General features: G+C 40.6%; 13 protein-coding genes across 14 annotated transcripts in view; 1 reads left to right on the top strand and 12 right to left on the bottom strand.

Annotated features, from left to right (window-relative positions):
* The window catches only part of supt16h (SPT16 homolog, facilitates chromatin remodeling subunit), an 11,006-nt gene extending 10,845 nt beyond the window's left edge, over positions 1 to 161 (bottom strand). The window contains exon 1 of the mRNA XM_070929719.1: positions 26 to 161. Within this exon, the coding sequence (XP_070785820.1) occupies positions 26 to 91 (66 nt within the window). The 5' untranslated portion in view covers positions 92 to 161. The remainder of the gene's footprint in view (positions 1 to 25) is intronic.
* A 1,348-nt stretch (positions 162 to 1,509) lies between these two features.
* tox4b (TOX high mobility group box family member 4 b) lies at positions 1,510 to 9,783 on the bottom strand. Its single transcript, XM_070929751.1, has 10 exons — positions 9,676 to 9,783; positions 9,285 to 9,353; positions 7,638 to 7,688; positions 6,059 to 6,346; positions 5,699 to 5,959; positions 5,075 to 5,383; positions 4,644 to 4,724; positions 3,581 to 4,207; positions 3,298 to 3,452; positions 1,510 to 2,776 (listed from the first exon to the last, which is right to left on the bottom strand). The coding sequence occupies exons 1-10, from the start codon at positions 9,781 to 9,783 to the stop codon at positions 2,719 to 2,721; spliced, it is 2,007 nt and encodes a 668-aa protein (XP_070785852.1). The 3' UTR covers positions 1,510 to 2,718.
* A 4,320-nt stretch (positions 9,784 to 14,103) lies between these two features.
* Positions 14,104 to 36,126, bottom strand: LOC139306086 (solute carrier family 12 member 6-like). Of its 2 annotated transcripts, XM_070930046.1 has the most exons (26): positions 35,344 to 36,126; positions 29,988 to 30,082; positions 29,217 to 29,345; positions 28,186 to 28,332; positions 28,026 to 28,080; positions 25,103 to 25,233; positions 23,773 to 24,014; positions 23,560 to 23,684; positions 23,255 to 23,440; positions 22,829 to 22,993; positions 22,252 to 22,350; positions 21,854 to 21,911; positions 21,516 to 21,690; positions 20,726 to 20,844; positions 20,470 to 20,568; positions 20,255 to 20,374; positions 19,944 to 20,048; positions 19,408 to 19,576; positions 19,002 to 19,197; positions 18,684 to 18,853; positions 18,470 to 18,601; positions 17,895 to 18,002; positions 17,548 to 17,604; positions 15,773 to 16,008; positions 15,552 to 15,685; positions 14,104 to 15,196 (listed from the first exon to the last, which is right to left on the bottom strand). In XM_070930046.1, exons 1-26 carry the CDS (start codon positions 35,558 to 35,560, stop codon positions 15,105 to 15,107), a joined length of 3,561 nt encoding a protein of 1,186 aa, XP_070786147.1. In that variant the 5' UTR covers positions 35,561 to 36,126; the 3' UTR covers positions 14,104 to 15,104. The 2 variants fall into 2 exon arrangements, with proteins under 2 accessions (XP_070786147.1, XP_070786148.1); XM_070930047.1 differs by lacking the exon at positions 17,548 to 17,604.
* Positions 36,127 to 40,329: 4,203 nt separating this feature from the next.
* Positions 40,330 to 41,741, bottom strand: nop10 (NOP10 ribonucleoprotein homolog (yeast)). The gene is made up of 2 exons (XM_070930053.1): positions 41,562 to 41,741; positions 40,330 to 40,764 (listed from the first exon to the last, which is right to left on the bottom strand). Exons 1-2 carry the CDS (start codon positions 41,613 to 41,615, stop codon positions 40,624 to 40,626), a joined length of 195 nt encoding a protein of 64 aa, XP_070786154.1. The 5' UTR covers positions 41,616 to 41,741; the 3' UTR covers positions 40,330 to 40,623.
* An 8,005-nt stretch (positions 41,742 to 49,746) lies between these two features.
* On the bottom strand, positions 49,747 to 57,633 carry lpcat4 (lysophosphatidylcholine acyltransferase 4). Its single transcript, XM_070929975.1, has 13 exons — positions 57,544 to 57,633; positions 56,344 to 56,707; positions 55,447 to 55,559; positions 54,694 to 54,754; positions 54,487 to 54,545; positions 53,859 to 53,893; positions 53,123 to 53,177; positions 52,330 to 52,412; positions 51,582 to 51,707; positions 51,331 to 51,487; positions 50,832 to 50,924; positions 50,538 to 50,673; positions 49,747 to 50,251 (listed from the first exon to the last, which is right to left on the bottom strand). Exons 1-13 carry the CDS (start codon positions 57,631 to 57,633, stop codon positions 50,079 to 50,081), a joined length of 1,545 nt encoding a protein of 514 aa, XP_070786076.1. The 3' UTR covers positions 49,747 to 50,078.
* A 1,869-nt stretch (positions 57,634 to 59,502) lies between these two features.
* On the bottom strand, positions 59,503 to 62,567 carry emc4 (ER membrane protein complex subunit 4). Its single transcript, XM_070929877.1, has 6 exons — positions 62,454 to 62,567; positions 61,723 to 61,867; positions 61,335 to 61,449; positions 61,069 to 61,222; positions 60,692 to 60,852; positions 59,503 to 60,259 (listed from the first exon to the last, which is right to left on the bottom strand). Exons 2-6 carry the CDS (start codon positions 61,824 to 61,826, stop codon positions 60,224 to 60,226), a joined length of 570 nt encoding a protein of 189 aa, XP_070785978.1. The 5' UTR covers positions 61,827 to 61,867; positions 62,454 to 62,567; the 3' UTR covers positions 59,503 to 60,223.
* A 559-nt stretch (positions 62,568 to 63,126) lies between these two features.
* Positions 63,127 to 71,872, bottom strand: cyld3 (cylindromatosis (turban tumor syndrome) 3). The gene is made up of 17 exons (XM_070929575.1): positions 71,828 to 71,872; positions 71,343 to 71,569; positions 70,394 to 70,511; positions 70,024 to 70,181; positions 68,963 to 69,487; positions 68,485 to 68,590; positions 67,644 to 68,101; positions 67,232 to 67,397; positions 66,930 to 67,071; positions 66,529 to 66,645; positions 65,966 to 66,057; positions 65,813 to 65,876; positions 64,904 to 65,108; positions 64,675 to 64,783; positions 64,307 to 64,425; positions 63,940 to 64,147; positions 63,127 to 63,850 (listed from the first exon to the last, which is right to left on the bottom strand). Exons 2-17 carry the CDS (start codon positions 71,511 to 71,513, stop codon positions 63,666 to 63,668), a joined length of 2,943 nt encoding a protein of 980 aa, XP_070785676.1. The 5' UTR covers positions 71,514 to 71,569; positions 71,828 to 71,872; the 3' UTR covers positions 63,127 to 63,665.
* A 1,617-nt stretch (positions 71,873 to 73,489) lies between these two features.
* Positions 73,490 to 86,333, bottom strand: LOC139305641 (adenylate cyclase type 4-like). The gene is made up of 26 exons (XM_070929558.1): positions 85,470 to 86,333; positions 84,070 to 84,267; positions 83,782 to 83,943; positions 82,884 to 83,033; positions 82,131 to 82,285; positions 81,442 to 81,553; positions 81,199 to 81,326; positions 80,397 to 80,555; positions 80,117 to 80,276; positions 79,721 to 79,897; positions 79,552 to 79,583; positions 79,281 to 79,334; positions 78,884 to 78,947; positions 78,638 to 78,735; positions 78,280 to 78,364; positions 77,817 to 77,954; positions 77,573 to 77,650; positions 76,954 to 77,129; positions 76,906 to 76,914; positions 75,844 to 75,928; positions 75,464 to 75,622; positions 75,019 to 75,165; positions 74,778 to 74,885; positions 74,442 to 74,556; positions 73,874 to 73,998; positions 73,490 to 73,624 (listed from the first exon to the last, which is right to left on the bottom strand). The coding sequence occupies exons 1-26, from the start codon at positions 86,313 to 86,315 to the stop codon at positions 73,490 to 73,492; spliced, it is 3,855 nt and encodes a 1,284-aa protein (XP_070785659.1). The 5' UTR covers positions 86,316 to 86,333.
* Positions 86,334 to 92,521: 6,188 nt separating this feature from the next.
* On the bottom strand, positions 92,522 to 104,454 carry khnyn (KH and NYN domain containing). The gene is made up of 9 exons (XM_070929919.1): positions 104,231 to 104,454; positions 102,517 to 102,779; positions 101,041 to 101,175; positions 97,943 to 99,774; positions 97,371 to 97,501; positions 96,358 to 96,454; positions 95,425 to 95,532; positions 95,216 to 95,317; positions 92,522 to 95,029 (listed from the first exon to the last, which is right to left on the bottom strand). Exons 2-9 carry the CDS (start codon positions 102,739 to 102,741, stop codon positions 94,639 to 94,641), a joined length of 3,021 nt encoding a protein of 1,006 aa, XP_070786020.1. The 5' UTR covers positions 102,742 to 102,779; positions 104,231 to 104,454; the 3' UTR covers positions 92,522 to 94,638.
* Positions 104,455 to 108,927: 4,473 nt separating this feature from the next.
* ripk3 (receptor-interacting serine-threonine kinase 3) lies at positions 108,928 to 117,159 on the top strand. Its single transcript, XM_070930040.1, has 12 exons — positions 108,928 to 109,085; positions 109,166 to 109,334; positions 110,696 to 110,851; positions 111,258 to 111,406; positions 111,802 to 111,851; positions 112,823 to 112,984; positions 113,375 to 113,457; positions 113,575 to 113,638; positions 114,340 to 114,395; positions 115,771 to 115,816; positions 115,956 to 116,113; positions 116,400 to 117,159. The coding sequence occupies exons 1-12, from the start codon at positions 108,928 to 108,930 to the stop codon at positions 116,628 to 116,630; spliced, it is 1,482 nt and encodes a 493-aa protein (XP_070786141.1). The 3' UTR covers positions 116,631 to 117,159.
* A 2,760-nt stretch (positions 117,160 to 119,919) lies between these two features.
* Positions 119,920 to 122,350, bottom strand: LOC139305954 (cerebellin-1). Its single transcript, XM_070929905.1, has 3 exons — positions 122,048 to 122,350; positions 120,615 to 120,734; positions 119,920 to 120,117 (listed from the first exon to the last, which is right to left on the bottom strand). The coding sequence occupies exons 1-3, from the start codon at positions 122,348 to 122,350 to the stop codon at positions 119,920 to 119,922; spliced, it is 621 nt and encodes a 206-aa protein (XP_070786006.1).
* Positions 122,351 to 124,094: 1,744 nt separating this feature from the next.
* On the bottom strand, positions 124,095 to 127,858 carry LOC139305824 (E3 ubiquitin-protein ligase TRIM39-like). Its single transcript, XM_070929775.1, has 10 exons — positions 127,806 to 127,858; positions 127,404 to 127,638; positions 126,903 to 127,278; positions 126,670 to 126,765; positions 126,279 to 126,512; positions 126,041 to 126,188; positions 125,899 to 125,925; positions 125,726 to 125,790; positions 125,212 to 125,331; positions 124,095 to 124,838 (listed from the first exon to the last, which is right to left on the bottom strand). Exons 1-10 carry the CDS (start codon positions 127,819 to 127,821, stop codon positions 124,437 to 124,439), a joined length of 1,719 nt encoding a protein of 572 aa, XP_070785876.1. The 5' UTR covers positions 127,822 to 127,858; the 3' UTR covers positions 124,095 to 124,436.
* A 4,776-nt stretch (positions 127,859 to 132,634) lies between these two features.
* LOC139305680 (E3 ubiquitin-protein ligase TRIM21-like) lies at positions 132,635 to 138,579 on the bottom strand. Its single transcript, XM_070929603.1, has 9 exons — positions 138,353 to 138,579; positions 137,882 to 138,251; positions 137,570 to 137,665; positions 137,227 to 137,460; positions 136,896 to 137,043; positions 136,545 to 136,571; positions 136,101 to 136,165; positions 134,919 to 135,041; positions 132,635 to 134,147 (listed from the first exon to the last, which is right to left on the bottom strand). Exons 1-9 carry the CDS (start codon positions 138,577 to 138,579, stop codon positions 133,761 to 133,763), a joined length of 1,677 nt encoding a protein of 558 aa, XP_070785704.1. The 3' UTR covers positions 132,635 to 133,760.
* Between the last annotated feature and the right edge of the window lie 1,712 nt (positions 138,580 to 140,291).

The following is a 140,291-nucleotide window of genomic DNA, read 5'->3' as shown; positions in this document are numbered from 1 at the left end:
CATGCTTCAAATCGCCCAATTTCACCTTCCAGTTGCTGTATAATCTCTTGATCCGGCGGTAGTACGCCTCCTTGTCCAGGTTTACCGCCATGGTGAGTCCTCCGTTATAAACTCCAGCTCCCGGCTTCGCTTCTCAGCAGGCCGGAAGATGATGATGATGATGGTGATGATCAGTGTCAACTAACAATAACGCACTTTCTTTCCACGCCTGCTGAGATCCACACACCACTACGAGATGCTGCTGCTGCTGCTGCTGCTGCTCCCCTTATAATTTCACCACAGAGGCCTTTTCCACTGAGGAGTCATGTAAAAACAAACCACACAATATCCCTAATAAGCAATCACTGGATTAAAATACGCAAAATTATTAAAATATAATGTAATTTGGCTTTTCGCCACACTCACAACCAGGCATACACCAATCTGTTATAATTAAGTCCTCACCCCCCCCTCCTCCTCCTCCTCCTTTCCCTCCTCCTGTGCTTCTTTTTTTCTCTCCCTCCCCCTCCGAGTCTTCACATATCGGCTTTTATAATAAACAAACGTTATTTAAAACCATAATGGCCCCTAGCACAACCTCCTTGCTTGATCCTAACAACATGTTTTACGTAAAAGAGAAATAAAGCAAAGGTCTAAATGCTTGTTGAATTCCTGTCCTCCTTTTTTTGTTACTTTGTGATTTTATTTGATGGCTCGTGGCGCATTTTAATGTAATTTGTATTGCTGCACTGCGCAACAGCGCCACCTATCTTATGTTGACCACGCTGCTTTTTCCCGCCATGGTGGGTTTTCCCGCCATCGTCATCAAACACTTCTACTGACGTCAATCTCGCGATAAAAACTGCAGTGATGCGATCACCTGTGTGAAACTCACATTTTTCTGGCTGTCTGAAACTTTTTTGGGAATAACTTTTGTGTTTTAAACAACAGCCATATTGACGAACATCTTATATTATTTTAGTACTATTTGGCATCCTAGACAATAACATACATTTTAATTCTGTCTGATCTTAGTTAATTTCATATTCATAAATGCTAATTTACAGATAAAAAGCCAAATTGAGTTTCGGAGTTTTACAGTAAATTGACTTGATTCGTTTTTCTATTAATCCAAAGGCTGTCAGAATTTTAAAAAAAAAGAGATTAGTTTTTTGTTTAAAAAATGTTACTCACCTAGTTTAGAGTTGATTTTTCCTCTGTACATTGTATGATGTGTATCTTATTTATCTTTATTGTATGGTACAAGGAATTTGTCCTTGTTTATCTCAAAATGAATTCCTGATACTCACTGCCAAAACTGATGGCTTCTTCCATGTAAATTAGTTATCTTAAACAAATAACTCATAAACAAACACATATATATATATATATATTTGTTTTTGTTCTGAAATGAAGAAAAAAATGTATCACCTGCGAGATTAATCAAACAAATGCCACTCCAGCTGTAACTGTGAGGCCGAAAAGTGCATCACCAAATTTATATTAAAACAAAATATTTTATTTCACCATTAAAAACATTTCCAGGATATCTACAATAAACCAGACCGATCACTGCATCATTTCATCAGACTGGGGACAGTTTTTTTTTTTTTTTTTTGGAAGCAACCATCCCTTCATGTGATTATTCAACAGACCTGAAAGTAATTTAAAGTTAAATTAAACACCGTTATGTCAAAAAGTAAAGCTTTTATACTGTATTTCCTTTCCCCTTACAGTAGTGTTGTCAGAGCTGGTGTTTATTTCATTCCAATATTTTTATTTTCATCCCCAAACACCTATTTTCACCAAAAATGTTCCTCATGAAACAAAATGTGAACCACATATTAAAAACGCTCTTATGTTGCCGGGTATTTCATCAGGACAGGAGAACAGAGAATACTAGAGCAATTTTTTCCTGAATTTTAGCACCTGTTTTGAAAGTCTGAATTAAAATCCTTTGAATGATGGTAGTTCCAACAGCATTTGGCTGGTGGCAAATTCATTTCCATCTGGTCTCAAAATGGCTTCTTACAAACATTTTACCCTCTTGTACCTTTAAGACTGTTTGTGCTTTGCCCAGTTGTTGCTCGTTTGTACGCTAAATCTTTCCAATAGCCCCTGACACCTCAACGCCAAAGCACCTGCACGTTACTGATGAACAATTAAACAAAAAGCTCAGATTTCATTCACGTGAATCAATCCTCAATGTAACAGTAAAGGAAAGAGCAGACGCATATGAAGTGAAATGAATAAAAATGAACTGAATTCATCAGCAAGATCATGATTTCCTTACTGCACTTTTTTTCCTTTTCAAAACAATTAAAAACACCATAAAATGTTATTTTTCTTTTTTTATCAATCAAGTCCATATTTCAAATTCACAATAGATGATCAGTAGGGAAGTCTGGGGGCAGCAGAGCAAGTCTTTAGTTTCTTCTTCAGTATATTATTCATCCATCAGTCCTTATTGAGAGCCGTCATTCCCACCGAGTGTTCTGCTGGAGAGCCAAGGTGTCGATCACAGAAAAGTATACTGTAGTGATTTTTTAAATATATTCCTGTGACTGTCTCATCTTTCTCTTCGTGTCATCAAGTTGACATGATAAAACAAAGCATGATGTGCCAATACCTGAGCCTGTCATTCATTCATTCATTCCTCTGTTCATTTGCATTTCATGTGTTATTCTTTGTCCCTTGCTCTCTCCGTGTAGCGCTCTTCCGCCAAGATGTGTCCTTGCCCTATGTGACGGTGGTGGAGTTCTGCCCTCGGATGGCACACCAGGCCATGAACACATCTCTGTGGAGGAGAAAACATGAAAGAAAAAGATTGTTTTTACTCTATGACAGTCAAAATGTATGCAGGGTGTGACGTCCGGACAAGATGCACTTAAAATCTAGTTCTATAATAAGTATATTATATAATAAGCTCATTAGTATCCCAGTTTTGACTCTTATTCAGGATATAATGTTTCCATGGAAGATAGAGAAACCTTGTTATTCAGCTCCCTTTATGTAATTAAAACAGTATTTTGCAGGATGTCATCAGTGTCACACTTTCACTTCCATTTCAGTGTTTGGATCATTACATCGTTTATCATCATCACTTTTTGGTGAAACCTGAACAAGGTGTTTACATGCCACAGCATTACAGTTTCTATCAGAGTACCAAAACATTCCACAACAACACTTGCAACTTCAGGAACTCACTACTGTAGTGACACACAAGCTGATCACTGACAACAAACAAACAAACACAATCACTTTAAAACAACTCTAGGACCCAGATTTGTTGTGCATGTCGCTGTTTTTTGGACACACCTGCAGTGTGTGGCGACACACTCGTTGCTACAGTACTCCTTGTCCCAGTCTTTGCTCTCCACAGCGGGGTTGGTGCAGCCGGCACGCACACAAATGTTACGGCTGGAGGTGGGAGTCACGCTCAGGACGGGGGCAACGTTCACCTCGACCTCCATCTGAGAGACAAAGCAAGACAAAATACAAATACATTAAGGTGTTCATCTAACTGTCCGCTTCAGAGCTACATACAATAAATTCAATTGCTGTTTAAGCCAAACTTCCTGTGTTGCACAGTTATTCTTACCCCTTCCTCGGCCACTTCCTCTCCTCCCGTCACCACATCAGCCGTCTGTCCCAGCTCCACCGTCAGACCGGAGGACACCGACGTAGGCGTTTCACCGGATGACGTCACAATGATTGGCACGCTTGAATCCGACTGCCGTGACGATGGGACGACCTTGATCTGCAGCGGAGGCGGAGCTGTGGCGGCACCTCGTGGTTTGGCCTGCAGAGGCGGAGGGGCCTGGGCGTGCACCATCTGCTGCAGCCGAGGCGGAGGAGGGGTGCTCTGCATCTGCTGCAGCGGCGGAGGCTGGCGCGGCGAGGAGGCGGGCGTCGCCGTGACGGATACGCCGCCAGAGGGCAGCTGCGTCTGCTTGATGATGATCTTGGTGACAGTGGGGGGGTTCAGGGGGATGGCGGGGGGCGGAGGCTGGGGTTTACTGGCGCCGGTGCGGGAGCGTGTGGTAACTTGAGGCAGGTCCAGGATGATGTTGGAGGTACAGATGTTGGTGATGGTGTTCTCCTCGGGGTTGTAATGCTGTGACCTAGTGGCGCGAGCGGCTAAGGCGGCGGCAGGTGTGGCTGTGATAGCGGGAGCCACGGCTGGAGATGGGGGTGATGGGGCGGTGTCCATGACTTCAATAGGGGCCTGAAGAGACGATAAAGACGTACAAGAAGATGTTTGAACGCATTATCTGCTATTATGTAGAATATAATTACACACTTATTGATGATGTTGATTCTGTGGTTTATCACCAACCATAGCGATGCAATATGCATCCCTGATTGTTCAAAGTGGAACATCAGCAGGCACAAATACGAATTACCGGCTGTTTTTTGCTTGTGTTTAAAACAATAATAAGTTCCTCAATAAGAAAATGAGAAACTTTGAATAACTGTCGATAAATTATAGTTTTAGACTGCCAGACAATCAACTAAAAACTAATCAAATCCCAATAGTTAAGCTATTTCCAACCAATCATAATCTTTTAGGAGTGCGACCGACTACTTCAAAAGACACACTGCGTCATGACAGCTGTCAGCTTTTACAAATGGAGGATGTCTCGTCATTCACAGGCACTAACCTGAGAAAGCTGGCTGGCTCTGTACTCCGCCAGCGCCTTCAAGTAATCCTTCTTTGCCGCTTCGTTTTTCCTCTTGTAAACCTGGAAAAAAAAGGGTAAATTATGCACTGACATTAGGGTTGTGTTTAAATCTCACCACACGTTTATGAGCCCATGTCTGCTTTCATACAGCTGACACTTTTAAAAGACATCTCCACTTCTCAAATCTTATTTTGTCTAATTACAACACTCCAGCAGAATTTCACGTATAAAACAAAACAACATTGTGTCACTTTTCAGTCAGAGACACAGTAAGCTTTTGTAAAAACACATTTTAAATCTTAGCTAGATGTGAATGTTTTTCTACAACTATTCCATGTCAGAAAGACAAATTCAAGGTTTTCCATGACTGCAGGAATACTGGGAAAAGTTTCCTCCGTTTTCCCTCTTACCTGTTTCTGGTCCTCCCCCAGGCTGTCCCACATGGAGGCCACTATCTTAGAAACTTCTCCAAATGTAGCGTTGGGATTTTGTCCCTTGATAGCTGCCTGTGTGTCCCTGAAGAACAAAGCGTAGGCTGACACGGGTTTCCGGGGCTCATTGGGGCCTTTCGGCTTCCCTTCTTTCCCTACTCTTTCCTGTCCAACAGCTGGAGAGACGCTGGAGGCGGGGGCAGAGAGCGGGGAGTCGGACAGGGAAGGATCGAGGGAGATGACTCCGGGAGAGACCGCCAGGGAGACTGGAGATACAACCAGGACGCTCTGATTGGATGAGAAGACAACAATGTTAGAATACTACACGGCAATAACTTCCAGAAAATGATCTATTAAGTATTTTAATTTCTGATTTGATAGATTTGCCTTTAAAGTCACTGCAGATAGCATTTCTCGGGCAACACCTTTTTCAGCCTATATTTGTTTACATCTTGGCAAATGTACACCATGAGCAGTTCCTGTTTGCACCGTAACCAATAACTCACCTGTATAGTTCAAACTCTCGCAGATAATAGCGTGTTCATGTACGACCCCACCGATTATGGCAACAAGCTGATTATGACAATAGGTTTTGACACTCACCCTTCTAAAGTCATCCATGTCGTCATCCTGGAGCGAGCTGGTAGGCGACGCCGTGGCCGACAGAGGGTGTTCAGGTGACTGCGGGCGTTGCAATATGTTCCCGCCGCCCAAACCGAGCCCCAGCTGAGCGCTGAGCTCTGACTGGTCGATAGTGGTCAACTGGTTGGACCCCAGCAAGCCCTGGCTCATGTCACCCAGTGGGACGTCGATGGTCACCGGGGACGAGCTGCTGAACTGAGAGCCGATTGGATGACCGAGATCCTGGGGACAGAAAGAAAACAGGAGCATAAAAAGTGAGTGAATTAAACTGGTGTTTGATACCGAGACAATTTCACAGTTAAAGTGTCCTGCACTCCGCACCATTCCCAGTGACGACCCCAACAAAGCACTTCCTCCTGACTGGTTGATGACTCCCAGACTCAGGTGCTCCAGTCCCTGTGAGGGGGCGTTGACGTAAGTGGAGGCGAACGAGGGGTCGTCCCCTTCCACCACAGCGTTCCCAGGTACCACCACGCTGTCGGAGGGGCCGGTGTCCGACAGCTCCCCGAAATGGGACACCACATCTGAGACGGTGAGGGCCGAGTCTGGATCCAAAGAGATGGGAGGTATCTCGAACTCCTCATCGCCAAGGCTGGGAGTGTGGAATGTCTGGAGAGTAGACGGAGCCAGAGGAGGACGAAAGCAAAAATGGGAGAAGAAAAATGGAAAGAGAAGATGATAGTAGCAGAAGAAGAATGGGAAGAATAGCGAGGATGGAAGAGGAGAAGAGAAAACAACTTTGTGAGTAATTGGGGTGGAGAGGAGTAAACAACAATTTGGAAAGGAAGGTAAGAGAGCCACGAGAAAGTTGGGAGAGGATTACGGTTAGTAACTACAGCTTCCTTATACACAGAAGACTTCAAGATTCATTTCCTAAGATTCTAAATATTGAAATAGCTCTACAATACTCAGGAGGGATCGAGGTGAGTGTGGAGAGTTGCTTTCAGTGTTCAGGGGCCGGTGTCACAAAGCAAGATTAGAGGGTTAGCGAGCGCTCTTTGGGGTCCACCATGGTAATGCTGGAGGGAGATCACAAGTGGCTCAGTCAAGCCAGACAGCTCAAAGAGGGCAGGACTTTGTTGAACTTGCTTTGTGATACAGGCCCCTGGTCATGCACCAAAAAATAAAAAACAGCTTTAAGCTTGAAACTGTCGAAGCATGCCATCACTCACAGCTGCACAGTGTGCTGAGGGGTGAACAGCAGGCAGCAGACAGTGAGAATGCTCATGACTGCAATATTACTGAAATGTATGTGCACAAAACCGCCACTGCAGATTTAGACCAACAGTGTAAAGGTGTGTTCAGATGCAGTATATAAGTATATTCTGATGCTATAATACTTTTACTTAAGTAATAGATCTTCCACCACTGATTAAAACTAGGTATGAAGTAGTTATATTTTTAGGTATTAAGGGGATGTGACACTGATAATGTCATGCCTGTAAAATGCTCTCAAACCATATTGAGTATGCAGCTGTTACATTTCTAGCATTACTATTCCTCTAACACTGTTTTCTGATCCACTCCACTACTGAGGTGAAGTCTGCTGCTCCTTTTGGAACGTTTCAGTCTACTCTGATGACAAAACAACACTGAAAGATGTATAAATAAACTTTTATCATGCAATGATAGGTTGGTCTCAAACTCAACACCTCCATGTGCATCATGTGTCTGCAGCTGCTTCACAATAAACTCCCTTCAATCATCCCATCATTTGACACTTTGGATGAGTCAGTTTTGCAGTTTTGTCAGCTCTGTATTCTGACATGGCGTTTGTTGATTCACTCTCTGTAAAAAAAAAAGCCTGTTTCCTAAGTGACAGCAATCATTAAAAAAAAAAGGTGTCTGAATTTAAGTAGGAGGGGTGTGAAATATAAAAGTATTTATAAATAAGTCATACTCCACCAGCAGATCCAGCGAGGTTGAAGAGGTCAATGGGTTTAGTGGCACACTAAAAAATGTGAGTATGTCAGTAAGTGCACGTTGAAGTAGATTACAGGTGCCATGGGTCATATTTGTGGCATTAAAACTGTTTTTATATGTACTCATGGCACTGACATTAAATGGCTCATACATACAGTACAAAGGGTTTTATTCTCTATGACTCACACATCATATAGAATTCATGAAAGCTGGGAAAGAAAATACAGTGGTGCATGAGCCTGATTGGCCTCAGTTTGTGCCTCTAGTGTGTCACGGTGACATTCAAGCCACAGAGCGAAGCATCCATAGTTCTGAAAGATAAAATATGTGGTGATCTTTAAACACTTACCAGAATCGTCAAAGACTTTTAACCATCTGGATAAAAAGGCCGCTGCACGACAAAAAAGATTATGTACTTTCTAATCCAGGTAGCCAGAAATCACATATCTCCTTGCTTGATTTTTACAACACAAGAACAATAAATGTGTTGTACTGTATGACATTATAAAATAATGTAATGTAACATTAATATTGACAAATACATCTCAGAGTGAAACTTTTACATTTGGGTTCAGATTGTTCAAAATGAGCAAGCTATGATTTTCCCCCAGGAAGTGGCGGACGAGGTGGTGAGCCAAGCCATATAAATCCTGACTAATTGTATCTTGTGATACATTTTTTAGTTAGTAGATGAGGACTGGTTCCCAACCTGGGGCTCTGGACCGTTCAACCAGTCACAAGATAAATCTAAGGGGTCAAAAGATGAATAACAACATAATTTGTCTGTTTGACTTTTTCTTATGAATTAGTGGACAATTTTACCTCTTCAGGCCTCTATAAATTATTCAAAAAAACAATTTAAAAAGTAAGAATCAGGGGTCCCAAGTAGATATAGACTTGTTTTAAGTTACCTCAGGTCAAAAAGGTTGGGAACCAATCGCCACATTTACTAACCATAAGACCTTTAATGTGTGAAGTGGCACACAGTTAAGGTTTATGTTTCATTTCATAAAAATTTATTCATTTATTATGACATAATTTTGGAAACTGGTTAAAAATATTCAGTCGTGCAGCAGATGTATTATGTTTTCATCCAGATGGTTGGAGGCGTCTTTGAGGATTCTGGGAACATCTTCAGGGCAGTGGTGAGTGTTGTTGAACAACCTTCTGGGTTTTACCTTAAGGAAAAACAAACGTTTATGCCATGTTTATGCATCAAGACAGTTGTACAATTACAGAGTTGGTGTGGTGAGGATTAAAATACTATGCATTGACAATATAACACTATATCCATGTATCAATTTGGGTTTAATTACATTTAACAATAGACTTTGGCTGATGTGAGGGTTTGGTTTTCAGGAACATCCATATTATCAAATGCCAAGTCTGATATATTATTCTCCAGTCGTAATTACGACTTGGATTTTGACGTGACCGCTATCTAAAAAGTACTATGACTCTGATATGACATGAAAGCAGCATTGGCTCTGAGACTCCAATGTGATGCGATTCTGCATGACTGTAAGCAAAAACATAAGTCCACAGGAGGAAGCTCCATAGCAATGAACAAAAACCTGTCAAGAGAGAAATTCAATGTCATATAATTCAAGACGCGAAGGCCTACCTCTGAAGAGGAGAGGAAGGGATGGCCGGACCCAGAAATTGTCAGGTAGTTGTCACTGCCTCCAGGGAACTGAAACATTAAGGTCCACAAGTTAGGAAAAAGATAATTATTTTAAGAAGGTGTCTTGGTTTTTCTATGTTCTCCAGAAGCAGACTTCATCTTCTTCATCTATCTGACATTAAAACACACAGGGACATGGCGATCCAACAAGCAACAGTGAGGCAGAAGTTCATTGTCCAGTAAACCCACAGAAACAACAAATATATAAACAGTGAGGAGCGTTTAGTGGCAGCCTCAAGTTAGATTAAATATATGAAGCCGAGGCGGTGAAGTCACATTGTGTCCGTCTGTGGGTAAGAGACGGTTGTCTCATTCATAAAATCAGAGTCACCTTGTTGTCAGAGTCAAATCCATTGAAAGACTGCGGATCCAAGAACTCTGGATCACCGTCGTGCTGCCCGGTACCGTCCGTTAAATCCGAATAAAAATTCAGGTCCATCTTTTCAACTGGGCCTCATATGTCAAGTTAGCTATGAGGCCCCTCTTCAACTCAACAAGATCTTACGCAATTAACCGAAATAATCTGTATTTTACCTATGTTTGAAAATGTGTGGTTAAAGTCGTTTCAGGTAGCTACGAAGGGAAAACACCGAACCCAAAAATACGAGTCAATATTAGCTGAAACGTTATTTCATATGAAACCGCCAACAGTGACAGCTTTTGCACAGATGTTTGGCTAGCTCACGCGACTAAAACGGAGCATGTGTACGCCAGCAACCATGCCAAAAATAACCTGTCTGCTGGCTGGCTAGCTACCGAGGTAACGTGGCTGTTACCGGTCTATATTGCTGACTTGTCCAACCACGATTTAGCTTTAGCTGGCTTTGACGCAAGGCTGCAGTACTCCTCACTTCACGACCAGCCTGGCGACCGTTTGTCTGTTGGTCCACAAACGTATCATTCACTCAATGGCCGCAGCTAGCAGACACAGCTACCATACATTTAACGAACTGTTAAAGCTGCTCGAGAGGTCCGGGAAACGAAAATGATCGTTTCAAGGTGTCAGACAGGGAAGGAAAGCAGACCGAATCCCCGTTTCTGCTTCGTGTTGGCCCGGGCCAGGCTGATCAATGGATCCCGAGCCACGGATCGTGGATGGGATAAACGGGAAGGGGCAAGCTAAACGATGACGACGCCGGATGTCGTGCGTTACAGGTTGCAAAATAAAATCAGAAACCTAACTTAGCATTTTTTTTACTATTTAGTTGAGATGACAAAACAGCAAATTATTGAAAAACATTACAATACTACCCACAAGACGAAATTACAGGGACAGAATAGGTCATAACCATGGCCAGCTAAGAGAACCCCCTTGGCCTCCAGCCCCCACACACACCTCCCAATAAGTGTGGGTGTAACCAAACATTAGGTTTTAATCTGATTCCTGGTAACACTAATTATCGCTATCGATATCAATATCTTTTATTATTAATACAAGCTAATGTTTACGGGGGGAGCTAAATGTCATGATTTCTGAGGTGAAAGCATTACCACTGAATGAATGAACATAAAAGCATTTCGTATAACTATTCTCGAGTTTATTTTTCAGTTGTAAAATGTCTAATTTAGTACACAACAACTTTGTCACAACTCGTTTAATACCCAAATTTAAGGGACCTATATCAAAGATATCTGATTATAGACTTATGCTTAAAGAAAAATGGATATTGGGCGACATATTGTTTGAATGTTATTGGTATCTCAAAAATCAAGTTTTAGACGTAACCGCTGAGTTACATTGTAAATTGAGTGTATATTTCGGGATTTTATTTTGAAAGCGGTGACAGGAAGCTCTCGGTCACTATGTTCCTCTCGACATTAATCCAACTAACTAGATCAGTTAACTTTAATACAGTAGCTTTAAACAATACATTTCGTGTCTGACATGGAGTGTAGCAGCGAAATACACACGACTATGTTGTCGAACAGACTATTTCTACTGTTTTAACAAGTAAAATATCAGTTATTTGAGCTTTTAACGGCCGCCTATCAGCTTATTTTACCTCCGGTTCTTTCCAATGGTTCGGTCCAATACAATCCTCTAGCCAAGTGGTACATTAGTGAAATGTCTTAAGAATACATTTACAGATAAAACAATGAAACCTTCAATATCTGGGCAGATATTTAACGTCTGTATAAGTTAAGCTGTTTTGGTGCCGGGTGCTAGTTTCAACGTTACATCAGCGTAGGATTATTAAATTAACACCAGGAAATTTGATTTAAAACCCAAGTGTGTAGGATTAACCGTCTCTAAAGGGGGAAAAAAGATTAGGGTGAAGTTAAAGTAACCGATTTATTAAAGGGATAATAAATGAGACAGGCCGGGTGATCCGCTCGTAACAAGGCCATCATTGTTGTGTTTGTGACAACCAAAGATCGTGAGTTGTTGTAGATCAAATTTGAAGACAAAGGTGATTCTTTTATTATGTCAAAAGTTTCTAATACCAACTACGCTTACCTCCATGCTCACCCCCGAAATCTGATTAATGTTTAGTTTTTATCCCACTTTTGCAAGTGAACTTCGCCCAGAATTGATTTCCTCAAATATCACAACAAGGCACCGGCTTCCGGATTGTACGTACAAGTGGAAGTGACCTCACGACGCAAAATGGGACGTTGGCGTTCCAGAATAAAAGGCAGTTGATTTGGGAACGCTCTCTTTTCGCTGTATGACCATTCATATTTATGAATATAAAGTTTAGCGTTCAAGATAAGAAGAGTTAAATAAAAATAATAAGTAATTATGAAGTAATTTCTGTATTTATTAAGTTTGTTGCATTACTTAAGTGTCTGAATTTTTAAATATACTCTGTTGGAAATAAAATATACAATACAAAGTCACACAGTAGTTCAAGACTAAGACATGTGAAATTACTTTGAACAATGGACAAATTTTCATGGCTTTGTCGATGACAATATATTTGGTGGCTGCTTTTAGTTTCTGTATTTATATACCTTTGTTCCCTTGTTTTTTTATTGTTCTTTTATCGTTTTATCCTTCATATTTTTTGAAGAACTTTACATGAGTTAAGTAGAGTTATCTTAAATATTGATCCAATGATGCTGGACAAAAACTCCTCTCGACTTTATGACTAACCTCTCAAAGTGTTTCACTGTAGCGTGCAGTATGTAAAAAGTGGCTTCAAATACAATTAAGTTTGGTCTCTTTATGTAAAATTATTTATCAAAAAAGTCAAAATTATTTAAATGAATCGATAATTGTTAGTTGTATATTATAAAAAAGGCACCTCCCTATCAACAAATTAATCAAATTATTAATGATAATAAAACCTTATGAATTATAGTACTGATATCAGCCAACACAAACAGGCATACTTTGTCTTTAATGTAATAAAAGAAAAAGGTCTTGTAACTTTTCTTTCAAAATTGCTTTATTTATTCTTGTCTTTTTTTCAAGCAAAGTTTTTTTATGATTCCTTTTTATATTAATGTAATTAAAAAAAGATAAAACTTGGGACCTTTTGTTGTCTTTATGTACAAGCAAGAAAAACAATGTTTAGGAAATAACAATGAACATAAAAGAATCCCTGCACGATAACACAAAAAAAAGAAAAAGAAAAAGAACAAAGCATTAGAGTGGAATCAAACACCTCTAGTTTACAGCTCCTTACTTAAGCAACAAGCTCTCATTCACACACGCACACACACACACACACACACACACACACAAAGCAGGACGTCAGCAGGTTTAGTTTAGGAGTGTGGTGAGGTGGAGAGTGGAGAGTTTCAGAGCACAAGCTCACACTACACAGCGCAGCCAATATTCTCATTAGAAGGAATGAAAAACACCATACTGTGTCAAATACACACATGTATCATTCTCACACACACACACTTCTCTCCGAGTGACAGTGACATTTTGACAGCATGCAGTGCACTGGTCCTCTCCACAATGGTCCAATATGTCAACAATACTGTTTACTGTTTTCCAAATGTTTCCAATCTTCCCTTTGCGAGGCCTTCGCAAACAACAACCACAAAGTCTCCTCTCACTTCTTCAAACATACTCTACACTGCCATCATGTACTCTAACATGACTGTTCACATGCAGTCCAACATGGGGCCAGTTTATGGCACGGCACAGAGAAGAACTATGATAATGGTCCTTATCATTGGTTTAATTGTGGTTTTCCTGGGATCTTTGTTGTCATTACAAATCCATATATGTGGTGCATTGATTTAAGTAACCAAGCTATTCCCATCGCACAGCCGGTACCACACAACTGCAGAGCCCACGACTGCCGATTCACTGTGTTGCAGATAAAGATATGCGTCACTTGTTAATAATGTAAATCATTTATGTCATTTTATTTCATCAGATTATGGAGGAGCAGCCCATTTCCACCAAGAAAGATAAAAAGACTCGGTGGCTAAATCAAAATGATGCAATTAAATGTCATATTTAATACTCAGAATTTTGATTTAAGAATTTTGACTCATCTAAAAATTTACTTTTTATATTAAAAAAAAATCTGCCATAAGTCATAATTTTGATTTGAGTAATGAGTTTCAAATTGACTCAGTAAGTCATAATTTTGATGTACTGTCTCATAATTTTGCCCGAGTAAGTCGTCATCATGACTTCTTATCTTTTAATTTATTTTGTTAAATTAAAAGATAATTAATTTTGACTTACTTTCTCATACTTGTGACAATCAAACAATGCTGACTTTATATTTCATAAGTTTGACTTTGGAAGTCAAATTTATTAGATAAATTAAAATTAAAATCAAGGAAATAAAAATGAGCATTTTTATTTTTATCACGACCAACTTTTAATGTATCTTTTTTTACTTTTCCTGGTGAAAATGGGCCTCCATACAGAAGAGTAGATACTGAGAAGTAGCAGCAAGTTCAGACAAAGAATTAGAAAGTAATTCAATGTCACTCCACTTTGAACTTCACTGTTGATAAAACAAAAAAATGAGGTAAGAAAAGAAACCACGATGATATGCAGTTAAATGATAAACATGTTTTTCCATTCATGTGTTTAAAAATGTTACAGTTTCAAGTAAGGAGACAAAAGACACTGATTTTCCTTAAATGAACCACTGAACAGGTTTAAAACTAGAGCTTTCCCACTTCGTTTGACGCAGCGTTTTTTTTTCCAGTTTCTAAGTAGTATTGGAATAAACTTAACTGTGTCTTCAAGGAGAAAAAACAACAACAAAAAAACACTCAACTCAGACATTCGGCCTACTCTCGCAGCACTCACATCTGCTTCCAAAATACATTCTGTACAAAAAGCAACCCTGAGTTTCGTCAGTGGAACTCCATTTCTGGGACGCTTCAGTTCCCCTCGTGCTCTACATTTGATTTTTCTTCTCATTCACTGGTCCAACGCTCGAACACAACATTGGTCCCTTCTCCAGCAAACCAAACCTCCTTCAGGTGGCTGAGTTTCTCACACACACACACACACACACACACACACACACACACACACACACACACACTTGATCACTCGTTTTTTTGCTCGTTCGTGGAATTGTGTTGGCATTTCTGTAGCTTTGACATTAGTGGAATGGAAACCCTTGTCGTGACAGAGAAGTGTAAAGATGCAAGGGAAAGGGCTGAATGGTGGGTGTTGGGCGTGATGACTGACGCTGCAGCCAATGACAGTCTCTCTTTTTGGGCCCATGCCCCCAGAGCTCACAGGCCCCCCCCCCACCGTCTCCCTTCGCTTAATTTCTGCGTGATTGGTTGCCTCTTTAACGCTGGCTTCCTCTGTTTGTCCAATCAGGAGTAGATGGTGATGACTTCACTTCCTCCACCTCTGACCAACAAGACGCGCTCCAATCCTTCTGTTAGGACCTCCAGGAACTCCATGTCTGGTCAACAAGTTAAGGACTGTTTCTGCAGGTTTGTTTACACTTTGTGAGTGTATCGTTACAACATGACAATATCGTTTAAAGAGGCGGAAATGGCGCACATTTTCAGGACGAGATTCATAGTGTTGCACACAAATGTTTATATATATGTGAAAAAAGAGAGCTTGACAGGGAGGTGTGAGGTGTGTGTGAACGTCGAATCATAGGCTTTTGGAAAGTTACAGAAATTGTCGGACACAGCGCCCCCCCCCCCCCCCAAATCTGAAGTGTATAGTTCTGATGAAGCACACAGGCAGCTTAAGTATCTCATTTGGATAATTCACAAACAAAATGCAACCCTCAGTGTTAAGGATACAGTTCTCGTCTCCCTCCGTGTTCTTGGGGGGTCCCGGCATGTTGAGCAGGACTAGCCGGGCATCGTGAGATTTGTTGACGATGACCTCGTTGAGCTTGACAGCGGTGTGCATCCGCCTGACGTTGGAGTGGTCCCTGAAGGAAACAGTTAACCAGCAATTAAATTAACCACAATCAGAGACCTTATCAGAGGGAAATGTGAATGTGTTATTTTCCGCTCACGGCCTGATGCTGAGCATGTCTCTGAAGCCCTCGGGTGTGGAGCAGCCGGAGTGCGTGGCTCTGTACTGCGAGGTCTTCTCTTTGGTCCAGGTCATCTGGACTCGTCGATGATGTTCGGAGCTGCCGCCGCCGGCGCTCACCGACCTGTCTCGCTCTCCGCCGTCGGTGTCATCGTCATCGTCTGAGCCAATGCTCGTCAGCCGCAGCATGGAGTTACGGTCCTTCACCAGCTGGGCCTGGTTTGGCACAAAGACACACAAACATGTTCTTTCTCATCTCAACCTTTTTTTCTACCTTATTCAATGCCTCCCTCTTCTACACCACTGCTCTCCCTTCCCCAACTCCTCACTCCTGTCTCTCTGTCTGTCTGTCTGTCTGTCTCTCTTTCTCTTTGTACCTGTCTGTTTCCTTTGGAGGTGTTTGAGGTGTGGACTCCAGTACTCCTGTACCTGGGGGAAAGATACACCTACAGACAATACAAGGTCACCTAACTTGCTAATAGAAAACACAGGCTGCATCTACTCTAGCAGAAGCACTGGAGGATAACTACAGGGATGACACTGGTACCAAATTTCCTGAGAGGACCTGAGTCAAATGGCAACTGAAACTCGACTAAAACTACAGAAAAGAGTAGAAGAGGGCTGAAATGACAGCAGACATTTCTTTACTTTTTCAAGAAAGAAAGGCAGTTTGATAATAAAAAAAAGCCCATTTGACCCAGATCCGCTTATATTACCTTTATTATTGGACAAACTCTTAATTGAATCCTTCAGATAAAGACCCTTTTAATAACGATGATAAACGATGATTTGAAATCTCATTTAAAAGACAGTGTGAGTGTCAATATCCTATTCACTAGAAAGGTTAGGTCAACTACAGAAAAGACCCAGATGTGCATAATTTTAAATGATGCATCCCACTGAAAAAATACGTTTAACAACAGCAATGAAAATTAACCAACTGCCCAAAACATCCAGACTTATTTGTGGTCTTTTTCTGAAGGATTCTGAGGTATTCACTGATCTAAAACCAAGCGATCAAGAAAAACCTCTTTGCCTTAACAATGTGTCCAGGATGGCCTCTATGTCTAAATGTCTATATGTCAGACAGCTGATGCTTTACTACTTTGTGTAACCAGTAAACTTACATCATCAAAACTCCAGCGTACCCGCTGAGGGGACCAGCGGCAAAAGGAGACGACATGAACTTGAATAATAAAGCTGTTATCTATTCAAAGTTTCCTGAAACAAAAATAGCTTTTCGCGTGCCTCTTGGGTATAATGCACCTGGATATAAATGATATCATTGGCCAGTTTCTGTATCAAATATGGCCCTCTCATCCTGTAATATGTCCAAATATTTTACAGATACATCCTACTCTCAGAGGCGTATAAAAAGTCTTAGATTATGAGTAGACCTAGCAAACTCTATTTCTTAAAATCAGGTCACACCGGAGAAGCTTCTGATAGCAGACTTCCTCACAGCGAAATTTCTCAACGTACATAATATGACCAAAACCGGACTTTTATAGATTTTCCCTTTTGATTTTCAAGGAGATTTAACATATCATTTTTGCAATTAAATCAGAGACAGTAATGTTTCCACAAGATTTCCACAATATAGTACATCAGTGTTTCTAAATAATAGAAGAAAAGATAGTGAGCTTCTGAAGACATGGAACTTTCTTTCTATACAACTATCTTTAAACGGCCTCATCCTCTACAAGTTATAATAAAACTCACAAACTCACAGCTGGCCATAACCACTGACCTCACCTGAGACCTTGTAGCTCCACCTGCCTCTGGCCTACTGCTGCTGCTACCAGGATTTCCCTGATAAAATGATGCACGACAATCACAAACAGATCAGGCGAGTATGTCATGGCTAATCTTGCATACAACTGACGTTAATAATGACGCATAATACTGCTGACGAATCATTTAATACAACTTTTAATGCACCCATAGGGCTAGTAAACATCGAGAAGAGAATTAAAAGTTAATTGAGGTTGTTAAAATTACTGGTGGAGACAATTCAGTGATCCTTTGTTACTGTTTTGACTGTCCATATGCAAAGCTACACCCTCTCTGCACAACAATCTTGCCTTCTGATCTGAGCTTACCTCTCTTTCCCGGTCTGATTTAGACAGTCGCATCTGTCTGAGCATCTGAGACCTCTGCTCCATCATCAGGGTCCTTTCATAGGTGTATGCACTGATATCACTGTCATGCTGAGAGGAGACGAGAGAGACATATTCAGAGAAGAACAGACAAGAAAACAATAACAGATGATTATTGTTACACTAGAGTATCATTGTTCAAAGGTTAATGTGAACATATCAGAATTTGTTTTGGCTGCCTATACACATTGCATATGTGATACTTGGGTTGTTGAAATTTTACAGTGTGAAGTAAGGCTGGGTGACGTATACAGAAGTTTCGTTTTGGCAGGATGTGTAAAGTTTCTACACCTTTACAATCGAATCATTTCAACGTGCACAAAAAGGATTTTTGCTGCCAAAAAGTAAAGATGATAGCGGCTTCATTAGGTGTATTGAGTCACGTCAGTCTGGAAAACTGACATGAATAGTTACACAATACGAGCACCTGTCCCAGCTGACTGGATTGTTGTGACTCCAGGTGGCTAGCTGGCTCTGGCTGTCTAGTAGCGAATCTAACGGCGTTGTGAGAAGCGTACCATCTCAACGACCTCCACATCAGCCTCAATGCGTAGGTGATAGAGGAAGGTTGCCAGATCCTTCTTCATCTGGATGGAATTATCCTCCATCTGGGCCACTGTGAAGATTCGCATGGAACACTTACGCCACACCTGAGGAGGACAGAACAGCAATATTCTCAATGTAGAAAAGACATTCAAAAACGTATAAAAATTCAAAAAGACGTGCTCGTACTTTGTGTTGGCGCAGCAGAAAGGGCAGCAGCATGAGCATCCCCCCATCATGGACGATCCACCAGACGTCGATGTAGCCCTCTGTGCAGGGCTCACTGTTGCTGGGGAACAGAGAGATGTTTTTGGGCACCAGCAGGGCCAGGTGGGCCGCTGTGGTCACCCGCACTGTGTCTGGAGGGAAGAGAGGGGGCGCCGTTAGCCTGCTAACTCTGAAACATAAACTGAAATTATGAGATCAGGAAAAGGATTAGACCCTCTCATCTTCAAACGCTGACAGATTTTGACCGTTCAGAATTATTTTCTATCCTCTTCCACTCACTGATGAAGGTCTTCCAGGACTGCGGGTCCTCGCTTTGCCTCCAGGCATGAGGCCAGCCCATCACCACAGTGTTGGGTTTCATTCCTCCCAGGCCACTGGACTGGATCATGTGGCTGATACCTTCACGTGGCTTCTGAGCCACGATACACTGACAGAAACCCTTCACACGCTCCTTATCCATCAGGTGCTTAAGAGTCTGCAATAGTACAAATACAGGGGGAAAGGCTTAAGATTTCCTTCTATCATTTCTACTAATTCTCCAGGACTAATTTAAGAGTAACAGTATTTCCTGTATTTGTCTTCACTGATTTTAGCACTTTGTCATCTGAAGGTAACTAGATCTACAGACATGAAACACAAACTCTTCCAGAGACCACAGAAACGTTGCCAAGATAGAACTTCCCACCTGCTCAGCAGCGAGGGCCTCTCCATAGCTTTGTAGGAAGTTGCCAGAGACAACCGTGCCAACGATGGTCAGGCCCTTTCCCGCCTTCAGCTGGCTGGCAAACGTCAGCAGCCGAGGAGACTTGACGTGGGCGTCCTCGTCCAGTTTTAGTAAGACCAACACCTGGGGCCTGGAGAGGAGCGGGCGAGAAGACGGGGGAGAGAGTGTTAATGGATGTGGATTTTAAGAATCAGTAACAGCAGGTCCTCAAACACAATCTGTGAAGAACTTATTATATACATGCAAAAGGCTTTAACAGCATTATGTGAAAAATGACCACAAGTGTAGTAGTGTAGCTTTTGGAGTTCTTATATCTTTAATCTTACATGCAACAATGAATATATTGAGCAAATCTGGTTCACTATCCTCCGTTTGTTTCATTTCTTTATTAAAGTAGTCTCTGATCCGGAGATGGAACCAGTATGTTCTTGAGAGCATTTGGAAATTGTACGTGGATTCACTGAAGGTTGTGAAAAAAGCCAGCTTCAGTACTGTACCTCCAGTTTTTGGTGTGCGGTGGTCCTTCCTCCAACCTCAGGAGGGCATAACGGGCAGCACTGAGTGAGAGACCGCGGATCCCATCCCCCCACTCTTTCTCTGCTCTGGTAACACACACATGGATACATGGAATATATACTGTGACATGTACTGTGTATATTGTGACCTCCTGTAACACACACCCACAAAAACCTTCACACTGGAAACAGACACACTGATAGCTGCAAAAATACACTCCAAACACACACTTTTCTTGACCATGCTGTACATGTACATCATGTGGGGGGAATACATCTCCATGGCAACATACCCGTGGTACTCTATGTACTTGTAGATCATGCCGGCGATCACCATGGCAACAATTGCGTAGTACCAAGAGGATATGAACATGAGCGCCAGGCAGATAGTCATCCCCAAAAATGACAAGGCCCTGGACACACCAGAGGCACAGATCAGTGTTTATATGTGTACATGTGTGTGATTGAATGTGTGTGTGTGTGTGTGTGTGTGTGTGTGAGATAGTACCAGTGGTAATAGGAAAAGCGCGGCCTCCAGTTGGGCGTCCTCAGGAGGGTCTGGAGGGCACAGGCCAGGTTCACAAACAGATAACACATCAGGAAAAACCTAAATAAAAAGGAAATAAATTAAAGATACAAGTACCAATAGTGAGATAATTAGGATTGAGATACCCTCCACACACACACACACACACACACACACGCACACGCACACGCGCACGCACGCACGCACGCACACACGCACGACAGCCTGCGTGTCTCACATTGTAAGGATGGGGGCCACCAGGTCCAGAGAGGCAATGAGGATCCCGAGCTCAGCTATCAGGGCCGTGAGCAGCAGGGCCCAGGTGGGCTCCCCATTAGCCTTCCCATGGCCAAACACCTGGCAGAAACACACACACAAAATATATACAGGTATACCAAGATCAATCATACTGAAAATGAGTTAAAGAAAACGGTCTTAATCTTTTTTCACCCCTCTCACCCTGAGGTCTACCTGTTTTTAGAGTGACTCGCCTAGGTTGGGAGAATCTGGCTATAGCTCACTCTAATAAAATGCTCTGTGGCTTTCGGTTACGGGTGCCAAATCCATAAATTAAAATTTTATAGCAACATAAAAAGTGTTCACTACAAAGTCTATGGATTGTTATTTAATCAACACACTTATTTATACAGTAACTGGAAAGAGACAACAGTTTGAGCACATCAAAACAAATGCCATCGAGCTCCATTACTTCAGCATGGGCATTTATGCACTTAAGCAGACAACACATTAACATATTACACTGAACCGGAATAAATTGATCACATTCCAGGTATTTCCAGAGGAAACATACATGTTATCTAAGATTAATTCTCCTTTTAGATTTCTTACTTGTGAGAACTGATGGTAACATGGAGCTTAAACAGAGCGTTTCTTTCTTACTTTTAGTTAAAAGCAGACAGAGTTATGATCTAGTTGTGGGTTGTTACGTTAGCTAAGACAACAGTTTGTAACAATTATTATGTCAATTTTGGATCCCTGTAATCAAACTGAATATTCTCAGCTCTAACCCGCAGGAAGGGGATGATATTGTCCTTGGCAATGGCCTGTAGGAGTCGGGGAGCCCCGGTCAGTGACTGGAGGCCTGCGCCACATGTTGAGAAGAAAGAGCCAATCACAATGACCCAGGGAGTAGGCCAAGCCAGAGTCCCCACCACCAGATTCCCTTTAACAGAGTCTCCAAACCTGCAGGAGGCAAACACACATACAAGCACTTAGAGCTTTTATAGCAGTGGACAAAAATATTACAACCCTTTTTCAACACACAATCAAAATCATCTCTTTCTCTCCCACATAACAGGAAGCAACACTCATATATACGGTCAGATACAAGAGCAGATGTACTGACTTGTCTCTGAGGACCACCCCGTCGATGCAGGCTCCAAACAAAACAACGCTGCTCAGGTCTGGATGGACAGCACTCAGGAAAACAACACTCTGCAGTCAAATTAAATCACATCAAATGTTTCCTAAGTGCCTTTTAGACATAATAGTACCATAAAATGAGCATTCAATTTGGCTAAAGAGATGGTTATAAAACCATTCATAAAAAAACAGCAACAACGCAGCATTTTGCCTGAACACTTGAGCTGCAGGAGGAGGACAGCATTTGTTTAGCAGGTAGATTTTAACACAAAAATCTGGGGAACTGTTTTGTACTGTGTTGTGATTGTAAACCCATTAGATAAAATGTATGAATGGTGCTTTGGAGTGGAAATTGAATCATAATTTATCACGAAAGGATACAGACGATGGAGGTGGTGAGGATGGCAAGAATGGTTCCAACGGGGATGGAGCGCTGGGCATCTTTCAGATCCCCCGACCGGTTGGAACCAGCCATGATTCCTGAGGAAAACACGGAAATACTTTTAATTAATGGGATTATTAACATAAGCATTACTAGTAGTATAACTTAGTGGTATTGTTATTTATTATAAACAGCCTTGTGTTCAAAATGCCTGGAATATCATACTGAAAATAATCTTTTAAATATAATCTATTTGATGAAATAAAAACAATGTATCTAGTGAGTGTTGAGAGGTTGTGTTAACCAAAATAAATGAAAATTTGTGTTTGGAGAATCCATCTGTTTTGATATGTTTACAATTTCAAGTTAAATCAAACCCAAGGCACAGAGTTACTTGATCCTCAAACAGCAGCTGCACCATGAGCAAGAATCAATATCACACCTAATGTGATCCTCCTGTTAAATCAAATTAATGTATTTTCATAACAGAATGATCAAGTCTATATTTCGTGTTTCTATGTCTAAGAACCCTTTAACAAAGCTGGTTTAACAAGAAAAGGAAGAAACCATCTGTACCTGTGACAGAGGGGAAGAAGATGCCCACCAACAGTGTGAAGGAGGTGGTGATGTCAGCAAACACATAAGGCCGGTGAGTGGAAGCCGGATGTGCAACTTGAGAGGAGATGAGGGAGCCTTTCTCCACCACGTCCCCTTTGCTGAGGTAGGAGCTCCACAGGTTCTCTATGAGGAGGAGAGTCAATACACGCTCGTCAGTGAGATTATGTTGAACTAAAATTAAACGTGATTCCTCAAAAGAGGCTCTAAATATCTTTGTTCACAGTGAAGTAATTTAAATCAAGGTAATATTCCTCGTCTGACAAACAGACTTAGAAAATCACATAATTGGCTAGTCTTGTCTGCTCTCGTGTTTACTTTAAATACTATAATATGGATATACACCCTTTGCATTGAAATGCTTCACATCACACAAACACACTCTACCTGAAATGATCTCACTGGCCAGACCGGGGATCCCTTCAATCTCGGAAAAATTGTTGGAAATGAAGTAATCGTCACAGGAGGCGTTGAGTTCAGGGCCCTGGCAAAACTGCTTCCAAAGATATGTGGTCTTCTCCACCAGCACAGGAGCAAGGCTGGGGTCAAAGGTCGGGTCTACAGTGCTGTTTTCTAACGGGAGGAATACAGTGTGTCAAAAAAAAAACTGAACAAATGTGTGTGACAAGGCTACACTTCTACTACTTGTGATTCTTAATAGTAATAAATATCAATCCAACCCTGGTACCCACCATTAATAATTGTGAAGTTGGCGTCAACTCTCTCCGCTGGCTCTTTGATCTGCAGGATGGTTTTTGCACATTGGTTGTCATCAATTTCATGGCCGCTGATAGTTCTGTTTCCCAGCATGCACACGCTGCGGATGGAAGCCCATCAGTCAGTCAAAACCGCCAGAGTTAAAGGATTGGTCAGCGTTGTATTTTTTGGAAATAATCAACACTTACGGGAAACGTGGCGGTTTGAAGGCGGAGACCAGCGCTCCGATGTAGATGGAAACGATGGAGACGATGACGCAGGCCAAGAAGATGGAGGCCAGTTTGTTGACGTACTTCACGCCCACAAAGACCAGCAAGGACATTAGGAGGAGACAGATGGAGCCGTAGACCCGCATGTTGTTCAACATGGCCGCTCCTTCTCCTTCAGGGTACTTTGACTCAAAAATGGCTGCCTTAGGTGCTATGTACATCTGAGGAGGTGGGAGATGATTTTATTTGACTTGTATCTTGATCTACCAGGTATTAAATATGCCTGATGCCTAAAAACATGAATTCCCATCTGTTTATTTAATCCAAAAACAGTTTCTCAACTAATTTTCCAGACAATGTACTACATTACAAGAGGAATGTGCCGGTATACCGTTTTTAGTTCAGTATATATTACGGTGAGACATTCTGATAGTAACAAGAGAGCCAACAATTTGTAATACTGTCATAAGTGTGATTATCACTGTTTTCAGAGGGCACCGTGAACACAGCACAGCAACTCTGCAGTTCTATTGGCAGTTTTATTAGCAGTTTTATTTAGATAAACCACAAGGGAAGGCCAGACACAGCAGGACCAGGGAACCAGGCTCCTTGTCTGTCTAACTCCAGCTACTCTGGCCTCTGGACTCCAGAAAAAACATTTGACTGTGAAAGAGCCAAAATATCCTGTAATTCCAAGGCAACTACGGCATAAAGTAAATTTACCATATTTTAGCACTAATACAAGAGTCTCAGGACATTTTGATTACTCTGGGGAATACAATTTTTGTTGAGTTAGGTCTGACAGCTGTTTTTAACTAATTTTTGGGTGCGGAATCCAAAACTGATCTCAGTTTTTCTCTATCACGTCAAGTTTTTGAACTATAGGATCCCCGTTTTCTTAAAAAATATGAAAAATACTGTACTTAACAGATATGTGTGTGATAGTACTGACCTATTGGGAGCTGCACACACCTCTCACCGCACTGTCTCAATTGTGACTGCACAAACAAGTTGCCACGTAGCTGTAGATGAGTCCAATCGTAATCAGCTGGCAAGTCTTACTACAGCTAATCAGTGGAATTTTGCTTATCTGGAGGGTAAGCTGTGGAGAAAAAACTTGACGTGCTAGAAAAAAACTGATTGGAATTTTGGAATCAGCATGCCAATTTTAGTTTTAATCAGCATAAAAATCTAACTCAACAGAATTTTTTTTTTCAAATTGTTCCCCAGTGTTATTATTGTGATAATACCGTTTGATGGGATATTTCTGGATAGTAATGATGATGATGACGAGAAAGCCAAAACCCACCAGAAGGATCTCGATGGCTCCCAGGATGTACATGGCTCCAGCAAAGGTGGTGCCCAAGTAGAAACACAGGCCCACCGCCCCCCCAAACTCTGGACCCAGAGAGCGACTGATCATGAAGTAGGCGCCTCCCGCTGGAGGGGGAGGAGAGAGAAGGAGGAAGAGAGGGAGAGAGAGAAGAGAGGGGGGGGGGGCAGGTTGTACATCAGGGTTGGAAGAAGTGGAAATGGAGAGGGAGAGAGGGAAAAGTAGGGTGGGAGAAAGAGAAGAGAAGGAAGGATGGAGAAAGAGAGAAAGTCAGAGAGATGATGGACAAGAAGAAGAGATGGGACGTAAAAAGAGAGAGAGAGGGATGGATGTTAGTAACATTATGATGTTAGGATACGTGAAGAGAGAGAGAAAAGAGGACAGCTGATGAGAGAAGTCATCCTATGCTTGAAGAAATAAGCATAATGTTCTACATGACACATTGGAGGAAGAAGACAGAGCAGATCTTTGGTCAAATACTATCTGCAAATGACTGTTTTTTGCCTCACTCGAAGTACAAGCCTGGGTTGAGCTTACTGCATCCAAAGTAAAGTCTTGATTGTCATTAGGGCTGGCTGTCAGACCTCAGTACCTTTTTTTTCGTGTCCAAAGCACCAAGTGCGCCTGACCACACTCATAGTTTCATCTGAATTTCATTTAAGCAAAGTGCTGCTGTGGCTACTTGTGTTTGGACAACATTTAACATTTTAAAACTTTGGCTTTTTCTCTTATATGAAAAAAGGAGTTTTGTAGAAAAACATGTTAGGTGTCAAAAAAGTACCCGATAGTGTGACCTGCCATTTTGTTTAACTTTTTTTAATTCAGCCTGACATTGTGTTCGTATTACTCCATTTCTTGTTAGGAAGGGGGGTTATTTTGTTTTATTTAGTAGTGAGGGACATATCCATTCTGACACCAGTTTCAGCTAGAAGAATGTATTTTTACATTATTCAGAGAAATATGTCGTTTTAAGAGTTGTTAATGGAAGTCTACTTACAACAACCTGCATATTTGCGACAAGATCATTCACGCTTGTTGCCATTTTTGATTTTTTAGCTTGCTAGCTATGTAGGAAGATGACATTCTTAATGAAGCCCGCATTGTGCCGAACTTCCTGGTGCACAAGACATTGCTCTACGCAACTGGTACTCCAAGTGAGCTCAAAAAGAACAGCGAGCATAATTTGCTGATACGATTTGAACCAGTTATAAAACAGAGCACATGGGGGAATCATCATCAGTAAGAGAAACTACAAATTCACTACTGACTGAAAGCTCAGAATTCAGTGTTTGGTTTCCAAAATGCAACCCTCTACCAAAAAGCACACACATATTTCCTTAGACAAACACAACGAAATTAATGGTAATAAAAAATGGGTATATGAATGTGATGTTGTAGGTTTAAACATATGTAATAAGTACACTGAATGAATGAACTGCCACTGGGAAGTTCTTGAGCGAGGCAAACATGCTACAAAAACAGTCTCTGAAAGCTTTCTTCAGACATCGCACTGAATCAAAAAACTTTATATAGTGCTGTGCTGTATTTGGGAAGCCAAACACTTTTGATTACTCCTTCACATTAACCTCAGTGAACTACATACATACAGTATTAACTACCATCTGAGACTAGATGGTGAGAAAAGCATGAGAGCTTGAAGCTGTTCAGGTGAGAAAAAGACAGCATGGAATGAAATGTCTGATGCCAAACAAGACATGTTAGATTAATTATCTATGTTACCGAGGGTTTTCATTCTACATTCAATTATCGAAATGTCACATGCTAGTGGAAATATCACACTACTTTGACATTTGGGATATTCGCCTAGAGGCGTTCCAGTGAAAAGGTAAAGTCAATGGCGGATAAATATCCTGGGTTTTTAATGTGTGTACAGACAGACAGGGAGAGGTAGACAGAGGGAGAGACAGGACAAACAGAAATAACATTCATTAGAAAAACACATGTACTTTCTCCGTGCCGCCATAGCTGGAAGATGAGCAGGAAAACTAAGAGGAAGCAACCTGCAAAATTCATGTGAACGTCTACAGAAGTCAAACTCAAAATGGTCGCCATAAAAATCATGATTACCATGATTCAACTAGCTGTGTGAGAGTCAGATAGTAGCTGATGAGTGGCTTTATTATCAAGATGTTGGCTACATTCGCATGTCCTCACCTCTGTTTTCTAGTTGTATTTTACTGCAATATCCCTGTTGATCCATCAGGTTGGCTGAACCTCATTTACAGTAAAGCACATGATTAGACAAAGTGTAGTTATAATGACTAAAGGCCTATTCGGACTGGATTTATATCTCAAGGGGAAGTGGGGTGATTTTAACATTACCTGCAGTGGTCAGTAATTTCAATCCCGTTCAGAGAGCACCACAATTATCGATTATAATATATATATAATTTTGGTCCGTACAAAATTAAAAGATAATGATAAATGCCGGCACAAAATCTTTTAAAGATAAGTATGATCCACGACCAAAAAAAGAACTCATGATGACATGAAGTAAAGAGAAGCACCCTCATCTTGGCATCTTTAAAAGAGCAAATGCTTGATATGTTTACTTGATAGTAAACCTAATGGTTAAAATAATAATGCATTCATTTGTCAGTCGACTATCAATTAATTTTCAAATCCTTTGCTTCCACTGAATTACCTCTCGCAATAAAAAGATGAAACCTTTGCTTTTTGGCGCACACTTGTAGCCAAAACTCCTTCAGGTTGTAACACTGGTGGTGTCTATTACAGCTGATGTATGAAGGGTCACAAAGCTGTCAGAAGTTTAAGGCGAGGTTTAGGTTAAGTGTAAGAGATTACCACAGCACACCAGTACCATTTGATCCACTGTATGGAAAGGATGAAAGGGAAGGAGTGAAAGGTGGAGGCATACCTGGCACAACTCCATTAGTGGCGATTGCACTCATCGATATTGCAGTCAACATTGTCTGCAGAGAGGCAGAAAGACAAACCGATTTCAGTACATTTAGAATGTTTTCATTTTTGTCTCAGCATTGCCATCTGGTAACACAGCTGGACACTAAAATACTCACACAGCAACAGCATACGAAGACAATACAGAGGCTCTGCAGCACCCCAGCCGATCCCACCACCCAGGTCAACCGCAGGAACAGGATGACGCCGAAGATGTTCTGGAGGCAAGGCAGGTAAACACCCATAAACGTCCCCATCTGTGGCGACTGGAAGGTAGACACAGCAGAAGGATGGAACAAAAATCAAGTTTGATTGATTATCAGCAACAACAAAAAAAGAGCAACTCCAAAGTCCTTCAAATAAAACATGTGAACATGTCTTTTAAAATACTTTTTTTCAATTTAGCTAAGCTACTCCGCAATCTTTCCACACACCCCCTGGAAACTGCAGAAGTACCCCCTGGGGTGCACGTACCCCTGGTTGGGAATCACTGCACTACACCACCCTGGTGTACCAGACTTATGTTAATGCTTTTACTGCACATGCAGTGTGGCCAGAAGGGAAGATTAAAAATGTTTCGGGTTTAACTTCCCCGGCCGTCTGTTGGCAAATGTGTCCAATCCTGCAAACACGCAATCAGAACAGGGTGGAAATAGTAAATGACTCTGAACCACCACAACACGACTGTCTTATCTAGTCCAGCCAGCTCCTTATCAGCAAGGAATGTAGTGCAGACCAGGGCCACATCCTACTGTACTTTCACTTTCAGACGCTGAGTCAAGAGGGCAACAGAGGAAGACATCACTTGTCTAGGATTGTGCACTGGTAACCATATAAAAAACTGTGATCATTTCAACTTTGTACCTGTTATGCCACCATTACCTCCAAGTACCCATAATCATCATCATGGTGATGACTGCTGTAATATAAGAACACTGAACAGCAAGACAAAGTACATTTGAAATCATGTACTATGAATGGGTGCTATCATGGGTCCTACAGTTCATTTAACCAGGTATGAATTCTTGGGAGTTGGATTGGCAAAGATTCTTATAATGTGTTTTACTGTGTTTTTACTGCACACCAAAATCCCCTTATGGGTTGAAATGTCTATTATCAGTTAAAAAAGGGGAGACAGAGTCCGATATACCTTGCTGGCTTTCTTCTTTTCGCCGATGTTCTCGGCCTCCTCATGTTCCTTGGCCCCCTGCGTCAGGTTGGTGTAGTTGGCCAGGCGATTGAGCAGAGAAGACACCTTCGGCCGAGTGTCCATCTCCTCCTGCGGTAGGAAAAAAAGAGAGGAGGTAAGACAAGGAAGAGAGGCGGGGTGTAGGGAGATTTTGTAGGGAGAAATAGGGTGGAAAGAGATCAAGAATAGAGGTTGACAGGAAGCAAAGAAAAGCAGAGGGGAGGGGAGGAATGAAATAGCCAGGGGATATATAAGAAGAATTAGAGAGGAATACAAGAAAGAAGAGAACAGAGGTAACATAGAAGGGAGAATAAGTGGAATAAAGAGGAAGAAAAAGAGGAAAGAAGGGAAGAAAAGCACAGAGGAAGGCAACAGATAAGATGTAAGAACAGGAAATTGAGAGAAAGAGGCGTTGAATGACTTGTTGAAGTGGGAGACAGAAGACAGAGCTGTTTCCAGGGAACTTCAAAATCTATAAAAAAACTGAAATTATCTGCACCCACCAGCCAACTGCTGGTTTATTTTTGGCTCTAGTTTGGCAGATAAACAGCCACCAAGGTTCTGTTTTTATCCATGTACTGTACAATTACACATTTTAAGGAAAGCAGCGCATATGGCCACATGAACAAGTGTTTTCTACCTTTGTTACAAACCAAAGTTTACAGAACATTTATAACATGATTATAATGTGCTTTCATAGGATAACAGCTCTGCTTATTGTGCGTTCCGAACCTCAAATAAGGCCAAGTTTCTGTCGTAGAAGTCATCGTCGTCCACCCCATGAGTGTTGTTGATGTACACACTGGAGATTTTGGAATTGCCATCACCTAGACACAAATAATTATGAATACAAGGAAAAGAGGACAACATCTTTAAAGGATAAGTTCACAATGTTTCAAGTCTGTCTTAAAACAATAGTCAGGTACCCATATGAACATGAAACAGATTTTGTGATCCATTCTTAATGCACTCTCTATGTTAGTGATATAAAATTCCTTCTTTTTTACCCTGGACAGTGTGTCCATGTTGAGCTGCAGTGGAGGGATACTAACAAAAATATAATATATTTTGGCATACTTCATCATTCCTGTGTTTTTGTTTGATTGTAATCATCAATCAAATAATCCCATAATTCAGTCTCTCTGTAAAGTACGTTTGTTGTTCTTAAATGCGCTCTATAAATAAACCAACTTGACACTTTCTCCCCCACATATATACACACTCACACTCACACACACACACACACACAGTTTGATGCAACGGCCACCATGTCGCGAGTTCAGTTCCGCCTCAGTCAGCACAGACCACTGCATCAGCAGCACCTGAGTCAGCAACATCACTTCCCTCCCTGCTCCACTACAGTCACGCTAACGGCAGCAAAGGGCCATACGCAGCGTCACATTTAACCGAAGGACACTTAAACATGACATCAGGCCCACATCAGGCATGGGTCATTTTGAAATGATATGTGAATAAATACCTACATAAAAACAAGGCATTCTGTTTGTTTAGGCTGGCACAACAATATTGTAATCTTGTGTTGCATCACTATCCTGCCTTTCTAAAGTATTTCTAATCTATTAAAAGTAAATAATATCCTGCCATCACGTGGTGATGCAGCAGACACAATGCTAATTATTTCTTTTATTTAAAGAAACACTTTCCTGTCTGGATTTCACCTTACTGAGGGGCTAGTTGTTACTGCACCAGTGATTCCCAACATGGGGGTCGTGATGAATATGTGGGGTCACTAGATGATTAAAGGGGTGAGAAAGGAAGTTACACAAAATTACATTTACTTTTTGTAATTGTTGGGTTTTTGATCTTGGGAAATACTGGATACTTTCACCTTTTCAGGGCTGTAAAAAATGGTTGACCTGCTCCATAACTTGTGATGAGGAACTAAACTTTTCCTTATGCATTTTAAGGGGTCACAAGCACAAAAAGGGGGGGAACCTCTGCTTTACACTATAACCATGAATGAGTGCAGACAAAAGTCTAGACCGAAAGCTGCATGAAACAATAGCTGGTGAATCCCCAAATTTTCACCATCTCATCAGAAAACGACATTTTTAGAACAGAACATCGGCTAGTTACAAACTGAGAAAAAGTAAAGAAAACACACCAGCATTTGGCTGGTGGGTGGCAACTTCCCATCCTGTTCGCAGTCCTTCATTTGGCCAAAGACAGCGAGTGTGAAAGTGACTCCACACCAGCGAAAACAACTTGCCTGTTAATATTCAGTGGCTGAAGAATGCTGGCGTGGTAACAGAAAGATTAACCAACAAGCTAATCAGGCCTATCGCTCATTTGTTGGATGAGTCTTTACAACACATCTACCCTTTGTCAACACATGCCCTATTGATGCTTAATTATAATTATAATAATTACAGCGTTCTTTGCAGGTGAATGCACACACATTTCAGTGCAACAAGCACACACACACACGATCCCCCTGAGGGATGTACTTTAAAGCAAGTTCGACATAGCCAGGCTTTATTTGTGTTAGCTGGCTCAACAAAACCTAAAACCCCAATCACAGATAAACCCAGGTTTTTTATATCAGGTTCTGTGCACATTCCCATAAAAAGGGGGCGTTTGACAAGTCATTTGAGTGTTCTTCAAGGAAATGGATGGGTCGCATGCTGCCTACTTCAGTCAAGAGGAACAGGTTGTTATAATGGAGAGCTATGAAGAATATAAAAAAGTTATTCAAGTTATCAGCAACACTGATGCTACAAATAAGGCAAGAGGGGAATGATGGCAGATTATAGCGTAAACTCGTAAGTTAATATATTTATTTTACCACTCAAAGCACTCTCAATGCCTCCCTCGTCTCTGTAATACCAGCAGTGTAAAACTTCAGGACCAAGCCTAAAATCTTAAGTATGCATTTTTATGCATCAGCAACTGAATACATGTAACTGCACCGCTTCGTCCAGTGGCATTACTAATGTACAGCTCAACAGGTTTGCGTACATAATATATGTGTGTATATAATGTAGCTGAGAATCTATAGATCTCTCACAGAGAATATCGTCAGAAAAATAATTAGTGAGAGGCTGGCGCTTTTTACAGCCAATTTAAATCCAAAACTCTGAATATAACCTCCTCTGGAGCAGGTTAGGTGTGCAGCAGAAGTTACCATGGCGATCTAGCCAGGTTAAAAGAGAGGCTTTAAACTCAACATACCTCGCTAACCAATTAGTCTCTCTTTGCTGTACACTCCTCTGGTATGTTGAACCTGCTGATCAGGACAGTCAGGAGTCAGAACGTCAACACTTTGCCACTTCCCAGACTGTCTCCACTCAGTCTGTCTGACTGGCCTGATGGTGATAACACAGACTTCTTCACCACACCACACAATACAATCGTGACAGCGCTTTCTCTGTTTCTGGAGTGCTGATGTACCGACATCTGTGCTAATTTAGATGATTTGATGTAGAGCTGTTAAGAATTAGTTGGTCGGACAAAACAAGACATATGGAGACATACCTTGGGCTTTGCGACATCATGATTTCTCACTCTTTTCTGACATTTCATAGGCCAAACTATTTATAGATGAAAACAATCTTTAGTTGCAGCTCTAGTCTCGAAAATACTCCGGATCCAGCTTCTCAAATGTAAATATGTTTTGTTTTTTTTAGTCTTCCAGACGTCACTTTGTTCTTTTGGGAAGTTGAGATAAACATTTCTCAAATTACATTCTTTCAACCAAACGATTATTTGATTGATTTGACAACAGATTGATTGATAAAGAAGATCATCATTTGTTGCAGTCCTAATTTGATAAAACACAATGCATGACTGTAAAAAAAACCTTTGAGTTTTTACTGCAGAACAAAATAACCGTCTTGTCATGTCATGTAAATACCTAAACTGCAGCATTCACACTCATCTTAACGCAGCTGTCTATTTGTGTGTGTGTTCCCCAAGAGAAGTCCTCCACCTGAGATTACCACAGTATGATGCCTTTGTGTGTGTGAGCAACCAATGAAGCAGAAAGCTACTGGAGCGAGGTGTGTGTGTGTGTGTGTGGACTGCACACACGAACATCAAATTCAATAGCTAACTTTATTGGTGTCAAAAATAATGGATCACAGAGCATTTGACCTTTCTGAAAATAACTCTTCATTCCCTCCTGCCTCCTTTCAGCATCTTGACTCATTCACTTCAACAACAGCATTTTTCTTGTCAGCATGCTGGTTTTTCTGTTTCAGCTGAGACGAAAGCTGCGTGGTTGTGTCTCCTGCAGTCTCCCTCTTTGTTTCTCTGCATAAACAACCGCAGCAATCACGCAGCCTGATCGAAACTCAATCGGATTAACCGGCTCGATTTCTATTTATGGAAGCTTATTAAACAACGTGGGGCATCCTTACTACTATGCAACCGCTTAAGTGGATCAGCATAGCTAATACAGTTACATCTCTCCACAGTTCTAACCCCCTTGTTGAGCCTGTGAATTAGTGCAGCTATTCTTAAAACACTTTTGGAAAGTGAATTACTGCACTCCCCATGACAACTGCACAGTCACAGCAGTCAGAAGAAAACAATTTTCCGTATTCCTCCATTTACTCATGATTTCATGTGAAAATGGACTTACTAGCTGTACATCTGTAGAACCAAGTCCACGTGAAAAGGTTTCTGCTGTCAGCTACCATTAAGTAAAGAACTGAATCACTGTATCTACTCTGTATGTGGGCTGATAACAGTAGTGGGGGAAGTGAAACCTACACTATGATCACAATAGGCTTACATTACAGTCCTCTTACTGTTGTAACCGTCTGCTCAGCGCAATTAGTTGAACTGTTGCTCCTTTTGCTGTGCACCCCCTTAGGGAGCACCTTAGAGTCAGGTGTTTGCTCAAAAAAAACAAATGGAAAGCTTTGTGAACCAGAGAGCCATAAAACACATTTCAAAACACATTGTTTAACTTGAGACATGCATGAGGATACCTCTAAAAGTAGCACTTCTCTTTTTACTTTCCATAAAACCGACATTTTGGACATACAGCTGTCTGAAACCTTCCAGCGTCAGTTTGAAGTGAATTGGCTTGAGCGCCTAGACTATCTTTTATACAAAACAAATAAGCATAAAGGCATGATATACTTGACTGATCAGAAATCCATGAGCCACTAAGCCAGTGCACTGTGATAGTGTGCTGCCTGTATTTGAACAAAGCATAACTAACTGATTTTACAGCGAATGTGAGCACATTTTTGTGAATTTCACTACTAATGGAGTGGCACTGTGTATGTGTGTCTAGAGTGTGTTTAAACTGACATGGACATGGACATGTAAGGGAGTTAAAGCTCCGTGAGACAAAGAGGCTAATGTCTGAAATTCAGGAAAACCCTAAAGTCATGTGAGATAATGTCAGGAAATTGCATGCTATGCTCATGTTCACCTCTGTGATATTTTATATCAAAAGATGTCCAAGAACCTTAGACTTTGTTTATTCTACCATGACCCCTCTAGGTCAAAGACAAAATCGAAACAACCCATTTTCACTGATATTTACTGTTATGATACAACTTAAACAATATCCTGTTTTTGGGCAGTAATCAAAATAAAAATTTTACAGCAATGGGAACCTCTGACTGACAAGAGACCCAGAAAAACAGATCCAACAACATATTCTTGTTGCTACTTTGGGGACATCTTTCCCAACTGCTGCTGCAGTTGAATGGAAATCAATTGGCTATATGGCACTCAAAACGCTGCCAATCTGTAAAACTGAATCCAAATGTTAAGACAGGTTCAACTGTTCAGGAAGGTGGGACGCTACATGCTTTTTTCTAAGCCAATGTGTCATGATGGAGGAGTGGCTGGCTGACATGTCTCAAACATATGGATTAAACTATGGATTCACTGTCTGTAGCAATCTAAGCAGTGGGATTAGATATAACAGGGTGGCAGGTTGTTACGCAGACTGGGTGTGTGATCTGCTTTATATTTCTGCATGCAAGACGCACTTCAGTTAGTCCTCCTCCTTTATGGAGGCACATTTTAAACATGTAAAATCTCACAAAGTGTACCTCAAAACTACAGTGACAACACAGTACGTCTGTGTGGTTGTGCTCTTCACCTTGCTCCACACTGCTGTGTTCCGGCGTGTCGGACCCTCCTGCTCCTCCCGTCCCGCCTCCCGACACCTCGCTGAGAGGGTCACTTCGATTGACGCTCTCCCTGGAGCCGAAGCGCACACGGGCACCGGAACGGGAGCTGATGTCAGGCGACGTGTCGGACAGTCCCGGGAGGTCCTCCGCCTTGGTGGGCGTCACCGTAAAGCGCACTGATGCCATGGCAACTCACTTGGAAAAAGTAGAAGGGGAGTGGAGGGGTGTTGTGTGGGATGCAGGAGGAGAGAGATGGGGTTGGGGAAGGGTCACGGACTAGTTAGCGGGACTGCGCTGAACTGAGCTGAGCTAGGCTAGGCTAGGCTATCTCCCAGGTGATGCTGAGGTAACGGCGGCCTCTACAATTTGTTCTTTTGCTGTTCTCCATTGAAGCAAAGTGGTTGGCTGCCACCAGGCATGTGAAAGAAAGTCTACAACAGGCCTCTTTCTGTGCCTACGAGTGTCAATAATCTTTCTGATTCTGTTTGAAATGTAGTAGATTTATAACAGATAGACATCGACGTTCAAATTCCTTTATTATAAATGTGTGATTGTGTAGTGTACACGTTTCAAGCAATTATCAGAGATGATAGGTACGCATACACAAAGAGATGAGGGTGTTTCCTCTGGTAATTTCAAGCTAAATCTTTCCCTTCTTCCCATCAAACTGCACTGAAATTGTGTTTCTGCACTTTGTACAGTATCTTTTCTACTTGCAGTATGTCTTGATTCCTTTGGATGAGGACTATGGCTCAGGATGGCAATCACATAGCGTGTTAAATTCGTCTCTCTCTCTCTCTCTCTCTCTCAGCCCTTTCTCAAGAAAACACAACTGAAATTTGTCTGACGTGCACTTTGGAGATAAAAACGTCCCTCTACTGACCCATCAGTGGTCACAGCAAGGGCGGGGGATGCCATGGTGGAAAGGTCATCAGTGCAGTAAGGGAGAGGATCGGAAGGAAATGATTGAGATAGAAAGAAAAACAAAATAAAGCAGAAATTAGTTTACACTATAAAAATTGGCCTAAAAATACACAGTATCTTAAAATGTAAGTAGGCTACATACATGATGACTTAAAATTGGGAAATGCGGCACTAATCTTCATATATGCCTTTGTGTAATGTGTTTACTTGTAAAGATCAGTTGACACAATTTTACAATGCTTGCTCTGTAGTACCATTAAATAAATTCATTCACAGTAGAAAATAGAAAAAGGAGCACAGTAAGTCCAGTTTTTGGGTAAAGGTCTCTCTAGGTCTACCCCTGTGCTCTAAAATCAACAGGCTTCAATATGACTTTCTACACGGTAAAAGGTCACTAAAAAGTGACAACAATATTACACCTAGATTCATTTCATTCATTTGTTGACCAAATAATCAGAATCAGAATCAGAAATACTTCATTGATCCCCGGGGGGAAATTATACAATATATTCAAAGCTAAACTAACTCTTTCTAATTTCTTGACAGAGGTATTATATCTACTCAGCAACATGGCATCTCTCTAAATGAAGGAGGTGAAAACAATAACCAGTATGGACCACACTGTTGGCCCGTGTGCCTTGCAGGTGCAAAGTCAAGTATGCAATTTACCCCTTCCTCTTGGGAAAAAAGTGACATGACCGGTGGATATGGCTGAATTGTTGTTTTAGCCCAGTTCATAATTTAATTATTAAAGGAGAGCGGTTCCAACCGGTTGTGCCAGTTGCTGCTGGCTGTTTTCTCTCACTCTGCATGCAGAGACACGGCACATTTCCCTGTTTTATAATGCTGTCTGCCTCACACGCTTAGTCTGTCCACATTCAGAAATGGACAGGGGAGAGACAGCAAAGATAAAGATAAAGAGAGCCATGATACTCGTCTTTCTTGTTCGACCAGAAAGGCGTCTCCCTGGGAAGAGGGGGTGAGTTTATTCTCACAAAACTTCCAGATCCGTTTGGTCGACTCAGTGGGGGGAGCTGAGGCCTATCCCAGTATGCACAGAGTAAAAAGCCTGGGAAACACCCTGGAGAGGTTATTAGTCTAGACAAACACAATCTCACTAACAAGCAATATGGACACTCCAATACAACTCAATGGTACGCATTTGGCCTGAGCAAGGAAACCAGAGGAATTGGTAATATGAGGAGAAAAATCAACCCAGGATTGATCACCCAAACATCTGCTTCATTTTCACACAAATGTAGTAATATATCTTGGAACAGTTTACCATAGTATGTTATCAATACACTGGCACAGATATCCCAATAAGCCCTCTTATGAAACAGAAGCAAGGGTGTTTCCTTTTTTTACTGCAGACATTTGCTCCCTTTCTCTTGTTACTTATGCGCTATAATTACAGCAGATTTGATAAACAGAAAACCTTATGTTTCCACTTTTGGTCCAAGCGGTAATATCAGAGCATTACAAGATGCAGAACATTTTGTTCTGCTCTCTAGTAGTTCAGCTTTTTTTTGTTGCCTTTTTTGAGCTGTTATTTTACCATCTTTGAAGATTGTTTTTCTGTTCAGTTACACATATATTTTTATTAATAATTATTTTTTGATTTCTCAGTGAATCTGCTTAGTATGATGTGCTGCTCTAATTCTCCGCCCTAAATGGTTAGGTGTTCAGTTCCCCAAATACCTTGAATAAATACCCCTGGATGATGTAAAATCGATATGAAATGTTATATTATGTTAATGTTATGAAACTGATATCACCTGGGACTTTTGGGAATATCTTCATGTTGTTCAAATACTATACTTTCCATTTCTTAAAGGCTGTATTAATGATGCAGGTACCATCATTTCCTGAATTCCATTAAAGTTTTGTCTGACTTTAAAGATCAGTAAATGGCTGTAACGTTACCTGCTTGGCTGTCATTTCACATTAAGTTAACAGTAACACATTTTCAGCATAGGCCTCAGAGGGAAATCGCCAATCTAAAATACCGCATCAAAGTACCAGGAGTAATACCCAAAATATTGTTGCAATTATTATAAATAACTAAGTATTAAGTAAAAAAAATAAGGAAGTATAATGTTACTCTGCTCTCTTACCCAGCTGTCAGTCTCAGTCGAAGGGACTCGTTAAATATGATCCAGAGGCAAGCTTATAGCCAAACACGCCTTTATCAATTAGGATAAACAACGTCTAATTAGTCCCAACCAGCAACTTAAGGAAAGCCCAGTTGAGGGTGATGCTCGCTTGCTAACCGCCACTCAGTTGCCATTCTAAGCCAATTAAGCTAGCTATAATAATTCTGGCTTGAACCGGTCAGTAAACACCCCCCGATATTAATACACAGTCAAGTGCTGGCGTTATAATAAAATTATGAACAGTATGTAGTTTCGACCTATCCTTAGACAGCATTCTCATGACAAAAGGAATGCGGCATTTACGTGAAGCTGCAGTTTCAGGGTTCAAATACACGCATTTGAAACCGGCTAAAATCAGAAACCCGCGCAGTTGATTTGGGATAAACTGGAGGAGTAATTAGCCTGTTATTGACAAAGTTGCGGTTCTCGTTTAAATTAAGCGGCATGTGATGAAGGGCAGCACGTCAAGTACCGAGCCATCACTTGGATAGCTATAGGCACACGGGGGATGTATCGGGTGAGGTGGTCGCTGGCGGTTCACTATAGTCGGTGCAGCTAGCCGAAGCTAACATTAGCCGGAGGCTAGCCATGCCGCTGTTTAACTCCGCGTACCTCCAGCAATTTCACTTACAGCGACAAATGTCCGCAGAAAATCTCAAGCCCCACATATTGGTCATATAAAGCGCATACCTGGCTCAAATTCCCTTCACCAAGCGCGTCCACCATATGGCTGTTTTCAGTTACATCTGGGACGAGTTGGCTCCTCTCCCAGGTTTTCTCGGCACTTTTTTTGTCCAACGGACCCAACAAAAAACATGCGAGGGCGTCTGGCTAGTCCTACTTCCCTTGCCGTAGTTCCAACGGCTTGCGCATGCGTGATGACGAACAAGCGGTCGACGCTGACCGGGAAGTGTAGTGAAGATCACACAATGATTAGCTCTGTTACAACAGGTTTTAAATGCCACCTAAATACATACATTTATCAAATACATTGGAAATAGTTTTTATAATGGTGATATAAATACCAATTTCAATAGAAATATGAAGTTAAAGCGAATGAGTGGTACAAAATCGGGTGTCACCAAACCATTACTGTACTTTATTACAATTTTGAGGTACTTGTACTTTACTTAAGTATATCCATTTTATGCTACGTTATAGTTATACTCCCCGACATTTAAGAGGAAAGTATCAAAGTTTTTTACTCCTCTACATTTACCTGACAGCTGTAGTAACTAGTACCTTTTCAGATTATAATGTTGCATAAATAAATGTATGATACACTTTGTTGCATCAGTATTAACAATCAAATAATATGCTATATCCTAATATGTGAGTCACTGTGGCTGTTATTTTGCAGTAGAACTTTTACTTTTGATACTTTAAGTATATCTTGTAATACTTCTGTAGTTTTGCTTTAGTCAGAAATGCAGAACTTACATCCTTACATTCTTGTATTGGTACGTTTACTTTAGTAAAGGTTTGAGTGCTTATTCCATCATGTAGTCACAACCACAGAACCTAGTCAAGTATACATGTACATAAGGGTATATGCCGTACAGTGTATGTGTGTTTTAGTTTGAGATACAAAGTGTTTCCTTTTGGAGGTTCTTCAGCAACACTGGTTTACAAGATTATACGTTTGTTTCAGTTTGACAGTTTACAGTTCTGGTGTTTTGATGATGGTCTAACACACCACTGGTAGATCTCCAATAGGTGTTCATTTGGGTTGAGATCTGGTGACTATGAAGGCCATAGCATGAGATTCACACTATTCTCAAACTCATTAAACCATTAATTGACACATCACGCTCTTTATCTGGCATTTGTTCTGTTTCTCCACTCATTTTATACACACAAAGAGACAACTGACTACAAACCACCAACCCAACATTTATTCAGCATGAAAACAAAATTCTACCATTAACCTAAAATGAATGTCAAAAAATGATGGTATATAAAAAGTAGATCCTTATCAAAGATATCCAACACATGAACAGTCCCCTAAATTCGGGCCAGGAGCTTTGGGTGAAACTGAGGACAAGTCCTGGCTACATAAATTGGTGTCCTGAATGTTTTTTGCTTTACAGTCCACTCTTCGCCTTCATTCCTCCATTTCTTTGTCTGGTATCCATCCATCCATCTCTCAGCTCCTTCTCGACGGCTCTCTCACAGAACAGGTCTGGGCTGCTGGGTCAGCAGAAGGCCAAAGCGTTTCTTCAACATCACACGGTGTCGGGAGAACTTGTCGTCTGGGGAAAAGCGGGCCGGGTGGGCCGAGCTGGTGGGCTGCCCATCAGGACGAACCTTCTGTTGGTGACAAAGATGAAGCAAAACAGCTCAGTTGATCCCAGTGCTGCGAGACACTAATAAAATAAAAAAGGCATTTTTCGAGAATAATAGATCACAACATCTGCTGAGGTTCATATACATGTCAACATTCCCAAATTTGATTGATCATTCTGCAACAAATAACCGCTTTGAGGTGTTAATTTAAGTACAAAAGGGTAAATAATTCATCATTTTAAAAATAACTGAGTGAATGTTTCAGTGTATGTACTGTTTGTATATTATAGGGCTAACAATTATATTCACTTGCATTTAATTAATCAGTAATTTTCTTGATATACTGATTAATAGTTTAGTCTACAGAAGAGAATAACAACAGACGCCTGTCACAAAATCCCAATGTGAACTCTTCAAATAGTTTGTTTTGGTCCAGACAAACAAAAAGTCTGAAGCCCAAAGATATTTAATTTAAAATCATATGAAACACAGAAAAAAACAGAAACAGAAAATGTTTTTGCATTTTTGCCTCATAATTGACTTAAATGATTAACCATTGTGTTTGTGTTTGATTTTAACAAGCTTTATTTAACAGGTTTAATATGAAACATACTAATCATTTTGTTTCAGGCCCATAGCCTCTAGCTAATTTTAAAATACCGTTTATCAACGTTTATTTAAAACATAAAGTTTAAGCTTTATTTCGTCAAATAAGCCGTAGCATATTTAGACTAAAGTGAATCTACTTTAATAAAGACGTAAAGTGTATTTACACAGAATAATGTTAGATAAGACGAATGTAAACACAACGTTAACGTTACCTTCAGAGTGTAGACTCTGTCTCCGTCCTCGTTTACGTAAAACTGCAGAAACATCTCGACCAAAACTTCTTGTGAAGCTTCAAAATATACCGAAGAGGTTGTTTTTATGTTTTATATATTAATAAACCGCAAAGGTTTCAGGTTGCACGGTCTTTCTCTTCTGGACTCCACGTGCGAACTTTCTCCTCACTCGGAGAGTAGAGCGGATATCCGGTTTAGAACTCGGGGCGCACAGCATCCTGGGAAATGTTGTTTTCTTACATAACACATCGTCCCAAAGTCTTCGAGGTGAATTTCCAAATTGTATATAAGGAAATTGAAATGCCTTTGAGCCTTTATGGTTCGTTCTTGATCTTGGAAACACCTTCTTCACCTAAGATCCACTTTCAGTCAGCGGATGTAGTTTCCTAGTTCAGTTGACATGAAGATGGTCAGTTGTCATTAGGTGTGTGATGTATAGTTTTTTTTTTTTATAAACAATGTAAATATAAATTAATATAATAACAGTAAGTAAGACGTGTATTAAATAAAATAAAATATTGATTCACTTTCATTATTCCAACATTTTGTGCTACTTCATGAAAAAACATATTCCAACACAATTGTTTCACATTTCTGGCCTAATCTATGATCCAAACAAGAGTTTACTGAACAGATACGTGTGAATGCAATGTTGGTTGTTTTATTGTGCAGCTGCAAATTTGAATATTTGACTCAGTGAACAAACTGTAAAATGTAGCAGCCGCACTGTAAAGAATAAAAATATATAAAACAATAGTACATTTTAATTTATGAGACTTGATGAAGTTTGGAATGTTTACATGCACAGATCTTTCAGTCGGAAGAAAACAAATCAAGTTTATTTTTGAAACATCAAAATGGCAGGTGCAAACTGATCATATTGGTTGAAGACTAACTAATCACCTCCGACAAGGTAGGCCCCCTGAGAACTATTTGATCGACCTACAATGTGTATTATTTGCCATTTGCATTGTTTGCACTGATAGTTAAAACAATATTTGACAGAACTACAGAGATTTCATTTAGCATTGAAGGTTTACAGACATGTTGATAAAGGTGTTAATACTGAACCCACATGACTGAATCAGGACCAAAGGTTTATGATTTTACATAGGAGAGTTACGTTTTAACATGTTGGGAACAGGCAACTAGCTTACATGAGTCTATTGTGTTTTAATAGCTCATGCAGTGTGAATGCTCTGTAAAGTTGTCGCTTAATGGAAGTAATTCATTCAGTTATTAATTTAAAAATGTGTTAATCAAGAAAAATGGGAAATAGTGTATAAATCAGGAACAAAATGAGCCTGATTATTCCAGGATCTAACAATAAAAATCAGCATCTGTGATTTCACCACAGTGGTATGTGTGCTGTTATATACTGCTATATAGTGTGCGAGCAGATACACTGAATTCCATTCATTAAATGATGTAACATCAGGCTACAATACATGAAAGTTTATTCTTGACCCAGTAGTTTGACAAAACAATCCCAACTACCCAGTCTACTCGCTAGCTTTTTTTCTTGAGTTATCGCACAGTTTTCATCATCCCATTGAGTTATGTTGTCATGGAGACGCATCTGTTGAAATGCAAGCTCTCATCCGTGGATGCAATCACAACAGCTACTGAGCTAGTCAAATGCACAATTTATCATACCACACATTCTAGGAACAAATTGATTTTTTATGTATAAAGAGGCATTTTAACTGTAACTTTAACTTTTTAATCTGTAGTTTTATTATTGTTTTATTTGGAACTGCAATGCAGAGTCCATTAAAGTATATTCTGCACTCTTTTGCTCTATTTATTTAAGTGGCAGAGTCATTAAAAGCTGTAGCATTTCCTGCAGTTGTGGTTTGGCAGGTCCTTCGGGTTGATGGATTTTCATATATATTTTGTCTCTGTTTTCTTCAGTATGCTCTTAGGCAGTTCAAAGAAAACCTTTGTTTTTTTCTGCCCTGCAGCATATTGAATTAGAGAGAAGAAAAAAACTCAAGGCAGATGGGAACGTATCATGAAATACTCAGAAATACTGCCAGACCTGTGAAGACATTTTAACTTAAGTGAGTAACTGCTTGTGTTTGTGGCATCTTTGCTGTTGGAAATGGTCAAATTGACTGACCGCCCTTTTATTCTCCCTTTCCACTGACAGTTGCAAGCAACAGAGACAAAAGATGGATCCTGCATCGTTTTCTTTGCCTGAGATCATCCTCAATGACAGAGGAGATTGCACTCAGTCAGGATCCCTGTCCTTTTCTGATTTGAGATCTCCCATAGCTGCAGAAATGCTCTGGAGCAACGCTAATTCTGATCAAAGAATGGACACACAGTCTTGGACACAAAGGGACTTCAACCAGCAAGCTGTGCAACATCTGATCCCAAGCTGGACTGGCCCCATCCAACCCTGGATACAGGCTCAGGACAGTCCCTCTCCACTTAACCTCCAGACTTTATCACCAGGTGCCGAGTTCCATTCTGGATTGACACCATTTTTACCAGAGCTCGTATTTACTTCCTGTTCTCCTCAAGATTCCTGCTGGCTAAATATGAGCCCCGTCGCCTCCATGCCGAACTCCAGCTTAGGTTTTAGTCCCTGTGTGTTGACTCCTTTCAGCAGCCCAACAGAGTTCTGGTACAGCACGTGTTCACCTCCTCATTCTTGCCTCCTCCTGCCGGAAGTTCGTCCCAGCTGGTGCTTGTGTCCGCAGACAGTGCCCGTCCATCAGCCCTGCAGTCCAGACCTGTAAGGCATATACAGCAGATAACATAACATCAGATTTATAAACACTGGAGGTTTCATAATTGAACCCTGCTTGTGATACTGTATCTGACTTCAGGGTCTTGAGAAGAGCAGCTCAGCAGGTCAGCGAGCACTTAAATGTAACGTCTGCAGCGTCAGGGAAAGAACAGAATGAAGAGCAGGCCAAGTCAGAAGGTCAGAGGTCAAGGATTTATATAAATATAACGGCCGGTCCACCGCTTTGGTCCAGACTGAAATATCTCAACAACTACTCGATTGATTGCCACGAAATTGTGTCCGTTGTCACAATTCAAACATCGTTGAGTTATTAGCAGTGAATGATTTACCCTCTAAACTTCTCAGATGGGTTCATTTGAACAGTTTGAACTTCTTTCCGCTCCCATTAATCATGTCACGACCCCTCAGCTTTATCTTGAGGCCCTTTGGAGGGGGGCCACCTCTAGGTTAGGGACCACTGGAACTACCTAACTGCCTATAAAGTCAGTGTATATAAACTCCACCTCGACCACCTACACCAGTAAAATGGTACTTATGATGCATTCATATTAACAATCTAATGATAATACATAACTTGTAGGGGGCATTTTACTGCAAAAATAGTACTTTTACTTTTGATACTTTAAGTACATTTAGCTGATAATACTTTTGTACTTTTACTTAAGTAAGTTTACTTGTAATGGATGCGAGTACTTCTACTACTCACTCTTACTCACTAAGACTCTTAGTCTTGTTTACTATAAAGTAGAGAAACATCTACTTTTCACCCAAAATCCGAATCAAAGTTCAACTCATATTTTAGTCCATATTCTCTCTTTCATCACAGAAGAACAGCAGGAAAATGATACACCTGACAAGGAGAGACAACAAGCAAACAACACAGACAATGAAACAACAAAATCCGAGGTTTCTCCTGGAACTCTGTCCCCTTTGGACGAAGACTCTCTGGCAGAACACGCCTTTGAGGAATACATGGTGATCATGGACTCCCTCAGTCCCAAGGTCCCCCATTTTATGTTATAATATAAAATCTATAAAATCTTAACAACTACACATGCATACAAGGATTTCACACCACAATAATGAAAAAACAATGTGCGTAGGGGCAGGTATGATAGATTATTACATCTTTTATCTACTGAATGTTTTCATAGAACCCTGTAATAATTCAAATTACTTCATTGTGTGACAGAATTTGCACCATCAACACTTAAATCTTCTGCTGTCTCTGACTCAGATCCAAGAGGGCGTGGAGGCCAAAGACAATGAGAATGAGGTAGAAAACGGCTCATTTCTGAAGTATCTGGACGAACTGTGCAGCGATGAGGACTTTGTCAGAACGGTAAGTTATCAGTGGCATTAATATAATATGTAAGAGTTTGGAGCTAAGCACCGAGCGCTGCATGAAAGTATTATCCCATCATTACCTTTATTGCAGTTCTAAGATTCATTCACTAATTTTCATCTTTTATACTAAATTAAGGAAAAGGTTTTATTGTCTCTTGTCTCAATTTGTGCTCATCTCTTCGTCTCAGGTGGAGTCAGCACTGAATATAGAGCTCCTGGATTCCCTCCTGTCTTCAGACGCAGAGCCCATTGACCTTCTTGCACTGGAGAAACAAGAGCAAGAGGTAACATGATAACACGTACTGTAAATGTTGTGTTTTGTTGCCTTGTGAGCAGGAGGTTGATTGGGATTAGAAGAGGGAGCCAATTTCAGTTTTTTTTTGTTTTTTTGTCGTTGACTTTGCAGGTGACGCTGCAGGATCAGCGACCTTCTGCCGACGTCGACATCGATCCTGTAATAGACGGCACATCTCTGGTGTGTCGCCAAGTACTCGTGTCATTATTTCCCTTTTAATCGTGCACAATGTAAAGGGTTAAAAGTAAATAACCCCCTCTTTGTTTTACTGTGTTGCTAAAATACTGATGAACATGATTTTCATTTTATTAATCCCTACTGACGATCAGGCATTTATCAGACAGGGAGGGTCCAACAAGGAAAGACACTATCGAGTTGCATTATGGGAAATGTAGGATACAATGGCTCACTAGAGAATAAAAGTCAGGATATCTTGACCTAGGCTGCTTCGAATTAGACGATTCTTTTTTAGATCAGTGCCTCACAAGTCCCCCAAAATGTATGGAAGCACAATACTATATCACTGTGGTACCTCTTTAATTTCTTTCTTTCATCTCATGCCAGGTGGGGTCAACACTGAATGTAGAATCCCTGGATTCCCTGCTTTCTTCAGATCCAGAGTCCATTGACCTTCATCCACAAAGGGAACTTCAAAAGGTAAAAAATAACGATGAATAATAGCTTTGTGGCATAATGTAAGATTTCAAATGTAAAATCATAATATTTCAAGACAAAAATAGAGAAAAAGGGTTGCTTGGAGAACAAAATGTCGTATGGTATGCTTGCATTAGGTTGATTGGACTGCATGTGCATTTCCTGACAGCCCATATTGTATTAAAAGCTAAAACTTAGGCAGTCTAATAAAACAGTCCTGCAAAAAGTCCTACCTGTTGTATTAGACTGCATTAGTTTTTTTATTAGGTATACTTCATAAACTGGCAATTGAAAAAGGCCAATTAGGTCATCTTTTATTTGCACGTTTTTGTTTTCCTCTTGGTCAACAGACTTTGGAGGTGATCCTCGGTGAAACTGCACCACTCCAAAGAGCTCAGTCACCCATTTTGGATCCTCCAGGCTCACAGTGGGACACAAATCCAAACCACAATGGACAAAATGCATGTCTGAGTATGAGGGATATAGGATCAAAGGAAGTTTGTACTGCCTGTTCTCCCCGCCTCCCTTCACTCCTTCTAGAGGACCCACAGCCAACTGATTCCACACCAAATCACCATAACCCTGTTGATACCATGTCTCCTCTTTATGGCGATTGCTCCCTTTTCATGGACTACAGTTTTAATTCATCTCAGCAGTTGCTTGCCAGTGTCTCCGGAGACAGCAGTCTTACTTCTGATTTGGAGGCAACAGACAAAGAGGCATTGATAGAGGAACCTGCAGCCATATTTCCCATAGCGGACGTATCGGAAGAAGCCTCAATGTCCCTCTCGGACCTTACAGACACACAGTCAGCTCAGACATCCCAAAAGCTTCAGGAAGGACTTCTACCTGGGGATCCTCCCGCCTCAGAGTCCCTCGCAACCTCCAGTGTTTCAGTGTCCAAAGAAGACTCTCATACCATTGTTGTCAAGAATCCTGCACCCAGTTTCAGAGCTGATTTGTTGACTGTCAGCCCACCACAGTCAGCCGGCCCTCCAGCGCAGAAAACACTTCCTCACCCACTGCCTCCATCACCAGAGGCTCAGATAAGGGAGCCTGAGGAACAACATAGCCCCGAAAGCATAAACCCTAAATCCTCTTGTCTTGAGGACTACGCAATTCCTGTGCCAGCTAATTCGTCTTTCGTGGCAGATTCCCCTGCAGAGTCTTGTGATACTCCAGTTGATGGCAATTTATCAGACTCTGTGCCTGAAAAACAGCCAAAAGGATTACAAGTTTCTGAAGAGTTAGCATCCTCTGGTGTTTCCTCTGAACTCAGGGCAGGAGAGTGGGGTGAAACGGAGAGAGAATGTCAGAAAAATCTGGGAAAAAGTGTGGGAACAACAGTGACACAAAAGGAAGCCATAAAAGCAAGAGGGAGGACTAAAAACGCCTTTGAAAGGAAGGGGGATGATAAAGAGACTGAGACCAAACTCAAGGGAACGACAAACACCAGACGCAGTCAGAGGCTCTCAGGTCTGAGACTGAGTGGTGAATTCACCACAGAGAGAGCAGAGGAGAAGAATCCAAGTGAAAAGAGCATTAAGAAAACATCAAAATCCACCCCAGAGAGTGACAGGGTAATTTATAAAAACCAGAAGAGACGGCCCTCAGGAGGAAGGCAATTATCTAAAAGAGAGGAGAGTCATTTTGAAGAGCAGAGCCAAGCAACAGAAAGAGCAAATACAGCCGAGTTATTTTCAGAGATGAGAGAGAAGGAACAACAGCTTGCAGGGGAGAGGCAGAAACTCAAGGTGGAGGGAGAGGAACAGTGTGAGGCCAATCACCCCGAGAGCACTGAAATTGGGGCAGAAAATGCTCTTTTAACAAAAGCAAAACAAGAAGAGAAAGAGCAGTTGACTCCTCTTCCTGTTGCTGGAGCTAGAGGGAAAATCAAACACTCAGAGACGGAGAGAAGCGAGATGAAGTCCTCACCTAAGAGAGAAATGCAGGACGAAGGAGATATGAAGGAGAATAAAACTGAACCACAGACTCTGCCGGTTTCAAGTCCAATGAAAAGAAGGGGAGGCCGGAGTGATGGAGAGGAAAGCAGGGAGAGGGCTAACAACGCTAATTCAACAGGACACAAGACCAACAAAGACAAGGTTTCTGGAATCTGCAGTCCTGTCTCTTTACCCAAATCTTCTCTGGAGAACCCAGGAGTTCAGACAGATACTCTCTCAACAAAAGACTCAGTAGAGGAGCCACCAGGGGAAGGACCACTGGATGAGAGACATGAGTCACCTACTGTGAAAACCTGTGAAAAAATCCCAAATCTAACCCCCGCTCTGTGTCCAGAGACGCGACAACAAAGCAAAACAGTTGCATTAAGTGCCGAAACTGACTTTTACAGCTTAAGGTCAGGAATTCATAAGCCGAAGGTGTCAGTAAGGGCATTAAACAGGACAGGGATTCAAGAGAAGGAGGCGACACATCACCCGCTTGACCCCAAACCAAATCCAGACCAGACAGAGGATGTGAAAGGTGAAGATGAAAGAATAAATATAGAAGAGGCAGAACACCTAAGCCTCTTGTTGAGTCCGATGAAACGACATCGGCATGAACGTGGGGCTTCTGAAGAGAGGGAGACGAGGGTGAATGAGACGGACAAAGTGAGGACTGAAACAGAAATGATCAGCTCAAGTCCGATGAAAAGAGGAAGGTGGATGAGGAGAGTGGAGGTAAAAACAGAGAGAGAACAGCAGCAAGAGTTCACAGCGCCATCTGGCTGTAAACCCTCAATAAGAAGTAATACAAAGGCTAAGAATGAAAAGATTTCAGATTTAGCAGCTGGACGAGACAGTTTTAAAAAGGTGCAAAAAGCATTGAAACCAGATCGAGTCGCAAGGGAACTCACATCCCATGTTTTCCTTATAACAGACAAACACGTTTTGTACAAAACTAACAGACCCAAACGACAGCTAAGGAGAAAGGAAAGTCTGTAGATAAGTACAGAAATGTGATGGTGGGAAAAACCACACAGCAAAACCTCCTTAAAAGAATTCACAGTTTAATTAATTATTAAATAGAAACAATATTCACACAAACATGTAAGTCTTTTACATAAAATAAACTTTGTTTTACAGAGTGTTTAGTTTCTTTTTGCACACACCATTGTCCCGTGTAAAAAACATTCAATATACAAAACGAGGGAATTAGATAAATAAGACAGACACACACACACACACACACACACACCTCAGATAGTTAGCATGGTTGACTGTAATAAAATGTTACAGTAATATAGATTTAAAAATACATCCACACACACACACACACACACACACACACACACACACACACACACAAACACAGGCACCAAACGTAAAAAAATACAATCCTTTGTCTGCGATCATTCTGGTTCAATTTGTCTCGTTGCTGCACTCAAGGATGTATATCACAAAGTTGACTGAACGTCTTGTAAAAAAAAAAAAAAAATTTTTCATTCAAACTTTTTGTTGTAGTGGAGGGACCCGTTGCTGTTGTGCATGTTTCCGTTGTTGTTCACAGCCTTCCCATTGGCCAGTGGGGTAGAGCCCGCCTCCTCGGGCTGCATGTACTCGTTCACCAGTCTCTGATAGGTCGGGTGAGTCGTCAGCACTCTCAGCAGACACTCTGGAGATGTGAAGAGGGTTTGGATGTGTTATGACACTAAATTATCACCCAGTGAAAGTCAAAGTAACTAAATCACCTTCTCTCTCACAGCCTCAACCTCAAAATCAAACAAAAGTATGATGGAGGCTGGTGCATCACCTGTCCAGTACAACACAGCAGATACTCGGTGGATATTTTGTGCCCAAATACACAAAATAACTAAACAAGAGGCTTTTGAGCGGCCAGTTATCCCACTAGTATTAAACAGTTAGTTATGCTGCTAAACTCCTTAGTTAGAGACACTCACCTTCAGTAAGCGGGCCTTGACTGGACGCGTGAGTGTAAAGCTCAGCAATGTGGTGCTGCGGGAAACCCAGCAGCGCCCCCATGAGGCCTGACAACTCCTCTGCACTCAGACTGCCTCTGCCCTCTCTGTCAAACAGCTGGAAAACAAAGACGATGCATTTTAGAAAAGCGAGTAAGAGGGGTCTATGACAAAATGATGCGACATGTTGGATCCTCTGCGTGTTCACGGTCAGGGTATTCTTAATCTGGGATCTGAAACAAATGAAACAAATGCTATCGAGAAAACAGGACTTACAGTGAAAGCAGTGTGAATTAGTGAGTTGAAGCTGACAAATCCTGACAGAGCAGCAACACTCAAATAGATCTGTCTCAGGTCCACAGTTTCATCCTGTGAAAAAAACAAAACAAAAAAAAACAAAGTATTAAATGTTTTTGGACAGTTTTACTTTTTGTGTTTTTTCCCCCCTCATCTGTTCCTTGATAACAGAACAAGCAGAAATTGGTATCAAACTGATTTGCTAATTAATAAATTACTAACAAAAAATATGCAGAAGGCCACTTCGTCCACGCAATCCTATGGCTCGCTTTCTTTGCAAATTCTCACTCTTATATAAACCTATTCCTTAAAAAGGCAAGTTTTACATTTCATTATAGATAATCTTAATCTAACAAGACGACAATGGAGTAACCTCAATCAAACAAAAGACATTTAGCACTTTGCTGCAGTGGTTAGTTAAAAACACACATGCAAACATGTGTGAAGCTCAAGCAGTTAATCTTAAAACTGCCTCTACCTTGGAGTAGAGGCCACAGATGGCGACGGCTGTCTGTTTATCCGTCAGGCCGAGAATAGAGGCGAGCTCCTCTGGACTGGCCTTTGACCCCTGAGCTCCTGACTGACACCTGTCAATCATTCTCTCCAGTGCCGCTTCCACTTCAGGCGCTCCGAGACTGAGAGAGAGAGAGAGACGGAGATGGTGAGAAAAAAGAAGAGTATGTCCTGACTGAGGTCAGGAGCCAAACAAGAGCACAGATCTTCTCTTACCCGTTTCTGTGCAACAGTGAGAGCGTTTTCTTGGCAGGCGACTCCAGCGGGAGAGAGAGACCACCCAGTTTATTGACAGGAACTCTGCCATCCATCACATAATCTGTAGCTGGGATTTCGAGGGCCCTGAAGCACAGCAGAAGAGTGCATTACAAGCGACATCACGCCCAACATGGAGCCTCTACTGTATGTTGGTTAGTTAAATAGGAGGCTATTATTTATTACTTTAGTCCTGTCTTAACACCAAGTGCTAAAATTTGAAAGCTTTTAAACCTCGTACTTCAATTCCTGTGCACAGGAGACAAACTTGTAGTTTTGTCAGTGTGAAATGAACAAAACACAAAAAAGGAAAAAAGCAACAAAGTTTACTTTGTTTGAAGAAAATAAGCCATGCACGTCACTTAAGTGTACAAAATAAACTGTGATTAATACCAGAACAGCACCACTGCTCCTCAGTGCACATCAAAACAAACAGAGACACAGCATGGGAGGAATGTCCAGGAATCTGAGTTTAATTGCTCTTGTATGGTTTCTATTTCATTTCCATTCTTATTTCACACAATTCCAATAATTTATATTTCACTTTTCTCCATTTGTCTGTACTCATTTCTGTCCTTGTGCTGCTGCAACACCTGCATTTGCCCTCTGGGGATCAACAAAGGTTTCTCTTATCTCATCATAAAATATTACTGATTGTACCCGACATAGTGACATAAATCATGAAACAACTGCATATTATTCTACTTACTTGGCCATGAGTTTCTGAACATTGTCTGCGTACAGGTTGGGGTCATTCTTCTCCTCCTGAGAAGGACTGTAAACTGGCAGGAACTGCAGCACAACAGGAGACATTTTAGTCACGGCAGCAGGTAAAAAGGTGGAACAGGGTGCAGTTTTGAATTTCAAGAGGTTTTCACAACAGAGACAAAAGCAAAACACACCATGGATCTTAAATGGTAAATGGTAAATGATCTCACTTATATAGCCCCTTTCAACCTTCACGGTTCCCAAAGCACTTTACAGCTAAGTCTCATTCACCCATTCACTCACACATTCACACACCGATGGCGACCGAGCTGCCATGCAAGGTGCTGGTCTCCATCGAGAGCAGCTTAGGGTTCAGTGTCTTGCTCAAGGACACTTCGACATGACGGGGGCAGCCGGGGATCGAAACCCCCAACCCGCTCTAACCAGCTTTACCTCCCGTGCGCCCACCATGCCGCCCATTTTAATATTCACAACAAAAATGTAAAAGTGGCTGAACAGTACTGGTCTCTCCTGTTTGACCACACACACCCCTGGTGATGAATGTGATCAGTGTGCTGCTTTGTTGCACCTGTCACTACGCCCAACAGTGATGTCAGAGCGTACTGAACACACCCTGAGTACACTTCTACATCACTGCAGGTCAAACATCTTCAGCTGGTGTTTAATTACTCAAAGACACATCATCATCATTATTATTATTATTATTATTATTATTATTATTATTATTGTGATGAGTTAATCTGTGAGTTGAATGATCTGGTGAACTGTCTTACCTCAACAGTCACGTTGGTGTAAAACTGTGAAGTTGTGTGCCACAGCGCCTCAAACCTAAGAGACAAAGTGCCAAGATTACATTTAATGTAGAAAAATCAATACAGGCGTTGTGTGTAACTGCTACCCCTGAGAAAAAAAGTTCCCAACATTTTAAAAACATTTTTAGAATGATAATCCTCAAGAACAATGTATGCTGGCAGCTAGGGATCCCACTAATGATGATGTTCATTCACTTATTGTTAATCCTTTGTGTATTCTTGAAATTAGCAATAACAATTCAATTTATTTTTTGGCTTTTCTTCAGCCTTAACTTGGCTGAAATTATTAGTTGGTTGTACAGCAACATGTTTTTCATAGATTTGTATTTGGATGAAGTTTGAGTCTATGCTGATGGCCATGGGGAGTAAAGCCAGTCATGCCAACTGCAGCGATATGCAGTAAAACTACACTAAATGCATGCACATCGACTGGCAAAGAAAAGTAACAAATAATAGCCCCCTTTTAAAAAAACTGCCAACGTGACGCTATAATGCAGGGCAGGAAGGTAGAAAAATGTTCCTATCAGCAGCAAATAAAAATGTGTATAATGTTGAATCAATGAGTATATTCAGTCCTGGAAGTTGTTAAAACAATTTTCCAAGCTCCATTGTAACCAAAACGTCACGAGAAATGAACCAAACACTGTTAACCGTTAACCAGATAGTTCGACTGGAGATGACAGATGGAGGAACTCACCAGGCTGTTCCTTTGTATGTCCAGCGAACAGTATCCTGAGGAAGAGTCATATTAAAAAACTGTAATCTAACAGTAAATAATCTGTCCACAGTAACAGACTAGGTGGAGAGTTTTTTATAGCATGTGTAATTCTAGTCCCTCTCCCCTGTTACACTTTCCCCTATTACACACCCTGACAGGAAACACTATGCAAACACACTGGCCTCGACAAACATTACAGTATGTTCATAAACATAACTACAGCCTGATAAAATGCAGGATGGTGCGGTGTACACACTGATCTGTGGACAGATAAGTGACGAGGAAGACATGGCAGATACAAATGAGTAACAGCTGTGTGTCAAAACAGAACAAAGTGTCCCCTGTATGTGCACAGTTATGCTGCCAGTGCAGGTTGGTCAACTTTTAAAAAGCAGGACACTTTGACAGAGAAGAGTCCCCTTAATTATTAATATAACAATAAAACCGTTTTAATTTTGTCTGGTATAGTTGAACCCTTTTAAAGTAAAGTTACCAAATCTTACTCTTTAACAGGACTGATTGCAGCTGTACGTGTCACATCTGTCATGTTTATCTTTCACCAGATGTTGTTACAAAACAGCAGCTCAACCTGCTCAACTTCACTCACCAGCTTGTTGGGGTAACGCAACAGAACAGGTTGGACCGGGACTCCGGCAAGGAAAGCACCTGTTCACAGCGAGATGGAGGAAAAAAAAGACAAAACAATCAGCTGCTACGCCCTCTCATGCCACTCATTCCTATGTGGTATGTACAAACTGCGGCAAACTGGTATGTGCCGAGCCAGACGTCAAGGAGACTCACTGCCCATACCCACCAGGTTTGAATTTGATGAGGGTGGTGCCATTAGTCGTGGTTCCCTCAGGAAACATCAGCATCTAGCCAAGAATTAAGAAATGGGATTTAGGAGTTGAGACATGCGGCTGCAGCTCTGTGCACTCAGTAGAAGGCTATTTCTTTGATTCAGGCCTTTAATGTGTTCGTCAGAAAGCCTGTATATTCACAGACAGTGGATCTTGAGGCCAGTCTGGCTTCTGTGCTACTGTGTTACTTCTGTGTTACGTACACACGGACTGGTTTCAATATAGCTAAAATGCTCTGCACCTTCTGTTCACCCTCGTTAAAACGTGCGTAAGGCCTGACCTGACGTTACTTTTGCTATTTTTGTTGTTCCCCTCTTCAATCTAGCAGGTTTAAGTTCCAATCCCAAAGACTTTATCTAATCTTGACCAGTTTTGCTTATGCCGAAGCCGACATCTCTGACGCCACCACTAGCACAGAAAACTAGTTGGTTAATCCAGGCAAGTCATTTCTTTCTTAGTCATCTTTTCATTGTTTCTATGAGGTTTGCACTGTTATTGTTGTTTCTGTGACTACCAACATAACCCTTGTTGCAAAGCGTGATTGGTTAGTTTGGAAGTAACTGCCACTTCTGTAAACAAGACTGCAGTCAAGATGGGAGTAGATAAGTTATCGGTCTTTTCACTTGAATAAATGGAAAGTGCAGCAGATTATCTCTTGTCAACAGAAGTCTTAAGAGCGTTGAGTGACTGATCATAACACATCTCACCTGAGGCCAGTAGCCATTGGAGGTCAGCCTCTCTGTGACTTGTGCGACTGCGTTTTTCCTCGACTCTGGATCCTTTCTGCTCACAATCACAGACTGGTTGAACTCTAGCAGAGCTGAAAATCACACAAGAACAAAAATCAGAACCAGAACCAAGGGACGAGTCCAGAGTAAGACGGCCAAGAAAACAAGACAGGAAGTGCCAAAGCAGGCAGAGCAGATTAGAAGCCAAAGGAGTGAGTCACTTGTTTATCTTTGGACTTCCTTGCATATACAAAAAACAAATTTAGTGAAACATCATGTCATCCAGGCACTCTGAAAGTTGTACAGTTACAAACATGACTGCCGTGAACAAATGAGTAAATCCTGCTTGATTGGAGCTGGCAGCACTAAATGTTTGAAAGGGTGAACCATTTCCTCCCATTTCTCACTCGCCAAAGTAAAAAGTTTTACACTTTCCTCGGCCTGCCTTCGATCATGTGATACTGAGGCACAGGTTTGACCTTCAGGGGCCATCACTCTTTTTACAAAAAATGCAGGTGAACAGCTTCTTGCAATTAATCATTTAGTCTATAAAATGTGATTAATGAGCCCATGGTGATGCCTTCATATTGCACATTATGTCCAACTGACATTCAAAACCCCCAAAATATTCAATTTACAGTGATACAAAACAGAAAAACGGCAAATACTCACATTGGAGAAGCCGTAACAAGCCAAAGTTTTGTATTATTGCTTCATAAATTACATAAATAATCATGATCTGCTAAATTGTTGTTGATTCGTTTTCTGCCAATCGACTAATCATGTCAGCTCTGGTTAGAAAATCCAACTGCAGTTTTAGAAGCTGTGAAAGAGAATGATTTCCTGTTTCTGATTATCTGAATCATAGCCCCTCACCTCCTATGACCGGCAGGCTGGTGTTCTCCGACCGCGACACCACCGTTGCCAGCTGGGTCGGACACAGAACCAGCATGTCCAGAAAGCTGCTGTGAGGCGCTACCACCAGCACCGGCGCCTCCCTCAGGTCCGCCCTGCGACCTTTGACCTTCACCCTCAGGAAGCCCATGGAGAAGAAGACAGCTCGGCTCAGCCACAGGATGATCGAGTGGAGGAGCCAGAGCCGCCAGCCCTTGATGGGCCGAGAGCGTTCCTCCTCAGACAGGCCGGCCAACCGTAGCCGGGCCAGAGGCCACATGATGAGGAAAAATAGAGCCGCCACGGTGACGCGTAGAGGGACGAGGATGCTGCCCAGGATGATGCCCTATGGGTATCAGAAGAAAGAAAGAGGTACATTTAAAACATCATTTAGGTCAGCAGAGGTAAACACCTTGTATAATCACAAGCATGGCCGATGTCAAAACTCTGACACGTTGTTTTGAAGTTGGACTTTCTGCAAAAGGTTTATGGTGACTTTGGATGTACACTAATTTCATTATCACCTTTAAAAACAAAATAAATTATTGAATATGTTTGGCTTTACAAGCATCAAGACTTTTTCCTGGTGTGCTGAAACACAGTTCACTGCATTGGCCATCAGTCTGAGTGGTTTTAGATGCATACATTGCTTTCTATCAGTGAGGGGAAGAATATTCTCATCAACATCATGATATTAATTTCAGCCATGTTGCCCAGCCCTAATGTGCCTGTCATGGAGTTATGTAACTCTGTGGTATGTTGCCTTGCCATGTCGGAAACTTTTATGACTCCTCTGTTTTGCTTAGGCACCACAGTCAGAAAGAGAGCTGTGAAAGAGTCTTTGTTCCCTTATGGGATGGCCCTGGAGTATTAAAAGCTCATATGAAAAAAAAAACATGGCAAAGGAATGGGAGCTTTTTTAGCTTAAACAGATATCCAACACTTAAATTAAAGTCAAGCACAGTATGAGTTGAGCTCTTGCCAGTCGAATTAATACCTGATTAGTTTCAGGTGGCAGCTTTTTTTAGGGGGGGGGGGGGGGGGCTAACAAGTCATCTCTAAACACAGCTTGTTTGACTTCTGTCGCTATTAAAATGAAAGCGTTTGTGAATCCGTGTATATATATATATATATATATATATATATATACACAAATACTGAGACTGTTAATGTGGACGTTACCCTGATCCTCTGCGCGCTGGTCAGCTTCACCTCGTGAATGAACGGATGTGGATACTCGTGCGTTGCCGAGCGACGGTGGCACTTCTCCATGGCGACGAGGCAAATACTATACTTATACTATACAAATAATAATATTATTTACACTTCCTTGTCGGTTGAAAAAAAAAAACTTTAAAAAAAAAAAAATGTGGGCAAAATAAGTTGTTCTTGTGTGCTGACAGTTCGCCGCTTCTTTGAAAAACCGTTAGTGTCTCGCGCAGTCAGATTTGAAAATAGGACGTTAGCTAAAACCACCGGTTGAGAAGAACTCCGGCCAGAAAACCCAGCAGACGACGATAACGAGCTAAAAACAAACTTCTCTGGTCTCTATCTTACACATGGCGGACACACACTCATACACGCATCATTTCTTTCTTGTACGCTCTCTCTCCTCACCTGTCCCGCCCCTTCTCTCCGGCAGCCCGGCCTACCACCACCACTCCGGGGTGGGTCAGGCAGGTCGAACCGGTCCCTGAAACTGAACCATCCCAAGACTTTTTTTGGGGGAAAAAAATCAATCAAGATGTTAAATGACAAAAATAGATGTACCCATGGTAAGTCAATTTTATTTTTAAATTATTTTTACGCACAAAGTCAAACATTGACATTTTTTCCCCTCTGTTTTTTCTTTTCTAGGTTTAAACCATGCACAGGCATGTAGGTATTCAAATATATAAAACTATGTTTTGTAATAGGAAGTGAGAGTGTTGCAGTCAATCACAAAACACCTGTGGTGCAGGCAAAATAACTGACATAAACCTTTATAACACCGATTAAATAAATATGCACCAAGAGCAGCTAAAGCTTCATAAGATTATAGATGGGTTAGATATAGAAAGGGTTACCCTTTCAATAGGGACATTTTTGGGCGTCTTTAGGTTTTTACCAGGTAACCCAGGTTGGATATTAAATATTGGACATGGATATGCAAAATACAGATGAAATCACCTTTTTTTGTTTGAGATGTTGGTCAATCAAACTGTGTAAATGCTCACATTGCATACCTATTCATCCCTGGCTCTAACAAAAGCTCTGCAAGCTTTCTGCTACTGGCCTCTCAAGTTTTCCCTCCGCCCTACCTGACTGCTTTTGTTCTGCCTCCAGGGTGTTGCTGCTGATACCAATACTAAACTCCTTCTGTGAAGTACCCAACACACCCACAAAAATGATTGAATGATTGAATGATTAAAAGCAGAAGCAAGAGAAAGAAGGAAAAGAAGATATCTTAACAGCTTTTTCTGATTGAACAGAATTCTCATAGCAATGTTTCCTACTACTCATGGGTTAGTAGGTGGTATAGTAATAACTAAATGGACCCTGGTTTGGCAACAGGGGCATCATTTTGCTACTGTAGGACTTTTCTGTATCGATGTCCTAACCTAATAAGCCTAATTGTCTTTTTTTCTCAAGAAAATATGGATAGAATACCAAAAAAAATTAATTGATCCATTGAATTCCATACTTTCATGATTAAGGTGAAATAACATATCTAGAGCAAATTCATATTTTTCCATGATTGATCCATCACTGAATAGTCTGTATTGTAGACTGATCACTGATTATGTTTCAGAGGATTTACAAATACAAATGGGAGGATCAGTATTTACTTTAAAGAAAGATGTTTTCTCTGTGAAACACAGATGTGATACAGTATGTCTACACCAAAGATGATTCAGTTTCGACAAGTTATTTGGGTTCCACTTCTCCACGCCCAGTTTTAACAAAAACAAGCTGCCTGTGACTATTAACATAACAAATATAACAAAAGCACACAAGAAACAGGCCTCTGTCAGACTTTTCTGAGTGTTACATGATTTTCTTACATACACAAGTTGACATTTGAGATTTATGACAAGCTTCTCTGTAGAAGAAACAATCACAAATCAAAATTCCCAGAGCAAGATTCAATCTTTTTTCATCAAATGCATTTATTGACACAGTTGCAAACATTTTAATTGAGCCAATAAGGATTTTTTTCATAGAACATTTTCATAAAGCAAATCAGTATAAATTAAACAGACCTATAAATTAGATTAGGTTCGTAAATGTTGCTGGCTAGCATGCTGAAATCATGTTGAAAAAATAAAGTGTTTCACTACAAACTGAGAAACAAAAAGGAAACGAAGAGTGGAAAGAAGAAGAAAACTCTACTCTACTGTAATACAACCTCATAAGACTCCTTTCCTGATAAAATTAAAAATCCTTTACAGACTGTTACCTCCATTTTTAGTTGAGTTATAGATAGATAAAGTTCTGTTTTAATGATGTCGCCTCCGTCCTCCGGGCTATAATTCTGTATTGTGTAAAATAACCTCTTAAATAACCTCCTATTGTATCAGAAAGAAAAATACAGTAGTTCAGCAATAGTCAACATGATGATCTGCTGGCTTTTAAATCTTTATTAAAATAATCATGAAGCAGAGCAGCAGGCAGAAGTAATGTAACGTTAATGTTTCTGTCAAAAAAGGCAAACAAAATGTGTGTGTGTGTGTAGAAACCTGCGCCGCACATCCTGCTGCTGATTTAACAAACGTCTTGCCTGTAGTAACTGCAGCAGCCAGGCTGTGTAGCGCAGGGGGAGAATGTATAGTATATAACCTCTGTAAATATTTGAATCTGGTATGTGCACACTCTGTCCTCTTCACAACACCATCCCTCCACCCATGATCTCCATCCTCTGTTGAGAAGAAAACAAAAAAGGTTAAATGAGTTTTTGTTTGGTCGTTTTTTTTAGTGCTGCAGAAGAGTCCTGTGTCTACTTTCTATAGTTTGCCCACAGTTTGACAGTATGACGTACAGATGTAATTACAAAATGGGCGTATTCTGCCCTCTGCTGGCCTAAAAGGGAGCTAACAGCACATGAGATATTGCCAGGATTTATGAGGATCAGAGACCAGAGATGAGTCAGAACCAAAGTTTAATTCATTTTGAGGAACCAGATCAAAATTAAAGAACCAACAAAGTTGCTTTTAGGGCCCAGCAGTGAAGTGAGACAGTCAGACAATCAGACAGTCTGCAACTCTTTAAAAAAAGATCAACTGGTAGCAAAGGAGACCACAAATGCCATTTTTAGAGCCGTTTAGTAAAAAACTAAATCTTCTATGTTTACCTTAGGCGGTTCTATGAAAGCAAGCCAATCAGACGAGTGTGTCGGGAGCAGTCCCATCGACTGACACTTGTAGATGGCCAACGCCGAGCCCAGGAGGTTACCAACCAGGTAGACGAGGCCCTGAAGCCACTGCTGACTGGAGCTCTCCAGCAGCTTGAAGGCTGAGATGCAAGAGGACAAAAGGAATGAATGAAAGGCCAGAAAACTTTGACGCGGATAACATTTGACACTTTTGACACAGTCTGTGATCCAGACAAGGGAAAAAAAACACAGGGTGAAATACAGATTAGGATTTCCAAGTACAGTTTTAGCAAGATTAGGTGTTAAAAATAATGACTAACTCACTTTCCACTTATAAACAATGTGAATATACTCACTGGCAGACATGGACATGAGTGCCTGTATGGGCCTCCAGGCCATCATGCAGACCATCATGATGGGGAAGATGGAGATAGTGTTGCCTGACATGTACATGATGAACAGGTTCATGGGGATCTGCTTTAGGGGCCCGAGAGCCACGTCCCAGCAGCGCTGTACGACAAAGGTACATACTCCATTAATGTATATATTTCTGTCCAACATTTTATCTTCTCTCACAAAAAGATACGTTTCGAAAAACAAGAAAGTTCTCCTCCCTGCTTACCTTCTCCACCAGGTTCTTGTCTGTCTCCTGGATGCTGGTGTCGGGGACGGGCTTCTCAGAGTAGCCGATGGGATAAACGACGTCTCCCTGACCGCCCTGCCGGTCACCACGACTCCTGCAGCACAGAGGCAACACAAAAAGTTTAGTTTATTCCCCATGATCAATGATGACTCTTCCATATGCTTCGCCCTTTTAAAATATGGAGGAGAGCTGCCTGTGAAATGTGGATGTTATGAGTGGTGGTATGCACTTAGACCACCAGACCTAGGGGTGGGGGGGGTCTCCCACAGCTTCAAGTGGCTCTTTAAATTTCCAGCTTAACAGATTTTCATTTTCTACTATATGATGGATTGTTTCAAGTGTTTCCATGTTCTCTGTTTCGGTTTACCTGGTGTTACCCAAGCTCAGCTCCAGAGCCCACTTCATCCTCCTGGCCCCGCTGCCTCCTCTCGTCGACAGAGCTCCTCCTCCTTGTCCCCCTGGAGACGCCATGGCAACCGGCTGCACTGCTGGACCTCAGAGACAGAAAGTACCTACAGAGATAAAAACAACAGAAATCAGTCCTTTCCTTTTTGTTCAGCTCTCTAACAGCGTCCATGTAGTAGTCTCTGAGTATAAACAGCCAATCAACCATCAAAATATAACAGGACACAAAAACCAAACAATTTCATCCATTATAACCTAATTTGTATCGACTTCACGAGATAATATTCGTGTATGTCTTCCAATAAATATGATCTGATAATGTAGTAAAATGTTTTCAGCCATGTTTAACAGTTTCCCCTTCTTTAACGCTATCTGTGCGAATCTCGCCCCGTTAAACGCCATGAAGACCCAGAGGGAGGCTGTTGAAGACAATGGTTATTGATTACTAAAAACGACGCTTTGATTGCAGCAACGACCGACATCGAACAGTTTCTCCCGTACAAGTAAAAACAATGCCAGAACAATTCAAACAGAAAACCTGATCATTTACACGACCCAACACGACGCAAAGCAGGATGTTACTGTCACTTGACGTCGCTGTTCTCCATAGATATATATACTGTTTTTAAGCAGTTCAAACATAACGTTATATCTAAATAAAGCCAACAAGCCGACATTTAACATTCATCTTACCTTATAGGAACATCCAAACGACTGCTACCGGGTTTCTTTATCGTTATTTTTGGATGAAATGAGCGAAAATTAGCTTGCTGCGCCGAGAAACAAGTCGACCCTTCGTCGCGTCGCCCGCTGGTTACGAGGCCCTTAATGATGACGTAGTCACGCTGCCGTCACGGCCGCCCTCTAGTGCCACTTCAGGAGAACTACATCAATTCCCCTCAAATCCATTCACTTTATAAACAAACACAAAAACATAAATAAAGACTAAAAACAAGGCAATCCATCAACTGTTTCAGCAAGACGTGTAGTTTTCTATGTTCTATTTGATTTATTTGTTATTTCTATTTATATATGTATTTGTTACAAACAGGAAGCCAAACTTTTCCGAGCTGATTATCTATGTAAATTAAATGAAATTAATCTTATTTTTTCCTTTACTATGTTGGTCCCCCTATCGTATTTATAACTTGCATACACAAGGTGTCTTGTTTGTTGCTTGCTATATCTGTTTTAATAAAGTTTATTGTGAAAGAAAGGGAGAAAGACTATCACATTAATATCACACTTAATGGGTACATTTCACACATTTTCTTTCTCCTAATGTAACTATACTTAAAATGAATTTATTATTTAATTCTAGATTTCAATAAAAAAAGAGAAAATAACACACAAATACAAACGGGAAGAATATCAAAGCATTTATTGTGTGCAGCTGTATTATATTAAACAACAAAAGTTTAAACATCTGTGTGCAGTCTTTACATTCAGTTCAAGGCAATGATATTATATATGTATATATACACACACACACATACTGACATGTAAATGAAGCAGTGCAAATTCAATTGTAAAGTGTACATGTGTTACACGTTACAGGCACAGTGGTTGTGTACAGTGTGTGAGCTTTATTAAGGCATACGTAAACTCAGGTGAACTAATTTACCACTGAGTTCATGAGTGTACAAAGCTCTTAAACCACCACTAAACTCCAGGCTGTTTCTTCATTAGGCGCATTAGACGATGTGGGTCATACTGCTGTTCTGTAGATGTAGTTCCTCAAACACATCTTCAACATCTCTGTACTGCAATTTTTTGTTATTATCGGGACAACATACATGCAGATTTCATACTTTCGTGCTTGTTTTTGATCTGAGAGTTAGATAAGACTGAGAACCTGAGGACAGTATATGTTTGTATCAACTGTACAGCGTCTTCACGTACACGTCATTTGTATAGGCTGAGCTCAGGGCTGTGATACAGACACATGTAGGAGTCACAGAGCAGGCGGCGGGCGGGCTCCCATAAGGAGGTGGGGTCAACCCTGCTCAGCTCCTCCTCTGACAGGCTGAGGTAGCGGCCCACCTCGGGACACGCCTTCACCTGGGGGATGTTGAAGCCGTTCTCACCGCCTGGGTGAGAGCACAGGGAGATGTGGGAGCGCTTTAGTATGTTGTAATAATACATTTAATAACGTGTTTTGATCCTTGTAATCTCTCACCTTCCCGGTCTGCCATGCTGTCAAAAAACAGCCAGTCGGTGGGGAGGGGCCCGTGCTTCACGAAGCTCACGTAATGGCTGGTCTCGATGCACGTCACGGCAAAGAGAGACATTCGCTGGCGGGCGCAGTGCAGGGGGCCGGCCCACGGCCCCCCCGGGATGGCAACCTTCAAAGGGAGGTGGGACGACCGCTTCCTGTGACAGTGGACCTGATGATCGATGGAAAAGATGGACAGATGTAAAGCAGACGTAGATACAGAAGAGACAATGAGGGTCAGAGTACTTTACATTAGGTGTATGCTTGTTTATCATTATCATATCATATTCATTTAAACATGTAATCACTGTCCAAAGTAAGAAGTGGCTACCTGTGTGTTGCAGGTCTGGCAGTACTGTTTGAGACGACCGGGAGTGATGTCTGGGTCTTCATAACACTGGAGACACTCCCACTCAGCTACAGCCTGACAGATACTGCACTGTCTCAGAGCTGGAAGGACGAACAGAGACAAAAACTACACGTTACACCGGGTACAGTGGAACACAAAGCGAAGTGAATGTAGCTAGATATTACGTGCACATCAGTAAATCTTAAATAAACTAAAACATACATGTGATAGATATACAACTAAATCAGATCTGGATTCAACTAAAACTAGACTTTAAAGTACACAAAACCAAACCAGAAACAAGCTGAAACCCTGCTAAAATGTAGATTGTGCTTGAAAATTGTCCTTACTGTTGTCCAGCAGGTCAGTGATGTCCAGGCTGAGGGAGGGCAAGATGGCGTCAAACATTTTGAAGTCCTTTCCAAACCTGGGCATGAGCAGTAAGAGGCAGGAGGGAGCCTGGTGGAGTGAACAATACATATGATCTGATCGTTAAAATGTAGTCCTTTCTTTTAACAACATGCTGAGTTTTGCTCCAAAATGACTCTGACATGAAATCTTGGAATTTGTCTCTGTTACCTCGACAAACTTGAGTCTGGCGTGGAGGAAGGAGGACTCCAGCAGCGCCTGGACGCTGGCGACCCTCATCCGAGTGGGCGAGGGTGAGGTGAGAGGGATGGGGGAGCCAACTGGGGAGAGGGGTGAGGGCGAAGAGGCCGAGGAAGGAAGGGTAGGCGGGAAGAGCTGGTAGAGGTGACACTCCTGAGGCTGCTGAGTCATCGATCTGAAAGAGAGGACAGGAGGAAAAAAAGAGAGAAAATGAGGAGTTGGTACTCACCTTAAATCAGCTGAGTCACACCTAGCTCATTTCCAGTCCATGCGACTTTTCACTTGTGCGAACTTAAACAAGTAAAGAACTAAAATACAAGCAGGTAAACGTTCCTGCGGGTGAGATCTCGGCCTAAATACCTTCTCACATCAGATTGCGGGAAATAGCTGAGTTGAGGTGAAGTGAGTTCACCTTCCAGCCAGTGTGAGAGCCTTTTCAACCTCCATTATATCAAAGAAAACAACCAGCCTGTGCGATAGTGAAACAGGGTGTGTGTGTGTGTGTGACTGGATGCAGATAAGAGTGACACACAGTGCGTTATGCTGCCGACTGGCTTATACAGAAGCCCTGAGAGGCAAGTAAGAAAGAAAAAAACAATTCTGGTGATCTATTTTCTAAGTCTGATTGTTTTCTCTCCTGCGTTTATGACTGAAGACTTCCAGTGTTTGTTGTTATAATGTACGTAAAGTGCACCACTAACCCATGTTAGAACTACAAGCATTCATATTCTCTTCCGGGTGAGTTTTTATTTCTCCATGGACTCTAACCACAAGGTACATACTGTATATTGGATCACCAGAACATTTTTTCTCACTTGCCTCTCAGGGCTTCCGTAGGTTTATTTAGGGCATTTAAAAAAAAAGTTACAGTGTCGTTACCTGATCTTGAGGAGCGGCTCGACTCGGAGGAGCTGGAAAAGCTTGTTGAGGAACTCTTCAGGATCTGACGGACAGAACAACAGCAGCATGACAGCATTCTTCAGTCTGATCACACACAAACACTGCAGCTGCAGGGCGCTGATGCACTCGTACCTTTCTCCTGGTTGGTGAAGCCTGTGTTGCTATTAGCAGCCTCCAACAGTCGTCTCAAGGCCATGGTCTTACTGGCGCACACGTAGCCATACCTGGTAAAACACACCAGTACACAAATACTTCAGCAGTGCCTTGTAAAATTAAACAGAATCACACAGCGTGTTGAGTTAAATGACCCTCATCATTTGCCTTTTGTTATGGTTGTGACATTTATACCATCACCACCATATAATCAGCAGCAGTAGTGCTAACAGAGCAATCTTAGTAGCAGAAGTAGCAGTATTAGTAGCAGTGGTGGAATGTACTTTTACTCAAGTACTAGTACAAATTCAAAGTACAGATTACAACTTTTCATAGCCTTCCAGTCCACTGAAAACATTTAAATTTGGTGATTTTGAATTTGCATGTTTCTGACTGAAGGATTAAGTGTTAAGTGAGAAAATTAGTAATTACTAGTGGTAGTAAAAAATATACTAGTATACAAATCCCTGCCTGTAAGTATCCTGGCCACAATCTGATATGAAGGATGTGTAGACCCAACACACACACACACATTTACACACCTTCGCAGGGGGTTGACTATCTCACAGCGCAGCAGGTCCTGAGCCTGACTGGAGTCGGTTTCAGGGTCAGAGGGCCAAAACAACACCCAGTCTGCTGAACTGCAGCAGGAGAACAGACTGCAGAGAGACAGTGGACATGGCAGAGGGAATAAAATACAGTAAGTAGCCATACTTGTATTTGTTATGGATGAATTCAGCATCATTTACAGCCAAACAGGTTGACTAACTGACATGTTTTACCAGATTACTACAATGTGTATATCATATGTGTTTAAAGATTTGACACACATCCTCATTATTTACAAATCTGTATTTATGACATCTTATGTCGATATATTTAATATATAGCAAAAATATTTCTACCCTTTAACCCTTTCTGTTACTAGAGCCTCAGATTTTACCTGAAAAGCGTAGCGTCCAGGTAGCAGGAGTTCAGGTGACCCTGGATGCCTCTTTTCCAGCCCTGGTAGAGCTCACTGGCTTCATCCCCGTCCACAGGAGGAGTATGCTCCTCCACTCGCTCGCTGCCCCACTCCGCAAAGGCTGGGAGCCACGGGGGACACAGGAGACAGTGTTACATATCAAAACTGTACAGTTATGATCGTGTACACACTCACATGGCACACAAATATCATCTACTGGCCCTAAAGTCTCGGTTTTTCACAATCATTTCTTCTTCAGACACTATGGCAACCTTTACTACCTATAGAGTTGCATCGCTCCACTTGATTGACAGGTGTCTCAGGGGCGGGAAACCTGGAGTCCCGTCTACAGTTGCGAAGCTTGACAAACAGCCCCTTGTTGGCCGGGCAGCGAAAGTGCCGTTCACCGAGGTAACTGCCGTCTGTTCCTGCAGACAGCTCCTGGTCCTGACACACACAGTGGGCTTATTTTTTTTTTTTATCAGCGTAACACAATATTTTGCAGTACAGCAACTTTACTTTAGCTTACTGTTGATATCAGAGGAAACCTCTGTTGTGTTTAAACACATTAATAATGTAAACAAACTTATAACATTTGGATAATGGATTGTACCTTAAAGTAAGACTATAAAACTAATATAAAAACAGTTTTAGTATCCAACAACTTAATGAAAACTGAAACTGTCCTCTTACCAGCTCAATTCCGGCCACTGTCTCTGTAATCCCACTGATCCGTCCAATCCAGCGAATAACCCCAAAAAGCGGCGGGTCATTCACTTCGACCATCGACCCCACCTCCAGCTCGCCCTCCGGTCCTGCCTCTTCGTTCTCCTCTGCGGCTTCAAAGACGTCTGGCGACTTCAGCGGCGAAGGAGGGCCGTGTTCGCTGTTGGTGTGCTGCAGCTGGTCGGTGGCGGTCGGTGATGTGGGGCTGCAGGGTTTGGGAGGTGGGAGAGGGGGAGGAGGCACGGGCTTGTGGGTGGGTTTTGGTGGCGGCAGCGGGGGAGGATTAAGTGCTTGTTTGCCGGGGGGCATCAAGGCGACCTTGGGAGCAGAGGGGGGTGGTGACGTAGGGCCCGGTTTAGTGATGGGGGGCGGCACGGGCTTCAGGATGGATTTGGGAGGAAGGTTGTGACGGTGGGATTTCGGTTCTGGGGACGTAGAAATGGAACAAGAGTTAGGTGTTCCCTCATGTGTTTGCACATAAAATAGCTTCCTGCATATGAGGCTCAGGTGTACACATTATTCTGTTTCCATGTAGCCCTCAGAGAATATGTTGTTACATCACTAAATATATATTTTTATAGGCCACAATAAGACCACTGCCCCTTTACAGGACCAGTTTTTATCGTTATTTTTTGGTCTTAAAGTGTCACAGTAAATTGTTCTTTCAACTATTCCAGCTTGATCCTAAAGTTAATAAACAGCCATGTATTCTGTCAAAGTATCCCTGGAAACAACTGAACTCTTACCTGCTCCCTGATTATAAACGGCTCTGAGTGTCCGAGGCCATGTTGTGTAACAGTTATCATACCTGAGGAAACCTTGTTGACTGGCAGAAGCAGTCCATAGTGGGGGGCAGGAACGTGGCAGAGCATCTCTCCTTTATAAAGCCCGTCCCAGTTACCAACAGGAGCGTCCTGTAATGTAGAGCACAGTCAAACACAAAGCTGCAGACAGAACTGGGGATTAGAGAAAACTGTTCTAATAACCACATATCAGTGAAAATGAATTGAAAAATGAAAAGCTGACTAGTTTAAGTGCAACGTGCAATTTGCTAAATACAAGCAAAGCTTTACTACATTAAGACAATATATTTTCATCACTCAGAAAATGAAGCAGAAGTTTGAGGACTATCATCAACATCCTGCTTTATTTGTTAGCCTGGAATTTATTTGCCTTTATTAGAGTCGACTGTAGGCAGACGCCAGGAAATGATGGGAGACAGAGAAAAACAATTTGTAATCAGACTCTTCATATAATCACAGTTTTATCTCCTGTGTCGTACTGACCGGCAGGACTCCGACGTACATCCCTGACGAGGACCGGCCAGGCAGCAGACCACAGAAGCGCACCTCCCCCCGATAGACACTGTCCTCCAGGGGGAAACACACCCGCTGGCCAATATGGAACGGTGGAGGTGAGGCCGGGCCTCGGACCTGGTTTTGAGCTGTGATGGGCGCCGACTCCGCTGTTCGAGGGAGGATGCCAAAAGCTTGCGGCTGAGGAGGGCTGCCGGGACGATGCTGGTGGAAACTAATGTGACGACCGTGCTGCTGCTGCTGCTGCTGCTGCTGATGATGACTTGGGCGATCGTTGTTGCTATGGTGCCCGTTGCTGGGGTGATTATTGTTGCCATTACTGCGGTGGTGGTCTCGCTCGCGGGCTCGCTCGTGTGCGTCGGAGCCATTGCTGCGAGACCACTGGCGGAGCCTGATGTGGCTGACCGGGAGGAAGAGGGCGCAGGCGTCGGGGCAGGTGAAGAGCCGGTGGCCTTTAAAGGAGCCGTTGCTCACTCCTTTACCTGCTGCTGAACCCTGTAGAGGAGACGGACAGACAAAAAGACAGAACAAGGTATTTACAGGTAAACTGTCTGTGTCAAGCATGATGGGATTTAGTGCTCTTTTCCTGCACATTTTCTATGTAGGTTTACATGTTTTCATTTGCTGTGGTGGCATTAAGTCCGGTTTTTGTTATATTAAAGTCAAACTTCATTTTTGACACTAATATGCACATTCTCTAAATAACTCTCTATATCATTGTTAGTGACAGAGTCCGCCATTTCTGTGCTGGATTTAAATGGCCTAACTTCACGGGACACGAGGCACGCATGTAATCCAGCGTTACTGTATTTTACTTCACTGATATGAGCCTCACTGTTTAATTTATTGTTATTAAAACAACATTAGTTTGTTTGGCTGCACTGTAAACAAATACACCAGTTACTCTTGTGTTGCATTTCTGACAAAGTAGCTGCTAGGGATTGTAAATTTAATGTCAATAGTGTCATTAGGTTCAATCCTCAAACCTATGTGTGATGCTAAAATGTTTTCTATCCTCCACTCAACTTCACCTTCAGCTGCACTCCAAAATACACAGCGCTGCTCCCTCTGGTCAGCGGCCCGATGTATTTAAGCTCTGCCTCTGCCAGCTCGTCCGGCTGGCCTATCTGGACCCACAGCGGAGCATCGACAGGCAAAGAAGCAAACTGCTGCAGCTTCCCGGGATTGTCTGAAAAACACAAAACAATACAACTATGAAGACCTTACTACAGAGGGATGGAGTGAAGACAAAAAATGTGATCTGGCTTTTACTTCCCATTTTCCACTTCAGAAACCTCCTTCTACTAACACAGACATGTTCATGTACACTTTACTGCTGCAACCACTACTGATGCTACAATCTGTAACACTACTTCTGCTAACTAACGATTAATGTAGTACTTAGAAGTTTTAGGCGGGCCTCCGGATCAGATACAGGCTCCAACAGGCCGCTGAGGTCAGTCGGGACTTCATGCAGGAACTTCCTCTCTAGTTTTAACATGATGCCATTGTCCAACACCTGCGGGAAAACAGGAGGTAGAGAGGAAGACAAAAATGTGGGAGAGAGGAGGAAATAAATTAAGGTACACACACCACAGAGTGCCACACTCAGAGGGACTAAGATTAGTTGTAAGTATGTCCACCATTTGAAAATGGAGCCTAACGAATAGAGCAGCTAAGCCATGTACAAATATAATTAAAAGTGATTAAAATAAATTGGAGCTGCAGCGAATGAAAGTGGCCGGTAAGATCATTGTTAAACTGCTCAAATCTGTCTTAAATTTTACAAAAGAGAGTACCAAAGGCCATCAAACTGTTTTCATTTTAAATGTATCTTCATCTAAAGGTAGACAAACATTTGTTATAAAAGGAAAGACGCTCATTATTCTTCACAGAACAATCTGAACAAAAAAAATAAAATATATATCTATATATGTATATACGTACACACATACATAGCATCTTAACAAAATAAATAAATACAAACAAAAATAAACAAGAAATTACATAACTTATACAATAATTGTGAATTTAATATATAACCCCCCCCCCCTCCCAAAAAAATAAAAAATATTGTTGAGCCTGGTGGGTTTAAGCATTTGTATTCACATATTCTTATTAGATTATTTTCAGTATCAAGGGTCCAAGGTGACGTATTTAAATTAATAATCTTATTCAAAAATAATAATATATTCGATTTACAGTAATATATCATTGGTAAAACTTTCACACTGTCTCCCCTTCTCCTTGCATTATATAGAAAGCTCTGGTCTCTTTAGCCAGGTATCAAAATGTCCTGAATGGTAGATCTGATCATGTAAATCTAATTTAATTTAATATGTGTTAATACTTTGACCCAAAGGCAGTCGCCTCTGCTCTTGCCCGAATCTTGCTCCAGGCAGATGAACCCCCGCTGCAGCCGAATGGTACCGTCCAGCTGGTCCTGGACCTTCAGGTCGGTCGAGATCAAGAACATTTTTTGGGGGCGGCGCTTCCTGTTTAGCTCATGGGCTCCTGACATCTTATGCGTGTCTTTTTATGTAGCTGGTTCACAAAGGAATTAAACCTTTCATTTTCCTGTAAAATTAAGAAATATAATTATTTACAAACAAACGTCAAGAGGGCCGAAGTGTGTCGGTCCACCTCAAGTGACGATAACGACAGGTAACGACAGTTTAGTAACGTTCATATTTTAACTTTCCTCATGCACGTTCAAACAGAATTTCATTCGTGAAAACCGTTTAAACAGCACAAGCTACATTTCAGTCACACTCTCGACTAACAAACCACCGTGACAGCTTTGCTAACAATTGTAGGCGTTTATCAAACACTCACCAACTTCATCAACTCCGACCGTGAACATTTCCCGTCACATTTAAATGGGCTTCGCTTCAATAACAAACGACACAGCGAAGCAGGAAGCAGTGACACCAGCGGGAGCCAATAGCAAGTGAGAAAAGTTTAGCAGGGAAGTAGTTTTAGCCAATCAGAGCGCATGCGGGCGTTACCGGGACTGAGGGAAATTCCACAGTTCTCGCTAGGCAAGGTACATTTTGTATGCACGTAGGAAGCTGGTACACAAACACATCAGTGGTTGAATTTTATTATTTTATAAATAGAATAGAAAAATATTGACCTTTACTGAACATACTCAAGCTCTTTTTTTTTTCCATTCACACTTCACATCATGACTCAGAAATATACACTAAGTAGTCAATCAACATTGGATTGTAATGCAGAACTCCCTTTAAAAATACAACACATTAGAAAGTGCAATGTCAAATGTGCATTATCTGACTTTTCATGGCACAACACATCATAATGCCTGGGTGCAGATGTGTTAAAGCATCAAGTGTCAGTTTTGGGCAGAAGTGGATCATTTTAATTCTACATGGCTGCAGTAAGATGAGTGATAAGACCATTGACCAGTGATTCCTCTCTTTTCTGGTTTGTGACAATGTCCACTTGTACATGTTTTTGGGGTGAGAGAACTTTGAACTGTGAGTGAGTTTGCCTTCCCAGGTTTTCTTCATTGGACTTAATAGGTAAAACTATCCATGATTTCAAAATAAAAGCATAGATTAGGGAGAGACAACAACACATTTTATACAGTACAAATCTTGTGTTTTTTCCTCTTTCCTATGGTGTAAATAATTTCGTCACCCCCCTCAGATTTATCTTGTCACCCATTGGAGGTTGGGAACCAGTGGAAAAGACCAATCAGTGTCATAGAACTGTTTCAAGTTCACAACTTGTCTGCCCCATTTTTCCTACTTTTAAAGACACAGCATGTTCTGTACTAACATATATCTTAACTTAAAATAAAATCCTGTAAACGGCAGATAAATATCCTTCATAAAACAACAGTAATCTGGGACATCTAACATGGCTACCTCTGGTTTTAATCAAATATAAACATTGTTTTGTGAGTGGGCAGTACATGTGATTCAGCCATGTTAAGTGTACCAAAAACAGCATAATTTAGATTATATGTTTTCAGAATATTACAGTGAAAAGTGTGTGATGGGGACTTAGCCCACCTAATGTAGTTTCACAGGATAACCCAGATACAGTACAGATACAGTGAGCAACATGGTTTGCCATTAAATAGTCCATGAGTATAAAGCTCTCTGCTTTCAGTTGCCAGTTGTAGTCTTCATTTAACCAGTCAGGATTTTATTTAATGTCTCATCCGAAAGACAAAGGCAGCTCCTTCGTAGACGTAAGTTAACAGGTGATACCCTGTATTGCTACACCTCTGTGTAGCAATACACCTCTGTTTCAGCATTGAGTCAGTGCAGATGTTCGTGATGATGCCTGGGCAAACATACAGTACTATTTTCACTGGCTGTGTTTACCTCTATGGGCAACCAGAATGACTCATGTCGTGTCAGGTTAGTTCACAAGACCGGCCCATCTTGTACACCTGGTTCATTAAGACAAACACTAACAAGCATTCGGAGCTAATGTTTGGGCCAAGGTCTGATCATGTGCAGGTCAGAACTGAGGAGACGATTGGTCCGTGTTAATAAAGTAGGTGGTGAGTTCCCCTTTGCCCTTGACGTTGACGACTCCTCTGAGAGTGACGCTGTACCCCACGCTCTCGACCATCTGGGACGTCTCCTCCGTCACCTGGGAGCAGAATGAACAGAGAGAATGTGTGAGGTTTTTCTGTCATGAGTTATCCATCCATTAATACACCCGTTTCATGACATGTACAGGGTATATGCAAGGGGGGGGGGTTAGGGACGGTGGTGTAGCACAGAAATTTGCGAGACCTGCTGTCTGCGGATAAACAATAGATGTCTAGCTTCCTTAACTGAGACAGGAGGTAGGATGTTCCACCATATAAGCCACCTCTACCCTTCTTATGACTCTGACCTGTATCTTGTCCAACACTCCTGTGCTGTCCATCCTGCTGGCCACGTTAACAGAGTTCCCCCAGATATCATACTGAGGTTTATGAGCTCCAATCACTCCTGCAATCACTGGACCGTGGTTTATTCCTGCAAGTAAACGACAGAGAAGGATAATCAAATGTTCATAAAGATACATTTCTCTCTCTCTTTTTAATTTACATTCTTGCATGCGCCATAAAATATGAGATATTTGATACTGAAAATACTTGTGTGATTTCTTTGCCACTTGCCATTTGTCTTTCTTTTATCTCAAATTTGAAAATAGATTTGTTTGTACAATTCAAACACTGACATTGTGCGCAGGAATCTGCAGCATGTACAAATTATATAACTGTTTGAACAAGAAAATACTGAGTCAGTATTGAATGGATCCAGTGTATGAAATATTATGAGTTTATTATTATTATTTTGTTAAACACCATCAGTCAATCAAAGTAGTTTAAAATTGGGAGATTGAGATTTGGGCACAAAGAAACAAGGCTTTTTGTATTATTCACCATCCTATCAGTGTTAATCTAGAACAGACTCACCGATCCTGAGTTTGAAGCTGTTAAAAGAGTGTGTGTTGATGAGCTCCAGTTTGCCCATCAGAGCGATGGCAAACTCCACCATGGAGCGCACATGACTGTAGGACATCTCAACTTTCTGTAGGGGGAGCCAGACATCATGTTAGTGTAGGGCAGGGTGTCCTAACTAGAGTAATGGACAAGCATTTGCTTTTAAAATATCTTGTAAATTCCTTTTAAAAATGGATGACAACACTTTGCTTTATGAGAGACTACATTCCAAGGACTATCTTGCAAAATTAGGATAAAAATTAGTAAAGAAATTTGTAGATGGAGTGAACAAATGTAAACTAAGCAAACCTTTCTTTCATCCCCTGCAGGCGAGAGTGTCAGCCCCGCAGCAGCCATGTACGTACTGCCGATAGTCTTAATCTTCTCCACTGAACAGAATTTGGGCTTAGAGAGAAGCTGCATGAGAGAGTCACAACAAGGAGGAAGAGAAAGGAAGGAGTTAGAGACACAGAAAGTTAGAGACACACAAAATATTCCAACCTGGTGATGCTGACACCGACAATATATAATAGTATCTTCTTCCTCGTACCTCATCAAAGTCTGATATGATCTCATTGAGGAAGCGCAAACACTCCAGACCGTCCCTGTTGGCGCTGCTCTCACTGTAAAACTCTTTGAACTGAGGCACTGAGGCGAACATCACACACACACAGTCATATGACTGACTGTAGAGGTCCTGAAACACAGTAAAAATAAAGGACTTAATTCCAAGATAATATGCATGCTGCTAATTCTGCAGCCAGAAGTGAACAGAGTCAAACCTGTTCAGCTACTTTTTGTACACAAATGTCCTAAAAATGTGTCATTTGTTTCTATACGGTGGATATCTACTTTTGGATTAAATCCTTTCAAATAGGTTTAATGGTAATGATAGAAAATGATATGTGAAAGCAGACTGGCAGGCTAACCAGGGCATAAAATTGACAGAAAAAAAGGATGTGGATGGGTAATAAATATCTATTTGTTTTCTTTACCTGGTTGCGAATAGTTTTGCCCATGAAGAAAGAGGCGACATGGAGCGGCAGCACGTTCTGAAGGAGGAGCTTGTTGACGTTCTCCATGGTCTCCATCTCCTCTCTCTCCGTCTGGAAACAACGCTCCAACAGGAAATCTACACGGCAACCCAGCTCGTCCTGAGAGAGAGACAGTACAAATATGTATGAACACATCTTAGTTAATTTGTTTCAATGTGAGAAAAAAATACTATTTGCACACGTGCAACAAGACAGCATGAACACACTCACTCCCCCACACATAATGAGACAACACACACACACACACACACACACTCCCCTTTCCTTCTTTAAATGACAGAACAGACATACTGTATAAACATTTGTAAAGACACACATACCTGTCTGGCCAGTATGAGGCATACAATGTAAAAGATGACCAGCCAAACCCCGGACATGATCTGAGGGTCCTTCAGCACTCCTGGCCTGTAGAAAAACACATGCACATTCACATATTTAAAGCCGTCACTCTTTTTCCTTCCATTACATAATCCCTCAGACAAGAGTGTCTTGTATCTCACAGTCAATGGGGCCTGTACCCCCCGGCAGGCATCTTGCTATAGAAAGCTCTTGAATAAATTATGCTGATCTGAAACTCCAGATAAGCAGTCACAATCTGGACTCTGAGTGGCAGACAAAAGGCAAGAAATTTAACACCTTGGCTGAGCAAGACAGTGTAATGACTACAGATAGCGGTGTATGAATGTGGACGAGTGGAAAGTGAACTTTAGCAGGATTACTGAGTCTTTGTGGACAGCTAGCAAGCTTGAACACTTATACATATTCACACCTGCACACTTTCATGCATCTTATTTGTAACAGTTTGTCTATTAACACAATATGACACGGAGAGAATATTTCATACTGTACTTAAACAACTTAACAAGAGTAGTAACAAGCTGTTAAGTCATACTAACTTTAAACTTTGCTTTTTTTTAACTGATCGATTTGCTTTTATGTTGATGTTTTGTTGCTCTTGTGTTTGTCACTGTCCTGCCTGTTTGATATTTATGTCTTTATTGTGAAGTACTTGTAACTTTTGTCTTTGCATACTGGCCACATCACATGGTCATCACAATTTCTAAGAATCCAAGTTGATGCCTTAAAATTGCCTGCCACGTTTGAAAGACTGTGCAAAACCCAAAGATATTCAGTGTAAATACATTAAATAAAACGTTTGAAAGTTTTCTGTAGTTTGACTCACTGATTAATTGACTAATCATTTCACCACTAGAAAGCTGCTCATTGCTGTTTAGAAGGCAATCAAGTTTTTCTTTGTGTCAATATCCAAAAAAAATCCAAAAACCCTTTATTTAGGCAACAAAAGCAAATCAACATCACCAAAAATCAAAGCTACATTGCTGCTGCTCCATTTAAAATAATGTTAAGGCACATAAAGCTACCTTGAACCCCTGGTGTTTAAATGTAATTTCACTTGCAGGGTCACTCACTTAGTGTCGTTGTAAAGCAGGTCGACGAGGCAGTAGGACCTCGGGGCGTAAACATGGAGGAAGAGGGCCAGGTAAACCACCACAGCCAGGGTGAGCAGTAGTGTCTTCACAGACAAGCATGTCCTGACGAACACAATCACTCCCAGCATGGCCAGCAGGCAGCAGTACAGGTAGTACTGGATGTTTGAAGAATGAGGTGGGTGGGAGGAGAAAAAATGTGGGATATGACAGTAAGTTAGGTGTGATGTTCAAGGCTTGTCCTGAAGTTCTCAAGAGCTAATAAAGAATCAATAATGAACTTCTCTTGGGGGTTTTAAACCACCTTATTGAAGATAGAGAAAACTTTAGGATACATTTCTCCTTTATAAATGAAGAAAGGATTAGATTAATGGCAGAAGAGGCTCAAATATTCTGCTAATGGCCACCTACAGTCATTCAAAACAATATGGGGACGCTATTTATTTGTTGAGAAGAGTTGCATTGGAAAAGGCAAAATTAAATTCAAGTGTTGGTTGGGTTTATCAGCAAAGTTATACTTACCCTTAGGAATTATAAGTCATATGACAAAGAAGAAACATGCATAAATAACATGGTGAAATGTTTATTTGGAGGTACTTACAGGCACAGTGTAGAGTTTGAGACCCTCCAGTTCTGTCCTGTTGGTAATTGACGTGCAGTTGTTTCCTGGGAGGAAGAACTGAAAGAACAGCAACATGGTGAAAAACAAAACAAAAGACAAAAAGAAAAAGCACAACAGAAAATAATTTATTGATGGAACAACAAATATATCTATAATGACAGGAAATAGAAAAAGAAAGCCAAAAATTGTGACAAAATAACTGGGAGGCTGAAGAGGAACTCACAAAGTTGAGGATGGCCATAAGCAGGGTGATGAGCACGCAGACAGTGACCACAAACAGTCGCAGCGCCGCCCTGGTGGAGACGCCACGCGACAGCCCTGATATCCACTGAACACTCAACGGCATCTTGGAACGCCACTTCTGAAAACAAACATACATTCAAACATTTAACACAGAAACGCTGAGGGTCATTGCAATCACACAAAGTGGACAGGAAGATAATACATGAAACAATCTAAAAACGTACATGTGCCTGAACATACTAAGCCATCTCCAAACAAGTAAGTTGTTGTATGTAATGACATCTTTTGTTTACATAAGCAGAGGAATGTATTTCTTTCACCTCATCTACACTGAACCTTATATACTGTTGATCACTTGTTGGTATGAAACTCTGTACTTCATACCAATACAATACCAATACTGCTAAGTGTTATTACAAACATACCGCCAAGTGTTCATTTACCTCCAAGTATCCAGTGAAAGCGATGGACAGAAAGAGCACCATCACAGGGAAGGTGGCACCGTAGGACACAGCCATCTCAAAGTTACTGGGAGGAGAAAACAAATAATTTACGCTGTTTATCTCTCATTTAAGACTGAGCAAATAAAGATGCATGTATGTGAGCTGGTGAGCAAGAGAGAGCAAGCCTGAAATAACCAATTAATTAGTGAGAGAGGATGTTATTGCAGTACACTGGGGTTTCCCAGGTAAAATAAGGAAAAGCTAAATTTGACTTTGATTTAATTCAGAACATAACAAGTTTGAACTTGTGAAACTAAAGTGGGGTTGCATGTGTGAGTGCGACTGAAGAGCTACTCACTTCTTAGAGACAAGCATCTGGACGGCGAAAACAGTAATGAAGATCAAAGCTATGCAGCTCATTGACTGGTGTAAACCCTCTACCTCTGAAAGGCGGAACTGGAACACAAACACACAGATGTATTAGTAAAAATATTTGATTTGCAAAAACACACAGGCACAGACATACTGTACATCATGCTTGTTTCTGCTCTTTCATGCATGACCCTATTTACTTCCCTTAAGTTAGACCAGAGAATGAAGCTACCTGTTTCTCCAGGCTCAGGTCATTGAACAGCAGAGTCAAACAGTTGAGCTTCCTTGCTCTCCTCCTTAATGAAAAATGAAAATACAAATAAAGTGAGGGATGGACAAGAAGAAATCAATGGAAATATCTATTTTACAAATATCATTATGGTCTAATATTTCACAACACACATTCAATGTTAACTAGCCTCGGTTTAATTGTTGCTTAAAAGGCCGATCATCTTTTAAGGAGAGACATATTTGAGAAATCCGATCAATCATTAAGTTGGTATTATTATTTCTTTGTCACGTCTTGTCTTTTATGTTATGTTTATGCATATGTCTCATGGCTTTGTACCAACTAACACAGAAGCAGCAGAGTAAAAAAAAAAACTATTTACGACTTGATGAAATCTTACCCGGCAGTATCAATCGGGTCCAGTGATCCCCGAACACCATTATCCACAACCAAACTGGGACAAAACAAGAACACATTAGAAACAGCTTTAACCAAATATACTGCACAATATACAACATACAATATACTGTATGCCTGATTCAACTAGTGGGTTTTAGGAAAGTCTTTCCTCCAGAACCTCATTCTCATTCATTCTTATTCTACTAAAGTTAATAATGTTGGTTTATTTTACATATTTTTCTCATGTGCTTTTAATATATCCGTGAACTTACCAGGAGGGGTTGTTCTGGCATGGTGGTCTTTCCTGAGGCGAACACAAACACACAAATTGTCAACAAGGAAACAATATGATTTGTATAATTTCTGTATTTAAGTATTTTTACTCAGCTCAATATGTAGGCGAAACTAAGCAGCAAGGGGGGCAGCAGCGTAAATACATACTGCCGACAGCTGTAACTGGTTCATGACAGCATTGGTGGGGATGATTGGCTTCTTGGAGGGCGTGGCATCAGGGTTACTTAGGTCTGCGAAGGGGTGGATGGTCCGCCAGTGCCGCATGTACTGAGACATCCGGACCGACGCCCGCTGCCTGGTCTCTCCTGACGCAAGAGTGTTTGCCTGAAATTAAGATGGAGATTACTTTATTTTACTTTATTTTTTTCGCCCAGGAATTTGTTTTCCTGAACATCCCTTCCTGAAGCTGAGAGTACCATCACAGCAATGTAGAGATCAGTGCCTGCGTCCCCTTATACACATATAGTCTATGTCAGGAACTCGCATACCTAGATTACCTAACCTGAAACTTAATGTGTCACATACAAACATGTGTACACCTACCGATTTATGTCTCCTGGAAATGCTGTCCGGCTTATGGGGATCAAGCACCAGGTAGGTTTTTCTTCCTTTCAGAAGAGGATCCCGACTCCCCCCGTCCGCATCCTCCACTTGATACGCTCCATTCAAGTGCTGCAGTGTCTCCTCTGTGATGTGGACTCGCCTATTAATAAAAAATAGGTATCTATCATTACCCACCTTGTTGCCTTATCAGCCTCATCTCTATCATCTACACCAACTCAGAATTTCCACCAACTATGAACAGATTTTAAGATTTTCTCACCCAGGAAGACCTCCAGACTCCATGTGGTTGGCTAACGTAACATCATGTGACCAAACGTCGTACTGCCACTTCTGCAAGCCAATCACACCACAGAGGACGTTGCCAGTGTGAACACCCACCCGCATGCTGACCTCAACCCCCGTTGCCTCTCGTAGTTTACTACAGGGAGACAAAAGTATTAGTAAAATCACAATAACAGTGTGTTGCAAAAATATTCTTTCTTCTGACACTCTTTGTTGGGCTATCAAGTTATTTGAAAATAACTTTTATTCTATATTTTCAGGCTGCGTTGTACTCATAGCATAGCAAAACAAACAATATGTTAATGTATGAATGTAAAACAAGTTAAAATCTCTCTTTTCATTTTGGAACGACTGTTCAAAGTTATTGTAATCATCTTCATCACATTGTATTTCACATATATTTAAATAAATCCGATTTAAACACTGAGCACCAACATTAAATGCAACAAAAAGCCAAGAAAACCAAATATTTCTGCATTTGATCTACACGGTGCAAACACAACAAGATCTCACTGAAAATGTGCAGTTTGAGAATATTAAGGTCAATTTATATATTATGGTGCTTCCACACTCTGTAATAGTGTGCTTTGAGCTATAATATGTTATGTGATTTCAGTTGTAGAGGGATGAGTAGTGAAACAAGTACCATGAGTACATTAACATCAGATACAAATAGAGATCACTGAATAACTTTTATTCCTGAGGCTGGAAAAACAGAAATCAGGTGGGATCAAATAACGTTGGGAAAAAGAACTTTAGATACATTCAGATAAACTGACCTGATGGCAGTGCACATGTCCAGCCCCATCTGAACACAGTTTCTGGCGTGGGACGGAATGGGGTCAGGAAGACCAGATACACAATAGTAGCAGTCACCGAGGATCTTAATGCGAAGACACCCATTCCTCTACAGATAGTGAGAGAGAGTCATAAACAGATTAGTTAGTTCATAATCAACACAAAACTGTCCTTTGTGAAGAAATTAAAGTTTTATTTTGGGCTGGTTGGGCTGGTATTTTCACCTTGGCGATGTCATCAAATCTGCCAAAAAGCTTGTTAAGCACAGCAACCAGCTCTTCTGGTGTGCAAGTACTCGCCAGCTTTGTGAAGCCCACAATGTCTGCATACAGGATGCTACACAAACCCACAAAGATAGACACAAATATTAGGCATGTATTCGTTTCATATCGATTTTAGTGACTCAGCGCGACAGAATAAATACAGTAAATATAACAAAAATATACATATTTCTCTGATTTATCAGCAGCACAATTACAGTTTAGAGTTCGACAGTCTGCCAAAGCATTATAAGAGATGTAGTTCCAAAACTTAGAACACAGATAAACTTTATAAAGAATTATTTCTTTCTTTACACACTCAAGTACACAACTTTATGCCACTATTAGTGTAGTTTAGTTGTGTATTTATGTGATAAAATCATCATTAGTAAGTATTATTAAAGCTGGTCAAAAGTAGGTCCATGTTTCTTTGCTTTTTAAACTTGCAAAAAACCTACTTATACCACTTCAGGCCTTAAATATGAATGCAAATTTAATCTCCAAGTCACTATTATTAAAAGCAACTAGGTGTGTTGTAAGAAGCACATGGGTATGAGATGCAAGAAACTCAAGTAAGTTATGGTTCAGCTGTTACGTTCTGGAAAGCTAACATACTCAACATCACCTTAACAATGTAACAGTATGATCATCACCTGACGTCTTTGTGCTGCCGTATATAGAGGCTGTGAAAGTTGTGGAAGTTGGATTCATTCTCCTCATCACTCTTGGGCTTGGAAAACCTCTTTATCACCTCCGTCTTCAGCTCCATGGCGATGTACCGTGGCAACACCGACAGGAGGAGCTGCTCCTGTTGCCAAGGACACAGAGAGGACGGGGGTAAAAATGTGTGCGGAGAAGGTGGGTAATGAGTTTTGAAACCCTGTACACTGGATCATTGGATTTCTGTTTTACAGAGGTGGCAATCTGTTCACAATGGCCGTAAAAGAAATAGGCGGCCATCAAAAGCCTCTTTGAAGCGATGCCATGTTTACTAAGTGGATCACGTTTCATCTATTTGTTTACTTGCTGTCAATAGCGTCCATTTGGGCTTGCCTATTCTATTGCTGCTGGGCTTCAGACAAGTGAATGATTAATCTATTGACCTAATAGCCAGAAAAGCATACAGTAACCAAACCCAGACTGTCCAGGTAAAGAGCCTTTTAATGAGAGCGATTACACATAACGATTTTAAATACAGAGTAACTGAAACAAGCTGCACTGAAGAGTTTTTATATGTGAAGTGACCTGGACTGCAATAAACTAAGACAAGCAGAGCAAATAAGGGCTGAGTCAAATGAATTTGTGCTAAACTGAGCGGTCATCTTCTCTTTAGCTGAAGTAAAGGAAATAATTCAGAATTTCAATTAAAGCTATACTGTCTAATAAGTTGAAGCCAGTGTTTTAACCTGCTGATATTTTCTTATTTCCTTCTGGGAGCGTATGGCGCTGAAGTCTTCTCTCTTCTGATTGGATATCCTTAGATCTTGCTCCGTCATCCACAGATGGAAAATCCCGATGCAGTTCACACACACAAACAGCACCGCATTCGCGACCAGCTGAGAAGGAAGTCAGAAGAGAGGAAAGGAGATTATTGATACTTTATTAATTGTCCTCTTGTATTGCCAGCACAACAAGTGCAAAGTAGCTGAACCACTATAATGTGTCAATCAATCAGTGACCGAGAGATACAAAACTGATATTTATTAATATGGACATTATTACTTTGAAATTGTGTTCATTATTGTGTGTACCGTTCTTTACTGTAAGACAAACAACTGTCCTGCGAGAGCAGGTTTAGGACTTGTCCAACAAAGAGTGATGCAGATCATTTGCATTTTTTCCAGTGTAACAGTAAACCCGGCAAGTCACAAACCACAAAAATACTATTGTGGCACATGCAAAAGGTGCACGTGTCTTTAGATGGGCAGATCATTTGCAAAGTTTTGCCCTAATTTACATTCGAAGCTGTATTATGTGCAGCTCTTTGTCTTTCACCAACCTACTACACTGCGCACTAGCATGGACAAAGTTAAGATTCTAAATTATGGGAAATCTATCTAATATATTGCGTTAATTAGTGAGCTTCAGAGGTTCTCATAAGCAGATTTGTTTGTACTGTTTGTTAAGCAGAGCTAGGCTAGCTGTTTCATCCCCTTTCCAGTCTTTATGCCAAGCTAAGCTATCCCACTCATGACTCTAGATTTATATTAAGCTTACAGACGTGACGACGACAAAGTGAATAAGCAAATTTCACAAAATGTCAAACTATTCTCTCAAATCTGTTCGAACACAGTAAATCTTTACCTGCACAACCAGGTCTGGTGTCTCTGGGTTTGTGACAGGGACGTAGACGCTGATGATGATGATGTGCGAAACGCTGGTCCCTATCCCAACCATGAGGGCCCAGGCCAGAGAGAGAGGCAGCACTGTGTACACACTCAGAGAGAGGAAGAGGAAAAACGCTACCTGATAAAGTAAGAGAGAGAGTGCAGGATAAGAAGAAGAAAGAAACATGTGAAGAAAGGGGCAGAGACGTCAACAACAGTGAAAAAATAAAACCCATCATTTCTTTCTCTTTTGCTTCCTTCTCACCTGTTCCCACGTAGTGACAGGTCCTCCAGTGAAGATGAAGACTATGGCAGTGATGTACAGCGTCCCCCAGACGAAGAGGGCCAGGGCTCCTCCACAGCGCCTCACCGTGGCCAGCCAGGGCAGGCATACGAGCAGGATGGCACTCAGACAGAGAACCACACACAGCACCGACAGAGCACCTACGTGGACATTGATGTTCTGTGCAGACATTGAAAATTGCAAATTAGTTAATTAAAGACAGTTTAACAAAGCAACATCTTAAAGTTAAACCTGCAAAAGGTCAATTTAAAGGCAACCACTGCATAGATGCTGCGTGGTAATCAGTGTTAAAAAGCTTTTCACCTAAAAGAAATTTCATTACCAGACACAGAGGAATGATGTTAATATTCATTTGCAAAGACATACCTTGCATTGTCCTATTTTGACTCAGCTGTTTACTATATCCAAAAAGCACCTGTCTGCTCTACAACAAGGACCAAAATTAAAATGCCTTTATTCATCATACATGAAAGCCACGCTGAGCTTTAAACAGCTGGTGCAATGTTTTTAATCAGCTCCTGCCATGTGAAGTAAAGGTATTTTCATTTTTGCAATGGGACAACATGATGTGCGTTTCTTTTTTCTTTTTTTAACACTGTTGTTGCTGATGTCTACATGCATAGCAGTGTGTTCAACAGGTTAGTTTGGGTCACACATACTTTCCACTGATCCATGAAATCCATAAAATGAATGCGCTGAATAATTACATAAATTCAAACACAGTGAATATTTGCACAAAATACTGTTCATATAGTTTTCTTAACTTACATATGGGCGGGACTATTGTTTTCAGAATTGATTAATCTCTGATCTTAGAGCTGAGGTTCTCCAGTGTGAGCACATATCAAAGTAATCTTTTTAGTTTTGGTCAGATAAAACAAGACATTTGAAGACGTAATCTTGGGCTTCTGGATGTTGTGATGGGCATGAATTGATAATGAAAACAATCATTAGTTGCAGCCTTAATCTCTCCTTTTTTTTAAATTAACGGATTATTCATTTAATCTTTAAACTGTCACAAATTCAGAGCCCAAGGTGACATCTTCAAATTACTTCGACCAACAGTCCAAACCCCCAAATATTGGATTTACTATAATAAATGAGAAAAGCAGCAAATCCTCACATTTGAGAAGCTGGAACCAATGAATGTTTTGGGACCTTTACTTGATATATAACTTAACAATTAATTAATTATTTGTCAACCAGACACGTGGCAGGTTGTTAAGTAAATGTAAAGTTTAAAAGTTTTTGTGTGTACATACGTAGCATACCACCTAATACACACACACACACACACACACACACACACACACACACACACACACACACACACACACACACACTGTCTCTCCATGTCTCACCCTTCCTGTGGTGGGAATGAGGACGATGAGAGCCACACAGAAGGCCAAAGACAGCACTAGTCCTGACAGCATGGCCGGAGTCTCCTCCACACACTGCAGAAAAGCCCTGTGGAACGCCTGATAGCAGCAACACATCCCCTCTTTCACACTCCGCCTGGAATGGGTGCTTCGCCCGTCCTCGTCTCTGTCCTCCTCGTCCCACCTGACATCGATGCTGTCCCTTGTTTGGTAGGATGAGACGTCAGGGAATGCGGGCGAACTGCCACTGAATGAGTTTTCTGCTTGTGGTATAACAATCAAGTCTTTGGTTTTTGAACTGTCTCTCTCATCGTCTGGACTATTTTTGGTGTTTTTGTTAGAATGAGAAGAGTCTAAACTGGGTTCAGAGAAATTGACAGGAGAGATTGAGCTCGTCTTTTCAAAGGAGCTACTATTGAGCTCAGATAACGAACTGTAGCCGTTCGTTTGCGATGAGGTACTGTTGTCAGTTTGTAGCCTATCAGAGGATGACTTGACGGAGACATCGTGATCATCCGTAGCCTGCGGGGTCACATCTGTTACCTTCAACAAAGAATTGGCCTTGAGAGGTTCAGGGGCATGCACTGTTTTTGCCACACCCACCTCTACAGAAACCTGGGATTCACCGAGTCCTGATTGCAAAATGTTAACGTCACTGCTTTGTGTAGATGGTTTTATGCCGTCTGTTGTTCGGCTGAAGTCGTCAAGCTCCAGGATATTGCCCTTCCCATCAGTGGAGACCACCATAATGGCTGGCACTTTAGTCACCTCTGATGCTTCTTCTTCAGGCCTCCCCTTTTCCTGAAAACTTTGTGACTCGTCAGGCATTGTGACCTGTGTGAGTGTGAGGGATCTCACGTCTTTCGACTTCACTTTGCTTTTTCTGGCTGTCTGTCTCTCTGTCCACTTGTCTATGTGATAAACACACACTAGAATAGTGTTTACTTCTTTATCTTTTTCCTTGTCATGTGTTGTTTATGTCTGTGCAGCAGAGGGAACTTCCACCTATGTCTGTGAGTCAGATTAAATTAATAAGAAATCTGGAAATTTGGAGACTGTTCCAGCGAATCCAGCTCCCCTGTTTTGAATACTCTCCTACGGCTATCCTCTTAAGATATCATCAGAATAGATTATGATGATGACAATGGTGACACACGTTCTGAGGTTACATAGATCAGTTAAGGTCCCAAAGATCGCTGATAAGGAATTTTAAACCATAGCATAATCTCCTTTGAAGAGTGCTGATCCATCCTTGATGGAAGAAGAGTCTCTCTGCCAAGAAAAGATGAACAATTAACACAATTATCATAGAGCAAAGAATAAACAAAGCCAAACATGTATTTTTCACTGTGAAACAGTTTTTCAGCTGAGAGACTGTGCTTGTGTCTGTGCCACAAGCAATAATCAGAGCAAGGAAGTCATACCTGTGCATAGTTTTAATGCCATTTTAATGACAGACTTATTCTAGTCATTTCCCCATTATGCAAAAAACTTGTTAGTCTAGCTACAGGCTCTTCCCCCAGTGACACACACGTACACGCTATTCAGGTGCGTAAAGGAATGACATGTCAGCGACGCACCCAGTGTACATTAAAAACATTTTTTCCAGTCACCACCTACACTCAGTGGTTTACTCTGATTCGCTTTCCTCTTTTACTTCTTCTTCCCTGTCATCTGACAAAAACACAACTGTCTGACTGTACCCTATCAGTGTGCACAATATCATGACTACCTTCCTCATACCCAGTCTGCTCCAATGTCACCATTCACTCCAGGATTAAAAAACTCTCTTTAATCTGTCTCTTCTGCTACAGGTACACATCTGATTTAATAGCAAAGTCATGGAGGGATTAAACAGTAATTCATCTGATTCATCCGTTCACCTTGATTGACCTGCCCAGTGTAGCAGATCAACTTATGCTGTGCCCTTTTACATAAAATGACAACCTTTCTTTTGTACACTTTTAAAAAGGTACTGTGTGTCTTTTTCAGGCCAACACACTTCTGTGACACTATGTGGTAATGACAGTACATTTATTGTTCTTACTTGTGTGAACTACTGTTCCACTGGTGTCCTTTTTCCCTGTCTGCTGGTTTCACTCCTCTTATCCGTTCTGCTTGTCTATAATGCTCTTTGCAAAAAGAAGAGGGGTTTTCCAAAAACTAACACAGACCTCTGTAGTTCAAAATCAAACCAGGAACATAGGCTTTCTATTTTGTTTTTATTGAATATTACTTGAATGGTCCTCTTTTTTCAGTGTTTCCAAATTAAGATCAAGGTGGACCAAGTAAAATTGACTTTTCAATCACTTGATACTGCAAAAACAAAATACAGAAAACTACAGACATAGGCTAAAATCTCCTATCCAACCTTAACCGGCTGAAACTTAACCAACTTTTTTTCAACATGTTCTCAAACAATCCATAGCTTTTTCAATGGAAATAAGTGAAAAATGGCCATCACAACTTCCCAGAGCCTGAGAAGAAGTCCTCCAATAGCTTTTTTTGTTGTTTGAAAGTTATCATGCAAGACAACATTGATAAGTTTGAAAGGTAAACAAAATATGTTCTCACCAATGGGGGAAAGTGAATGACCGTGTTAACAAACCTATCTTTTAAATCTTACTTAATCTTAAATTGTATCTGTAGCAGGTGTAACGTTAACGTTAAGCCATGATGAAAATCACTTTATTTAACTAAACAATACAGCTTAAAGTCATTTTTTGTCCAGTTAAGGTATCGTTTATTGCTAACTATGTTAGCAATCCTATAAGGTTAGCTACCAAACAGTTAACGTTAGCTTACGTTAACAGTTATCTTATGATATCAATATAAACGGTTCAGAAACTTATTTAACGTTAACATTATTAAAATAGTTCAAGGGTTAAATTAACGGTGTGACACTGGCTTTGGACGTAACATAACAGCTGAAGCACGAAAAGTAAAGGAAGCTAATGCTTGTAAAGATAATTATATTCTTACCTCATTGTTTATTAACGTCTCTCTCTCTCTCAACTTACACGGACGATAAGGTTAATTTCCCGCAGCGTCTTTACAGCTCAACTTCCTCCGTCATCCTTTTACTGTTGACAAAGAGCACTCACAGAGACTTTCAACCTTTTAAAAGCGGGTAAAAAGTCGAAATTGTCCCTCTCAAATGATATTTTCTTTCCAGAGACAGACGTTGGAAAAGCCTGCGTCTGCTTCTGCTCACGAGCGAGTGTGTGAAGTTCGAGCTCGAGGCAGGTGAGCGCGGGGGCGTGCGCACGCGAGCACGAGCGCTCTGGTCCAGCTATGCAAATAGGATGATGAGGTAAACAGAGAGGCAGGGGGATGGAGAGGAAGGAAAGGTCAAAGGTCAGACTGCAGGTGTGTTAAACGACAGGGCTAGATGCTGTCAGCCTTTACTGGCACTACGGTTTAATAAAAAGACGTGTTGTTAAAGCCTGTATAAATCAGTTGCCACTTTATTAGGTGCACCTAGCTAGAGCTAATGCAACAGCCCTGCAATAAATCATCCCTTAATGAAAATTATAATGTTCAGTTTTTATTTTATTTGTTACTGATTCAACTTGAGACTGGAAATCTGTATCTACTGTATCTACTTCACCTGTTCATATACTACCTCACTATGTATTCTTAAATGTTTAAGTGCAATGCATATATATAGTCATACACTTCAGTGCAACACATACATACATACATATACATTGTTATTGTATATATTTTTTTACCTCATTGTTCACTTAAATACTGTAAATGTGTATATTTTTATTTTCTATTTCTTATTTTCATATTTTGTACATACTTTTAGTTCTAAATTATGTTACTTTCTACTCTTGAATGGGAGCACCGGTACTGTACAATTTCCCCCCGGGGATCAATAAAGTATTTCTGATTCTGATTCTGATTTATGATCATTTTGGAGGCTGTAGTTTGTGGTGCTGGTTTATGAATTGTATCATGTTAAGTAGAGAGGTGTTTCTTTTCTTTATTAATTGAATATCAATGTGGAACAGTACAAGTAAACATGTTCTTACATTTCTCCTGTTAAGCTGACACACGACCCAGACATGCATACAACTTAAACCTGTACACACAGACACATATTAAGCCACAAATGACAATGACCAAAAAGGTTGTATATGAAAGTTACAAATAAATACGTAGAAAAAAAGAAATTGTATTAGTAAAATGCTTATAGTTAGGAGCAGACACAGGTTTCTCACAAAAGGATACAAAAGGGCCAAAACATATAAAATAGTGAGATGGCCATGTTTGCATTTGTCACAGACAGGATCATAGCTAGTTTTCTTTTGAAATATGAACACGATGTAGTACTTTCATAGAGGGGTGTTTCTAATAGTGTCTACCCCATTTATAACTATGGGTGGACTAAATTAAACACCTTTCATCATAGTGCAGTACAGTTAAACGGCTTCCAAATTGATGACGAAAGCATTAAATTGCTTTAGTTTTAGCAAATGAACCTAATGCACTGGCAACTGCATACACATACAATGAATAAATATCAATATATAACACATGAGATGAAAACAACAACTCACTGGTATCACTTAAAGTGAGAAGTCGTAAGTTGTATTACAGCATTTGACAATAGAGAAACAAAACAATTTACAATAGGGAAAACATGTCTTGCTTTATGACAAATATATAATAATATATTCTCTTGTTAGTTCTGCCACATGAGCAGTTTCACCAGAGAGAGTTTGAATAAGCTCATATTTTGCACATTCTATAATCAAAACAAAGGGGCATAACTGTAAAAGAGCATGTACTCTAGGCTTCACCAACCTACCCTGTATAAATAGTTTCAGAAATTGAAGACACTGTCTTTATTTCCCTCTCCTCTGTGGGCCCCTTTGCCTTATTTGTTTTTTCAAATCAAACATGTTTATTGGCGTCGTAATATTTCCCTATATTGCCAAACAAGCAATCTTGGAACCCACTGGCTATCGTCTGACAACGCTGCAGATATCTGTTTGTAGAGATTACCAAACAAGCAACTTTACAACATCAGCAAACACACACACACGCTCATACTGTTGTGACGATGGTGCAACTGCAGGTTTTAGTGCCAGATGAAAGCCGTATATGGTGAACCTTGAATGCATTGTGACGGTATTGACAAGTCAATGGTGTATTTGAGCTAGATTTATGCTAAGATAGCTGTGATTTGTCTAGACAGTTTGCAAATGTATTAATCTGGTGTTACAAAGACAGAACAGACCTAAAGCCACCACTCACTGTATCTCACTTTAATTTTAACTCCTGCAGAGATGACTCAGACGTCACTGGGCGTGCAGAATATTATGTGCCGGGCAAGTCCATTCAGCAGATTCTCTCTGTCTTGCACAGGATGTTCCCAAAATAGATGTGCTGTCTATTTTCACTATTGTTTGCAACTCACCTAACCGGTTTAATATCTATTCTCGGAAAGAGGCCACTTTATCCTCCTCTGTGAAGTCCAAAAAAGAAACATCGTCGTCCTACATTAAGGCTTAACCTCTATTTCTATTTTCCTGTGTAAACACAAACATATGTACTGTGTAATGATTTTTTCAAATGCTCTGGACAAACAAAACAAAACAAAAAGTCACAATAGCAAGAGGAAGCGGAAGAAGGCGAAGCAGACAGAAAAGCATGCTGGAAGAAAATGAAACAAACATTTGTTTTGCTTTGCTACATTTTGCTTCTGTATCTGTATCTCCCTTTTCTTTCTCAGCCACTTTGTAGAAAACATCTCCAGACTACCTGTACTGTCATCTTATTCGAGTTGTTCACCAAGTGTTTCTGATGGCAAGGAATACAAGAGGCTCTCTGACTTAGTATACTGCAGACTTCAATCTGAAATCAAGCTTTCCAATAAATTGCAAGAGATGCAAAGAGATAATGAGTTCAATTATTGAATCCTGTTGTTCATTTGCTCAATAACATAGTTCCAGGTCATATCATTCTGCTCTGAAACATACTAATAAACTCAGAAAGGCTGAGATTTAAGATTTAAGAGGACATACAAATTGCTACACTTAAGTATTTGCATTTGCAGTGGTTATTTCTGTATGTGTGAAGGGGGAACATCATCATCACCAACAAGCTTTTACAGATTCAGTTTTAACACATAGTCTTATAAAAACTGAGGCAACATTGATAAAAACTCAAATCACTGCAGAGAGGTTTGAGGATGAAAGTGTGGCAAAAGAGAAAACTGTTAGGAAAAGGCAGAAACAGGTGGTGAAGTGGGACCTCTGGTGGAAATTGTCATGAACAGCAGCTTATTCTACTACTAAATTAGTTGTTAACTTGCCTGCTCACACGAGACACATGACCAGGTCAAAAATGTGGACTGAAACTAAAGTTGAACAGACAAAGCAGACAATTTTGACTTGTCAAACAGAGATGGAACTGATGTTATTAATTGCTGCACTGCATTGCAATAATTTGTGATCAAGTATGAGCTTTGGCTCATAGATCAAATAAGATGGACTATTACTTTACTAGAAATCCACCAAAACCACGTCCAGCTCGAACCTGCTGAGCCTGCTTGTCTTATGCTATAGTATTATATATTTCAACATTTCAACTTGATTACTCGTCTTGTAGCATACATTATTCCCAGTAAGCATTATTTCAGTACGCAGGTCAAAAAGTCGTCCAGGCAAACAGACCTAAATGTTGAAGTTTTTTTAATCTAGATTGCATATAAAACAAAATGTAGCCATGTATTTGTCTTTTGAACTCAGTAATCACCAGATTAATGCTTAAAGAGTGGTTGATAACGCCTAAAAACTCACACCATAGTATTGTTCCCACCATTACACTGTTTTAGTTCCCCCAACTCTGATGATGATTGATTTATGAATAAGAAGGTTTAGTCTTGTACTTCCAAGTTTTTAGATTTGAGATGATATTAATCTGCTGATTCCAGTACAGAGAAAACTGAAACAAGTAATACAGAGATAATTTAACAGACACAGAGGACCATGGAAACACATCAAAGACAAACAAGTAACTTATTTTCATCTTTTGAAACAAGAAATATTTTAATACAGAAACACGGGCAGAATTCAGCATCGATGTCTTAACACGTACATATATAAACAATACAAAGAAGTTTATTCTATATCACAACAAAAATTGTTTTTGACTGGCCGGATTGAGGATCTGATCTTCAGTCAGAGACATATCATCCTTTTGTTTGGTCTCCCCTCATGAAGCGCAGTTTCATTATCCACGCACACTCTGTATGATCTTACACTCAAAGCTGCAGTCATGACAACATTCGACCGGGTTAAAATAAGTTAAAAATATGTGTGCAGAGAATATTGTAAGGATTGGTTTAGTATTATTCTAGCATGGCAAAATGACATCCACTCCCACAGCTGGTGGTGCTAATGTACAAAAATCTTACGCAAACCATCTCATACAACTATCCACAACTACACCCATGTGCCTCTCACACCTTCATCTCTGCAATAGTTTTTTTAAACAGGTAGCTATAAAAATTAGTTTAAGTTTAGCAGGTTACAATAAATATAGAATAACAGAAAAAACAGATTTTTTTATACTGCTCTAACAAGGATTTTTCTAGTGATAGTGACCCTCTCCTAAAAGATGGCACAGATAATTGTCTTCTCAACTCTAGTTGCTCTGAGGAGGATGTTTGATAGGCGTCATTATGCTTTGGTCGTGTCTTGAATCATGTAAAATGACACGGGACTAAGAGTCTGCAGCCATGTTAGCGGCTCTGTAAACCTGTACTTTAGCTAAATGCAAAACACCATGACAATGCTAGCATGTTGATGTTTAACAGGTAATGTTTACCATACAGCTGAGGCTGATGAGAATGTCCTGAGTTTTGCTGGCATTTGATCATAGATCGTATTGGAGATAGATAGCATTGGACAAAATGAAACTTTGACCTGGCGCTAGAGGAAAAATCAGCAAAATATTTAAGACAAAACCACAAATGTCAACTTCATGATGGTGCTAGAGGAAAAGTCAGGGGATCATCAAAGTCATTAGGATTCATCCTTTGGGGACCATGAATATCTTTACAAAATGTCATGGCAATCCATCTAATAATTGTTGATATCGAAAGCCCCGACATTGTCATGTTGCTAGCATGGCTAAAAACCTGATGTGTTATCTTCTCTACAGTACTACTGTACTCCCTCATGTAGGACATTTTCCTTTATTTAAAGATTGAAGAGAAATTCCTACAGAGGTAAGTATCCTTAATCCATTGGTTGTAAGTGAAAAATAAGGTGGATTATTAACATGATTTCACGGTATGTCATTCCAACACGGATGGCAGCTCTTTGAATCGCTTTCCACCTGTCCTTTCTAGCCTGTTTTAATTTCCAATCTGGTCTCTTCACCTGAACATAGGATGCTAAGAGAGAAAAGAAAAGACAGGGATGCAGGCAGAGAGGATGGAGGTGAGGTCGATGGGGGAGGATGAGTCGAGGCCACTGAAGCATAAGTAGGAGTCGGGGTTGCTTTGGATCAGGGGAAGTGTATAAAATAGCTGCTGCTACTGGAAAGTTTGACAAAGCTGGTCTGGTTCCAGTTTCCAACAACAGAATTTACTGTTTCATGTTTAGTAAAGTGAAAACTAGTCCAACCCTGCTTTATAGGTCTAAAATCAATTTTTCCTAACAAATTACAAAAAGGGCAGAGCTAACCAGGTTAGCGTCATTAGTTGCTCTGCTGAGTCAGCTCACATTTACCCTTTATACATTTATATTAAAGGATGCACAGAACAGTGATAGGTCACATTTCGTATCTATGGGTAAAGCTATGGGTCTAAGCTATTTTATTATTTAAAACATTTTTTTTTTACAATTATTAGACAGTGTAGAGAAACAGCAAACATGGGAGGGAATATGAGACAAAGAACCTATTTTCAATCATCATAGTTAAAACATATGTGTGTTGGACTGTCAACAGAAAGTTCCACTGCTCATCTGATAATTTGGTCGTTTTTGTAAAATCCTTGCTAATGCAGATCAGAGTTTAGCCAGTGTGATTTGTTGTAGTTGCTTTGGTCTAAATCACTTAAACCAGGGCAAAATTCAGTGCAAGATACGTCTGAATTTACCCAAAAACATCAAGACTTAGAAGATGTCTAGTCCTTCTGCTGCTCCAAGATCAGATCAGACAGCACGTTGATGTCCGTCTCTGCCGAGTGGCACTGCAGCACCAGCGCCACCATGTTGTCCTGACCCACAAAAACCTGACAGAGCTGCTCTCTTAGGTTGGCTGTTTCCTCTTGACTCCTGTCTACACTGAACACCAGTCCAGGACCCGAAGCTCCAAGCTGCCTGTGCTGGTGTCCCGCGTCCCATCCCTTCACATGTCCTCTCCCTTTGCCCCGGCTCCCTCCACGTGCTGCGTCCAGAGCTCCACCCAGTGTTCGGTCGCGGAAGTTCAGGACCTCCGTTTGGGAGCGTGGAGTTTTGGAGGAGGGAAACGTGGTGGCTACACCGGCAAAGGAGTGGTTTCCTGGGTCAGGAGTCCTGATTCAAACAACATAACATTATATGGAGTTATATTCTTAGACTATCCTAAATGTCAAACTACACCAAAATCATTTCCTTCACCTGTTTAAGTTTCTGAGCTACCCTGCAGAAAAGGCATCCTGATTTAAAATATGCAAATACACAAGCCTTGTAATTACACATGAAGGCAAAGTAAGAGTGTACCTGTGCTCTGAGCGCAGGAAGTCATCCAGGTGAGGCCCTCCTCTGCCCAGAGGGTCGTCCGGCACCATGAAGTGATCCCCGACAAGCGTGTACTGAAGAATTCTGAGGAGGAAACGCGATCACAACACTGTAATTAGAAGACTGGATGATAACATAATCCTGATTCAACTTATAGGAAGGCTGTCGAAGCTGTAACATTTGAGTGATACCTCTTTTTGATGATGTCCCTCCATACAGGAGACTCATCTGAAAGGTCTCTCAGGTTGTCGTTAGTTACGATAACTCCGTCTGTCTTCTGTGCAAGCTGCAGCATGAATCTGTGGAAACAGGGGAAAAAAGGAATGAAAGATTTCAAAGCAACCTGGAAAAGAACTTATATTCTTATATAATATTCTGGTATTTGGCGCCCCCGCACGTTTATGAATAATGATCAATCACTGATTCTAAGCAGGTTTTGAGTACATAGTGTGTGTAAAAATGACTAAATGAAGTATACTCAAAGCAGACACTAAACACAGTTGATTTTTGAGTGTTCTGTTGATGCACACTATTCTCCCACAATGCAATGCACAAAGGAAATGGAGGAGCTGCTCACAGCTGCAAAAGAAATCTTGATGAACTTTCCAAAACCGACATCTGACGTCACACTTACTGTATTATTTTCTGTTAGTATAAAATGGTTGAATATGTTGATATTTTTGTGTACTAACAGCTAAACAGTGCATTACATGAATGTCGATTAGTATGTATAGAATTAGGATGTAGTACAGCTATACTGTATGGTAGACTGCATCCAATTTTCACATTTTTACAAAGAAATTATGCTGTCAGAATGATCTGAAATATGCTACTAAAGGTAGCATATATTCATTTTCAGCAACATCCTGTCTCACATTCACCACTGCAGACAGTTGTCGTCTTTTGAGCATTTCACAGCCTCACTGGAGCAGTATGCTCAACGGCACACAGGGAGGTGAGAGTGTTTCTCATTCACTTTCACACAGATTTTACCAGCCAGTGAGTGAAACCAGTAACTTTCTATTTATACACTTGTTTCTCTGATCTCAAGGCCTCCGCCGCCAGCTGCAATAACAACACAGATGCTTTTTTTAAGCAGCAGTACAATGACAGAGTCTGTCTACCTGTCGTCGTACGAGCTGATCCTCTTGCCCTGGACCTCTCTGGAGGGGGTGTAGGAGACCAGGCCCAGCTTCTGCAGCTCACCTAGATAGTGCTGCTCTGAGAGGCAAGAACAAACAACACTATGTTTAGTCTGCACTAAAGGGAAAAACACACGCCCACACACTCATATGTTCGCCCAATTCTGGTGTGTTTTCCCCCTTTCATGTGACTCAGAATCAAATATAAGCAGCAGACATGCATAGAAGCACAGAGGCCTTTGTCATTTTAAAACCACACGATGCATCAGACAACTGAGATACCAAGAACTATACTGGAAACAGTTTTTCTTGGCCTTCAAAATGTTTTACAAAATTCTAGAGGAGAAATAAAGTTGGAGTTAAATTAGATATATAAGATATTATGGATTAAAGAGGACTACATTTTTTTTCCAATGACAGGCCATAATGTAATACTGTAATGTTTCAGCTCTTCTCTTTCTCATATACTTTACATTACATGTGTATTACAGTATCTAAATTACACCTCAGGATGCTCAGGGGTAATGTAAATGCACCATTCCATGTAGTAAATGGGATAAAACACGCACATAAATAGATATAACATGCAAATGTGTATTTGTGTGTTTCAGAGCTGAAAAGATTAGTTGATTAATCAATTAGTCGATTAGCTGATCTACAGAGAATTAATAACAGTTTAAGCCATTTTTTAAGCAAAAATGCCGGAGTCCCTTGCTCCTTCTTCTCTAATGTAAGCATTTGCTGTTTTCTTTGTCTTATCTGATTGTAAATTGATCATTTTGGGGTTTGGACAGATGATCAGACAACCAGAAAGTCATGACAGTCAAGACAAAGAAGACATCAACTTGGGCTTTAGGAAATTTCTGACATTTTATAAACTAAACTGCTTCCTGTAATCAAGAAAATAATCAGGACATCGTTAAAATGTACACACACTGCAAACTATTGTGATATTTTTAAAAATAGAGATATTAAGTTTAAAATACTCGTGCTACCTTTGATCTTGGGGTCGCTCTTCTGTCTCCACTGTGGCAGGAGGGCGCTGATGTGACGATGGCCTCGGTCCCAAAAGTGCTGGACGGCCAGAGCGATTCCTCGACAGGAGAAGAAATGACCCAACCCGTGACTGTGGAAAACATGGAGGAGTATATATGTAGAGTTTGATAACAAATCTGACGTCAACCAAGATGGAACCTACTTTTACAAAATCATGGTGAAAGATATCCTGTTACGGACCTTAGTTTGTAAGAGTTAAACACTGAATCTTTGAAACTAAACAGTTACTCCCTTTGTTCATTACCCTACTGTACAGAAGTGTGGCTTTTTATTTGTCCAGGGGCACAACAGTAAAGACCATTACTGACAGTACGGACCACACTGCATGACAATAACTGGACATGCAGTGCAAAAATACCAGCAATGAGTGCCTAGTAGTAAAGATGTTGTAAGGTTGATAACAACTTTAAATATTTTAAATTGACCCCTATCAAGTGGGCTGACCTTTATTGCTGGTTGGAAATGAACTCTGTACTATAACATCATCAGTATCCAGAGTATCTATTCCCACCTCATGGCCACGTTGCTCCCATCAATGATGATCGTCCTCAGTTTCGGGTGTCCAGGCTTGTCAGTTAGCTGGAGGTCAAAGGGCGTCTGTAGGCCTTCCAGGAAACGCTGCTCCCTTGTCACTACCACTGAAGAAGCACCCATGAAGCCTCGTCTTTCCCTCACTCTGGTGGGGGACGAGTCGTTCCCTGTGAAGATGGGGGGTTTAGGGGTTTGGAGTGTTTGTTTTAAGGAGTTAGAGGACTGCTTTGGGTTTAAGATGTCTTGGGTTGGATGATTTTGTTTTGAGGTGGATGAATCAGGCCAGTGGGTGGTTTGGCCATACTGTTTGTTGGATTGGAAATCAGTGTATGGATGATCTGAGGATGAGGAGTAAGTAGGCATGGGTGGCCCTTTGACTTCAGGAAGGACGATTTGGTGTGGAGTTTGTGGCTTGGAAGGCTGATGTCGCTTTGGCTGTGAGGCGTATTGACTCATGGGAGGCTGCTGTGGCTTATTAATCCAAGTAAACAAATCTGGCTCTGCAACAGGTACAGTTAGGTTTGGCACTTCTACCCATCCTCTATCTTCAGACTCTCTCTCTTCTGCAGGTATGAAAAGCTCAATTTCCCCTCTTGCTTCGTCCTCCGCTGGTCCAACTTTTAGTCCCTCTTTCTCCAGCACCACGTCATCCATCTCTCTCGGTCCCTCCCTAAAGGCATCCGTCTCTTTGATCCCCTCTCTCTGCAGCTCCAGAAGCAACTGGTGAGTGGAGTGTTCAGGCAACATGTTATAGACTTTGGTTACTTTCTGCTCCATGTACCCGCAGCTGGCTGCAGCTTTCTTCACCACTCCCAAGACAAAGTCTTCCTCGTGTCCTTCCTCCTTTTCCTCGGCACTACCCTCTCCCTCAAAGTGCTTTGTTGCTCCTTCCCCCTCTCCCTCACAAACGTCTCCCACCTCTCCATTACTACTTACCAACTTATCTCCTCCAGCTGCTATTTCTTCGGCTTCTCTGTGCTCAGTCTCGCAAGGTCGGTTCCTCGCGCTTTGATTTAAGGCAATACTGTCTTGATTTTTCTGGTCTGGATGCTGAATTGTCTGCTCCCGGTCACTTCGATCCTGCTCCTGTTGAACCAAGTCCAGTATCTGCGAGGCCTCTTTCGGTCCTGTTCGGGCAAGAACTCGTTTCACAACGTCCTCCGTGTACCCCATGGCTGTGAAGAACTTCAAAAGAAGAAACTCCTTGTTTCCCACTGACAACTGCAGGTGCTGTTCCTCCTCCTCCCCTGGTCCCTCTTTCACCTTGATACCTAACGTTGCCACTGGCCCCAGCTGCTCCTCCTCTCCCACCTCCTGTGGATAATGTATGAGTCTTTCCTCAGCACCCTCTGCCCTCCCTCGGGCACCTGCAGACGTAGAGAAAGACTTGGCGAAGGAGTCCTTGGCTGCAGAGTCTTTCCCCGAACCTGCAGTCATCCCTTCAACCCACCGATCAGTAGTGCTGTCCCATCTACCATCCAAATCCCCATGTGATCTTACCCCGGCATTTCCATCAGTCAGTGCCGGGATGGGACTTGATCCAAGCCCAGCTTCCTCCACCAAATCCAGCAGGATTTCCTTCACTGACCCCGGAAGCACCAGAAGATCCAGGATGTGCCTGTCCTCCCATTTCTCCACCAGAATTTTGAAGGCCCGGCGTGAATCCAGAGACTCGCCAAAGCCTCTGTCCCCAGTCTCAGGGCGTCTGGACTGTGTACCCTCGTACCTCTCCACCAGGTCTATAATAATGGAGTAGGCTCGCACCACTGGCTCTTCAAGACCTGATATAAGCAGGAATCCTGTAGAGCCAACCTGGTTTGGTGAGAGGAAAACAGAATGACATTAATCTTAGTCCTTTTAATGACAGAAAAATAAAAATGTAGGTGGATGTTCAGACCGAAAACAATCCTTTAAATGAGTAGCAGCGTTAATGCTTCAGGTACCGGGGAGACATGAAATACAATAGCACAATAATAGTCCAGTATGAGTATGAGCAACCTGCTTGGCTGCTTTGACAGACTGGGGGGCCGCAATATATCACGCAGGGCTAAAGTCGGTCTGAACATGGCCTAAGAAGTAAAAGTGCTTGTTGGACCTCCCCTATAATTATATTTTATACCATCCATGAAAACTATCCAACAACATGACTAATTATACAGTTTGTCCTATACAGGGATGAAGACACATTAATAAGGGATCTGTAGCAACAGGTAGAAACTAATAGGGAAAAAGAAAGTTGTCAAAAGTAATAAAATTTCCATGAGTCGTACATTTGCCTTCTAATAAACTGAAAAATTTCCAGTGACAACACCACAGTGGTACATTAAGAGGCAGTTGTTACTTTATAAGGGGTATGACACATTTATCACTGATGACATAATAATGATATTGACTAATAATGTAATTTCTTGTAAGAATAACAAGAATGCAATTGCAAGATATCACGTCATTAGTCAATATCATTATTGCATCATCAGTCTAAAATGGCACACTACGCATAAAACTACCAAGCCGCTTGTGCTGGTGGGGGATTTGTACAATGACGGAAGTGAGTGATAATTCATCCGACTTCTGCATATACAAGAGAATACGTCATGGGAGTGATGTGAGGGGTTAGAAATGATCATCTAGGCTCATATCAAGGTTCACAGTTCATGCCTTTTTAGTTTAGTTACTTTTCAACCCCTTTAGAACAACATGTGGGAGAGTTGAAGGGGGGGGGGGGGGCACAATTTGCGTCACAACACAAAATACTCCTTCTTTGAGTCATAACTGAACATAGACAGGCTAAATATAATTTTAGATTCAGTGTGATGTACACTTTCAGAGGAAACCATTATCTCTGATGTCCATCACGAATAAACAAATCCGTAAATCGGTTTAATAAAGACGCTCCTTGTAACTCCAGAATTTGCCCGAGAATCATCACGTTTTAAAAATGTCCTCAATATCAAAGTAATCCAGTGATACCTGTCTGTACATCCATTGGGTACACTGCAAACAGGAACTGCAGGCAGCTAATTTGGCATGCTTTTTGATGGTGCCAATTTGCCAAAATGTCCAGAATGCAACACTCACCACTATGTGTGCTGAGGTGATTCTTATCAGGCAGTCCATGAACAGCCCTCTGGCTCCACTGAAGACACAGTGAAGAACCCCGGGATAGGAAACCTCCTGCTGCTCCTCTTGGTTCGCAACTCCTTTCACAAATAACTACAAGACAGAAATATTTTGTGTCATTATTATATTATATTGCTGTAGTAGTGGTGAAAATGCTTGTAGTAGTACAAAAAATCTAAATATTACATGTCCATTTTTGGGTTAGAAAATCACCCAAGTTCATCATATATGATCAATTTGAGCTTGACAGTTCATTCTTGGCTGACTACCGTTTATGTATGATGTACAAAGGCTACGATGCAACAAGGTTACAAGGTTTATATCCAGATTTCAGTAGCTTTACAGGTGCACAGTTTTTCCAAATCTGTCGTAAAACAATAGTCAGGTACAATATGAACGTTGGGAACAGGTTTTGCCACATACTGTTGTTCATACTGACACTTATAAGATCCCTTCCATGCAAAAATGTACTGAAAAGTTCATCTGTAGCTAATATGAGGCTCATTAATAAGATCAAGTGAATATCTTCCAAAGTTACAGTCTATTTAGTCCCTCTTATTGTTCCTTTCCCGTCACTGCAGCTCAACAAAGAAACACAGTCCACGGAAACACAAAGAGGGAATTTTCTGCTAAAAACACGGTAACTTTGGGAGACAGAAACTTGATTTGACTAACTCAGACTGCTGAAGCCTCATATAACTTCAAATAAACTTATATTTTTGCACAAAACAAGGGCTGTGGATTTTGTCCCACTTCATTTAAGTTGAAATTGCATGAGGAAGGGATGCTTTAATCGCCACTATGAACAGGATGAATGAAGCAAAACCTGTTTCAGTGTTCATTTGGGCATCAGACTAGGCACCCATCTTCTTAACCGATCTACCATCCACTATTTATTATTTTCTTCTGTTTTGTTTGTTAATTCATATTTAGGGATCTTGATGTTTAGATAGAGAAAATACATTAAAATAAAATATATTAAGATCAAGTTATGTCTCTGAGCAAAGTACAAGAAATAGACCTACGCATGGCTCCTTGTACATGTACCTGACAGTCAAGTGATTACTAGTCTTTATTGTTTTCTTTTACGAGGACACGTGTCGCTCAGCAGAGCTACTGCACTACTGTAGTGACCAGACAAGCTGCACTTCAGCTTTAAGTCACCTATCTGCTTAATAGCACATTTCATTCTGGGCTGTCAGTCTGAGAGCATGTGTCAGCAGGTTGACCACATATTTAGACCGAAACTAATCAACATTTTAAAAACCCTCGATGAGTCATTGCCCAGGAACACAGCCCTTTATCTAAGCGCACTGTAGACTAACATAACCAGTAATGACATTAACAATGTGTAGCACCTCTTCAAATGTGGGGTTACAAACTGGTTCACAATCAGGACTAATGTGCTATGAAACAATAAAAACAATTCCTTACTTTGGCAGCTTTCACATTGTTGCTCTGCCCTAGTAGTTTCAGCCATATCTGCCCGTTGTTGCCGTGAGACGACTCATCCACCCCGATCCCAAACGTCACCCCGAATATCCGCTCCACGGTGCTGCGCAGGGAGGCCAGGGATTCCCGCAGCTTCCCAGCACACGCAAACTCATCCTCCACCTCCGTTTCTCCTCCTCCTCCTCCATCACTTCTCTCACCGTCCATTCCCTTGTTTTTAAATCGGTGTCACAGAGTTGAACATACTGCAAAAAAACACATTTCACATAACAACAAATGTTTAAAAATACAACTAAAATATATCACTGCTGGCATTTTGATCACCATTGTACTCTCAAGTATTGGTTTGAAGTATATTGGAGATATATAAGGGACGTTTTGGATGACAACGGCCAGCCATAATTTTCTTAAACTGGATGAAATAATGTCACATGACCAAGCTGTTTTAATGCTGTGATGATGATGCATTCTCATCACTTCAGCTTCAAACATTATCTGAATATTGAAACATCTGGTTCATATCAATGTATAAGACGTATAAGACAAACGTTAGGAGATAAAATCAACTACCAGTCCCAAGGAGCACCGGTATGAGAAAACATCCAATCACTCAGCTTATAAGTCTGTTGCAGGTTGAGTTTAGTAAAACTTAATAAATACATTTAGCAGTTTTGTGTTGTTGATGGATATGACACGTCCCTACAGTCCTATTCAGCCTGCATTTACTGCACAAACAGTATTTTTGGAGGGAACTGTATTCTGTGTACTTTCAATATGATATTACTACAGTAGAGTCGACACTCCTCAGATCTACTGCCTATATACTTTCAAATCTGGACTGTACAACTGCACTCTCTGGGAATGATTCATCTCCTGTAACTTCCCTGTTTTATTGTGAAATATGGGATAATTTTACCTCTTTATTTAAATGTGAGAAATTTAGTTTTTTGGTTTATATGTAATTTTATGTTATATCTTCATTGTTTACTGTATAACATGTAAGTGCAAACACACTATATGGGTTAGGGTTAGGGTTATATGTAATTTATTTGAAGATGGACCCCAGGAGGAGTAGTTGTTGCCTGGCAACAACAAACGGTTACCCTAGTATACAATGAACCACTGGTTTAATCTCTAACAGTGCATTATATTTCATACATTTAACACGTTTTTTAATGTAAAATCTTAATCTGTAAAGTAACTATGTGTGCCAAATGAATGTAACAGTGCAGAAGTATAAAGTGGCATAAAATGGAAATATTCCAGTGCAGTAAAAGTCCCGCTCCGCCTCTTTGCACCTGATGTGCATTCCTTTGCAAACCCAAACATGTAAACAAGCCTGCAGTGTTTGTCTCTCCGCTTGTAACCTATTATTAAAATACTGACATATTATTTGCAAAGATTCACATCACACTCTCTGCTCCTGCAGCTCCCCACGCGGTCAGTTAAATGTGTAATAAGACGCAGTTTCAAAGCGAGCAGAAAGATATTACCTGCATGTTAAATCGGCTGTGGCGCACTGACAGATAATCTGGCAACAGTCTGAGTGTTATGAAACACTTATCTTAATGTGAACACACTTGTTTTTAGCAAAGACAGAGCGGGAAACAGATCATCAGATCTTGATTGAACAGAAAAAGAGACAAATCTGAGTGAAATTATGAAAAATATCTTCTTTCTGCGTCGTTTTTCTTACGTGAGGTCGATCGCTCTGCGCCGTCAAAGTTTCGTTTCCCGCAGGCTGCGACGGGGAGGCAGTGCAGCTCGCTCCGGTCTTCCGCAATCATAAAACAACAACATGCATCGGTCCAAAGTTCAACACACGTCGTAATGTCGCAAAATGACCGAAAATGTGGTGGCAACAACAGCCGGCCGCGGTGCTGCTGGGGCGGACGGGCGGATGAGGAAGTGTGCGCTGTATCTAGACATCATCTCACCACCGGTGGAAACCCCGAAGACAAAACCGAAACTAAACGAAAAACACACACACAGTTTATCTGAGAGGCAGGGCGGGTACTTCTGGCTGGGTATGGCGGTCACGGAGTCGCTGTAAAACCTTTATAATAAACCTAATAATATTCTTGTATACACTTCATGCACTCAACACTGTGTCTGTGGACTCTTTTATCATGTTGAACTGCATCTTCACGTCCTAATGTCCCTTTAATTTTGCTTTTTTGGGGATTAAATCGCATTTTTTAAACATAAATTATTATTATAGCACATAATTAACCTGACAAAGTGATCAAAGTGTACATTTACAGCGTTTATTTTTTAATATATTTAATAAAATGTTATGTTGGCTTGTGTCAGGGTCACACAGGAGGTAAAGGGGATTTCCACTGACGTCAGAAGGGGTTTTTCTATCTTTTTTTTTTTTTAACTCCTTGTTGACAAGGACAGGCAGACTTTATAGAGAGAGGCTGGAGGCTGTTTGATATCCTAGTCCAGGAGACATACATTTTTTTCAAAATAACACTTTTATCCGTTCACAAAGTGGTTTCAAAAGCTCCATCCCTGCAGGGACAAAAGGAGTCTGTGTCAGAGACAGGAAGAGAAATGTCACCTCCTACACTACATCCTGTGTTTGTTGGGGGTAAACTGTAACATCTCATGGATAAATTAAATATTATATGTCATTTAAAGGATACGTCTGGCAATATTCTGTATTTTCCTTAATGTGAACAAACCCAAAATGGGTATCCAAAGCCTGATATATATCATCGAGGTCCATTGGTGGACAAAAACTATTTTAAAAACACATAAATGGGCAACACCATTATGAACATGCCAGGGTGTATTCATCCGCGGCTGAAGATAGCCCACAGATTCACTGATTATTCCTGTTTGAGTAACGTGTATTATAAACGGCAGTGTCCAGCTGTTTTAGGACATTCTTTAGCCTTTTTATGAAAATTAAACTATACATTTGTGACCTGTTTTTAAAGATTTACGTCTATGGGAGCAAAGTGATTTGGGGCCGAGTGCCACAGACAAAGTAGGAAAGTGAGAAAATACTGAAACACATTGTTGACTTTAGTTTGTAGGTTTGGTTGACAATAACATAAATGTAGATTACACCAGCCATATCCATTGGAGAGGTTCTTATTTATGTAAGGTTAATAACTGTGTGTTTGTATGTGAATGTTTAAAAGAGTATTCCACTCATTTAGCATTGCACAGAAGTCATTCCAGCACACACACCCTCTGGTCTCTTATCATGTGACTGTAAATAAAAAACACTCTACTCCAGGGATTACACTAGGTTTCAAGTCTGTATATGACACTACATTTGCTTTCTAATCTTGAATGGGAGCACCGGTACTGTACAATTTCCCCCCGGGGATCAATAAAGTATTTCTGATTCTGATTCTGATTCTGATAACAGTGACTTGTAAGAGATTTACACTTTTGGGAGTAGTGGGCCTCAAATCAGGCCTTTCTCACACTCGTTCCAGCGACCCATTTTGTCTCAGAAACCAAATCTACACTGGCATACTACCCTGCCCCACCCATGTTTGCTGTATGTCAGTTAGTTTGTGATAATTTTCTAATTAAACAAGAATGTTTTACTGAAAAAAAAGGTATTAAAACTGGATTTTGACATAAGACATGGCCTCAAGATGAGCTTAAAATGCAGGCCCACTGCGCTACAAAGCTCATAATGTTCAGTTTTGGAAGTTTCCAGAAAATGTTTATTACTGAGGTCATAGTTAAAGGTGGTGTTGTATTCGACTGTATTATATTAAGAGGTGTTTCTATGGTTCTCATGTACGTAAACAGTGAGGACACCTCTCAATAAATGCTAACTGCAATGCTAAAATAAATAAATAAATTAAGAAACACTGAACATTATGGCATCATGAAAGCAGACTTCATGGCCGAACAGTATTGGATTGCATTAGGTAATCCTGGCTATGTGTTAGTCAGTGATTTTATGTAAACAGCCCATTTACTGTAAGTCATTTTGCAGACTGCGCCCTCTGTTGGAAATATTTAAAATAGCCTTTAAAGATCCTTTTTGGTGCAAACATTAGTATCATTCTAAATGAAAACCTTGTGCTTGTGAAGTTGTTTTAAAAGAAACAACACTTAGCTGGGTGTCATGGTGGCGTAGCGGTTCAAGACGAGTATCTTGTAACCACAACTTCCCTGGTTTGAATCCAGCAGGGGAGCTTTGTAGCATATCATCCTGTCTTTCTCTTTTTAAAAATTTAAAAATAACAAAAAATTGGCCATAGAAGAACTTTTCCTCACTCCAACCCCAAATAGAGCTTCTATACATGTTATTATGAGATTTATCATAAATTGGAGGTATTTAAAGTGCTAAAACTCAACTAACTTGTGTTACAACTACACTCAAGCTCCCCTAAATTGAGAAAAGGATTTATTTAAAAAGGTCTATTAAAAAACTCAAATTAAATCATCTCACCATAAAACAAAACAAAACAAAATACTCATATATAAGAATACATTCACATAAGCAGCTGTTGATTCTGACGAGGAATGGGGATCACTGAAAAAAAAAATCCTGTAAATCATGAACCACACACACTTGCCTGTTTGCTGAGCAGCCCAGAAGCAGAAGTAAAATAGAGATTTATGGGATGCACAGTTTCACTTCTGCTTTCGCTATAGGCGGAACTAGAGCTGCTGCTGCTGCCAGTAGAAAGTCACTGAATGAGCAGGAGGGTTTTTACACTCTTTTACCTTCGTCTGTACGGTCGAATGATGAGGAAGAAGAGTATATCCCTGAGGGTGAGTGGTTTCCCCATTTTGAAAAATCACCTTGCCATTCTTATTAGTGTTTTAAGTGTCTGTGGTATTGAGCTTAAGTGGTTTCTACCTTCATAAAGACTTATTGTGTTTAGGCAATGTTAATCTGTTGTGTTAAGCTCATAGGTTCAACTACAGTATATTTAGACATTATTTTTTTAAACTTTAAAACTGAAATGGAAAGAGTCTTCAGGGGGTGGAGAAAATAGCAGGTAGCCTGTACCTTTATACTGCAATACAATACAACAACACAACGTATTAAAGAATTGAATCAACACAATCTCAAGAAAAAGTGAACGTTATAAGCTTCATAGAAGTACTAATAATGGCAGGACTGTTGTATTTTTGCATTTCAGAGGTGTTCTTATTGTTTTGTCCACCCCCTGGCACCCTGGCCTTACATAAAATGCGGTTTCCCGTAGCGTGTGTAGGTGCTTGTAAAGCGTATGTGCCACTGTGTGACATATGAAACCACGGCCCACTTTAAGAAATTGGACTCCAGCTCCTCAGAAGACACTTTTGTACTTTTCTTTGATGAGTAAAGAGCCAGAAAAGGAAAGAAAATATATAATATTTATCACCCTGTCAGACCCTGCTACTACTAACTGTGGTTCATTTTGATTTACTTTCTGATTGACCAGATAGAAAGAGCTACAGCGTGACGTCAAGGAGGGGGGGATGAGTTGATGAGATTTAAACTTTTAGTTGAAGCGAAAAGGAAAAGATCACCAAATGTGAGTATTTCTTGTTTTTCTTTGTTTCATGAATGAAATGTCTTCGGGTTTTAGACCGTAGGTCACAAAACAAGCAATTTGAAGACTTCAGAAGAGGCTCAGGAAAATTTTGATGGGCATTTTCACCACTTTCTGTCATTTTATAAAGCAAACAATTGATTTATTGAAAGAAATAACCAATAGATTTCAAGTTCATACAAGTACGGTACCATAGACTGTACAGTACACTGCGATTCAAAGCAGATTCTAGATAGGATTTGATATTATTACTAGTTCAGGAATAAAAGCATATGTATTATGACTGTAGCTAAAAGAACTCTGTTTTTATTTTTATTGTTTTTGTTTTATTCATCTTCAATTATATTTTCTGTAGATTTGTGTCCCCTTAACTGCTTAAATGTTTCAAATGCCAGGATATAACTGTGGGGTGAGAAATAATAAATCCCTTTATTATATTTGAATCGAAAGCCTATATATCTATCAAAGCTAAAATCATAATAACATGTCGTTCATGGTGACAAACCCAAAGAGCTCTATGGAGCTTTTTAGCGTCTTTTAACTCATTGTTTTGGCTTTATGACTGGTTTGGTTCACTCTCACTGCTCTTATTAGTGTCGTTCAGGAAGCAGCTTTTTCCAGCAAGAAAACTAGCGACTAGCTGGTGAATATAGCGAGTTTATGTTTGTTGTTTAAAACAATGAAATTTAAAGATGTTTAGTCTGAAAAGAAAAAATGGACCTCTAAGTTGCCTCCCTGTGTGAGCAGTCAATCAACAGAATGAAAACAGTAACGGACGTTTAGCTAAAACATATTCTTATAATTCTTTGGAAACAAACTCTTCAAGGGTTTAATTATCATGAATAATTTCCTCCTCCAGTGAACTATGGCACTGTCCAGCTGTCCAGCTCCAATGTTTATTGCAGACTCCTGCCTGGAGGGCTGGAAGGTGATTGGCTCCGGGGGTTTTGGACAAATCTACAAAGCCAGGCATCGTCAGTGGTGCTGCGATGTGGCCATTAAACTCCTTCATTATGACGATGGGTGAGTACTTACAAAGAGTTTCTGTTTACTGCAATTAAAAGAGGTTGTGAATTACTCATAATGAAAACAAACACTCACAGGACCAGTAAATCTTTGCTGCGTGAGATCGACATGATGCGTCAAGGAAACAGCCCGTATGTTATTCAGGTCCTCGGGGTCTTCAAGGGTCGGCTGCCCTCCTCTGGCCCGTCAACACAGCTCGGCCTGGTCATGGAGGTCATGGAGAGAGGATCACTTGCCTCCCTGCAGGTAACCAGCCGTAGAAGAAGTACCTTTAACTTAAGTAAAAGTAGCAATAACACTACTATTATCAGCAAAATGTACTTAAAGTATCAAAAGTAAATGTACTCGTTGGGCAGAGTACATGTAGCCCTTTTGAGATATTGTTATATGTATCATATAATTGGAATATTATTACTGATACATTGACACATAAGCAGTATTTTAATATGATAGCTGTTTGCAGTGGAGCTACTTTTTTTTACTACATTATACACTGTTGGGTAGTTTAATCTATGACAATGTATCATACTATAAACTGATGATGTGTTCATCATGTGGTTTGTATGTAAAATCATAATCTGAAAAATAACTAGTAACTATAGTTTAACAAATGGGAAATACTTCAAAATTATACTTAAGTAAACTTGAGTAAATGTACTTACCTACCTCTTTTATTCTTACCTAATTCTATATTCAAACTTCAACTATACAACTAAAACTACAAAACTATGATATTGTGTTGTAATTCTCGGACTAAGCTTTACCATGCAATATACTAACAATACTGTTCCTTTATTTCCATGTCTTCTGCATGGAACATCAACTGGTGAGGATGCTGACTTTCTTTTAGCTTTAGCCTCAGTCTTTTAGCGTGATAGCATGCATGTAGCCATCAAGTGCATGCATGAGACGCTTCACAGGCTTCTTGTTTTAAACGAGAATCAGCTGTAAACATTAAAAAGTAAGCTGGAGATCGGAGTTTTCAACCAGCTCGCAGAGTTTTAGTGTTAGCATTAGCTATACGCTAGCTAGCTACAGCAATAGTTTCAGCAGACAAAATCCACGGCTGCTGGCTAGAAATGAGAAGCTGCTTTGTTTAGTTCTGTGTGAAATGGAGGACCATTAGTTTAAAAAGAATTGCTATGAATTTCAAGTTGTAAATCTGCAACTGTTTTCACTCAAATCTGACCTCCATAGCATTAGCTTAGACAGGCATAGCAACAGTAACTAAGGGGGGCTGGGCTTAGCTGTCATAAACAAAATACCTGAAAGCTAATGTAATTTCCATCAGCTGTACTTTGAGTGTAGTGCCAATTTTTAAATGTTAGCATGCTAATACACTAATGGTGGACATGGTAAATATTATACCTCGTAAACATCAGCATGTTAGCTGCTGTCACTGTGAGCATGTTAGCATGCTGATGTTAGCATTTAGCTCACAGCATTGAGTCAGGAGTAGTAAATTAACATAAATCATTAACAATATTGTAACCTTGTAACCTATGTCAACCTTTTCCTGATATCTTCCTTATATATATATTGTAGAAGGAGTATGTAGTTAGCCACTATTTGTAGATCTGTAACTATGGAAACACTTTCTCTATCAGGACACCTTATGTGGAGCTCCACCCTGGCCGCTGGTCTTCAGACTGGCTCACCAAGTGGCTCTGGGTGTAAACTTCCTCCACAGTCTGTCCCCTGCCGTGCTCCACCTGGACCTGAAGCCCAGCAATGTGCTGCTGGACTCCTATCTCAATGCCAAAGTGAGTCCCAGGTTTCAGGGAAGGCCAGGCCTCCTCCTGCTGCACCTTAACTTTATGCTGTTATATTAGTTTCCATTCTGCATGGTATACAATAGTAATAGTCAACTGAGACTAAACAGAGGCTGAAAGTCATGTAAACCCTAAAGACATGCTAAAGACATGATTTCCCCCCTAAATGTAACTTGATAATAAGCAGAAATGACTTGATATTAAGGTAGTGAAAGGATTTTGCTGTTTTACAAGAGCCAAACTCCAGGCCTTAATATGTAAGCATGAGGCACACAGGATCATCCCACTAAGAGGAAGCATTAATAAGAGAAGAAAACTGATGTTAAACTGATCTTTGCCTAGATGTTAACTCCTCCTTTCTATGTTAATTTTCTTCTCCATTACCCCTCTTCTCCAGCTTACAGATTTTGGCCTTGCCCGGTTTTACCACAGCGTCACAAGGCCTTCCAAGAAGGACAGCGAAGACGAAGGCGGGACGATCAGCTACATGCCACCGGAGGCGTTTGACATATCGTACAGCCCCACACGAGCCTCTGATGTCTACAGGTACAACATCACTGAACCAGCACTTTGAAAATGATTTACTTCCTAGGGAAAGTAGGCAGCTTTACTTTCTTTACTTCCTTAAAGGGAAAATATGAATAGGTTGCAGTAGCAATGATAATAATAAGTAAGAGTATGAGTAATTTGAGTACAATTAAAGTTTTCATCAGGGCAAAAGCATTTACTGTAATCGAGCAAACTTCCAGGTAACCATGTGACTTCCTCATCCGACAAGCTGCACCCAACTGCTTAACACCACGTCAAATATTCTGGCGCTGACTTTGTTGATGTCCTCATTCTCAAGAGTCAATTTATAGATGAAAACAGACGCTAGCCAAGAACCAGGGTGTGATTGCCAAGATATAATTAGCAAACTAATTAGCATGTCTCTCTTTCAGTTATGGCATACTCTTATGGTCCATTGTGACAGGGAAACAACCATATCCAAGTAAGTGACTATTGTGTCATTTTGTCCCCTTCCCCTTTGCCTTTTCACACTGCCTTTCTTAGCCTCTCTCTCACTATCTATGCTCTTGTTTTTTCTTATTTGAGTGACAGTCTTGTGTTGTTCTTGGTTCAAGAATGGCAGGAATTCATTTGTGTGTGAACACACCTACTGTATGTTTTCTTGGCTCTGAACTGCAGAGTAATGTGTCTGCGCAAGTGACCTGCGGCTTGTAAACAACCGAAGGCACTGGTGGAATGTAATTTAGTACATTTACTCAAGTACTGTACTTAAGTATGAGGTACTTTACTCATGCCACTTTCAAGAGAGAGATATTGTACTTTTTACTTTAGTTCCTTTACATATTAAGCTAGTGGTAGGATCACATTCTACTCAGCTGGCTGGCTTTATATCTGAATTATTTCATTGTTTGCCATTTTTGGGGGCAGTGCAACAACAACATTGACTTATTTTTACCTTATAAAGTAAAGGCAAATGTGTTAGCAAAGAGAGCAACGTTATCATTCATTTGGAGTTGTGTTTATGTCCACCTGATGAATGAAAGTCTGATATTCACCTCCTCTCCTGAGAAGAATATCTGGGTCTTTTGCTGCTAAATGTTCCACTATGTTTGCTAGCTAGTTGCTAACTTTGTCTGTCTGCTGTTTGGTGCTGGGCAAGTATGGTACAATGGTTTTATTGAAGTTTTTTCGCTGAAAACAGCTGCCTGCTGCTTGAAATGGGGTCGATGAGGCGGTGAGACAGAACCAAAACAGTAGGATTTTGGGGTGTAAAATCAAAACTATTGGTGAAAGATGCTAAAATGCTCCTTTAAGCTAAGTATGAAGAAATGTCTCGATGTAAGCATCATCACCTTATATTAATTTATTTCCGGGTTCATTTTCAACAGGACACAGAGTCTCCCTAACCCCAAAGCCACTCTGATGGCCTTTTTAATCCTTCCTCCACTGTAGATGCAATGTCGAGCATTGTGCGGTTTCGCATCCCGCAGGGAGACCGTCCATCGCTGGACGAGATCAGGTGCCAGGCTGCAGGGCGTACAGGGTTGACAGGACTGATGGAGCTCATGGAGCAATGCTGGAAGCAAAGACCAAACGAAAGGCCGTCCTCCCTTGGTGAGAATTGCCGCCCTCATGATGAATTGTAATAACTTCAGTCATGCATCCAGCTCGTACAGCCTCACAGAACCACTAGCATGGCTGTAACCATTAGATCAAAAAAATGACTGAGATTTTGAAGAAAATGAAAACAACTAAAGAAACTGACAGCGAATAATTCAAAATTTGGTTTCTCCTGATATGTTAAAACTTAGCCTAATAATCAGACTTGATTGCCATTTTGTTCACTGATTTTTTCACTATTTGAATCTCAGAGATATGGACGGCAATCCCGAGGTCTGAAACCAGTCAAGCTAGAACTCTTAATTGACTCTTAAAATTCTGCTTTTAATAGTTTGTGATGCCTGGCCCTAATGCTACATCTTTACTTTACAATGTTGTTCGCAGAGTGTACAACTATGACGGAGGAACTGTATAAAATGCACAAACATACAATTGTTGATGCTGTCCATGAAGTGCTGAAGAAACTGGTGAGAAACAAATCGTGCTGAGATGCTGTAAAATTTTGACATGACGCAGCAAATCACTATTTTTTATAAATGTACGTCGCTGCGCCACTACGTTACTCTTTCTCTTCCTCTTTCCAGGACCAAAATGAAGAAGAAAGAATAATAGAGCAAGTAGAGACGCTTCATATCACTCAGGCACCAGGTCTGTTTTTATATTAATCCCCCCCACCCCACACTTTTAAATATGATTTTTCACGACTTCAATATTTGCTTTCTTGCCCGAGAGTTAAATGAAAAGGTAGATATTACTCTTATGTCTGTACGCTAACTCTGAGGCTACAGCCAGCAGCCGGTTAGCTTAGCTTAGCAGAAAAACTGGAAACAGGGGAAACAACTAGCCTGGCTCCGTCCACAGGCAATAAAATCTGCCTGCCTCTAAAACACCTCTAAATCTTACAACAATTGCTTTAAAGGAATAGTTTGTGATTCTCCGAAATATGCTTATTCGCTTTCTTTCTTTCTTGTTAGTTGAGATCTGTTTGTTCAATATGAAGCCAAAACTGGGACACACAGCATAAAGACTGGAAACCATTAGCCTGGCTCTGTCCAAAGTAAAAAAAATCCCCCATACCGTTACCCTTTAAGCTCACTAATTAACACGTTATATCTTCCTTGTTTAATCAAGCTAGCTGTTACCCCCTGTTTACACTCTTTATGCTAAGCTAAGCTAATCACTTGCTGTCTATAGTTTCATATTTAACTGACAAGAGTGGTATCAATTTTCTAATCTAACTCTCGGCAATAAAGCGAATAAGCATATTTCCTCCAACTGTGCTCTATGAAAAAGATCCTCCGGTCTGAAAACACCTATTGACATTGTTTTATTTGGTCTTTTTTTTGTAGCGAGTGAGGCAGCGAACATTTGTGATAATGTGCCAACAGGGGGCCCACCAATTCAGGTGACATTCACTTTTTGTCTTCAACACTTTAACTTCATCATTCAGTCCCTTTCTAGCACTGTGTTGATGAAATTGTTACTCTTTTAACCCACAAACTTCACGTGACTCACAATGTGGTCTGCTTGTTTTCGTTGACACAAATTGGTCAATGCTGTGGTGTTTCTGCACTGCACGTGTTTTTTTGCTGCTGTGGGGAAATATATGCATCACTTCCTGCTGCCCCAGGGGAATTTTCACAGGAAAGAGTGTTGAACACAACAAATGCAAAAGCCTCGATGAAGCACATAAAGTTTGGATCAAGGTTGGGCAATCTGTGGTAGAATGTAAATATGAATAAAATCAAAATTATGAGTTTCATGACATATTAATTCAGGTATTTTTATTTCAAATAATACACATTTCTCATATTGGAAAAATCACATTATTTACTTTACAAAATTCACTGTTTCACTGCCCTGACACATAGTTCGACATTTTGGGAAACACTCGTCTTCATTTTCTTGCTGAGAGTTAGATGAGAAGAATGATACCACACTCATTTCTGTATGCTGAATATGTAGCTGTAGCCAGCAGCCAATTAGCTTAGCTTAGAATAAAGACGAGAAATGGGCGGAAACAGCTAGCCTGTCTCTGTCCAAAGGCAAAACAAAATCTGGCTACCAGCATCTCTAAAGCTCACTAAATAACATGTTATGTCTCGTTTATTTAATCTGTACAAAAACTTAAGTGTAAAAACAACAATTTGTAGTTTTACAGGAGGTTATGTCCCAAACTCTTCTTGGCCACAACCAGTTGCCAAAAAATAGTCTGATACATAACCTCCCGTAAAAAGGTGAATTATATTGATTGAATGAAATACAACATTAATTATATTAATTATTGAGCTTTGGAGGTGCTGGTAGGCTGATTTTGTTTACTTTGGACAGAACCAGGCTAGCTCTTTACCCATTTTCAGCCTTTATGCTAAGCTAAATTAGCTGGCTTCTGGCAATAGCTTCATACTTATATACGTACAGACATGTGAGTGGTATCAATCTTCTCATCTAACTCTCAGCTAGAAAGCGTATTTCCCAAATTTCCCATATTAGAAAGTGTTTTTCCAAAATGTCGTGTGAATCATTGCTTTCACAAGTTTTGAGGTTTCTCCTTTTTTGCCTTCGCCTTTTCTATTCTTCCTCCACAAGCAGGCTGACAACACAAAAGCAAAGCCAAGTAAAACTTTATAGTGGCAGTAGAAGTTTTTTTTTTATCAGACATATGGTTCAATTTTGAGCATATAAGTAGAAAGTTTAAAAATATTTTATGTGTATGTGCAAACTGGCAATTAGCTCTTTATGGCGTCTTACAGTGCCAGTTTTACTTTCTTGTGTTGCAGGAAATGGCTGGTGGTTGGACTGCAAATCAGACAGCAAGAGACAAAGGTAAAAAGGAAGTTGGTGTTGTAGCTGTTTAGAAACCACTTAAGTAGGAGGGAAACTTTAGGTCGTTTTAGGTCACAAATCAGACAAACAAATCATCTATCATGGCTGAATGTTTTCAGATAAATGTGCTCCCTTTCAGATCTGCTTTCACCTCGACCTACAAGTGAGTGTAATGTTGACCTGAGCCGCTCATCGACAGACTATAACGTGAAAGTGTCTTCTGTTCACCCCATTCAATCGTCACCGCCGTCTCCTTCGACTGAGAGGTCACCTAAAGGCAGAGCGGCAACGCACATGGTGGGTTTGTAACTTCACATCACTGCATTAAAGATTTGTTACACAATGCAGGAAATCTAGAACTCCATATATAGCATTAAAATACAGTATATTTCCTTTACTAAATGGTATTTATTTAATAGAGGTAGGGTTTTTTTCCTCAAAATGTATTGAGAGATTTTTGGATATAAAGTCTTCATTTGTAGCATATTTACTATACATTTTCCCCCTCAATGGAATTCATTGTTATTAAAAAAAACTGTAACTTGCTGCTGTTTTTCTTCTCTTTTAATTTTTGTATCTGCAGCGTCAGTTTTCCAGCCCTGAGACTTTCCCCTGCTATCCTCAGCCTACTCCACCAAGAGTCCACATCCACCTCAGCAATGTGACTGGATTTCAGCACGGCGACAACAACACCATGCACATCTACACCACAGACTCTTTAGATAGGAAACGGCACCCAACAGCACCACCTAGCTTCGACCTCCCGCTGCCTCATTCAGGAAGCAGGAGGGACAAGGAAGGGGGAGTTGGCTGAGTTCACGTTGAGTTCTCTAATTTTATTTTACAGTTCTCTATGCTTGGTTTTATCCTGTCTTGCACAACAAGAAGGTCCTGTTTTGTAAGAGAAACTCCCTGTATAAAGGCGTAGCTGCATTTTTTAAAAAATCTTTTCTGTTTTTGCTTTTGCAGGATTCAGGTATTGTTGCAGTAGCATGCAGGCTTTTAAAGTGTCTTTATTTATTTTGCTTCTTTTGTTAGAAAAATTTAAACCAATGAGCGAAACCTCACACCTCCCTTTTGCCCTGTCAGCAGTATAAATATGAGCCAAGTCTGGTCATATGGTTTTGCTTTTCCACCAACTGCGGTCAACAAATACCCACAGTCGCAGAGCCAGCTCACATCAGGTGCCAAAAATGGCCTTAACAACAGATTGACTATTAATCAAAACGGGTGGATATATGGTCTTTATAGTTTTTATTGTTTGTTTTAGCCTAAAAGCCAGGTGCACATATGAAGAGTGACAACTAGAAACTCCTTTAAACTTAATAAACATTTTCCAAATACCCGAGTCTCCACCCATTTGGTGTGTCATGAAGGTTGAAACAAACATGAAAAATAATTTGCAGGTATTATTTTTGATCCAGGTAGAAATATTGAATTGGATCATCAAATTATACTGTGTGTGTGTATATATATATATATGTTTTTGGAAAGTTCATCAAGAAAATGTTCAGACCCAAAGAACGTCCTTCTACATTTTTATATACCTTTTTAATGTCTTTTTTTAAATGTACATAAATTTTCTAAAAAAAAAAAACCCATTTTGCTGAATTTTAACAGAAGTCTGTATAAAATTATGCACAAGAGACAAGAGATCCAGTTGATGTAATGGTGCTGACATAAAAAGTTGGCATCTTGAATACTTCACTCAGTTCAAGCATGATGTAGCTTCAATGAAGTGTTGGAACGAGCATAGGAAGGAATATTTATGTGATACTGTTTTGCATTGTCTCTTTATCTCAACAGAAATGTCTTGCGTTATTCTATATTTTTGTTATTGTCAACAAATCCCAGAAAAAGACCAAAACTTCTCTCAGGCCGAAGCCCGTTGGTGCCTACTGGTCATTTTTAGCAAATGTCACTCAAACTGGAGTAGATTGTGCATTTGTTGGGGACTATTTTCAGCGGCGGATTAACACATTCGGTGCTGGCATTGACTCAAAGTAAACTACAGTGTACAACAATGGAGCTCTATGGTACAGAGGAATAATATTTATCAGATCCACAAATAATACTTGTTATTAGAGTCAATTCATTGTTGGTTTCGCCTTTAAAATCATTTGTTGACTATAAGAAAAATATAAAGAAATAATCCAGATTTATCCTTTACTTCAGAAGGTACTTAAGTAGAAATATACAGTGAAGGAAACATTAAGAGATTGTATTAGTTAAAAAGGACAGTTTACTAAGATTCAGGACTCTTAATAAATTCTATGTTTGTACTCAAATTTGGTGGGTGTTGTATTTATGTGTTAAACCTTTTATGTTTTGTGGTCTAGTTGGAACTTCAAAATCTCATTTCAAACACCAAAATCAGGGTTCCTCGTCAACTCCTGCAGCGGGAGTTTAAACTTTCCTCGGATTGTCTTTTGATGAGCGTCTGTGGGTGGCACTCCTGTTCCAGCTATGCCGTCTTTTATCATGAGTACCCAGCTGCAGACAAAATGGCACCTGTGTTTATAATAAAGTTTGACAACATTGAAGAAAAGCCAACAATGATATACTCAGACCAACTTCTGCTGCCGAGATCATGTGATTTCCTGTCAACAGCAGAGATGCCTCTTGCGGAGGTCTGCCATTTTGTCTGCAGGTCCCACTCTCTTTTATTAACATGTACTCATGTCTTCTATTTATTCCAAACAAATCACTTCTGTTGCTGCTGAAAATGTATAAATTATTACTTCCAGTTCACCAGGAAACGTTTTCCGCACAACAAAACATATCTGTTTTTAAGAAAAATGTAGTTAATGTATTGTTTTATACCTAAAAGAAAATCACAGACTATGACGTCACTTCACTTACACGGCTGTTAAAAATGCTTTTATGTGTGTTAACTATTTTCTATGATAAGTTTTGGTGTTTATCTGGTTTTGGAACCAAAGTCTTCACATTGTTTTGTACTCCAGACACGAGTCTCCAAAGTGCTAACACAGGCCTCTGCTGTGCATCGGGGCGTTGAGACTAATCGGTTGTGACGGTCCAGTGTGAACTCGGCAGGCTTCTGGCACCGGATCCCTACCTTCACTGCCAATCCTCCATCTGCCACCGGATCCACCGCAGAGAGACGCACCGTCGCTGTGTGTCACCGGGACCACAAACTCACACAAGGATATCTATAGTTTTTACAATAAAGCTGCAATTTTGATGCTTAAATTATACTTTCACATGATGCTGGTACCGTACTGTATGAAATAGAAGTGTCAGTAGTGGAGTGTGGATATGTGGTCAAAATCTGTAAGCCCTCCTTACCTCCTTGGGGCACACAGCAGGGATGCACATTATTTTCAGAACAACCGTCTGTCTGCATCAAGTGATTTATAGAGCGCATGTAAAGTTTAGTAGAGGTGATTTGGAGGCCGTACAGTAACAGTGTCAGCATTAACCAAGGTAAGCATGTCCTTGTCAGATAGATAAATGTGCAAGCCTGTGAGAGAACTGAACTAAGTTAATGAACGAACAGCAACTGCTAATAGCTAATTCAGCATACTTATAATGGAGCCAATTTGCCAAAGTGTAAACAAATATAGTCAGTATATTCCCTTTGCTAACGTCACAATATCTTCATCTTCAAGTACATGTCTCTTGTCTTCATCAGGGACCCCTGACCACTAACTGAACAGATAGATTATGTAAGAGGCAGATAATGAACACAATAATTTTCTTTATTGACACAAAGATTTGCTACTCACTTTCATGCATTAAAAGAAAAATCACAAACCTCTGACAGGCTGACATCTGGTGTATGCGAGCATGGACGACACATTACAGTAGTAACAATGAGCCATAAAAGTGCAATGGAGATGGAAATTACATTCAGGATTATTTGGTGCAGAGTGGATTCACCCATCCATGTGATACATAGGAAGCTGCATCAAAGCAGTTTGATGTCATAGTAAACTTCAGCGAGGAATTCAGTGTGTATCCATTGATGCTTCCTCCTTTCTGTCAAATAACACAAAACAATCTTTATTTTATACCCTGCCCTCCCCTCCATGCCCTTGACTATGACAAGAACATGATCTCCCATCGTACCTCAACCTATTCTACAAGGGGAACACCAGAAACCCGGAGAAAGTGGAGTACTTCCACCCTCCCATCAGGTTCCCCCTCTCCAGTTTCAGGTAAGCCTTGTCCCCTCTCTCCATCATCACCAGCCCGGCATTAGTGGCAGCTTCCCTGGTCACGTCCTGATCACCTGCGAAAGCTGAAATCACCGGCCAGCCGTTGAGAACCAAACTCACCTGGGGAAGGTGGGTGAGAAGATAGAGCAGAAGACATTCGTAGCTTGATAACCAGGTATATATTAGTTTAGTAAGGTGATACACTTACTGTAGTACTGTAGTAGTAAAACTAACATGTTATATCACATTTGTTTAATCCATACAAAAAAAGCCCTTTAAAAACAACAATTTGCTGTTTTAGGGGGGGGTGCTTGGCAACTGCTCAGAGCCAAGAAATATCCATCTTTTTTAAGGATCAAACAAACTTAAACATTTAATTAGTGAGCTTTAGGTGGATTTTGTAACTTTTGGACCAGGCTGTTTGCCCCTGTTTATAGTCTTTATGCTAAGCTATGCTAAGCTAGCCATCTGTAGCTTAATATTTAGCAAAATGTCGAGCCATTCCTTTAAATAGACTAAAACTAAACTTTCTAAAAAAAGCTTTGCTTGGATTTTGTTCTTCAATATTTCAGCAAGAAAGCAAATGAGCGTATTTTACTTTAAGCTGTTGTCCTTACTTGTATTGTCTGCCGGTTGTAAACTTTGACAACATGAAAGCTGAAGCTGTAGACTCCTTTTCTAGGGGCCACGAAGATACTCCTCGCTGGATCAAAATGGCTGCCAACGTTTACTAGAATCTAAGAAGAAAAGGAGATGAAGAGAGAGAATAAATAGTTCAACCAGGCACAGAGCCAAGCGACGAATGGTATATTCAATTCTTGTAATTTTGGGATGTTTTTTGTTGAGCCACGATGTTTGTTTATAAAAAGTTTCATCATTCAGCGCTAAATCCTTGCTGCTTTTTCATGATAGTTAGGTCTGCTCAGCATCCTGCCAGGAGAGCAAGAAAGGGAGGATATGAAGGTGTTCTGGCAGAACATTTGATATAATATACTGTACAGTACACCAACTGCAGGACCAAACCACATCATTCATTTTTATTTGTTTTCTTTCACAGCTCCTGATTAATTACTCTACATCACCCCTCAGAATTGTGCAATACTTTCCTGCCTAAACACTAATCAAGGTGACGTGTGCAGCACAGTGTCTGTGAACTGGTTTACGATAGCTTCCAGGATGTGACACACTGACTCAGATACTGGTAATGACTCAGATCATAATGTTTGTTAATGATGTTACCTGGAGTAATACAGTGTACAGTGTATCAATGACAGTTGGGAAGTTAAAACTGTGATTTTCAATGGGAATCAATCCTGTTTGGTGAGACGAGTGGCAGAGTCGGTTGATCAGTTGGTGCACCATTTGGCTTTAAATGGAAGTTTCTCAACAACCACTGGATGGATTGCCATGAATTTTTCTGCAGACATTCGTGGTTCCCAGACGACAAATCCTAATGACTAAGAAGGTTCTCTGACATTTCCTCTGGCGCCGTCATCAGATCAAAATTCTACTTTGACCAATACTGTGGTTTGTAACTAAATACCTGCAAAAAACTAATGACATTTCCTGAAGTTTGTGTTTACTGTTGATTAGTTGGCATGCTAACATGCCAAACAAGTATTACTCTTGCTAAACATCAGCATATTAACATAGTCAGGTTTTGGAATGAGATGTTCAACAATCACATGAGCGAGTACTGTTACATACAAGATTAGATATAAACAGACTTACAGAAATTAACCCAAAGCTTAAAGAGTCCCCATTAAGCAAAAAAATTACGAGCCGAACCAATCAGCTTCAAAGATTTCAGTGATGACATGACTCCCTCTTTCTGTTTAACTATGCATATCAAATATAAAATGTAGCACCATTTTGCTAATTTCTTCAGAAAACAACTTCCGTATTTTCAATCAAACAGTGGCCATTTTGAAGAGCGGTAAAACGCCACTTGGACACCGGATGGACTGGTAAATCTCTTAATTTTTGCTTCTTACATGGTTGTGCGACCAATTTGGGCGTTTCTACACACATAAACCCCACTGAAACCCACCTGGTCAAAGTAGATGGTCATGGTGCGGTTGCTCATCTCCGAGGGTTCATGGTTGGTGTTACGGATGGCTGAAAACGCCACCCGACCGGTTCCTGACCTCACCGACATACCCAGGGCGTTACCCGATGGCTCCGCAGAGGGGGTGGAGTCGCACACCACCAGACACTTTCCCTCCAACACGATTGGCTCTGTGTCATTCTGACAACTGACCTCTGAGGGCCCCCAGTGGACCAGAAGCAGCAGTCCAACAAAGACTGAGCGGGGAGCAAGATAGGGCGAAGAGGGAGGAGATGAACAGGGCATAGTTCCAAATCTTTGTGGCTTTGTTGGTGCGTTTACTCCCAGTACAGTGACAGTATGGCCACCACAAATCTTCAGCGAGACTGTGTCTTCTTTACACTTCAGTTTAGCGACAGGATCATAGTTTCACTGGGAAAGATGGAGATGGAGTCTTTCTGGAAAGGACTATTAGTTGGCACCAAGATGGCGGCTTCCCATAACAGCAGACAGGAAGTCCTGTATGGACAGTATCGGTGGAGGTTATCCAGTTCCTCACACCACAGCGATAATGGCCATCAGCCAGCTGGGCACTGACACACAAATCCAAAGTGGTTTGGAGGCTTCAGGCCTGTTTGAAGCAGTCACAGGACACAATTTTACACATGAGACTTTTGCAGAAAACGTACATATTTTCATAAATGAAAACAATGACATGACTGACGCTTGGGTACTTTAAGACGCTTTTCTATTGTGGTGTTGTGTTAATTATTTCAGAGAATTGTTGAGGAAGGTTTGATTGGAAAAGGCATTCAGACAATGCTTAATTGACTTGGTTGAAGATTGCAAACAATGGGTCGTCAGTGCTGTAACTTTAAATGCAATCAAAAGCTGAAGTGTTCAATGGCGAGAGGAAAACGATTATGTTGAAGAAGAAAATGAGTAGAAAAAGTGATGAGGTAACGTTTTGGCCAGGATGAGTGCAGCATGAGTAATGCCAGCTAGACTCAGGAGGGGGTGGGGGTGGGGGGGCAGCGGACTATCGCACTCCCACCACCGAGAGGCCATCTGTGGGTAAACATTTTCTTCTCCCCTTGCACCTTTCCAATTGAATCCCTATTTCTGTACTTGCATTCCTTTACACAAACAAACACATATAAAAACATGCTATAAATACAGATGTGTAGCCACCATCATTCCCACAGCAGCTGACTCTTCATGCACTGCAGGAAAAGCATTAAATAAATGCTAAAACATATTTTTAAAGAACATTTCTTACATTAAAACTAGAGAAGTTTAGTAGAAATCATTGAGGAAATTAGTAAGATGACTCCCTACAGTTAGTGCCTTAACAACACACCCAACAATAAGAAGCAAAAGCATTTTCACCAAAAACAACCCTTGCAACATGCATAAAGAAATTATGTTTTGTTCCAAAATATTACCGGAAAAACACCCACCTCTTACTTTGATCGTTGGCTCTGTGGCGACGTACAGAAACCAGCTTTCTTCAGTGAAGTTGGAGCATCCCAAGAGCCCGGTTCCCTGTTACCTTTAGCTTTATGTTGCCTCTCTTTTCCCCTCCCTCTCTCTCTTTTTAACTACCTCTCTGTTCCAGGGAACCCCTGTGTTCAACCAGACGTTTAATCACATCACGAGCATCGCGCTCCGTCTGTTCTCGTGGCTCCTCGACCCCCTGCTGCCCCCGTTTCACCTCCCTCCTCCTCCTCATCTCATTTACCTCAGATATCACACAACGAATGGCAGAACTGAAAGGATCAATGTGGTAAACAATTTCAGTTATTCAGTTAGGTGTCTCAGGTTTGGAAAACAAAACTCTGCATATGCAAAGGATTGATTAATCTTGGTTATAAGATTTTGGAATACATAATTACACCCACATTTGTGTTGTCAATACTTAGAAATTATGTTTATATGAGGAAACGTTTTTAATGAATGTATTTGCAAAGTTGCAAAATGTTCACTGACAACGTGTTTGATTTGTTTTCCCAACAAAATCAGCTCACAATACAAAATGACACAATTTTTATATTTCAAAACATGGCTTTTATTAACAGTTTCACAATTTGCATCTCAAGTTATACATTTAGCCCATTTTAGGCTTTTCACAGTGCAAGGTTTTCTATATATACACGAGTGTGGTATCATTTTGTAAAGATTCATAATTTATAATACAACAGTTACAATTTGAGAAAACAATTCATGTTGTCAGCAATGCTGTGTCATTGAAAACTGAAATAACTCGTGAATTTCAGCCTGTTGCAGGCCAGCGTTGATCAAATACTTCAACAGTACAATAAATGTGTAACAAAATGGGTTAAAAAACTAAAATAAAATATCTGTTTTCAACGTCCTCCTTTCTTATGACACATCACACATCTGACTCGATGGTTATGTCCCGTCCCTCCCTGACCCTTCCCTCAAGAGGACAGATGATCAACGGGGCGGCGTTCTTCCCATTGTCTTGAACACAGGGGTTAAAGTACGGGTAGAGAGGCTCAGAGAAATGACATCCGCTGTAAGTGTAAATGTGAGTCTTTGCTTCTGCGTCGTAGAAGGACACCAACCCTTCCTCATAGTCCAGGAAGATGCCCACTTTCTGGGGGGTTTCCTGGAGGTTGAGGGTGACGGAGGGGCTGGCGCAGGCGCTGAGATTGCCACCTTTTCGCCGGCAGATCGCCCAGTAACCGCTGTCAGGACGCACCGTGATGGCCCCCTTCCTGTTGATGGACTCCCTGGCCACGCCAAGATCCCAGTCTGTTTTATCTCCAACCTGAAACACAACGTACAAAACACAGAGTCAGACACACAAAACACAGCCAGCTCAGACACGCATGCGTCCTTCAAATGAGGTGCTTTCCCGTAATAAAATTACGTTTGTGATTCAGTTATCGGTCGATTGTGTTTGAATTTACTACATGTAGAACTTGTGTTGTTGATTGAAAATGAGAGACCGTGTCTCTTGTGTTATTTTTAGGTTTTTAGTATCATGTTAAATAAAGGTGAAAAATACAGCAAAGAGCTTGAAATTAGCACAAAAACCGGTGTAAACTTTGGACTCTGATTATTTTAGTGTGTGCTTTTGTGGAGCCTAACTTAAGTATGCTGCAAGCTTTTAGTGTGTTTTCTTGTTTTTGAGCTCCTACCTGAATGACCCAGTAGCGTCTTCCAGATGTGAAGCTTTGTTTCCCCAAAACGCAGACGCAGGAGTCAAAGCGCTGAGGACTGTCTGTTAGCGGGGACTTCTTCTGGCTGCTGAGGCTCACCTGTGGATCAATGAAATCATCGTTATCCTCACGATCTTTATATTATTTGTCTGATTAGCAAGTGGTAGTTGTAATTGTCATTGCCACCAGCTAATAAACTTATCATTTTCACAATCAAAGCATTTTTAGCTTCATTTTTAGCCCAGAAGAAGCAGGAACCTTCGACCTTGCTGTAGCCTACTCCATCACTATGGCTGGTCCCCCCTTCAGCTCTGGCTAACCAATCATTGCTGGTTGATAGGTTTAATCAGCATTATGTGAACTAGTTTGGGCTTGAATGTTTGTCATATATAAGTCCTGCACTCCAGCTTTAAATGCGAGAAGCCCAAACTATTCTGAAGAACTATTGGTTTCCTAGGGAGACTGGGCTCTTGACCACACAGTCAGACAATACCTTCTTTCTGTCTGGAGACAGGACCAGCCAGCCTGAAGCAGTCTCAGGATCCAGAGTGACATCGACTGCAGAAACAAAGAAGAAAAACAGTGAGTTGCGTCATAAAAAAGGGTACTAATCAAGGTTAAACTATGTTATTGAAATGAGCAATGGATGTATGATTGTCAACATACCTGCGTACTGATCCATCTTGCTTGCTTCTGCAAAAAAAGGAGAAGAAAAAGGTTATTTTTATGCATTGATTTTGACAATAATCTCTTGAGTCTTTGGTCATTTTGTGCAGAGGATACATCATTTCTGCAAAAGATGACTGACCCTCTGCAGACAGTTTGTTCCCAAAATCCTGGCAGATGTCCACCAGCTTAGAGATGGCTGTCCTCACTGCCCCTATGCAGTTATCTGAGTGCACCGCCACCTCAGACCACTCTTTAGTGGATGGGAGTTGACTTAGAGACGGGAAACTCTAAAATAGGGAAGATACATGGGCTTTTCTCGTAAGTCTTGAAATGTTGACGCAGCACAGAAATATTGAAATGCAGTTCAGCCATCTAACCTGTAGGAGGTGAAGAGGGTGCTGAGTGAGCTCCAGGTGCTGCAGCTCGCTGCTCCTCGTCTGCAGGTCGTTGATTTCCTGCTCCAGCTCCACGAGCAGCTCCTCGGCTCTCCTCTCGGCCTTTTCCTGCCTCTCCTCGAGCTCCTCGACCAGCCCGGCCTGTTGTCTCTTAATGGCGTTTATCAGCAGGGTGCAGACCTGAGAGCTGCTCTGTATCTCTCTCTCTGTGATTTTCTGTCCATTGAAACAGAATCAGAATCAGAATCAGACATACTTTATTGATCCCAGGGGGGAAATTAGACAACTGACAATAGAAGATGTAAATTTACAGATGCAAACAGAGCAGTTAACTCTTTTTCAACATGCATCCACGCAATAATGCCAGACTTACTTTGCTCAGATCCACTGAGTTTTTTATCTGCTCCATTTTTCTCAGTCTGGCGTGGATCATCTGTTGAATGTCGGTCTTTGTCTCCCTCAAATAGATCTGCAAATGTTCAAAAAAAGTATAACATTTTGAGTATAATGCAGAAAAAAAGCAAGAGCTGAGAGAAAAGATTGAATGGCTACAAAATACAGATTCTACAAATTCATTTCAGGATGACAAAATAAACTTCTCTTCACCTTAACCCTCTTGCTCTCCTTCTCCATGGGGACGGTCACATGGTGCTTGTGGTGCCTCTCTGTGCATCTCACACATACAGGCGTCTGGTCTTTCTTGCAGAACATCGTCAGCGGCATGTTGTGTTTTCTGCAGAGGTGGCTGGCGGGGAAGGTGGCCGGATCTGTCAGCCGGTGTCTCTGCAGGGCTGGATCCCTCAGGTGTGGTGCGAGGTGGAGCTCACAGTAAGACGCCTGGCACACCAGGCACGACTTGACCGACTCTGACTTGTGTCCGGGGCAGATGTCACAGGGGACTTCGTCAGCCTCGAAAATTTGGTTTGGGGAATGTTTGGCGACGTCGACTTCCTCCTCTTCTGTTGTTGTCGGCGGCAGATACCTTTTGATTTGAAGTAAATTCCGTTAAATCTCAGTTCAATTAAATATTTTGCTTTTTCTTTTAATGTGATTTGCAATCATCTGAAAGAATCAGAATGCTTCAAAAAAAAAAGATTAAAAATACACCTTTTAAAGATTTCAATGATTTCAGCAAATCCTCTGTTGATCCTGAGCTCTGGACGTTGTTTGAATGTCTCTTTGCACAGAGGACACTCCGACTTGTCCTTCGTGTCCCAGAAGCTGACGATGCAGTCCAGGCAAAAGTTGTGTCCACACGGGATGGAGACCGGGTCGGTGTAGACGTCCAGACAGATGCAGCACCTGAACTGCACCTCAGTGGGCACGGAGGCCATGTTTCTATCTGGAAAAACAGGGAAACAGATGTGTGATTTCCAGTCATGCTCGTGCCATAAAGCCTGTTTTAGTTTGTCATTTATTCTAATTATTAATACCAATAATGTAATGAATTTCTAAGTCAAATTGTAAATACATGTTTGTTGCAGTAGTATAGTATCAAAACCCTCTTACCTGTTTGGGTTGTCATGTTGAGTGTCCTGCTTATCCTCGTCAGATGGAGCACATAATGCAGATGCAGCATGCAGGAGGTTTATATACTCCTCACCGTCACTCCTTGTCTACAGCGGTATTAGTCACTCTGTCTGTTTACCGTTTAGCTCCTCCCCGCAGGGTTTAGATGCATTTTCCCACATTGCTCGTTAAGTCTGGTATTTCTGGTTTTGGCTGCGTTATGTGAAGAGGCCGCACAGTCGAGCTCAGCTGGAGCGACGTTGAAGCGATGGAGGGGTTGGGCCTCAGCTGCAGACCGAGCTGTAATGGGAAAGTTTACAAGTTGGTCATTTGTACTGCAACACACTCTGACATTATTTCCTGCTGTGTGGATGATCGAACAACAGCCAAAACATGACCATTTAGTTGATCAGGATAATAAAGGTGTGTGTGTGTGTGTGTGTGTGTGTGTGTGTGTGTGTGTGTGTAAAATTAATTGTAGAAAACCACCTGAGATAATAATCATGTGCAAAGTAAAAACATGTGATTCAGGCAAAGTTTGGGCAGAGATATGTGAATAAATTAATGAATTACATTTTTATCATTGTGTCAAACACACACACACACACACTCACACACACACACACCACTTTTTGGGACTTACATTCATTTCCTGGAGACTTACTTTAACTTAAATCAGCCTTTTCCCAATTGGGGATATGGCTTTTGTCCCCAGTTGGACAAGCCGTCCCCACGTAATTGGTATGTTGTCTGAAATGTGTCCCCGTAAGAGCAACACATTTACAAAACAGAAACCTGTACTGTCACTTGGATTGACAATACCAACTGTCACGTCTCAAAGCACATCATATTCACTATTGTGCAATTTGATCCTGGTGCTTGTGACACAGTAATGTTTGAACAGAACGTTCTCATAGCAAAATTAAGATCTACAGTACAATTTGTACTACTACGGCGAGAAAAAAGTATTTTATTACATTAGATACATGTTATTTTCACGACATATTTATATTTCTCATGTAAATGTATGTCTAGAAGTTAATGTAATTAAGATTATGCTAATTTTGTTTTGTCTTTTCTCCTTTCTATCTTAACAGTCTTGATCTGATTGATAGTCGTGATCGTGCACATGTACACACCTGCCCAAAGTAAGTAAAGCACTCAAACCGCATAGTACAAATAGATTATGAATCATCCACACACACATACACGCACACAGGCACACACACGGACACATACACGATCAGAAAATGACTCACAGTGCGTCCAACTGAATCTTTATTGTAATATTTATACTTATACTCAAATTAATCAAATGATTTATAATCTGCAAAATAACTAGAAACTATTTCTGTCAAATAAATGTAACAGAGTAAAAAGTACGATATTTGCCTCTGAAGTGGAAAGTAGAATAAAATTGAATACCCAATTTATGTACAAGTACCTCAAAATTGTACTTAAGTAGGCTACAACACTTCAGTAACACTTAAGCACTTAAGGAAATGTATTTAGTCACTTCCCATCACCAAACATCATATTTTAAAGTAGGTAAGTTTTGCAAAAGAAATCAAAAACAAGTACAATATTATTGTACTAATATCCAAGTGAAGTAAAAGTACCTTAAAATTCTTCTTAAGTCCAGTACTTAAGTAAATATACTTTATACTTTATACACTTTTCACCTCTGGATGTCATTTTTAAGTCAATAAATAATTGAAAAACACATTAAGGTTGTTAAAGAACACAACCGATTTATTAAAAGTGTTGTGATCTGATCCAAATACTGACGGAATATTTTCTTCTCTCAGTTTTCCGGCAAGAAAAACGTGAGTGATCCGGCACGTGCCAGTGGCCAAACCAGGAAACAGTAGGAGTCTTTTTTTCAACCAGCTGTCACGCCAACAGGTTAAAATGAACTCTGATTCAACATGCCGGAAGTCACTTCACCATATTCTTTATTTAGATGGTGATCTAAGCTGTTGTGCTGTTTCCCGGTAATAATCCCTAATTAACTGTTGGTTTACCACTAAGATAAAAAACTTTCCCCTTTTTAAAACAAGTTGGTCACGTGTTGTTAGACTGAAGAGGAGAAACAACAAGAACAAAATCAAATGAAGCAGCTCGTTAGCCTTATATCGACATTGTATCTGCTTAAACGGCTGTCCCAACTGGCTTTATAGTCACTGAAATTTGGCCCGCTATTATTATGTTATATAACAACATGTTTAAGCAGGCTATAGGCTGCTCTCAAAGTACTTACAACAATGCCACTACTGTGCTCATGTACATGTACTTAGATATGAGAATCCGTTTTCAATGTCACATTTTATTATTTCTACAATATTGTCATAGTAAGAATGTTCTGCTCCAGTTTATTGATTACTGATTATCATTTACAAATATATGACTTCCTTAAGTGTAAACTATAAAGAAAATGAAGGGGTCAGTTGTGTGGCAGCATGTGCGGCCTTCACGCTTGGACTTCAAATTGTCAGAGCTGAATTTAAGCCACTTCTAAAGGATCTGTAGAATAGGACTTTTTGTTTTAGTGTCAGTTGTCTTAGTCTGTTAATGTTGTTGTTATTATGCTGCCCTCTTGGCCTGGTCTCTCGTTGAGTCCTGCAGTGTTAAGACCCTTGAACATCCAGGAAATAACAGAATGTAAAATGACTGATATGACTCTATCTTACTGATGTCAAAAGCTTATTAAATGCTGATGACGAAAACGGTTGTCACTCAGAAAAGAAAAGATGTAAAATTCATCTTCTTTGCTTCCAGGAAAACTACACTTGACACTGAGCAGAAGCTTGTTTTTATGTTGGAGCAGTTGATAACAGAGAGCGGATTTGGTGATTTGGGAGAAAGGTACTTAGTTTTAGACATTTGTTGATTCAACTGTACGATCATTTTGGAGGCTGCAGCTTGTGGTGCTGTTGTACTGTATTGTGTTATTTTGACGGGTGTTTCTATTATTTTGTCCAACTAATCTACATCAACAACAGTAGGCTAAATGACAGAAACGCCTCTATGCATAACGCGATACAGTTCAACAGCACCACAACGACTGGGACAAAAAACAGGAAACATATACTAAATAATAAACTAATTCATTTACAACAAAATAATCAAAAGAAATACAAACAAATAGGTGGGAGGAATCTGTGAAGTCAGTATTGGAGAGAGTGGACGAGTAGAAATGTGCTGCATGGATGTTGGAAAGCCACAGCACAGAGGTGTGTATGGTTTGGCGTATATGAATGGGACACACCCCATGTTGCTGATTAGACTCCGACAGGTCTGCAGCCCTGGAGACAACATCATACTTAAGTGCAGTACCTGAGTAAAGGTACTTTCCACCACTGACATATATGTAACCTCATGGTTCAAGCCTGTAAATGTGGCGTTACATTATTTGACATTTTACATTATATGCATCTCGGTTCAAGCCTGCATACACACACACACACACACACACACACAGACTGCACTGAAACCTAAATAGTCCTGTTTGCCAACACACACAAACACACACGCCTGTAAAACAAACACTGGTATTTTCATTTGATAAAGATTAAGATTGTTTTGAATTAATGTCCAAGCAGCGAGATGGCTTTTGTAAGAGCAACACATTTACAAACCAGAAACCTGTACTGTCACCTGCACTGACAGCACCAACTGTCGCGTCTCAAAGCACATCACATTCACTATTGTGCAATTTGATCCTGGTGCTTGTGACACAGTAATGAACAGAACACTCTCACAGCTATATTAGGATCTACAGTACAGTTTGTCTTCAACCAGCATCAAAACTATGTGCACTATTGAAGTGAGGGAAAAGGTTTTTATTACATTAGATACATGTTTATGTTCACTACATGGTCATATTTCATATAGTTTCACATAGTTTGTCAAATCTAATTCAAAAACATAATTTAGTTTTGTATCTCTATACTTATGCTGTACATAAGGAAACCCAGAAACAACCCCTTTCTAGGATTTCAAAAGATCTGGGGCTAAGCCAAAGCCTGGCAGACCATTGCAAATGTATTACACTGGTGTGGCAGACCTCAGTATCCCACAATCTGCTGTTGATAATGGAGCAGACAGGTGATCCTTGTCAGCCTTGGTATTGGCATTTAAAGGGTCGTCAGACACTGGTAAAAAACATAACCTCACCCATCAGTGGACCAATGAAACAGTCCCTGCAGGATGATTATGATGAACTGACAGAACCTGGATTACCTGCGGAACAACTGTGAAACAAAAAAAGTCCAAATGAAAGCAACAAGCATGTTTTTCCAACTCTTTAGCTGTCACAGAAGAATTTGAAATGAACCCTGACATGCTTCTCAAGGTGTTGACAAGAGCTGCTTTGTCTACACAAGTTCAGAATTCATTAGTGTGTGTTGATGCTGCACAACCGGTTCCTGACCTCACCTACATACACATGAACTAAAGGCTCAGCCACAACAACTGTGGGACTTTCCCTTTAAATGACTCATGTATTCATCAAACACACACGCCACCTGGTGGGTGTTTTGACTCAAAGCAGCTTCAGTTCAGTCGTGCCGGCCACAGATGAAACAGAGACGCGTCACTGTGAAACGAGTTTACGCAGCTCATCTCTGCTTCATTTTATTCTTAAAGCTGCTATGTTTATGTTTTTAAAATGTCGGACTTTAGCGACTCCTAGTGGTTTGTGAAGTTTTACAAATAAAAACTATGACGTTAGAGTAATTCAATAGATGCTTTAGTCTCATAACAATTCTAAATGAATTAAAAGTTGAGAAACATTTTATTTGTTTTTATTATTATTTCTTGAGTGCAAAAGTATATATAGTCTTTTGTACATTGAAAGCTTACAGCTTCAGAAAAATCAGTACCTGATAATCATAAATGCCCAAAATAGACCCACATTTTATACAAATATCTGAGAAAACTTCTGTAAAAACAATTTAAAATTAAGACGATTGCCAATTAGCAGCATTAGTTGGCTGTAAATGAGGTATGGTAATCAATAACGACATGTAAAACAAGTGACAGCCGACGACTAACAGCGTCAAAAGAAGCCAAATGGTCAAAGAGATAAACAACATAATAACAGTATCAGCAGTTATAAACATGGCTTATATTAATGTATTTCTTTTCAGGACTGGAGCATTAGAATATACAACCAATACAATCCTTACAGCGCCCACTTGTGCTCCCAACTGTCTCTACAGCAACACAAGCAACTTAAAGTATCAAGTAAAATATACTTAAAGCATCAAAAGCAAAAGTATTCATTGTGCGCTAAAATGTGTATGTTGCATTAAAGCTGTCAATGTAGTGGAATAAAAAGTACAATATTTGCCTCTAAGAAGTAGTGGAGTAGAAGTATACAGTTGCATAAAATGGAAATACTCAAGTAAAAAACATGTACCTTGAATTTGTAAGTACAGTACTTGAGTTAAAGTACTTTTCAGTAAGCCAGATGAAACTAACCTCAACAACTCTGTAGGTGACTGAGGCTAAATGTCTGGGACTTCTCACCTGCAGATTGAAACTGTAGAAGCCTTTTGTTCATGTTTTCCTTTTTGCAGTGTTTCTTTATGCCACATATGCATTCTCAAACAGGTGAATGTGTTTCTAAACTTGTTTGTCTTTTCTATATATGTGTGCTTGTGCTTTCCGAAGTTCCCCACCACTGTAGCAGGCAGTAAAATTTGGGGTTTTTAAAACAAGACCAGGTGCTAGAACAAACATCAGGAAGTGTCTCTTTAAAAGGACGGCCTTCATGACTGCCAGCAATGAGCAGATTGGTGGAGATGTGGATGGGGTCTCAGCAGGAGGGCAGTGTATAAAAACACTGTCTGTATAGGCTGTATACACCAGTACGTGATGTGCACTCAATTTAAACTTTCTCTTAACAGATAAGGAAATGCCGTTGAAACAAGTGTGCCCCGAGTCTCCCGTTCATAACAACGCAATCTCTTCAGTGAACCCAACCTCAACAGGACAGATAATCAACGGGGCGGTGTTCTTCCCGTTGTCATGAAGACAGGGGTTTAAGTACGGATATAGAGGCTCAGTGAAGTTACATCCGCTGTAAGAATAAATGTGAGTCTTTGCTTCTGAGTCGTAGAAAGACACCAACCCTTCCTCATAGTCCAGGAAGATGCCCACTTTCTGTGGGGTTTCCTGGAGGTTTAGGGTGACGGAGGGGCCAGCGGCGGCACTGAGACTGCCACCCTTACGCCGGCAGATCGCCCAGTAACCGCTGTCAGGACGCACCGTGATGGCCCCCTTCCTGTTGATGGACTCCCTGGCCACGCCAAGATCCCAGTCTGTTTTATCTCCAACCTGAAACACAACATACAGAATTGAGAATTAGAAAAACAAGCAAATGAATGATGACGAGCCCACACAAGACATGATGTTGGTGGTCTGTCATCGGATCGGAACAGCTCAGCATCCTTATAGCCACAAGGGGGTGTGAAGAGTCATTTAGTCACATCAACAGCACATAAAGCAGATCTGCAAATGTGATCCACTAGCCACTTTGATATACAGCAAATCCATCAATCACAAGGAAACAAAATCCATGATTCTTCATTGTAACCTTTAATGATTCATTATTGGTTGCTGTTAGATGATAAAAGAGTAGTATATTTAACATTATGTACTACCTCCTTCCAAGCTAATTCAATATTGTCTCCATTTTGTGCCTTATTTATGATGCTGTATATTTTCAAGTGGATTATGCATGTAACCACAAAAAAGAAGCAGATACGAGTTTGATTCTCATCCTGTAGGTGTATTGCACGTTTTTAATCCAGTTTGGATGCTGCTGATTTTTCTCCTCAAGTAGCTTCCAACTAAGACAATTTTCTACACTTCTATTCTGTGTCTGCCATCCTGTCGCTTTACTGAAGCCACATCCAACTTACAGTGAGTAAAACTTTCAAATCTAAGAATCCTTGTTAACGGTTGTGCCATTATATAAAATAGGAAAACATTTTATCTTGACTTATAAAATAAAGTTTGTAAGATTTCAACAGTGCATGTAAGCACAGCACAAGAGAGTAAATAGTGCTTGAGGTTCAAAGTGTAATTGGAGGTCTCATTTCCAACCTGAACCACCCAGTAGTGTCTTCCAGAGGTGAATCTTTGTTTCCCCAGGACAGAGACGCAGGAGTCAAACCTGCGGGGGTCGTCAGGGGGAGACGGTTTCCTCTGCTGGCTGCCGAGGCTCACCTGTGGATCATCGTCATTGTCAACAACTACTGGCATTCTGGGGTCAGGGTTTGTTTGTGTTGAGTTATAGCTATGGTCTATGTTGTCCTCTTCTGGGTGTGTTTATTGGTTTGGTCAGCTGGTATATTTCTCTATTTTCAAGCTGTGTAGCCGATCATTCAAGTAATTATTTGCATAGTACTGAAACTTCTCCAGTTCAGAGTTGGTATGAGGAACTTTTAAAGCAAAGCTATCTTGTGATCTGGTGTCACGATTATTGGCTCTAAACAGGTTAGATAGCATGGTCTCATAAATGCAGACACAAGTATGCTGATGCCTTCTAGATGCCAGAGATGATGACCACCCAACTTTTTCATATAACTGCACTATTGTAGTCAATGTCCAGTGGTTTAAGGGTAGTAGCATACAGGATAGCTCCATAATCCAAAATAGATAGTATTTTTCTTGGCTTTAAAGGAGAAACTAGCTCTGTTCTTAAGAATTTTAACTTATATCTTAACTTAAGAAATGTAACTTTTAAGGAAGATGTTCAATGTGAGTTTTGGAGGACAATCTGCTGTCTAACCAAATTCTTAAGTAATTATACTGTTGATGTTACGAGCATGTTCGCAAACATCAATAGTTTATGCTCTTATGAAATTCGCACATTTTGTCTTGAGTTTAAAATAAGCTTTAAATCCCAACGGAGGTTGGGAGAACATTGAAAGCAGACTGTAACCTGTAGAAGGCCTGGTTTGCAGTGTTGACAGCAAACAAGATGGTGTCATCAGCATAAAAATGGATATTACAGTGCTAATTTACGTACAGAGGAAATAGAGGTGGGCCAAATATTGATCCTTGGGGGACACTTTTATCAACCAGTTGGGGACTTGATTTGAAACCTTTGAACTCTACCAGGGAGATATGATTTGAACCGAATCATCAAAACCCACTGACAGCAGCTTATTTACCAAAATGCATGAACACATTCAACACATTCACCACACAGCACTATCTTGAAGAACTGTTTGTCACACGCAAGTTTGTCTCATATTTCAGTCAGTGATCACACTGTCACACCTTTTTTCCATCTGGGGACAGAATCAGCCAGCCTGCAGCAGTCACCGGATCCAGAGTCACATCCACTGCAGAGGAAAAGGAAATTTATATTGAGAAGTGTAATATTTACATAATTTAGTTAAGTTCTACTTTTGCACATCCCCTGGTCAATATGGCTCTTTATTTTGTTATATTTTACACATTTTTTATCATGTTTTTTCATATTTTATTGTCAATTTTAAATATTTATGCTTCTTTGCATGTAGTACTTGGTTTTTATCTTTTTTAAAAATAAGAAATAAATTCTCTTTCTATGTTTATGTATGTTAAAACCTACTCTGCAATAAACCTGATTCTGATTCTCTGTCCAGGAAATATCAAGACCAAATTGCTTAATAGATGATGACAAAAGTTTCACTTTTAGGTGAATTATTTACACTGTTAAGTTCATATCCATACACATACCTGCATATTGATTCGTCTTGCTCACTTCTACAAAATAAAAGAAAAAGAAATGTTTGAAGTCAGTTTTGTGAAGACAAAATGAAACAACTGTCTCAAAGGAACATTTGGCAAATGGCCGTTGAGCAGTAAAACTTAATGGGGCTGTTTGACCTTTATAAAAGGCTGTATGTGCTGTTGAATTATTGAGTTATTGTGTTGTCTTGTGTGACAATTGATTTTGTGTCATACAAATAGTAAAATATGATCACTGTCATATTTAACAAACAAAGAGCTTTTTGGAGGCACAACTCCTACACAAGTTTATTACCTGTGTATCCTGACAACAACAATATCGCTACAGAAGTTACTGACCTTCTGCATTCAGTTTCTTTTCAAGTTCATGACAGACGTCCACCAATTTGGAGAAAGCTCTCCTCACTGTCCCTATGTAATTGTCTGAGTCGACTCTGACCTCAGACCAGTCTCTGGTGGACAGGGGAGCACTCACAGAGGGGAAACTCTACAGTAAAACAGGACAACAGTGACACACATTGCTTGTGAGTGCAAAACAAGATTCTGTCTTATCAGGGATTGTGATTGTACTTATCTAAGACATTTAGCATAATGTATCTTTGGTATAAATAATCTGGTGTGGTTGAAAACATGAATAGAGAGCATTTTCATGTGTGCCGGACTTTCCAACCTGTATGAGATGAAGAGGGTCGTCTGGGTACTCCAGGTACTGCAGCTCACTGAGTCTGATCTGCAGGTCATTGATTTCCTGCTCGAGCTCTTTGAGAAACTCCTCCGCTTTTCTCTCAGCTGCTTTGTACTTCTGCTCAATCTCCTCGATGAGCAAAGCTTGGTTTCTCTCAATGACGCTTATTACCATGGTGACGACCTGAACACTTGTCTGTATCTCCCTTTCTTTATTTTTCTGCAGATGTGCATAAATCAGTATTAACTCATATTGAGTTAGTTGCGCAAATTGAGCCACAAATTGTGAATCCAGTTATAAATCCAGGACATTAAAATACAACACTTACCTTGCTCAACTCCATTGAAACCCTGATATCCTCAGTTTTTCTGATCTTGGTCTGGACCATCTGTTGAATCTCTGCTTTGGTCTTCGTCATCTGAGTCTGTAAAGGTTGAAGGTGAACACAAATACATAATCAGGAACACTGTATTGCAACAGGCAGAAAATATACATTATACTGGCAGACTCTGCAGCATAAAACTACACTGGTATTGTAGAATTAACATAAAGTTAAACTGCATGAAACATGCATTATTATGAAATCTCAGGCTAAAAGATAGAAGTAGATCATTAGATAAAATAAACCTCTTTTCCTTACTTTGATCCTGTTGCTCTCTCTCTCAATGGGGACAATATCATGGTATTTGTGGTCCCTCTCTGTGCATTTCATACAAACAGGTTTCTTTTCGTTGTTGCAAAACCTCTCCAGGATCATGCTGTGTTTTCTGCAGAGGTGACTGGTGGTGAATGTGGCTGGATCTGTCAGCCTGTGCTTCGTCATCACTTGATCATTGAGATGAGGCGTCAGGTGAATTTCACAGTAAGACTCCCGGCAGACGAGGCACGACTTAACCGCTGTTGCCTTGTTTCCATGGCAGATGTCACAGGGAACATCAGACTTAGAAGGTTGTCTTGGGAAATGTCTCTTTGGTGGAGCTGGCTTGTATGTGGGCTTGCCCCTCAGAGACCTTTTTTTTTTTTTTTAAATACAGAGCTGGTTAATTTAAGTCAAATGTGAAAAAAAGACATGCCTAAAATAGTATATTGAAAAATTGTAACATCAACAGACCCTTCAAATTTCTCAGTGATGTCTCTTAAGCCTACGTTGATCCTGAGTTCTGGACGTTTCTTGAAGCCCTCTTTGCACAGCGGACACTCCGACTTTTGTCTTGTATCCCAGAAGCGTTTGATGCATCCCAGGCAGAAATTGTGGCCACATGGGATGGAGACAGGGTTGCGGAAGATATCCAGACAGATGCTGCACCGAAAGTGCTCCTCAGACAATGCAGAGGCCATGTTTCTGAATGAAGAATGACATTATTTTACTTACAACATTTTGTGGATTTCTTCTACATAATATATGATATTTGCTCAACCCTAGCTTTTTGTCAGATTTTAACATATAACTCTTAAGTAAAAAACAAATATAATCAAAATTTGCTTAATTGTCAAGACTTCACCAGGATAGAAGTATTCATTATTATAAAATGGTTTACCTTTTAGAATCAGAATCAGAAATACTTTATTGATCCGCCTTAGTTTATTTATAATTAAACAAATTAATACACAGCCAGGCTTTATCCCAAACTGAGTTTGAAATTAAGTAAACTGTTCAACAAAGAGGTACAGTGGGAATATGTTTTTCAGGGACTAAACTTGGGAGATAAGTTCATAGTTCAGATAAACCGTCTCTATAGAAATATAACAACAATGACAAAAACAAATAAAATGTCATTATATGCAGATGATATTTCACTTTCACATGTCAAAATAAACTATTTGGTTTAAACAAATTGGTATAAAACCAGGCTTCATCCCAAAGTCAACTCTTAAGCATTATGTAATTATATAAAAGGACAACAATGGAAGACTTCATACTGTATCTCTATGCAAAAAAAGCATTTGACCAGGTAGAGTGGGCATATGTATTTGAGACACTTCAGAGGCTAAACTTGGGAGATGAGTTCATTGTACAAATCTCTTTACTACTATACATCTACATTTATTGTTTCTCAATTACATCAATTTAATTTACCAAGTTGATATAATGCTCCCAACACAAATTATGCACTAGCCACATTTGTAGTCTTCATGAAAATAATTGGCCACTATTCAGTTGCCCATTAATTCTTTAACTTAATGGGTGATTGATTATAGCAACAGAACAACAAACAAAAACAACAACAACAACCTTATGACTGCATCTGTCTTACAAGGTATTAGACTAAAGTTACTGTAACACACACTGTCTAAATAGTCCAACATGTGTGGCAGTAACTTGTTATTTCTGCACTACAATCTGCACATCAGTCCTGTGAGAACCAAGACGCTTGCTAGTGATCTTTCTCCTTCTGAGGTTTTAAACTATTATGAGGAAAGCATTTTACACAGTATACGTAATAGTTTTATTTCTTTTCAGAAATATTTAGCAATTTAACTTTAAACTTTAAAAGTTTAAATCTACAATTAAGAAAATGTTTAATGTGTTTACTGTTACTACAGTTTTCATTCAACCCAAATTCCAGAGTAGAGAGGGAGGAAGTACTTAAAACTATTATGTGACTCTGTATTAATCAGTATTTTTTACATTAGGATTGAATCAAATATTAAAAAGTCATCTCTATGCTTCCTGCCCAGCACAAATCAGCTTTGAACCTACATCTTTTTCTGTCAGTAAAGACCAGAACAAGCGAAAGGAAGGCAGATTATGATCTTATTATGATCTATGATCTATATAGCTCTTTTATATTCCCAATATTTGTATAATTTTATATATTTGGTACTTTTGAAAACTTACCTCCAATATTTTTAATACAGCAGTATTTAACGTCATGTTGCATTTCTGTTTTAATTTAATTCTAAAAAATCCTATGCCATTTTTGGTACATCTTACATGAAATTGTCATTATTTCCCCTTTGACTACTTTACTTCTCAGCTTTTTCCTTTTGAAAAACATTGCTGACATTGTTTACATTCATGGCTAAAGTCAGTTTATCGTTAGGCAGAG

The sequence above is a fragment of the Enoplosus armatus genome, chromosome 23 (genome assembly GCF_043641665.1).
Source record: "Enoplosus armatus isolate fEnoArm2 chromosome 23, fEnoArm2.hap1, whole genome shotgun sequence".
Classification (NCBI taxonomy): domain Eukaryota; kingdom Metazoa; phylum Chordata; class Actinopteri; order Centrarchiformes; family Enoplosidae; genus Enoplosus; species Enoplosus armatus.
This window is presented reverse-complemented; position numbering and strand designations above follow the sequence as displayed.

Excerpts from the sequence above, each read along its gene's own strand:
- ripk3 (XM_070930040.1), top strand. The coding sequence starts at position 108,928 with ATGGCACTGTCCAGCTGTCCAGCTCCAATGTTTATTGCAGACTCCTGC. Across the intron at positions 109,086-109,165 it reads CTCCTTCATTATGACGATGG|GACCAGTAAATCTTTGCTGC; the intron begins GTGAGTACTTAC and ends AAACACTCACAG. Across the intron at positions 111,407-111,801 it reads CGAGCCTCTGATGTCTACAG|TTATGGCATACTCTTATGGT; the intron begins GTACAACATCAC and ends TCTCTCTTTCAG.
- tox4b (XM_070929751.1), bottom strand. The coding sequence starts at position 9,783 with ATGGACCTGAATTTTTATTCGGATTTAACGGACGGTACCGGGCAGCAC. Across the intron at positions 9,354-9,675 it reads GATTTGACTCTGACAACAAG|TTCCCTGGAGGCAGTGACAA; the intron begins GTGACTCTGATT and ends TTAATGTTTCAG. Across the intron at positions 4,208-4,643 it reads GAGCCAGCCAGCTTTCTCAG|GCCCCTATTGAAGTCATGGA; the intron begins GTTAGTGCCTGT and ends TCGTCTCTTCAG.
- lpcat4 (XM_070929975.1), bottom strand. The coding sequence starts at position 57,633 with ATGGAGAAGTGCCACCGTCGCTCGGCAACGCACGAGTATCCACATCCG. Across the intron at positions 53,894-54,486 it reads TGCGTTACCCCAACAAGCTG|GATACTGTTCGCTGGACATA; the intron begins GTGAGTGAAGTT and ends ACTCTTCCTCAG. Across the intron at positions 52,413-53,122 it reads ACACCAACGTGACTGTTGAG|TTCCTGCCAGTTTACAGTCC; the intron begins GTAAGACAGTTC and ends GTTGTGCTGCAG.
- LOC139305641 (XM_070929558.1), bottom strand. The coding sequence starts at position 86,315 with ATGCCTGACGAGTCACAAAGTTTTCAGGAAAAGGGGAGGCCTGAAGAA. Across the intron at positions 80,277-80,396 it reads GAGTCTGGAGGTCTTCCTGG|GCGAGTCCACATCACAGAGG; the intron begins GTGAGAAAATCT and ends TTTTATTAATAG. Across the intron at positions 78,736-78,883 it reads ACCTGAGCCTGGAGAAACAG|TTCCGCCTTTCAGAGGTAGA; the intron begins GTAGCTTCATTC and ends TTTGTGTTCCAG.
- LOC139305824 (XM_070929775.1), bottom strand. Across the intron at positions 126,766-126,902 it reads AGGAGAGCAAGAGGGTTAAG|ATCTATTTGAGGGAGACAAA; the intron begins GTGAAGAGAAGT and ends GAACATTTGCAG. Across the intron at positions 125,332-125,725 it reads TGTCTCCAGACAGAAAGAAG|GTGAGCCTCAGCAGCCAGAA; the intron begins GTATTGTCTGAC and ends ATTGATCCACAG.
- khnyn (XM_070929919.1), bottom strand. The coding sequence starts at position 102,741 with ATGGACGGTGAGAGAAGTGATGGAGGAGGAGGAGGAGAAACGGAGGTG. Across the intron at positions 101,176-102,516 it reads ACAATGTGAAAGCTGCCAAA|TTATTTGTGAAAGGAGTTGC; the intron begins GTAAGGAATTGT and ends TCTGTCTTGTAG. Across the intron at positions 95,318-95,424 it reads AGGGACATCATCAAAAAGAG|AATTCTTCAGTACACGCTTG; the intron begins GTATCACTCAAA and ends TTTCCTCCTCAG.
- emc4 (XM_070929877.1), bottom strand. The coding sequence starts at position 61,826 with ATGGCGTCTCCAGGGGGACAAGGAGGAGGAGCTCTGTCGACGAGAGGA. Across the intron at positions 61,223-61,334 it reads ACAAGAACCTGGTGGAGAAG|CGCTGCTGGGACGTGGCTCT; the intron begins GTAAGCAGGGAG and ends TTTGTCGTACAG. Across the intron at positions 60,853-61,068 it reads ACTCATGTCCATGTCTGCCA|CCTTCAAGCTGCTGGAGAGC; the intron begins GTGAGTATATTC and ends CTTGCATCTCAG.
- LOC139306086 (XM_070930046.1), bottom strand. The coding sequence starts at position 35,560 with ATGGCATCAGTGCGCTTTACGGTGACGCCCACCAAGGCGGAGGACCTC. Across the intron at positions 28,333-29,216 it reads AAAAGAAGAAAGCCAGCAAG|TCGCCACAGATGGGGACGTT; the intron begins GTATATCGGACT and ends TCTACCTTCCAG. Across the intron at positions 18,003-18,469 it reads ATGTGGAGGTCGTTGAGATG|CATGACAGTGATATCAGTGC; the intron begins GTACGCTTCTCA and ends GTCTCCTCTCAG.
- cyld3 (XM_070929575.1), bottom strand. The coding sequence starts at position 71,513 with ATGTCAGGAGCCCATGAGCTAAACAGGAAGCGCCGCCCCCAAAAAATG. Across the intron at positions 67,398-67,643 it reads CAGTGGCCGGAATTGAGCTG|GACCAGGAGCTGTCTGCAGG; the intron begins GTAAGAGGACAG and ends TGTGTGTGTCAG. Across the intron at positions 67,072-67,231 it reads GGAGCGATGCAACTCTATAG|CCTTTGCGGAGTGGGGCAGC; the intron begins GTAGTAAAGGTT and ends CGTGGCTCCCAG.
- LOC139305954 (XM_070929905.1), bottom strand. The coding sequence starts at position 122,350 with ATGCCCTGTTCATCTCCTCCCTCTTCGCCCTATCTTGCTCCCCGCTCA. Across the intron at positions 120,735-122,047 it reads TGACCATCTACTTTGACCAG|ATTCTAGTAAACGTTGGCAG; the intron begins GTGGGTTTCAGT and ends TTTTCTTCTTAG. Across the intron at positions 120,118-120,614 it reads ACAACCGGCAGACAATACAA|GTGAGTTTGGTTCTCAACGG; the intron begins GTAAGGACAACA and ends CACCTTCCCCAG.
- LOC139305680 (XM_070929603.1), bottom strand. The coding sequence starts at position 138,579 with ATGGCCTCTGCATTGTCTGAGGAGCACTTTCGGTGCAGCATCTGTCTG. Across the intron at positions 137,666-137,881 it reads GAGAGAGCAACAGGATCAAA|ACTCAGATGACGAAGACCAA; the intron begins GTAAGGAAAAGA and ends CAACCTTTACAG. Across the intron at positions 134,148-134,918 it reads GACACTACTGGGTGGTTCAG|GTTGGAGATAAAACAGACTG; the intron begins GTTGGAAATGAG and ends GTTGTGTTTCAG.
- nop10 (XM_070930053.1), bottom strand. The coding sequence starts at position 41,615 with ATGTTTCTGCAGTTTTACGTAAACGAGGACGGAGACAGAGTCTACACT. Across the intron at positions 40,765-41,561 it reads ACAGAGTCTACACTCTGAAG|AAGGTTCGTCCTGATGGGCA; the intron begins GTAACGTTAACG and ends TGTCACCAACAG.